The sequence below is a fragment of the Xiphophorus maculatus genome, chromosome 12 (assembly GCF_002775205.1).
Source record: "Xiphophorus maculatus strain JP 163 A chromosome 12, X_maculatus-5.0-male, whole genome shotgun sequence".
Lineage (NCBI taxonomy): Eukaryota > Metazoa > Chordata > Actinopteri > Cyprinodontiformes > Poeciliidae > Xiphophorus > Xiphophorus maculatus.
Genome location: NC_036454.1, coordinates 25,406,685 through 25,550,415, shown reverse-complemented (window position 1 = coordinate 25,550,415; position 143,731 = coordinate 25,406,685). Strand labels below are relative to the sequence as shown.

Here is a 143,731-nt window from a genome sequence, read left to right as displayed (position 1 = left end):
CATCTTCCCAAGGACTCATTTTACAAAGTCCTTATGGAAGATACTAAACCTCATATTACCAACTAATCTTTTTTTTGTTATCTGTGTGCTAACTGGGAAAAATGCTTAAGCTACTTCTTCCATGTCCCTGGTGAAGGTAAAGCATTTACACAGCATGATGCTGCTACCACCACGTTTCACCATGAGGATGGTGTGTTCATTGTGATGTACATAGTTTTCCTCCATGCTTAATGTTTTGCATGCAGGATTTCAGCTGACCAGAGAACCTTTCCCCGAGTATTTATCACCCTATTTACCTTTTGTTAGGTTTACAATCTTGTCAGACTCTACTTTTGGATAATGGAGGAAAAAAGTTCTGCCAGTACCCTGCATTAAACTTCCCTATGGCTTTATTTCTGACCTGTTTGTTGTCCTCAGTCTTACTGATGCAGCTGGTTTTCTATAATTCTCAAACAAATGTCTCAGAGCAGCTGGAATTCAAGTTACACAGATGGAATGTATCTATTAATTAATACAGATTTCTGAAGAGAGTTGGTGGACTTGATTTTATTTAGAGGTTTCCGATTAAGAGTGGGCCGGTGTAAATATATTTCACACCACACTATAACTATTTAGCCTTTTCCTTGTATTGGTTTCCTGTAAACCAACACAAAGAAGTTTTCTACTTCTTTGTGTTGGTTTCACATTGTCCTATTAAATGTGTAATATGACAAATTAATGGTAGGAATCCTTTCGCAAGGCACTGTATATGTTTTCAGCACAGTATGTGGAAATGCTAAACATTAAATTATACAAATTATGTGCTAGAGCAGTGATTGTTTTGAGTTGAATTTTATTCACCTGAATAAAATCTTATTTTATTCTAGAGCGCATTATTATGGGAAATATTTTTTGCTACGTTTTCATTTACTTCATTTCAAAATTCACCCTTGATGTCCCCAAAAAAACCAACTGTGTGCCGGTTATGTGAAAGGTGATTGTATGTTACCTTTTCTTGACTATTCTACAGTACTCCTTATTCTTCTCTGTTCTGTTTTGTTCTATATAAATTAAACTGAATCAAGGAAGAATTAGATAATCCCAAAAGGAAATTTAATACATACAGTACCTCATTAACCCAAAAGAGAGAAAAAAAAAGAACAAAAAAAAAAAAAGCGAAGCAGACCATGCATGTCAAAGGAGTTCCCTCCTCTGCACACAGACTATGAAAAGGTTATTACTGCTTGAAGGAATGACCTCCTGCACTTCTGTTTTTTGGCATGTGCGCTGCAGAAACTTCTTACCCAGGATCTGCTGCTTCATCGGTGCATTGTGTGCGCGCTGTGTTGTCCATTAAGCTGCACAGCTTGTGCAACATTTTTCTCTTTCTCTGTCAGCTCCGTGAGGTCCATAGCTGTTCTCATGCAGCACAAAGCCAGACTTTTCCTTTCATCAGTTTGTTCATTTTCTTTGAGTCACCGTCTCTGATGCTGCTTCCCCAACAGATGGCGGTGAAGAAAATTGCAGTCTCCAGCGCAGCCTTATAGACATTATGCAACGAATTGGTGCATATACAGAAGAAGCAACAAAGCCTCCTGCACAGAATGAAGTGGAGTTTGTTTTCTCACAGCTTTTAGACATAAATGTTTGTGGTCTGCGCTTTTATGCAGCCAAAGATTTTAGTACTACATTAAAATACAACCATTTGTGCTACTTCTTAAAAATAAATGTATTTTGGAATATCTGATTAGAACGGTTCAATATATTCTACAGCAGAGTGCATCACTCTGGTCCACTCTCTTCTTTTATCGTCCCCAATTTTCAGCATTTCTATTCAGTTTTCTGTCTTTTTTCCCCACATTGTTAAATATTTCAAGTTATTTCTATGCTGATGTTTGTGAAACATATAATGATGCAGCTGGTATTATTTTAACCCAAATTCTGACTTGATGCTGTTTGAGTCAAAGTTTTGTGTTTTAACTGGGTCAGAAATGGTGGCCCAGTTTTTTTGCTTCCATTTTGAACACTGAACCTTATCCACAGGATGAAATAAGAAATGCTACGATGGCAAATGCGGCTGTAAAATAATTTTCATTTTATTGGGCTACGTTAATGACTTCACTTCACGCCACACTATGGATTTGTTCGCTTTGGCTAATATTAGCCTTTTTTAAGCTGCAAAGCAGTTGACATTAGCTAGTGCTATCTATGTTCAACGTTTACATTCTAACCAAATAATTAACCTTAAAGAATCATAAAGTCAACACGGACAAGCGATACTTCATACAGTGGTATGTAATAATGCATGTAATTGCTGTCTAAGTTAAGTCATTTCAAAATATCATACAACAATTTGCTAACAGCAAATAAAAATTGCTGTTAGCGATTAAATCACTGTTAATGATTTAACAGTTTTATCGGGAACACAAAGCCGTGTGGTTTTGAGGATTTTGTGGCTCTTTTGCTGCTGTACATCTTGCCTAATGGAAGCATGGAGGGAGTGTGAGGATTTTCTGAACATGCTTAGAGTCATGCTCCTGCAAATTGCTTTGAAACAGATTCTTTACGGAGGACAGGCCCAGAACAATGACCTGTTCAGCTCCCCTCACTGTCGTTTGCAGGACCCTCTAATCTGCCTTATCTTCTCAATACAAGTCATTTATTTAATGTGATTTTTAAAAAATATAGAATTAAAACCACACATAAATATAATTTAAACCCAGATGTTATTTGTTTACTAACTGGCCTAGCTGACATTTACTCCTGGCTGTGGATTACACTGTGGCTCCTTTGATGTAATGCAAGACAGGTGTGAGCATAAAGTGAAGTTTATATTGCATATTTTGAACTGATATGTTTCAAATATGTTGGAAATTTTAAACAGTTACATGAGCCTTCACCCATTTACTACCCACTCAGCCTGAGCCAAGTCCACACAGGACCCACAAACACACTTGGCCGGGCATTGTTCTTTGCAATCAATCGATATTCTCTGGAATCAATCAATTGGTCAATAAATAGAACTGCTTTGTTAATGGTGGTGATGAGAAAACGCCATTTGTGGAGATGAGAATTTGAAAAAGCATATGTTCTCACATCCCATTGAGATTGTTAAGAATAAGATAAAAATGAATACAAATTAAATATGAATTAAAAATAAATAATAGTTTAAACAACTGGGAAGAGAAGTTAATTTATCACATCAATAAAACCAAAATGAAGAGGCAAATGAAAGCAAATTAAATAATAATAAAAGAAAAACAAAAAGTTTGTTAAAAACAATAATCAACCTGTGATGAAATTTTTAAAAAATAATAATAAATGATCTCACAAAATAAAAGCAGTTTAAAGCCAAACAAAAATTTGCACCTTCAGTTTGCTTTTGAATCCCCCGATGATCTGTTACTAGCCAACTCTTTTTAACGGAATAAATGATGAAAATTATTCACTTTAACACGTTTTTGGTTGAGAAACTAACCTATGTTTTAGATGAAACCTTGGACCTGACCTATCCAAGACTGAGCTGGAAAATATTTGGTTGTTTTCTAGTCATAATCTTCTGGACTATAATGTTCATTTGTGTAAAGAAAGAAATGTCATAAATAGAAGTTCTTTTATTTATTTAACGCTTTCCCCCCGTTTTCTGCATAAGCATAAACACATTCTGCTCTTAATTCTTCTCCATTGGTTTACAATATTCTTGTGAGTTCTATTCTATTTTGTTCTACTCATAAAAAGTGACACCCCCCTCTCCTCCCCCCTGGTATTAATATTTACAGAGATCGGTGCACATTTAGTGAAATGCAGCATGCCTGCTCCTCCGTGCATTTTCAATGAGGCCAGTAGTGATATTTGGTTATAGCAGAAGCACCGCCTCACTCCCATTGGACAATGTGTACGTGAGGGCGTGGCAAAGGAAAAATGAGAGTTGAAAATCCATGCCCTTACTGGGAAGACATGGAGCGCTATGGACACAGTCTACGCGAGCCTAGTAGGTATCTCAACCAACGAGATAAATATTTCTCCTGTTAGAGAACGAGCGCTTTGAGACACTGAGAGGAACAGGAGGAAAAAAACAAAAACAAAGGGTCGCCCAGTTGAGGATGGAGTGTGCATTTGACGCACAGAACCTGATCTCCATTTCTTTAAGGAAAATCCAAAGCTCCAGGACGCAGAGAGGCGGCATCAAGCTCCACAAGAACTTGCTGGTAACGTACGTCCTCAGAAACGCCAGGCAGTTTTACATGAGCAAAAACTCACTGCAGACGCAGAGGACACCTCCGTACGAGGATGCGGCGGCGGTCCACAGGAGGCAAGAGTACATCGAGCTGACCGGCAGCTTCACGGAGTTGGCTGATGACTTCTACTGCAACTTTACAGGCACGGAGTCGGACACTTGGCACTGCGGAGCGCACCAGTCCAGCGCACAGCCCTCGGAGCTGGCGCACCAAGACGCCTCTGCGTGCGCAATGGCTTCTCCAAGTGACTCTGAGCTCATGGTCTCAGAAGCCTGCTGGAGCTGCACGGACAAATCTTCCTGGGAGTTACCCATCCTGAACGCACAAGCCAACCAAAAGACCGTCCTGGACTTGGACACGCATGTGGTGACAACTGTGACGAACGGATACTTCCACTCAGACTGTTGCGCGCAGCCAAAACAGCCGCAGGCGGGCGCGCAGTGCTACACCAGAAAGCGAAAGATGGACACAAGTTATTATATTGTTGACCCGGAGTTTTATTTGCCGGACTTTGTGCCGTGTAAGAGGATGAGGAGTGAGGATGATGATGATGATAATGATGATGACGGTGATGATTTACAATCGGACTCGGGACAGCTGGACAGCGCGAACATCTCCAACCTGATCTCGGTTCTGGGATCAGGTGGGCTGTCTGAGTTTGTGAGTTGGCAGCAGATGGACCTTGAGCAGATATTCGGCACTCAGACAATTTGTTTAAAACACACACTGTTGGCAGGCAGTGGTTGGACCAGAGCAATCGAAGCGTTTTGATTTATGTGATTGTTTATTATTATTTTTATTATTATGATTATTTTATTTTCAATGTATGATTTTACTTTGTTGTTTTCAAATAAATCTTGACACGACTGCAATCCTCACTCTCTCCCACACACACACACACTCCCTCTGCGCTGTAATTGAAGAATATTGCCGAAGTGTGACTTCATATAGAGCAATCACATCCATCTCCAACGGCTTTTTGCACATAGACTTTCTTCATGCCAACTTCTGTCATTACTGCACTTACAGATGAAGTGTATTTTCTTGTGATCCCGCTTAGAATAGATGATCATGGAGTCCGTCTTTGGATTGTATTTCCTGAGGAAACTGGTCGGTACTGTTTCTGTGAAAAGATGTTGGAAGAGCACCATCATGTGGCCACTGATGATTTGTACAGAATCATGCACCAGCTTAACGCAGGATATCATTCTGTAAATATATTATTTATAACAAGACCTTTTTTTTTTGATAAATAAATAAAGTTAACATTATTTAACAAAAGCCTGCTCATGTAATTCCTTTAATTTGACCTTTCTGCACGTTTTTTTTTTTATTCTTTAAAGGTGGGTCATAAAGAGGTGGAAGCCACTGTCTCTTACTTTGACAAGCCTGTAAAACATGACATTTGATTTAGTAATGATATCAAAGAGTAAAATCATATGCATATACTACAAAACACATGTTTCTGACAAGCAAAGTGACTGAGATGTTTTTATTTAGAACATAGAGGTAAAGATAAAGGTCATTTTATTTAAACAGCACATTTTCAGTAACAAGACAATACAAAGTGCTTTACAGGATTTAAAAGGAAATACAAACAAAAGAACACACCAAAGGAAAGAGCAAAACAAGAAAAAGCTAATAATGTTGATCCATAGTAAATAAACTAGATACTCCTATTCAGGGTTGGAAGATAAGTATAAGTAAGGATCCTCTGGTCGAATTCCTTTTCTTGTTTGGAAGAATAGGAGTCTAATAAGTTCTGGGTAGTTAGCAACTACCTTAGCAACTAAGGGAAGCAACAATAATGCATTGTTTTGCTGAGATAACATTGATTATTTCAGTTGAAGTGATATTTTCTAGATTTGTTATTTTGACTTTGTTGTACAGATTTAAACAAAAATACAGAACAAACTTCTGTATTTAATTTATTTTTACATATATCATCATAGGTTCCAAATAATATGAAAATAATATGACAAGCTTTTATTAGCTGATTAATCATCTGCTGAGGTAGCCAGCCTGAAGGCAGCTGCTCAACATGGTGCTTATTGTCTGTTAACTGAAACGTAAATATAGTTAACTTGATGGGTGAACTAACCTAGCTTCACCATCGTGATTTTGTCTACCAGTACGCGAGTTAAAAGTGAGTTAATCTAGTCATAAGCAATACATCATGCTCCAATCTCCAGAAACAGAAGAAACAAAGTTATTGAAATCTATTATTATAAAGCCTTAAAAGGATTTTAGAGTCAAGAGGGTCATAGTGAGAGGGTCCCATTGATCAAAAAGACCATGTTTTCCCGAAACGTTTGGTAAAATATACCTTGGACAAATTAGACAAAATGTAGGTCCTGTGGGCTGCACAGAGGCACAGTTGGTAGCACTGTTGCCTTGCAGCAAGAAGGTCCAGGGGTCTTTCTGCATGGAGTTTGCATGTTCTCCCTGTGCATGCGTGGGTTCTCTCCGGGTACTCCGGTTTCCTCCCACAGTCCAAAAACATGACTGTCAGATTAATTGGTTTCTCTAAATTGTCCTTAGGTGTGAGTGTGAGTGTGCATGGTTGTCTGTCCTGTCTGTCTCTGTGTTGCCCTGTGACAGAGTGGTGACCTGTCCAGGGTGACCCCCGCCTCTCGCCCAGATCGTTAACTGGAGATAGGCACCAGCACCCCTCCCAACCCCACTAGAAAATGGATGGATGTAGGTCCTGTTATGTCTGGCATAAATCTTACAAAGCATTTCAGAAAACACTGATAGTGAAACATTGTGGGGGTGGTGTAATTGGTCTGGGACTGCTTTACAGCTTCCTCTGGTTGATGGAACAGTGAATTCTTCTCTCTATCAGAATATCTTGAAGGAGAACGTCCAGCCATCAGGTCCTGACCTTCAGTTCAGTCACACTTTGATCAGCGCTTGAGCCTCAAAGCCTTAGAAATTATTCAGTTGCATTTTCCAGGCTGATAGACGTCAGTGAGTTTGTTTCTGATTTGTTTTTGGAGTTTGTCAAAATTCCTCCAGAACGACATAAAATATTTTATGTCATCATTGCAAACGCATAAAGGCAATTATCGCGTTATTAGATTCGGTGGCAATTAGTTTCTTCACACATGGCCAGGTTAGTTTGGACAGCTTTTCCCTTAGTTTGAAAAATGCATTTTAAACAACACAGGTTATCATTGTCATATATACAGATTAGTTTAATCTATAGCATTTAAGATAAAAATGAAAAATGTTGAAGAAAACCTTTGTGGAGGCACTGCTCCACACAAACAAAATACTTGCCTTGGAGCAAGCCAGTATCTCTGGCTTGTTGGAGGTACAAATAAAGGAGCCCAGTGGTTGATCAGTCCCATTCTATGTCCTTGCTTAATGTAGCTAAAAATAAATCACCCTAATGTTAGCAGGCTGCATATCCAGTCTTCCATCTGCTAACTGCTTTAATCGTTATGTTTCACACAAATTATGTCGCGTTATAGCTATTTTCAGTATTGTTTGCAGCTTTGCAACTTAATATGTCTATACATTAAAACAATGTAGCACATTCACTAAACACAGTTTTATAACACGCTGTGAAAAATCTATTGTTAATAAAACCTTCGAACGTGCAAATAAAGTTTTTTCAGTAAGTTTAATATTCAAGAAGGACATATTGGATTGTGAGGTTGAGTTCAGTGAAAAGCATCTGGCTTTACATTGAAACCTTGAATTTCCAGATTATTACTTAAAAACAAAAAGCTAAAACCTAAGTGTTTCCACATAAGGCAGCTACAGGACTCTTCTTTCTCAACAAACCACCACCTTTTATGGTGTGGTCAGCTAGAGCAGCATTTTATCAACAGATGAGAGGAAATGGTGGGATAAGCTGATCAGGAAGGCACACTGTGTCCTGGGTTGTCCCATTGCTCCACAGCCTGATACAATTAAAGATGTGGAGAGCAAATTCAGTGACAGGCTGATGTATACTAAATGAAAAGTAGAACAGTATTCCAAATCTTTTCTCTTCTCGCTGCAAAATCCGCACTGCTCCAAACAAACCAGATAATGTATAAATTATGGCTCTTTGTACAGCTCTTGTCAATACTGCAGTACCTTGGAAACATAGCATTTTTGCTGTAATGGTACATATTACAAAAATTTCATGTGAAAATATAGATATATTCCTAAAATTTCTTGTAGTTTTGCTGTCTTGTTCCTCTTAAATGTTTATGAGAACTCCCTTTTTTTTTTACAACACAGTAAGCTTATAGCTCATAATTGTATAACAAAAATAGATTACAGTCTCTTCTTCTCGTTTTATGTTTTCATATTTTTACCTTTGTGTGATTTTTTTTCATTCACACAAAGACGAATAATGGTTTTTACAGGGCAATGTGATGTATTAAAAAAAAAAAATTCAGTGTAGCTTAATGTGAAAAATAAGTCATATGGAAAGTTGTGGGTTTGATGCCAGCATTTTCCCTGACAAATCCGCTTAATGTATGAATATGTTTGTGGGTGTGAGCGGGATGAATGTGGCTCTATTGTAATTCCCTTTGAATGGTCAGTATGAGAAGAAAAGAGGAATACCATTCCAGTCCATTTAAATCATTCCTATTTCTAATCAATTTTATTTATCTTGTTTTTTCACCCATTTTCCCGTCAATGTGATTCGTTAGGCCTAACAATTAACTGTTACTTCAGTAAAAGGAAATTGGCAAAACGTACACTGGTTTACAGGACTCCTGTTTATGTAGTGACACCTAAGGTGATGCTCAGCTATTGTTACCCCCACATGTATGAAACTCCTCCCTAAAGACAAGAGTTTTGACTTGCCTTTGCTCAGCGGGGCCGACGGGGGGCGGGCAGCTGAGAATAGACAGCGTGCCTGTCCTTGAGATATGACAGCCCGGGGCTTACCCATCTGTACTCCCGGGACGGTCAAAGGCTTCAGCGCGTCTTTCTGACACCATGTTGGGGGTTATCGTCAGAGCTGCGGTGAGTGTCTTGTATGTATTTCGCTGAACCAGACGCAGGAGGTTTTGTTGTTGTTTACGGGCTGCAGGAGGCAGTGGAGGAGGAGAGGAGGGGTGGGGCTCCACAGGACAACAACACCGGGACAGTGACAGGTCCGGAGGCAACGAGAGGAATGTTCATTAATCTCCCCTTCACCGTCTTCAAATGCACGAAAGTTATCTTTGTACATTTTAATATAGGTGCAGTTTTAACGACGTCTGTGTTGCGTAATGTTAGCTTAATATTTCCGATAGCACCGCTTGACGAGATGCGTGTGCTGATGAAATGTCGACTTCGGCAACATGACAGCCTCTGGTTGTGCCAGTGAACGGCGCTTCTTTAACATATTCAGTGCTTCATATCATCCCATGTAACAGGTGGTGTATAAAACTGATAACATTGCCGCACTTAGCTGTCACAAAAAACTTATTTTGAAAGGGTTAACCGGAAGTTCTATCTTCTATCTTATTCCCACGACCTTGACAGAGGTGACACATCTGTGCATAAACGTGAAGCGATAGATAACCCCCCCCACTTCGTCGTCATTTCCGTTTACATCCATACATTAAAGCTAGTTGCCAGACTTAAAAAAAGAAATCAATTAAACTCACTTCAGTTATAGTTTGTCAGCTGTGGGACAGCTGTTATTGAGTGCTTTTCATATTTGTTGAGCTATTTTGTTCTAAATTGCCATTAAAGCTCCCTTAAACAAGTGCCCTCGATGACATCACACAAGGCAACTAATCAAATTTCATTTGAAGGTGTGCATTCTTATTTTTTTTCTTTCTTGTTTTCCATCCCTTTGACCGTTGCATGTTTTTAATTAAATGCTTCCTTCAGAAATGTGCACTGCTATTCTCTACGGATGAACAGAATCCTCCGGGCCTTCAGTGGGAACGCTGCACGGACTTCAGGGAAAACTTATTGAAAACATATTGAAGTAATTTGTGAAGAGGACCAGTGCAGACCGAAAAAGCCAGATGATCAAAGATCATCTGTAATTATTGTCAGAAATTTTTTTTTTTAATTTTTTTTTTTTTTACTAAAAACCACATTGGTAGTTGATCTGTTCTATTAAAAATAATTAAGTCCCAGTATTTGCTGTAAAGCTGCAGTTGCCAAGATTACTCGCCAGAAAGAGTCACTAATAATAACCCCGATCCTTGCCTGCACTTGCAAATCACATAACTACACAGGGAACTACTGCACATGCACACACACAAAAAAATCTTACTTTATACATGGGGAATATGCATTGAAGCAAAAATATATAAGAACTTAAAAAGGATTGTAAACAGATTTGTACCAGATTTGACTCACCACCATTTGCTTCTGCTGCCACAACTGTAGGCATCACGGCCTGGGGGGTCATCAGAGTCAAACTCTGGCTCAAACGAAAACGGCTGAACCTTTTCCAACTCAAACGATTCAGGATCAAGGTTTAACTCCGTCAAAAGTTGCATGCGTTTTGTGTTTACAAATGAATGCTGATCAGCCCAACCCTTGTGCCTCTTGTGATGTCATCAAATACGCACAAAGTAGAAGTTGCTTCCTTTGTTTTTTTTTTTAAGTGTGATTTTTAAAAACATTCTCAAAATCAAATAATTCTGAGGAAAAAATAATACTTCGTCACCAACTGTTTATATCGTCATTGAACATTTGAATACTTATCTTTGAATTTCAATCTAAGATTTATTTTGTAACTGGTGACGAGCACGGACCTTATGAACATGGAACAAACGTGTTAACATGTGTGGCACAGATGGATTTCATGCTTTCATGCATGTTTGTTTTAGCAACCATCCCACAGTTCAGCAGTGTCAACCTTCTATTTATAGGATGGCAGAGCACAACCCCGCTGCTCCCAACAAATAGTGGAACCGCTCCATTAAGTTGTCTTGGTGTCCCTTTTCACATGCTCAGTCATCTAACACTGAACTATTTGCCTTTATGAATATTCAAATTGTTACTCAGTCAAGTTTCTGTTTCAGCGCACATACAGAGAGGTGTTCTCACACAAACATGTTAATGCCTTGGATCTTTAGAGCCTGTCACACTTTACTTGACCGGATTACCGCGTTTCTTTCGTACAAACGGAGTAGGATATTTATTATGATTTCTCACTGAATATATAAACAAAGTCTCTTCCTGTCTTACAGCTGCGTCCAGGCATTGCAAATCCATGCCGTTTACTCAGAGCGGTAACGCAGATATCAGAGAGGTCCTTTGTTTATCAGGAAGGTTTGCCCAAGCTACCTGTTCCACCTCTGAAGCAGACATGTGAGCGTTACCTGGCCGCCTTGGAGCCTATCGTCAGCGAGGAAGAACTGGAACACACTCGTGTTCTAATACAGGAGTTCCTGAAGGGTGGAGTAGGAGAACGGCTCCAGAAGGGGCTCGAGAGACGCGCTAGAAAGACGGATAACTGGGTAGATATTTGGCTCTGTTTGCTTTCGGTTTATGTTATTGGGCTCCATTATGGTAGGTATGTGTGAGAACTGTACTGTGCCTTTGTATTTAACCCCCTGCCTGAGTCCACTCTTCTAAAAGATGTCTCCACTAGTTTTGCACATCTAGTGACTTAAACTTCAGACCAGTCCTTTGGAAGATAGTTTCAGCTCACTCAGGTTGGATGGAGAGCTTCTGTGGCCATCGACTGTCAAGTCTTGCCACAGATTCTCAACTGGATTTAGGCCTGGACTTTGAGTAGACCACTGTCAAACTTGAATTTGTTTCAGTCTACACCAAGAAAATAAGTCCAAAGTGTGGCCTCAGGGTTATTTGCTATTTGAATTTTTTTGCAGCATTGTCATTTAAGAATGATACAAATTTGACCTGCCACCACAGGTATTTATTGAGTCTTTTAATTTTTAATTAGGGCTAAACGATTACAGACAGATTCACATCGTCTTACGAGGGAAAAGATTAGCTACAGCAACACAAAGTACTTATCATTTAACAAAACTTGGATAAGTGCTGTAAGCATTTTTAAAGAAAAAGTCTCACATGTGATATTTTAGGAATAGACAAAGTGAAAATCAATGGAGTCCAAAATAATTTGGAAACTAGAGGTCTTTTTTTTATTAAGGCAAATATGCGTTTAAAATTTTTGATCTGCATATAATTACCAGACGTTTACTCTGTTCCCTGTCAAGGCTTGTGGCAAACTGCAGACAAGAATGTATATTGAGTTTTTTTTAAACATTGGCGTTCATATTTTTTGAATCAGTTTATTCAAATGTGTGACATGCTCTCTAACTGTGTATGTGCGTTTTAGCTGTCAGAATGGTGGATGCAATCAGCATATCTGGACTGTCGCATGCCTGTGGCCGTCTACACGAGCACTGGAGTCGCTCTGCCTCGAATGCACTTTGAAGATCGCCAAGGGCAGATGAGGTGAATGAAGAACGACTCTCTTATTGAACCAGTGGCGAAAACTAAAACACCATCGCCAAACAATCACACAGCTCTCTGTGTTTCAAACTTCAGCACACCTTCAGTGTGATATTCTGAGTTACAACAATCGTTTAAGTGTCGGGTTGTGAGAGAAACCTGTATAACTACAGTATGCTTACAGTGTAAACAAGGTGGTATTAAGCTGGGAGTTTAAAGCTGACACAGAGTCTTTCCCCTGTCGTGCTGGCTATTTAAAGCCTGGTAGCTGCTCGGCTGTTTTTAACCGCTGTGACATATGGGTTGTGCTGTGAATGTGGAGGCCAGAGTTTGCTCTATGACTGCAACTGACAATTACTTCATAGAGTACGTTATTCTGTCAATTATTCTAACGATGAATCGATTAATCAGATAAAATAATTGGCATATTCTGCAGATTTCTCATTTAACCACTTAAGCCCTTTTAATACAGTATCAGAAGTATGCTAAAACGTGCAATAAACAAATAATTCAAATCCATTTTTAAATAAGAAAATAAATATGTTGCATTCCTTTAGCGAATGCTTGATTATTTGCAGCAAAGGATGCATCTGCAGCTAAAACAAAGCCTTCTAACATCAACATATGAAAAGCTCGGCCCTTTCTGCTTGACTTAGCAAGAACACAGGGCTGATCTGTTGACGGATCAACCGATTAATAACTTTATAGGAGTGAAAAGGAGATGTTGTTTTGTTTTTTGTTTTTTTTTTTACAAATTTGAACCAAGTGAAGCTAAAACTAGGTCACTTGAGAAGTTCTAGGTAAACATATTGACAAAGGTTGTTTTTTTAATCTTAAATGCAAAATACATATAGTTTTTGTACAGTTTTGACCTAGTTACTGCTCTGAGTTATTTGTTTTTTTAGCAAATGGCAGTTTTTTTAGACTCTGCATACGCAGTATACTCAGTTACTGAGTATGCATCAGTTCGATTACTAAATTAGTTATTGCAACAATTAATACATCACGATTCATCCGATTAATCGTCTCTCAGCCCTAGTTTGCTTATCATCTTTCATATGACAATATTAATCACTAAAATGTATAAGATCGATTTAACAATTATGTTAGTGTTCAGCAGTGATTACTATGAACATGTTTTGTGTCCACTCCTGTGAAGAGTAGCTTTGATTTTCTTCTCTGCAGGTTTGCTGCCAAACTCATTGCAGGGGTTTTGGACTTTAAAAGAATGGTCGATGCGTGAGTTTGCCTGAAATTACTTCAAACATTGTTGCTATGTGACAGGAAGATCTCGGCTCGGTCTTAGCAACGGTTAATTTAATACGGTGTTGTGCTGCAGAGAAACTCTGCCTATCCAGTATCTGAATGGAAAGCCTCTGTGCATGGACCAGTATTACCAGATCCTGTCCACATGCCGTATTCCCGGACCAAAGAGAGATGCGGTGGTGCATTACTCTGCAGGGACGACACCTCCTACTCACGTTACCGTGGTCCACAACTTTCAGGTACCGTGCAGCCAAATGTTTGTATAGTCTTTAACTTTGCAACTTTATAATAATTTCGAAGTTGGAAGAGAGCATTTTGACACGTGTTAAAGCTAACTAAATTTTTCTCCTCTAGTTTTTTGTTTTAGATGTTTACAACAGTGATGGCACACCACTGACAGTAGATCAGCTCACCATGCAGCTGGAGAAGATCTGGAATTCTTCTTTGCAAACTAATAAGGAACCAATTGGCATCCTGACATCACAGCACCGCAACACCTGGGGAAAAGCTTACAACAACCTAATAAAGGGTGAGGAGAAAATGGAGAAAATAGCACGAGTAACATTCCAGTTTATTTTTGTTTTTAAACGTTGTTCTGAGAAAATATTTTATGAACTCCTGCTTTTATTTACCCTCAGACAGGACAAATAAGGAATCGGTCCGTGCCATCCAGAAGAGCATATTTACAGTTTGTTTGGATGCTCCGATGCTCCGAGTGTCGGATGAAATGTATCTGAGCCGCGTGGCAGCCCAGATGCTCCATGGAGGTGGGACACGGTGGAACAGTGGCAACCGCTGGTTTGATAAAACGCTGCAGGTGAGTTTGACAAGGAACTAAAGGCTAAAACAATGAACAGCACTCTGGCACTGGTTGAGAATTTCCACGCGTCTATTCCGCAGTTTATTGTCGGCGAGGACGGCACGTGTGGGCTGGTCTACGAGCATGCACCTGCTGAGGGTCCGCCTATTGTGTTTCTCATCGACTACGTTGTTAAATACATGTACGTCTCTTTCAGCGTTTGGACGACCGCTTTCCCCTGTTTCCGATTGAGCTCGGATTGATCTGTTTTTACATTTGTCGACAGGCAGAGACCTGAAATGGTTCGCTCTCCTATGGTTCCTCTGCCCATGCCTCAGAAGCTACGTTTCAACATCACGCCAGAGATCAAGAGAGACATAGAAAAAGCCAAACAGAACATGAACATGTGCGTACACTGTTAACAACTAGGCTTGTGTTCAGTGTTTGATTGCATTTTCTTTACTTTTTACTGTGGGTTTTTTTTTCAGAATGGTGGAGGACTTGGATGTGAAGGTGCTCACATTTTCTCATTTTGGAAGAAATTTGCCAAAGCAGCATGAGCTGAGTCCAGATGCGTTTGTGCAAATGGCTCTACAGCTGGCTTACTTTAGGTAAGAAATCTCTCTTTAGTAAACAACAACAACAAAAAAATGCTCCGGAAAATAAGTGTAACACATAAAAATAAAATGTGCATCTGTGTGTGTCAATTTTATATTTTAGGATGTATGATCTTTGCTGTCCTACTTATGAGAGCGCAACACTTAGAATGTTCAAATACGGACGCACAGAAGCAATCCGTTCCACCACTGTGGATTCACTTAAGTTTGTTCAGGCAATGCAAGACCCATCTAAGCAGGTAAGGATAGGGCAGGTTTTTTACCCTGCGCCTTGCAGAAGCATTTTGTTTCATCACAACCATAAGCTTCAATGTTTTTTATTGGAATGTTATGCGGTAGAGCAACACAAAGTACAGAGGTGAGGATGAGACAAAAAATATCTAGGGTTTTTTTTTTATTATTAAAACAATACAAATCTGAAAAGTGTGGCATGCATATGCTTTTTTTCACCACCTTTTGCAGAGCAGCATTTTGAACAAATAGAGTCTGAAACAGAATAGTGCTTAGTTGTGAAGTGGATGGAAATATAGTTCTGAAAAAAACAATTTGAATAGTATGTCAGCAATACTTTGTTTTTAAAATAGTTAAGTCAATGCAGATTAGATGGAGGGCTTCTTTAAACATTCATTTTCAATCTTTGTCACAGACTGGACACTAACTGGGCCATTCCATCACAGGAATGTGCTTTGATGCCCTTCCATTGTGTTTCTGTCAGCCTCTATCAGGGCTTCTTCTGGGATTGGCCTACATTTTGGTCCATTCATCTTCACTTGAACTCCAGTTTATTTCTTTTTACCTGTTGCGGAAAGGCATTCCCAATCTTTAAAGGTTTATATGGTGGTCAAGACTCATGTGCAGGGTTGGTTTTTCAAAACACATCGTGTTTTGTAGACACAAAAACCCCATTAAATTTTGGTCTGCTTACCATAGGACTCTCTTCCACTTGTTTGCTGTGGGCCCTTCAGGATTTGTGACTGGACTTTCTATAGCTGTCTTTCTCTTACTGTCTTCCCAATCTTCCATAAGGCCCAGATTTGTGGAGCCTGTAACTACATATTATAGAAATCTAGAAGTCACAGATTTCTTTTCATAGTTTGGCCGCTCCTGCGAGTGTCATTGTTTTGACAGTTTTCTGCAGCTCCACCAGCTACCTGTCAGCTTCTTCTCCCAATTAATATTGTCCTTACCTGGTCAGTGTAGGTGAACATCCATCTAAGTTTGCAGCTGTGCCGTCAAAATAAATTGCACACAGAAAGACTCTGTTTACTTGTATATGTGATTTCTGATTTTAGCGTGCTACTGGAACGCCATTTGGAATATAAGACTTTGTTGTGCTATCACATAAAAAAAAAACAATAATAAACAACATTGTGGGGGGTTGTGGTTGTGCTGTGACAAAATGTGAAAAGTTCGGGGGATATGAAGAATATTAAGGGACAGTAAATATTCTATGTTCGAGAGGTGAGATGCTTTACTGATCAGAAAATGTTCCCAACAGAACAAGGAGAGGTTTGCTCTGTTGCAGAAGGCAGTTCAAGCTCACAAGAAAAACACGCATAATGTGAGATCCACTGTTTTACTTTATACTCTATTTTTTCAGCTTCCTATTAGTTTCATCACCACACATTACCCGTTTTATTTTTTTAGGCAATCCATGGACAGGCTATCGACAGACATCTGCTCGGGCTGAAAATGCAGAGTATTGAAGATTTGACCTCTATGCCTGAGATATTCATGGACACCTCTTATGCAGTAGCTCATCATTTTAACCTCTATACTAGCCAGGTATGAAAAAAAAAACAACAACAACAAACAAAGAACCCAACAGCCTATTATTAACGAAAAGAATGATTGTTTACACTCCGATTTATTTATTTGCGCGTTTGCTCTCTCGCGTCTCTGCGTCCAGGTTGGCTCCAAGACAGACTGCGTGATGTGTTTCGGTCCAATGGTGCCAGATGGCTACGGGGTGTGTTACAATCCCATGGATGAGCATATCAACATCGCGATCACGGCCTTCAACAGCTGTGAGGACACGAACGCTGCCAACTTCGCCCAGGCTGTAAAGAAAGCGTTGTTGGACATGAGAGCTCTCCTCACGGAAACAGCCGCGGCCAGACAGTGATCCCACACATGAGCCCGGCGCGCCGCTTGTGTACGAAGCTGAAACTGAATCGAGTCTTTGCCAGTGTTGTTGGCGGAACGCCAGCGCCGCGCAATGGAGAACTGAGAGGAAACGTGTTACCAAAGGGTTCATGGAAAACAAATAATGTGAGACTGAAAATGCACCGCCTTCAAATGGAGAAACAGTCAATGGTAGATTTTAAGATAATGTTCAAGCGATTGTAGCTGAGCAAAGATTTTTTTTCTCTTACCAGTTCCTGGTGAATCTTAACAGATCCTGGGCGCCTTGGTTTGTATGTTTATTTCAGGTGAAAAATCAAAAAGCATATATTTTAGGTATGTAAATTAAATGAAAAAAGATTTTTCTATGAAATAGAATAAACAATAATGGCATTGTAAACAAAAACGAAAGATGTTACACATATAATCTATTCTTAATAGTTTATGTCGTGGATCAAAGTCGCACAAAGGAGTATTCAGCTCTGAAGGTTCCTTGGGAATACAGGTAGTCGCCATGAAATTCAACCTCAGCCATATTTCCAGAGGAGTGCCACAGGAACAGCTGCTGGCCGTTAAACACGTTGGTCTTTAAGACATCCATGTCTCGGATCTGAGCAAGAAACACAATAAAAACATAGCTTTTATTCTCCATCCACATTCCACATGTTCTTTAAAACAAAGCTTGTTTGTACCATGATATATGTGGACTGGGCACTGGTGGTGTTGAATGGTAATGCTATGTGGAGCGCCTGGACCCTGATCTTCACCGAGGGAGGGGCGTTGATGAGCACTCGGCAGGTGCGGCTGGTGTTGGACGTAACTGGATTCTCAAAAATGCCGCTGGGGGAAAAGAGCTGAATGTCGCAATCTGCGAGGTAAGAAGGAGGAAGAGTTTACTTATTGTTTGTTGAGCAAAAGATCACATGCATTCAAATGCAGTTCCATCTGTGAGAAGTTAAAGATGATATTTTGTCGGGACATTTGCAGCAGCATATTCCTCTCTATTTTATTGTTGAGGCTGAAATAGCACTTTATTGTGGATATCCCCAGGATTAACCCTCTCCACAGCAACTAGTAAAGCCAAGAATATAAACCAGTCATATAGAGGTCACTTTACAATTCTAATCATTTTTATTTAAACAATTAGGATGTATTCCCCTCTCAGGATGTTTTACAATTCTTTCAAACATTCTTAAATAAATTAAATACTTCTTTATTTCAAATATTACATTTCACTGAAATGAATTTATCTTAAATTCCATTATTCAGTACCAATAAAAGATGCCAAATTATGACATTTTTAAAGAAACAACACAACATATCTTTTAAATACAGTTATATAAAACTGTATGAAAATAATTTTAAGGTAGTTTTTAAAAAAAAGCAGGGAACAGTCAAAAATAATCATTAAAAGTCCATGAAAGCAGAACACAGGCTGGGATTCGAACCTACAAAGGCAACAGAGCCAACTGTTTCACACTGTGCAACCAAGATATGTCCCGATACAGTGGGGGAAAAAAAAGGTAGTTCATGCATTTCTTGTTTATAGTCAGGCATTAAAGTGAACAGTTGCAACACTATTTAGCTCTGCAGAGATGCATAGCTGTGTATCATCACCTTAGCTATAAAAACAAATATTGACCTTTCTAATGATTTTACCCAGGCATAATGTGTGATATTAAACTGGTTATTAAATAAGTTGCCTTACCCTGATGGTGACTCCTTTTCGTGTTCTTCTTCGATCTGTAGGTAAACACAACCCCATTTCCAGGAGTGACCAGACTTTGCCGGACAAGCAGGACATTGGTTCTGGTGGTCAGTTCACTGCCTGCTGCCTGTACACACTTCCTCACGATAGCCAGACGATCGAAAAACGCCACGTATTCCCCTGTACAACACACACAAACACACACACAGGGTTGCATACATCCTTGTGTCTGCAACAGACTTCGAAATTATTCATCGGAGCATACTTTTTCTGCAATCCAAAGAGCTGGATATGAGTGTGATGCTGATGACCTCGTCGAGGGGTCGACCTACTGACACTGTGCACCTGCTCGGCGCATTGTGTAAATCCACGGTGCCTGATTCCTCCAGCAGTAGAAGTCCACATGCATCTCAAAAAGCACATGCACCGTGATGATAATCATGCTCTATCTTTATCTGTTAACACGATGCGATAAACGACGCACACTCACTAGGCTTAGGCGTTGGAGTGGCTGTGGTGGTCTCTTTGATGGCCATGGTCTCTGTTGGCCTCGGAGGAAGGCTGCCCATGCGGCGCCGTGACGCATCTTTATGAACCGGAGGAGGAGATGGAAGAGCCTTTTCTGTGGAGTTTGCTTTCAGGGTTTGAGTGGTCTTGTTCAAGGCCACGTCTCTGCAGCTGCCCGTGTCGCAGCCTCTGATTGTGATCGGTTTGGGCATGTGCATGCAAAACAGAGGGCTGAGGGGCTCAGGCTTAGGGGGGCCCATACAGGACACAGCTCGGGACTGGATACCGTATCCACAGGATGATGAACACTGAAGAGCACATGGCACAGTGTAAGCAGGCTTATGCACAACAGATTGTTTAGAGCAGAGGTCCGCAACCTTTGCAATCCAAAGAGCCATTTCTGTCTTCAGTCCGGCTAAATAAAACTGAAAATATTACATGACTTGAGAAAAAAAACAACTTAGAATTTTTATAACTAAATACTGCAGAAAATCTGTTTTTGTCATTTCTTTAGAACACCTATTTTATTTCTATGTTTAAGTTTTAGAATGAAGAAAAACAAAGCTTTTTCTAAAAGTTAATAGTAATTTTTGTTTTTATATGGTATGTTACTATTGGCACATACTTTCCATTCTAATAACAGAAACTAAACTCCTAATAACCAATAAAAATGACTGGGACTTTTAGTGTCATTCTGTTGTAGGAATACAATAGTTATTTCATGTAAAAACTGAAAAATAGCTAAATCCAGCATTTTAAAAAAAATATATATTTCTAAAACTTCAGGTGTTTCCTCATCATTTTTAGTTAATGTTTTTAAGAGCTAATGTGGAAAGTCCACAGAGCTACTGTGTGGTTCCAGAGCCTCAAGTTGCAGTCCTCTGGTTTAGCAGTGTTCAAATGAAGAGTTGGTGTAAGATTTAAATAATATACTCTGGGAAGGAGTGCTCTCAGAAAAGACATACATGCTTCCGCTAAATCTGAACTGAATCCTGTATTCACATCAATCTGAACTAATCTTCACATCCCATCCCGTCACATGTACCTGGCTCCATGGTTTCACCTCCCACTTGTAGGTGCACACTTGCACCAGGCAAGGCACAGTGGTGGCAGGTTTGACAGCTGCACGGCAGCCGTCCTCTGGCACCACGCTCTCCTTCCCGTGAACAAACTGGACACAGGACACATTCCTCTGAGCTACACCCAGGTCGCAGGACACAGAGCAGGGCGATGTCCTAAATACCTTCCACCTGGATGAGTGACGCTGATGGTGAGATGACTTTCAACCCCCCTTTTTTTTTTTTTTTTTTTTTTTTTGCAAAAACCAACAGACTGCTTGTGTGAAATTCACCTTGCAGGGCAGCTGTGAGTATTACATGAAACCACTGCTGTTGGTTTGGGAAAGCCTCTGCAGTTGTAATCCTCCAACACCTCCTCCTCCTCTCCATCTGTCTCTCTAGCACAGTACAGCACTCTCTTGGCTACCCCTCCTCCACACGTTACGCTGCAGACTCCTTGCTTAGAGCGCCACCTGGTTGTTTGAGGAAAAGTAGCATTTGTAAAATCTTCTTTTTTTCAGGAGTGCCCACACTCCTTAAACCTGTTCAGATTATGTCATGTTACAACATGGAAGGATGATGACACATGTTCTTTAATTATTTATCATTAAATTCTTTTTTTGAAAAGTGTGGCATTTGGATTCATTTAGTAGAGTAAGCATTTGGTGATATCGCAACTGCAAAGCATATAGGACACATTTCCACCACCTTTGCACATCGACAGACCAAACGTTTTGTACATTCTTCTTTATAAAATAGCTGAAGCTCAGTTGGATTGGATAGAGTGTACTTATGAGGATCCATTTTAAAATCTTACAATGGATTCTTGGTTTACTATAGCGCTGAAGTTCTTTTTTAAAATCACGTAATTTAATATGCACCAGTCCATTATTTTTGCTGCCTCCAACAGATTTTCCTTCCACCAACTGAGCTCTACTTTGCTCCATCCATTTTCCCATCACCTCTGACCTGTTTCTCTGTTCATTACTTTTCTTTCCTGTTATGATCAGAGCATCTTTCTCCACATTTCTTGTGTAGTCAACACGACTTGTGGTAAATTGTAAATGAGACTTTTCCTGTATGTTATCTTATACTGGCATTACGTTACTCAAATATGAGTTGACTTTTGAAAGCATTTTGTTTTTAGTTAGGATATTATAAAGAAAAAGGAACTGGACACCTTTTAAATGTTTACTTAGAACAAATTTTGATAGCTATGTTTTATTTTCCTTCCTTTTTACGTTTATGAAATATTTTGTGTTGCTCCAGCACAAAAAAAGTCTAAATAATACAATTGATATAATAATATAATTAATGTTCATGTTGTAACATGACAAAAATGGTTAAAGAAAAAAAACAAACAAATCAAAAGCATATGATTGTAAATCAAATCAGCACTGTTAATGCTACAAATAAAATGCAAATAATTGTTAACTTAAAAGTTTCTCACTTTGGAGGGCAGGGAGAAAAACCACACATCTCAGTGTGCGGATCTGGTTTGCTGGAGGAGTCACAGTGGAAGTCAGGGACCCCCAGTCTGGTCTGGTGATCCACACAAGAAAACCAAACCTGTAGGTTTCCTTTCATGCATGAGCATTGGGCCTTGAGTTACTACACCAAAGGAAAAGGTGCTGGTTCTGAAGTGACTACGGCTTAACAGCTTTCAGCTTACCATTCCCACAGCTCCTAGAACACTGGCTGACTACGGGGCTCCAGACATACACAGGAGCCTGTCTGGAGCGTGGAAGCAAGCCAGACTTTAAACTGGGCCGCTCCTGGTCAAGAGGAAGAATGTTTAGGCGTTAAATTAGGTAATTAAACTAAATAATTCAATGCCTTTTTGACGTTACCTCCACCTTAGAGTCCCACCCGATAGGGCAGACATCCACCACACATGGCACCGAATATGGAGGTTTGATCTGATTTAAACAAAAGCTATGGTCCACCTCGACATCTAAGCCATCTTCTTGCCGGATGCAAGACACGTTGCGTTCTGCTTCCCCCGGTCCACACACAGCAGAGCAGTTCCCCGGCTCTGAGACAGACCATCTGAAGATAAAGTGTTTCAGATTACGCTAAAGGAGCAGGAAAAATATATATATATATATATATATATATTTACATAATTTTTTTCTATATAAGTCTTCTATATTCTGTGATCACTGGAGCAAATGATTGTATCTGCAAAACAAATACATTAAAGGTCACGTAATCATTGATAAATCACGGGTAATACCTGGCAGGGCAGTGGTGCAGGTTACATTTTTCCAAAGGGTGGGGAGCGGTATCTGCGGAGCACTCTGAATCGGGAACCTTTACCACGTCGGATTCATGCTTTTGAACACATCGCACGTGACGCACCCGAAATCCGCCGCCACAGGAGGCACTGCAGACCCCAAAATTTCCTGCATCCCACCTGTAAAACAGTAAATTATTCATGTATAGTCATTTGGGCCGTGCGTACCTGCAAAGGGAAGACGAGAAGAAAAAGAAAAACGGAGCTGAGATGAAGCTAACCTGGGGGGACAGGATGGAAGCTGACAGGTTGTGTGTAGTGCTGTGGGTGGAGGAGGGGCTTTACAGTAGTGTGGCTTCAAAAGCTTGTTGGTGTCTTCATCTATGCAGACATGCTCATTCTTCTGTATACCTATGGAACAATAAAAACGCTTGGTATAAAAATGGTACAAAAAATATACCATTTATTACACACATTTATCATTAGATACTTATACTTATTTATTTACCCAATCCACAAGTGACAGAGCAGGGTGTTGCTAACGGAGCCCATTTGCCTCTAGGTGAGCTGTCTGTCAAAGACTTGTTTCTTGGCACATAAAACTGAAAGCTAATGTTTGGATTTGTTTTTTCCCCATATTCCTTTCCATATTTGCGATAGACCTGAAAAAAAAAGGAATTACACACTTTAGATGCCTAATCTCAAAAATGGACATTGAACTATAGACAAGCACTCCTTTCTTTGTAGGCACAAAGGCCTCCTCCGCACTGATTTTGGACAGTTTTTAATATAAAAATCCCCCACTCATGGATGGACTCTGCACAGTCCTGCAGACGTCCTCTGGGATGCATTAACAACACACTGTGCTTCCTGTTACGCATGACGGAGCGTGAAATTTAACCCAACTGGTATGAGTGTGCAAAAAATGATAATGGTTACAGGTAGTACAGTTAATTATTGTGGTGATAGCAGATCTGCATGGCGGAGTCTGGCGCAGCAGAAGTAGCTCAACCATAACATGTGGCTCACACGTACCTGTGTGGGTTTGATCATCAGCAAATTCAAAGGAGGAGGAGCCATATTGGCCTTATGCCAATGAAACCTCATTTCACCTACACTGGGCTGGCAACTCTCCACCTAATTTAATATAAAGCTACCAGAGGCACTTTCCCCCTGTTTCTCAGGCTATAAACAAAATGACCTCAGTCAGCAGCTGAAGCAAACAAATCATGAACAAATACACTGCCATAATAAAAGATTGGTATACCTGAATCTACAGTAAATGTGTGTTTTAAACATGTTTTACACTCTCAGTTGGGCTGCAGTTGCCACTAAATACATATAATGTACTGTGTACTTTCCAATGATGTTGTAACTGTTATAGTTAAAGTAAAGCCTGGTGGCCCGCCAGGCTTATAATACACTGGGGAAAACCCTGCATTTCTAAATTGTGCATCCAAGGAAGTCGGGAGTCTGCAATTGACTGAAAGTGTATGCAATTGTAAAAAAATAAATAAAAAATTATTTTGTGAGCAAAGGCTGTTTTGCAAGTACTAATAGCACAGTAGCACCATGATTACGGTCAAGGTGTTACTGTTCCTCATCTGCTAAAGCCATCTTGGATCTAGTGTGAAATAACATTTGCTGAGTAATTTGAGAAATTCCACCCTTTTCCTGACCTGTATGGTCATCTCCTGTTTCAGAGGTCCAGGTACTACCACCTCTTCCATCTCAGGTAAAAGGTCAGGAGTCAGGTGAAGGCGGTACTGTACATAGTCATCATCTAGCGGTGAGGGATGGGTGGTATTCAGAGCCATGGTACCCGATCCGGACACAATGTACTGATCCCCAACCATCATAGCTGCAGACATAGAACAACCTCACATGCTCTGCATTTACCAAATACTCTGTTGTTGAAACTTAACTTAAATAAAGTGACTCCACCCACCTAAATGAGTGAAGACAGGTGCCCTGTTAACAATATGGACCTGAGTGGCATTCACCGGCAGAGTGAGAAAAGTGTTGTAGTCTTTATGTGAAAAGAGGAAAGAGATATTAGCTCAGTTACCTGGGTTACAAGGCCAAGAAAGGCAAGTAGTTATCTAGTTATTTGTTACCTTTGGCACCACCACCACTGTACGAGTCGGATGTCAAAATGCAGGTGGATCCATCTCCACCACACACCCCGCACACATCCCACGCCTTCCCAGAGTGCAGCACGCCATCGCAGCCGAATACCTGATCGCAGAATCAAAACCAAGTGTAAAAATGTACGAAAAGAAAACTGACTTGACTCTCCTGACATGTTTATTCTTTTCACCTGGCATCTCCCTTGAAGACAAGCAGCTGTTGCGCCGTAAGGAGTTGAGATGTCTGACTTGCAGCGAGTCCCATCCGCAAAATAAGACCCACGGCTCACTATGAAGCGCTCTCCATCTGACTGACACATGTATCTGCACTGCTCATCTCCTGATTGTCACCAAATTGAAAGAAAAATATGAGATACTGATTTTCTCAGTTTTTTTTTAAAGGAAAAAGAAAGTAGAAAACATGTTAGAAATATTTAGATTACCATCACCTTTGACAAAGTCGATAGCGGGGATCCATTTGTAGAACGAGGCAGTGTTGGGAAGCAAGTATAAGGGCTGGGGGTCTGTTTGGGAACACTGCTCTGCCACGAAGTCCAACTGGGTCTGCTCACAAGGCTAAAGCAACATGAGTGGAAGGAAATTTGTTACATCTTGCCCTGCACTATAGAGCAGCTGTCAACTAAAAATTTGCCCATCGCCAGCGTTCTGATGCTAAAAGTTAGCATCAATGCTAAAGTAAGCTGTAATCTACTCAACAGCATGTGGAGCGTCACAAGCATGTTGAGGAACATGAACTTACTCCATTCAGTATTTTAAAATTAGTGTAAAAGATAAGATTGGCCAGAATGCTAATATTGGCATGTGCTGTCAGTGGCATGTGGGGTATATCTAGCATGTTGTCTTACATTGACTTCCTCCTGTCAGGGCAGGGCACGACGCACTGAACTATTTTGTACTCTTGGCCCTTGGCCTGTAGCAGTCGGACAGTTCCTCCTCCCGCTAAAGCTAGTTCCGCTTTTTTTTTAAGTTTGCGTTGAGCGCGAGCAGAGCAGTCACATTGCTCTTCTGTGACTTTTGCTGTTTTCTTGCTTTTTAAATTGTTCTCTTACGTCTTTCCAGTCACGGAAACCCGTTTCAAAGCATCACTGACTTTTACCATCATTGAAAATACGCAGGGGCGTCCCAGGAATCTTGGGCCCATGACAAAAAATTTAAGCAGCTGCTGTTACAATTTTTTGAGTCTATTTGTCCCATCAAAAGCATCCCAATTTTAAAGGCTTGCAACTGCCTTGCTTTCTTTGGTCCAATACTGATACTAGCACAATATTTACTGCTCATGAATTTTACATGCAACAGTACGCATACTGTAGGTTGCTTAATTTTTTTAGTTTTAGCTTACTGAAATGCCTCTCCCCACGAGCAACAGTAATAGGCAACGTGCAAAATATACATAAAGCAATACAGACTTCTCAAAAAATGCTGTGTAGTTGCATTTTATTCAAGCTGCAGTACATAAAAATATGTTTTCTCCATATTTGTTAAAGCTGTCACCATGTCATGACAGTTTGTTTTGAGACAGATAATCTGTGAAAACAATCAATCTCCACCTCCTTCCTGAGCTACTATGGCTGGCTAAAGTAATGCAACGTTCTGACCAAAACAACCAATTGGAACCAGTAGGACGCTCTTAGCGCTGTCAATCATCCTCATTCACTCACTGCTAAATGTGCTACTGGTGGATAAACAACATATCATTGCAGGAAACTCGTTTACCTGCCGTCACTGATAGCTATGCTAACTAGACTGAGCATTCACAACAGGCTGCGCTAGCTACAGCATAGGGATGAGCAGCCACATGAGATTGTGGCTGACGGCACTAAAACTCTACCTGCCACCGCCACTGATTGGTTGTTTTTAGATAGTACTGGGAGAAAACAGAGGAAATTGATTTTTCCCAGATTATCTCTCATGCCATACTGTCACAACATAATGACAGTTTTAACAAATACGTAAAAAATAAATAAATAAAAATTTCTAAAAGTTACATGCTGCAGCTTTAATTTCACTTAGGAGAGGGCGGGTCAGGAGGGACGTGGGTTAGAGCTGCTGCTGACTGACCCATCTGTTGTTAAGTGGTAAAAGGTACAGGGACTGTACCCTGTTGGTCAGGGGCCCTTGGAATTGTCATAACATAGCTAAGACCTTATTTATTCACAAAAGTACAACGCATCATTCGGGGCCCCCAAAGCTCCTGAGCCCTGGGCTGCAGCTTACTTCCTTCTGCTCTTCTGTGTTCCTCCATGCATTGCTATGGTAGGCCCCAAGGAGAAAAATCTAGCTAACTTAAGTCTGTCTCTGCTTTTAATTGCAATGTATATCTTGGACATTTAACATAACTAAAACTAAGAAACAAACATTAAAAGAAAGCTGATACTGATCAACAGTGCTTTGCGAAAGTTTTAGCAGACCGTTCAGATTTCATAGTTATTTTTTTGTACTCATAAACGTAATGTTTGTGTTATATACCAATTTAACCCTATTCGTCATTCACTCAGAAAATCTCATCTTTATGCAAAAATTTTAGCTTTCATTTGCAGTTTGCAAAATTTTGGAGAAAACAACACATCACTGAAAATACTGTGAAACATAGTAGTAGCAACATGACGCTGTGAGGTTGCTTTACATCAGCTGGGACAAGAAAGTGGATCAGAATTTATGGTAAATACAGGGCATTCCTCAAAGAAATGTCTGTCAGAGGCTACAAAAATCTTACACAGGGTCAAAGGTTGCAGCCTTCTTGTAGGCAGCCATGACGGAATGGTCTTGTTTAAATGATATATTCACACTCAAATGTTTAGAGCTTCATGGAGAATGAGTCTCTAAACTTTTGCAAGGCCCAATGTAAACAAAACTAGAGAGAACTTACCAGTTGGTTACAAAGTTCAGCCTCAATATCTGGGCCGTCACAGTCATTCCCTCCAAAAGCAGGTCTGAAAACACATCACACGCACTTCTTTAAGATGAAGCTCTGCCGAGCAGATACTAATGCTTGCGTGACAGTTGCCACCTTGGGTTGTTGCATTCCCTCGTACGTAGCATGACCCCTCCGCCACACGTCCTGGAGCAGGAGGAAAACCCAGACCAGCTGGACCAGGAGCCGTTGACTACGACAGAGACGCCGAAGTCATCTGGGGACACACAGCGTCCCTTCAGACACCACTAGAAGACAGAATGAACAATGTGCTTGTGTTTACTCCTCGACTGGGATGACTGCAGCAGCATTTCTAGAGTGTTACCTGATTGGGTGCGCACTCTGTTCCATCCAGCAGTGGAACCAGGAGGCGTTTACAGGAGCTGATGTCTTGGGGTTCAACATGACAAGACAGAGTACGGCAAGCCGGCTGTTGGAAAATTAGACTATAATTGTAAACATGAATCAACAGTGCAGTGGAACTGGACGCATATTTCCATGAAGTTGGAGGGTGCCACCTAGTGTTCCAGAGCTAATATTACAGGCAGCATACCAGGTCAGGATTGGAGAAAGAGCAGGCTCTGGCAGTGCTGCCAAAGGCTATGCGACACTGGTCGTCAACTCCGTAATACAGCCCGGGCTTCCAGTCCTGCAGGGAGCCTCCCAGTGCGGGGAAATCCTTCACACATTCAGCTCTGCCTTCACTGCAAATATTGAATAAATTGATGTCTAATTTTCCAAATACTTAGAGTGAAAATATTTATGTATATGGTCTGGTTTTTATGTTTTTTTAAGAGACCAAAGGTCTCCTCCTTGCACATATCCCACGAAAGTCAAACATGTGAGGCGTCTTACTGATTATAGAGACATACATGGTCATATGAACAGCAGCAAGAGCCAGCTTTAGTTGCTGTGTTGACATTTTAGTGTTTTTGGAGATTCCTTTTACCATCTTGGACGTTGCTTACAGTGTAAGCTAGCTCGGATGGCGAGTCCTGGGAATGTTGTAAGTTTTTTTTGTTTGCCCTCCATTTGAGAATTATTTTTAATGTAGAGAAAAATTTGATTTGAAGGCTGCTTGCTAAAGTCTTAATTCATACAATCTTTTGCTTAAGGCCTCAGACAGCTCTCCAATAGCCGAGAACTGACCAAACTCAAACTTTGAGGTTAAAAGAGAAAGGAACTCTGTCAAAATGCTAAGTATTGTGATGTTTTGATGACATATACTGGATATGGTGTAGCTATCTGTAATAGTAGCTATTTTCAAATGGGAATAACTGTAGGGATATCCTAATTTGTTACTCACTATAAATGTGTATTTTTATGGCAAATTTGTGAAAAAAGAATTCAAGGAGTTTTCTTCATCTTTGAGCGTTTCTTTAAACTACTTGAACATTTCAGTGTTTTTAAAATGTATATTAAATATTCATATGTGCAGATAAAAAAAACAACACATATCTCCATTAGTTATTTAGGAGAGGGAGTACATCCTTTTCAAAAGGACAAAAAAAAAGTTTAACTTGTAGAAGAAATTCCCTTTTGGCAGCACAGAGATTTGTGTGATAGTTGGCCCACCTGAAGAAGGTGAGAAGCTGATGTCTACTGCAGGGGGACCAGGTCAGATCCACGCTGTTGTAGCCTCCATCCGAGGCCATCATGAAGCCGCTCCGACTGCAGCCGTTCGCCGATCCATCATGGTCGATTCCGAAGCTAAACGCCAGGCAATGGTGTTGAAAATTGCAGAAGTAACCTTAGTGCAGAACGAATCCAGCATGACTGGTGGCATTTAAAGGCAATGTATAATTGCCGTCAATTAATCATTTCTTAGATCAGTACTACACCTGCTCTCCGAGTGATAAAAAAGGATTATGAGGGATTAAGAGCCCTTAAAGACCCTGCCTTAAAGCTGTTCACTTTGAACAGCTCTCATTTTAATTCAATTTTATGGCATCATTAAAAATCTAGCGGCCCTTTTGTCATTTTATTTGAATAATGATCTGAAAATATTTCAATCATTTGGGCACTTGACTTTATGTCCTACTTATGCTTTTAGCAACATAAGAGTTATAGTTTTACATGAATTATTAAGGAGCAAGTGGGACAGCTGGACACTTTCGCTGTGACTCATGCCAAATTCTGCTGGCTCAGATATCAAAAAGGAATAATACTTCCAAACAACTATAATTTAGAGAATCATCTAAATGGAGGCGGCTGTAAAGCCCCAGATTATTAGGCTGACTGTAGACTGATGGATGGCTCGGTGTTGTACCTGTGGCCGACTTCATGAGCGATGGTGATGCCCAGGTCGAAGCCCGTGTCCTCTGTGATCACACAGCTCCAGTTGCTGGAGCAGACCCCTCCCAGCTGTGTCACCCCCCTGACCTGCTTGTTCCCATTGGGCAGCTCCAAGTCATACCTGACGGTTACGACATATTTAGATCATTACCGTATTTGGACAGGAGTAAGACACAGTGCCCTACAAAAGTAATCCCACCCCCTCTCCTTTTCCACATTTTGCCGTGTTTCAACCACACACTAGAATGTACAGTATCTATTCAGATGTGATCTTAGAGACCGAAACAAAGTAGCACATAAACATGAAGTCGGAGGAAAGCACGTTTTTTAAAAGAAAATGAAAAGTGCATCCATAATATTCATCCTCATTTACTCTAATACCACTAAATGAAATTCCCATCTGCTCTCCTTGTGTGGAGGAAAGCTTCTGATTCATCACATAATTTGCATGTGACTGGTGACTTCTGATTCTGCTTCAGAAGTCACCAGCTTATTAAGTCCAACCACATGCACATTTTTAGGTATAACTGTTACTGTTGAGAGAACATTACTGAACTTACATCATCATAAAGTCCAAGGAACACATCAGACAGGAAGTATGATGCTGTATGCTTGCATTTTTCAGCTTTGGAAGCTAAGTAAAAATCAATCCTTGGAAAAAACTTTATAGAATTGTTGCTGTGGTAAAGATCAACCTTTTGCCTCTGCAACAACCCCTAAACATGCAACCAGAGCTACACAGAGCTGGAATGAATATTAATGTGTTGTTTGCATTGGTCGATTTCATAAAATCCCAGTAAAATACGTTCAAATTTGCGGTTTCAAAGTTACAAAATGTGACGATTTTCAAGGGACTTGGATGGATTTTTACAATATGTCTACTTTAAATGCCAGGGAATACATCCATGCCTCGTTATATATAGCAGGAGGTCAGCGTGTAGCGGGTCTGAGTCATTTGAGGGGTTGATCCTTCTGCCCCAGTCACACACACTTCTCAGAGACGAGGTGATGTTGGTGGACATTTGGATCTCTGGCTGGAAGATTATCCACAGCAAAAATATGAGTTAAAGCATCACTGTAAAAATTGAATTTTATCCACACATTCAGAGTCATTTTAAGTCATAGTGGTGTTTCTGTGAATACTTTATTACCTTTACGCTATAAAACTGAGTTAAACTTCGCACAGACCGTAATTTCCCTTTTGAGGATTACATGATGTCTCTCCAACCTCTTACCTCTGGCTCCGATAGGATGATCATGCGAACCAGGTGAACCCTCATGTTGGCACCCAGGGTCATGTCTCTCAACAGCTCAGAGGCCTAATCAGAATTTACATTATTGATCAGATCGTTATACTTTCCGCTGCTCAGAGTGTGATTAAACTGTTGCGGTGCCCTGCAAAGCCTATCACTGGAACATTTCAGGATAAACTGTACAACTTCAAAACACATTTCCCCCAGCCCCTTTAATATACTTCTTCATTATTTATTGATCACTCCTTATTGCAGCCTAACCATATGTTTGACCTACATTTCCATCCACAGTCTCTAAAATTGCTCAGAGAGGAATGCTTCTACTGTAGGTCTATATGCGTAGACTCACAATATTGAGGTTGGTAAGGATGTATCGTTCCGTGTCCTGCTTGTGGACCTGCTGGACGTCTGGCCCCACTACCACCAGCAGCTCCAGATGCGTGATGTCAGGAATCAGAGTGGAGCGACGCAAACGGTCGCTTACTATGAACAAAAAGGAAAACGCTTTATGGAGATAGACAACAAGAAAAACAGTTACTGCGACTACATGCAATTATTTTTTATTAACAATGAAGCAGATAAATGACATTTTTAACCGTGTTCTTATGTTGCAACATGTACCTGTAGTGTCTGCAGAGGAATCTAGAGCGGAGACTTTTTCCTGTGGCTTTTGTGAGGGAGAAACAGCTTCAGTTTAGTTAAACCCAAAAGAACGTTTTCAGTATTTTATACCATTTCAACAGCCTTAAAATCCCAAGCCTCTATGCAAGTCATCATAGAACATGAAAGAGCAACTCAAAGTGTATCATTTTGATGTAAAACAAAAGTCTCTGCCTATTCTTCTTTTGTAAAATTATTCAAACTCATTAAGATCTGGAGAGCATCTGCAAATATAAATGTTTTAATACCCTCACCACAGCCTGATTTAGGGGTGTCAGAGTAAATACGACTACCCAAATTTTAGTGTAATACCTGAGTTTTCAAATTGTGTTCTGGGGAAAACGTTGAAAAACCACGTATCATATCTTCATTTCACTTGATCCCAGTTCAGTATTTGTATTTTAAAATGCTCCATTTAGACAAAGTAAGACTCAATTTCTCTGAAAAAAGTTCAGTTTTTCCCAGTTTAAAGTTGAAGAGTTCAATGCACTTTGTCAGAGCTCAGTGAGAAGCAGAATCGTCTGCCGCAGAGCTCCTGCTCGCCTGCAGCTTTCCGCCTACCTCATCCTGAGGAGATCCCATTAGAGCGCTGAAGCCAGGCAGTAGGAGCAGAAGACAGACCGCAGTCAGAATAAACATTTTTTCCCCTCCTTTTTTCTGCGTGTCTACCTGCTCTGCTGTGACGCTAAGACTATATATATATATATGTTCCCTCCTGCTCATGTGGGACTGAGCCTAGCCATTAGTGTATGAGTAACATGTGTTTATGTAAACAGTAGGGACAAAGTTGATAAATGTCATACGTCATTTCCTGAATTTTTTCACCCCCCAGATTTGGGATCAAAAGGGCATCTTTTATTGGATTTGTGAAATGACTAATAAGTGTAAAATCTAGCGTTGCTTCAGAGTAATGAAACTGCATAAATGTTAAAATTAAAGGAAAGGCATCATGTATTAGGAATATTTTTGATGGAAATCAAATAGAACCATTGAGAAGTGGGGTTCTTATATGCATTATTAAGAAACCAAAAGTCCCTTTCAGATTCTCCCATATTTATGTTTGGGCTGCATTAACTACCAGATTAACCCCTCCTGCTGTCACAAATATCCCAGAGTGTCACTGACTTTCACAGCCTCTAGAGGGCAGACTCGATCCTTTAGCGGAACATGAATGAAGAGGAATGCAGTTCTCTCCACAAGAATGTAAAAAGAGTGGCACCCCTGAAACTCATCGAAGTCATAAAGCCAAAGCTAAGCTGCATATTAAGAGGGAAGTGAATCCCGAGTGGAAAACAGTAAAACCAAAAATTAGGATATCACTGACAAAAGTTTTTTTTCTCTTTGGAGTAAAAAAAAAAGAACAACCCTCAGTCCTCTTGCTAAACTTGATACATCTGGACATTAGTTTTAATAGCTCCATCCATAAATTTTCACCCCAGTTATGTGACAGTGAGACTATAAAGTGTTTTCACTCTCCTCTCCATGTATTTCTTCAGATCTGCTCAGCACCCCTCTTTCCTGAAGGGCTGTAGTTTATCTCAGCAACTCTGGGACCCAAAGCCCATCTGCTGTTGTTCTGCCTGTTGTCAGTCTGGATTAACAGCTGGCTGGCACGGCAGCAACGCCGGCATTGGCGCTCAGTTTAAACCTCGGTGCCGGATCTGTCAAGCACAACACTGTGATAAATGCCGCTCTATCTTTCACGCCCATCTCTGTTCCCTCAGAGGGGAGCAAGGGATTTTATATTTATGAAGTCCTAAATTATACATAACTAGCCATATGGGATACTCAAGTGGGCACAAGCAGATGATGCCTCAGGAAAATGTTGTTTGGTTGCAGTTTTTGGAAAAAGGGGAGGAAGCTGTTAATTTGTCAAGGAGTTTAACGTAGGAAGTTAATCATCCGTATCAGTTTTCCTAGAATTGCATTGCAGAGTTCCCTTTCTTAATGTAAAAACAAAACTTATAAGAGTTCATCTAATTATGAAGCTTGACCCCTTGTGTCAGATTTGAAGATGCACTTATTTGGAGTGAATGTAATTTGGTGCTTTAAATGACTGCTGTTTATCTCCTGCTCTTTGTCATCATCTCTATCTGTTGCTTCAACTGTGTTCTACGTATACTGTACTATTGTTATTTTGCCACATATATTTGGAAAGTTGAGCTGAATTTCACTAGTCACACCCAAGCCTGTTTACTTAAACTGATAACATTGAGAAATTACTTCAATAGAATCTTTCTGAAAACAGGAGACGGGCTAGGTGATGCCAAAAGCAACACGTCATGCCTATATCTAAAGAAATTCAAACACAGTTAGTTCATATATATTATCTAGAAAGAGCTTAAGGATTTTAGGATCAAGTTGGTATAAGTAGAATTTTAACCCTTAATAAATAATTATCAAGTGTTGATTTTTAACATTTGTTTGATGAAATGAAGCATAAAGTATGTCACAAAAACAAACAAAAAATTTATTTGGCAAATACGTTTTCACAGCACTGAAAATTTAATTTATTCATACTTTAAGACCATACCAGGCTAGCTTTAAATAGGCACATAGCACTATTGAGTGCTGCTACCCACGATTTACGTGAAATGGCTGCCGACTTAGATAAGAAACAGAAAAGTATGGACCTTACCAGGCTCCGCCCACAACCGACCCACGTGACCGCAAGTCTCACAAATAAAGCCTCGCGCATTGTTTCTATGTAAACATGACTGGAGTAGTGCATCATTTCTACCGGATTTTCACAATATATCAGCCACTACAATGGACAGAGGAACTAACAAGTTCATGTCATCTTCTGGGAGGAGGTTACTGGTTTCTCAGTCACAAACTGGTTGCAAACCTGAGGCCAGCAGGTGTCAGTCAGTTATGGTAGATCTGAAATTTGGTTTGATGACGTCAATATGAGAAGCTACAGACTGACAGGAGGAACCAAAGAGCTATGTAAAGGTAAAGGCAAATCTTCTGAAGCTGGGATATAATTAATTTAATTTCACATAATTATCGCAGTAGAAGCCATTTGTTTGTTAAAATTTTATGAAATGTATTTGTTCTATTTGATGTTTGTTGTGAATGACGTAAACTCACAAACGAACGAGGTAATTAGTCCAACGTTTAGAAACTACGGCGGCTGTAATGCGCCACAGCAAAGGGAAACACAGGTAAAATAACCTGAACAGGTGATCAACTCAAAACCACTCCTATCTTTTTACTCTCTCTCTCTCTCTGTAGTTTAAGCACACCTGTTACCGTGGCAACCGCCTGTAAGACGAGCAAAGATTACGTTAAAAACATAACATTCAGTCCGTTACGGTATCAAGTTTCCAGGCTTGATATTTATTTCTCGATTATTAATCAGCGCTTCCCTGAACACAGCGATGGTTGATTGACTAGCTGTACTTGGTGCTAGCGTGGCTAACACGAGTAACAGTTTAGTCCAAAGCCTTTTCTGCTAAAATAAAATCTTTAGTGTATGTCAGATACAGACACATTGCATATTGAACTGTTTAGCTAACGTAAGACTGTGTAGCAGACAGGCTTCAAGGTGTAGAAGTTGTATCAGTTCTGCCTTTATGCTGTACTTAGCTAACGGGAAGCTAAGTGTGTTTGTGAGACGGCCACGCACGTGACCACGTAGAATGGGCATCAGCCAATGAAAAGCGGCCCCTGTGGTAAGGTCCATTAGCTCTTATAGAAAAAAAAAAATAGGACTTTTTACACAGATGTTCACTCATATTTCTTACTAGAGTTCTCACCTTTAGGATTAGATAAAAATATTTCATTTTGTATGACAAATACAGCATATAGCGCTGATAGATTCTGATCAGACTCTATCAGAGTCATAGTCTCCGTTTCACCCAGTTTCTCTGGGTGTTTCCAGGGTTCTGCCCTTAAACCATTAATGTTTATCATTTATATCAATCATATTACATCTTCAGTATCCAGTTTTTGCTTCCAGTTTTATGTTGATGAAAAAAACCCAAACTCCTTATTGATGTTTAGATTTCTCTCACTACACCGTTCTAGATCTGTGGTTATTATTTAATCCCAATCTAAAAGAGCTACTTAATTCTTAACTAGGTTTAAACTCTTCTAACCTTTCCATGTGTTAAATTTATGTTCTTTGCAGACTCTTAAAACATTAATTATGAAAGCCAAGAAACCTTTTCAGTTCACAACGCTGAAATTGAGAAACTAAAGAAAAATCTAAAAACATTTGGTTTGATGAAAAGCTGAAGCTTAAAACCCAATGACTAGATTATTCTCATGGACTTCAGCTGTTATTCTTGTTCTGTTTTTTTATTTCGTTTTAATTGCATTTCCTGTGGGGGGAGGAGAGGTTTCACAGTGCCAAATAGTTTTATTGTAATGAATGAACCTCAGCACCAATATAAATAAGGGCTTCCCCTCAATGGGTTTCCCAAGGATTAAATAATAATAAATGACAGACTGTGGCTGTATTTATTTATAAAAAGTAAAAAATAAATAAATAAAAGAAAAATTAGTTAATTATAGAAGCTGGAAATCTAGCTGGTGATTTAAAAGCCGGATGTGTGCAAAGAACGAATTGCCTTGGCTTGATTGTGCTTTTTAAAAAAAAATTATTTTGCAAAGCTATAAATTGCTACCACAACCAGAAGGCCTTGGCTAAATCTAACACTCCATTCATGTCTGACTCATTGCATTTTCTTTTCCAAGTTAGGTGCATGACTGCCAAAGTGATGGCTCAGCAGTGTTGTAGTAATCGAGACCGAGCTTCACACAGCTGTCTAGAGACCATTTTTTGATGGTCTCGGTCTCGTCTCGGCCTCGACTGCATTTGGTCTCGGTCTCGGGCGCTGAGGACCCGGGATTTTATTTCAAGACCATTCAAGACCGCAACTGTCGAAATATCACTAAATTTACAGCATACTGTCCAGTTTATTTGTTAACATGTTTGTTTTCACTGGATGCAACATGCACCGATTAAAATCCAAGCAATAACGTGACTTACCAATTCCGTTTTTCTGTTACTCCCCCACCCTTTCACTTGCATGCAGCCCTCCAAGACATGCGCAGTGGTTTTGTTTGAGCGGCAGAAGATGTCTGTCTAATCGTCAGTAATAGAATTGCGCTGCATAAATCATAAGAAATCATGCACGAAAGCTCACCGTTTTGATCATTTTTAATCGGCCATGCCTTATGAACAAACTGACCAAGTTTGAAGCCGATCAATCGAAATTCCTAGGAGGAGCTCGATCAAATGCGAAGGCTGTAAACGGCCAAAATGAGGTCAAAATCGGAACTTAAATCCAAAATGTCCGACTTCCTGTTTGAGTTGCGCTATGACAGTAATAGAGTTTTCTGTGCATCTTGGGAAGCTGTACAAGTGTACCAAATTTTGTGTCTCTATGATGAAGTAAGGTCAATGCAGAGGGTATTTTGAAAGTTGCCAAGTGGCGCTTATTTTGCGACCTTATTGCAAAAATAAAGCTGTATTTTGTGTCGACCTTAAAATGCGTCATTTTCACGCAAACTAGACACGTCTGCCAGCTTTGGTGAATTTTTTAATATGATGAAGACCCCAAAAAGCTAATTCATTTGACGGAAACATAATAGAAGGAGAAACAGTACGATTACAATTGGCCTTTGCAGCGCTTAGCTGCTCGGACCTAAAAAAAAAAGTGGCAACAGTTAACGGTATTTGTTGCTTTGATAGGCTCGCATTAGATCTTGCTTCTGTTTAAATGTAAATGAATAATCAAAGAGTGGGAGTGACATCTAATGCTGACATATTTCGGTCCACAAGTGTAGGTCTCTAGAAGCAACGATTCGGAAATGAGCGTGGGATGACCTAAATGTGCTGCATGTTCTCTTGAGCTCTCTATCAGTGACACAGCCACAAAACAAAAAGGAATGTAAATTGGGCCCTGAAGTAATGCCAGTTTAAAAACAGTAGGAGAGCAATATGTGTGCTTCCAATACAAAACACCTCCATCCTTAGCTTAGAAGGAAAGCAATTGCAGTTTTATCCCTGTACTGGATGTGGCTGCTCATGAAAATTGTATTCCTTCAATGTGGGTTTGTCAATACAAGTGCAGCTATTTCAATTATGTCTAACCTCACAAAATTTGAAAAAAAAAAAAAAATCCTGTAAGTTTTAACTGCATCTGAAGTTCACTTTTTCCATTACTCCACATTGCAAATGGCCTCTTTTCTACAATCTCAGGTCCTCTCTACCTGTGAGATAATTGAAGATTCAGTTGACTGCATTAAGTGAGTACAGGGCAGGCAGGGCAAAGCAAAGCAAGAAAAGCTGCCAATGTCAAGCAGCCTATCTGATCCAACCCTCCAACAAAGGCCAAAGAGCAACGCTGGCCCAAAAGTGTTAATTTGCAAATCTGTTAAAACAAACATCTGTTTATATGCTGCGGATGCATGGAGAATAATAAAACGGCTGTGCTTGGAAATGCCTTAGATGAGCTTTTAAGTCAAGTGTTGACTTTCAGAGCAACAAAAAATTATTATTAATACTTGTGGGAAAAGGACTTGGCATTGCATCAGTGGTGCAGAAGGAAATCAGACCAAGATATGAAAACAACAGATCATTGATATTTCACTTCCAAGTTTTATTTTTTTTTTCTGTGTGGATGCATGCCAGTATCAAAAATGAGCAAAATCTGCACAAATATCTAATACGATGGGATAACTGGGACAATCCCAGTTATCTCGATCTGTTTCAAGTTTGGTCTTCTTCACATTTTAGATGATAGTTTATGTAAACCGGAGTTTTAGAGTTTGACTTTGACAGAAAATAACCAAACAACTGGACAAAAGGAGTCAATGTTCCCACTTTTGTGAAATAAGGGCAACAAAACAAAGGTCCACTGTTTCATTCCCACTGCTACAATTAGCTTCACCTTCTCACAAATGCATATTCTTTTTTTATATGCATTCAAGAGAAGAAATGAAATGACAAGTTTAACCCCAGCCTCAATGATTCCAGGATAATTTATTTAGATAAAGAATTAGCGTAGTTACAGTACTTATGATCATGGACACTAAATTTTGCTGGGTCCAATAAACATGTTAATTTAGCTGTTTTGAAAACATGGATGTAAAGACTATGAAGTTAACAAAAATTAAATGTAAGGATCTTTTTTTTTTAATCAGACCTAATTTTCAAATTCTGCCATAGGACACTATGGACATCAATGCATTTAACCCTTTTACATTGCAATATGGTCCATGCATGTTTGGGCAAGATGAATTTCTCATAAGAAACCATAAATGAAAAATATTTAAAATAATAAAAACAAATTTGGATAAATATTTATAATTTAATATTTTGAGCCAATGTCAATGTTAGCCCTTACCATTTTGGCAGTGATGTTACAAAGTGAAGCTTTGCAACATAGGGCAAAGAAAGGTGTATAGAGAGTCAGAATGTGACAAAATGGGCATTTTGCAGGTGGTTTCATTTTTATAATTTTAAACACAAAGAAAATCTAACTAAATTCAAATTTCCCCTCATCCACTTCTGATTATGAGGAAGAAATATAGCTTGTATTAATTAACCACTTGTTTTTGAGTTTGTTGGAACATTTCTGGTCTCTAATGAGAACACCCAATCTTTAAAGAATTAAACGAATTAATTAAATTCTACATTTAATGCTTTAATTACTGTGTTTTAGATCTTCCTCACAGTCACAAAAGTTAAGCAAAACAGACAAAGAATGTAAGTGTGACAGAAATAGTGGAAAAGGGACAAAATGCAACTATAGGAGGTAAAAGAAAAGGCAAACAGAAATTCTGTCTAAATAGTTTACATCAATTTTAGTTGTGGACGCATCTTTTATAGGAGTTGGGGTGGAGGAATGGGGGCTTTTCACATAGTTGTGCCCAGACACAGGCCCTAGTTAAAATCCGTCCATGCCAACACTTAGTGGTCAACTAATTCCAGGAGAAGGACTTTTCATCTGAGCTAAATCATCTTTGGCAACTTCATGATACAGCCGAAGAGTGTAGTATAACTTTAAAAGGTAATCCATGCAGTCCTGACACGTGTGAAGACTGGGCACACAAAGAGTCCCTGTATGCCAGTCGGTACCGCGACGTCAGTGTCTCCGTCTCTGAGCCGAGCTGGTCGGGGCCAGCAGCAACGTCACTGCCTGTCAGCGGCTTCAGAGCAGCGCGGACGGCTTCCAGAGCAGTAGCAGCGCAGCAGCGCCGAGCTTAGCGGAAGAGGACAGCGGCGGGACACGTTGTCTGCGCGGCGGCTCGCCTCAGGTACAGCCTCTCTCTCTGCTGCACTTGGAAAATGCTTTTTATTCATTTCAGGGCGCGTTTGCCGCTTTTCTTCTCGTCGGCTGGCAACATGGAGTGGCGTGGGTACCAAACGTGGCGAGTACACAATGACTAGCAAAGCTTTCCCCGCATTGTCGCTGTTGTGCTATAGCCATAAACTACGTTGCTATGGTACCTAAAGGCAACATCCCACCTGCTGCTGCCGCGACCGTAGAGTTTCTCCCCTCTGCTAGAGGTGTTAATCTGAAACAAAGCGCGTTTCACCTAATTAAGCTGCTGTGAAGGAAACGCGAGTGCGCAAGTCTTGAAGTTTCTGTTACTTAAACACTTTCAGCTTTTGGTCTGTATACATTTTTTCTTTGAAAAAGTTATTTGGGTGGGTTTACAGCGCTTGGTAGAAGAATCTGTACTCTGTTTACTTCTCACCTTGAGGCACGTTAGAACGAAACACTTTTTATGTATTTTGTTGGTCTTTTATATGATAAACTAGCAAAAAGTGCGAAGTGGCGACAAGGATTTTCAACATATTTTGCAAATTAAAACCTGAGAAGTGTGGCATGCTATTATTTTTATTCAGCCCCCTTTACTCTGATATCCCAAATGAAAGAAAATGCAGATTTTCTTGTATTTAGCTAAACTAATAAAAACAAATAATCCCCACAGCATGATGCTGCCACCACTGTCTCACAATAAGGATTTTGTATAAAAAATGATATGCAATGATGACTATCATGCATAAGGTTTTGCATGTTGACCAAAAATCTATCAAAGCGTCTCTCATCTGACTGGACTGCCTTAAGTGTGATTATCCACTATTTTGTGTTGACCGATTGCATAAAATCTTAATTTATACTTTGAAGTTGGTCATTTTTACATGAAAAAATATAACATAGTGTTGAAAGAGTATGGTTTGTTATATAGTAATGTCTACAAGCTTACAGTTAGTAGATATACATATGGACAAAAGCAGCTGTTTTCCCTGTCAACATGTAGCGATCATGCTTGCCATACAGACTCTAACTGCTCTCTTTTTATCTTCTTAGAGCCTAAGTAAAAACCCCACATCTCAAGATTCAAGCACGCCAAAGATGGTGATTACCAGCGTAGCATCCCTCAGAAGTACTTCACCGGCTGTGGACACAGAGAGCAGATGTTTGCATTGAAGGTGCCGAGTGCGTACCCTCTTCTTTTTGTTGTTGTTGTTAGGCTGTGTGCTCTTTGCCTCAGATTGATGCTGTCGTAAGACATCAGTGCATGACAACGCCAGGGCCTGCGATACAAAGAAATTCCATTATCCCTATCTCTCGGCTGCTGTGACGGAGAAGGAAATCACCAGGCTATTCTGTCGTGAGGCCAGGAAGGAGGAAGAATTATGAGTCAGAATGGAGGAGAGGGAAAAAAAACTGTCACTCTTCAAATCCGCCTGTAAACTTCGTAGACGGGCGGACTCTTGTGCTTATTTTGAGAGCAGCACCAGATGCCATATTGGCTTCCAAAAGTATTGGACTAAAAGCAGACCTTTTAGTCCAATTTGTGCTCTGCCAATTATTACTAAAATACTCCAAACCTTTTAATTAAACAGCATTATGTCTGTATGAATTTCAAGGATTAGAGTTAAAGTGCTGTGAGAGTGTCAGAAGTGCAAAAGAGGGTTGCATCCAAGCAAAGGCTCTGCTCATTGTGCTTTAGTTTACACACCTCCTTATCTCGGCTGTCAGGAGGGAGGATTCTGTTCGACAGTAACTTACCCCGAGCAATAGAGATAGTGGTGGGAAAAAGGAGGGGTGGGTGGAGTGAGAAGAACAGTGAACGACTGTGAGGGAGCGAGCGTTCTTAACCCAGCCTTTGAGTGACTCTTGTATCCAAGGACGGAGGTAGCAACGCATCCGAACGCCACTCTTCGCCCACGGACTGCTGTGAAGAAATGAGGCGGACAAGCGGGGACTCGGTGGAGCTCTTGTAGACTCAACAACCTGCCTGGCCCTGCTTCACAGAGTCCCCCTTCTCTCCTCCTCCTCTTCCCTGGGGTCTGATGCATCTGTCTGATGTGCCGGGGATGATGACTGAGCAAATCATGACAGCAGCTAGAGTGAAGGATTCACTCTTGTGAATGGAAATTTATCCTATTCTTTTGATATTTTTATGTTGTCTTTTTTTTTTCTACCCAAAGAAGAAGAGTGTTTCTCGTTTATTTTAATTTTTTTTCCCGTGTCGGTGTCATTGCACCGACAATTTGTTGTATATTATTGGCAGACGAGCGCGCTTGGAGAGGAGGTAGTAACAGGTGCAGCGTGCCAAGGTGAATTTGGAGGTGTGGAAGAGAGCTGAAGATCATGGGGAAATCAAACAGCAAGCTCAAGCCAGAAGTGGTGGAGGAGTTGACAAGAAAAACCTACTGTGAGTACCCTCAGCTTCTTCTTCGTTAACTTCAAACAGCCTGAAGGAAGTTCTCTGAACTTTAGAAAGATTAAAAGGAATGACTAAACATGCACAATAAAAAAGAAAAACTATTGATTTTAGTGCTGCGGTCTTCTAACGATGTTTTCCACCCACTGTGTGCCACCCAGGCTGCACAATGACCAGCCCTGCCCTGACTTAGCACTTCTAACAGTGATTATTGATGAACCAAAGCTGCGTCTAAATGTCAGCTCTCCATTTGATTTACATTTAATTGTAATTTGTTAAAGGCTGAGTCGAGTAATATTCTGCAGCTTTGAATCACATTGGGGACAAAACATGGAGGATCTGAATTATTATCTTAATTTGGAGGCCAAATTCTGATTACTCATTTTGTGAAATTCTGACCTGCCTATGCTGATTTTTTTTATTTATTCCAATTTCTTTTAGTAACTTTTAAGTAATGACAAAATGCTTTAGTGTACTTTCTGAGTAAACTGGTCCAAAACCTAACAAAGTCATAGAGCAATCACTCTCTGTGTGACTGAAGGATCTAAAAATACATTGAGAATAATGGTGGGAAATAAACCTGTTAAATGTCAACAACAATGATAAAAGTTTAAAATTTAGTTGGAGAATACATTTTTAGCCTTTTTGCAAGATGGAGAAGAAACTGCAAACAGTAATTTGGATTTGATTTGAATTATTTTCTAATTTTACTCAAACTTATCTACACTTTTAAACAGTCCTGTAAATGTGATTTATAAGACAATTTATTTCTAGTTAAGAAAGTGCCGTTAATATTATAAGCAAAATTTAATTATAATTGTTTAGAATTAATCTTGTAAAGAAATATTACTATTTTTCTACTTGTTATGAATACATTTTTCAACGTTGTACTGAAACAGATACTATCTTAAAGATAGACTTTTAATTTGAAATGGTATGATGATAATTATCAAAACTGGTGATAATGCCCATATTGCTCTAAAGTTTATGTAACAGGGTTCACCTAAAAAGAAACCCAGCAAAAAAAATATAAATATAAAGATTTTAGGCTTTGTTTATTGCATTTTATTAGCAATAATGTACTAACTTAAACCCAACTTTGAGTTTTCGATGAGACCTCTTTCTAATCCAACAGAAAATCATGTATTTACAATATTTATTTTTACTTCTTTTCAGATTAAACTGTCCCCATTAATTCTGTCAGCGTTAGCATCTCGGCTACTGAAATTAACCTCTGGTGCATCAAGGGCAGTTAAGAGTCCCTCCATCTGGCCAAATGTGTTATTGGCATACAGAGTTTGAATGCATTATAGTTGAGATATATTGGCATCCAAAAAGTTTTGTGATTGGTATCAAAGAAAAATGTATAATTTAGTAAAAAAAAATTTTCCTGGCCGAACTTCATTCTTACGTTCTAGAGCATCACTTCAACAGGGAGCTCACATACGGGAAATGTCTAAAAATAGACACTGCCCACTTGTTGATATTTATTTTCTTATTTTTTTGTGTCCTCTCATAGTCTTTAAATCAAAACCTTTTAAATGAGATTCATAATGACCAGCAGGAGCGTTTTTCTCCGGAGACTATATTTGAATTGTTTACGTGTTATTTTCAGAGCACAAGATTATTATTGTTTGAGCGGTACAAGCATGCAGGTGTGGGTGGGAGTTGACTTCCATTGGCTGCTTAATGATACTGTTATTTGTGTGGATGGTGTCTCTGCAGCAGAAGCAAGGAGGACTGTTGTCACAGGAAATTGCTGTGCAGAAAGATTAGGCATCATGCTGGACTGGACTGCTCGCTGCCGTCCTGCGCTCCTTGTCTTTCCCTTTCTCTCTTACCCTTTCACCCTGCCTCTCTCTTTCGCTTTACCCCCTAATTGCCCTCTTTGAGTGGGGAATGGAATAGTGTAATTAGGATCTTATCTGGTTAGCATCGCTGAAAGGGGTACCAAGCTCTCTCTCCCACTGTGATCACTCCACCCCCAACACCCCCGTTCTGTTGCTTGAATTCAGACTCTATCATTTCTGTTTTCTTTCATCCTATTGCATCTTTCTCTTGCCCTCCCACAAGGAGCCTCGTCTGCCATTTTATTCAGTGCTTTCTTTTAGTTCTTGACAGATTGGGGACTTAAATTTCTCTGTGCTAAGGTCTCTTTTTAGTTGACTGGTATAAAAAGCTGTACATTTTCCAAGCAAGTAATGTCCCATGTTTTAACAGGCAACAAAAAAAAGCAAAGCACGTTGATTTCTAAAAAATGTATGCACAGTACATGTCTTTTCTCTGTGTTGTTGTGAGAGTATCTATTATTTTTAAAGCTTCATTAGCAGTATTGCAATTATTTTTACTTTGTAGTCAAAGGCACCATTAAGCTGTACAGATTGTGGCTAAAAGTCTGTGATGTTCCTGTTTTTTGCAACAACAACAACAAAAAAAGTCTGGGTCTCACCTGCTGTTTTCAAAGAGCTTAATTCCACACAGAGTTTTTTTTATTTTTTAAATTTGTGCCTTAATAACCGCACTGACATCACGTGGACAGAGCAGCAGTCCTGTTCAAATCTCTGCGGGATGTAAGGCAGAGCCATGTGATGGCACGACAGTTGAGTAAGTCCTCAAAGAGTTGATGGCTCTCATGAGTTGACAGAGTAACAAGCAGGATGTGTTCTAGCAGACTCTGGCTGAACAGAGCCTGAGCTTGGTGACTGTGGGGGAGGGGGACATGATTTCTTGATATTCACACAAATTTCTAAAACAAAAGTATATAACAAAATCTTCTTGCTTTTACTTAGGCACCACAGATACGCGGGTATAGATTATGAATGGGCTGATTTTTAATTGCTTTTTAACACAACTCGCAAATGAGGTAACCACATGGATTCTTGATGAGGTGAAGTCAACTTACTTGAATACAAACAGAGCATCAGAGTGAGGAAGAGAGGTCCAGTAACTTTACTTGTGGTGTTATTGTTGGTCTTTGCGTTTTAGAAACTCCTGACCTGTGTAGATGAAAATACCTTGTTGATGTCAAAGGTCAGAAAGGAGAAGCTGGTTTGGAATGATAGAAATGCCTTAGTATCTTAAATAACCACTTGCTGCAAGCAATAGTATTTCTGAATTCACATGTTGAGCCTTTCATGGATAGGCTGAAATGCTGTTAGCTAAGAACAGGAAACTGAGGGTAAAGTTCACAATAGTTCACCAGACCTGAACAACAACACATTGGAAACACATCACCTGGTTTGACGAGTCTGGATTTTTAGCAGCAACTGGACCTGAATCTGGCAGAGAAGACATGGAGGGATAGATGCTTGGCTGGTGATTGTGGTTTTGGACAAATTTTCTTTGCATGTTTTTTCCCCCTTTTTTTACATGGTTTGAAAATCACCACCTATCTGAGCATCGTTGCTGTCAGTGTCAATCCCTTTATGTGTGCCAGTCTTCTGATGTCTACTTATGATAAGTCACCATGCTCAAACTGTTCTCCATTGCACTCTGCAGTCACCTGTTCTCAGTACAGCACATTGAAAGGGAGATTTGTATCAAGGAGGCTAAATCTGCAGCATCTGCATGATTCTGTTACATCAAAATCCCTTGGGGATGTCCAACACCTCGTAAGATCTGTGTCACAAGGAAATAGAGCAGTTCTGAATGCAGAGGAAGGTCCAACGTTATACTTGCAAGATGTACCTAATAAAGTGACCCGAAAGTGTAGATTCAAGAGAAAACAGAGTAAACTTGTTTAATTTAGCAGTTAACTGCTTATTGTGTAAAGTATTGTTTGTTTTTTAAGGAACAGAAGTATAATAAACTCTTACTTAATTAGTTAGCGGGGCTATCTTCTCAGGTAGCCAGTCTGCAGTTGCAAATGTAGAATTGAGCTAGAAATAGTTGGTAATGACTTAACATTTTTTCACAATGTTTTGTGATATTTATAGGGATAATAAAAAGTGACCATGAATACTTTTTAGCAATTTGTCACAATTCCACGAACACAGAAGTACTCAAAACTTACCCATTACCATACAGGCTACATGCTTCAATAAATGAAGCAAATATATTGATAAACATAACAGAATAACTTTATTTAATTATATTTATAAATGCATTAAAGTTTATGAAGTAATTTCTTTTGGGAAAAAAACAGTTCAAACAGCAAAATTATCCATGAGAAAACATCATCAATGTGATGATAAATGAAAATGACTTCCCAGACAATGTTGTACAAGTACGATAATAATTATCTCTCCTAAATGATGGCCATTTTTCCGTCTTTCCACAGCAACAGGACTGGGAAGGGCAAGATGGAAATTTTTCCATCTTTATTCTAACCAAGCCATCCTTTGAGACTTGAACAACATCAGGGTTTCCTATATCCCATCACATCTGCAATTCTAAAATAAATGTTCTATGTGATAATTCTAGCCTTTATAAATTACCTCAGTTTCTTTCTTTCTTTTTCTTTTTTTTTTTTTGCCTGAACTGATTTTAAAGGTCAGTTTAATACGAGCTTCACTTACCTGTCAGTTGTGGGCTCGACCTGATATTTCTTTTCCTGGAAGAGTTCACATGAGGGGTTTCTTTGCTAAAAGCTGGGTAGAATAAGTGAAGATGGACATAAATGCAAGCAAAAGCTGCCTTTTCATCAATAGATTTAATGTGATTCTGTTGTACTCTGGAAAGTAATGTGAACATTTCACAGAAAAGGTTTTTGCTTTTCCTGGCTATTGTGTAATCTAATGCCAGTTCTGGCTTTTTAGATGGCATTAGTTTAAATGTGTGGCAGGTGTACATCTGCTTTGCTGCTTTCATTTCTATGTTTTATACAGACGTAGAAACCATGACAGTGAGTTCTTCTGGGTTAAGCATTACATTAGATGATATTAATGTTTAACTAACACGCCAGGCAGTTGTGGTTAGAAACTCCTTGTTCGGCCCCCCCACACACCTGGCTCACTAGAAGTGGTGCAGTGGCACTTTAGCAGGAAGTCTCAAAGGATGGCTTGGTTAGAATAAAGTTATTGATTTTCAGCCCTCATTTTCATTACAAAACTCCAGGGGACAGAGAGCTGAAAATTACTTCGGTTAGTTCGGGGAAAGTAACAAGTCGAGGGGAAAACTCGTGGGATCTATTGGTCCTAGTACATCATGCTCCTTGTGTGGGCATAGAAACATATCCTGCTGCTAAAATGTATTTTACTCCTAAATCTATGGCTCACGCTCACATTCTTACTGACTTTTTTTTTTTTTTGGTGACTTTTTTTTTCCCCCAGCTTTTCAACTTCTATATGACGATTAGTCTCTGGATGCGCTACAATCAATTACTTCCTCTTTGAGTGAAACAGTGCTACTTTCCAATATTTGCATGTGGGCTGATTATTGTTGTGCTCTGTGGATATGTGTTGGAAAGGTTTAGGCCAAGATGATTAACTACTAGGCTACTTTTTCTAGGACAAAACCTCTTTCTAATGTCACTTTTCTTTTTCTTTCTTTTACAGTCACAGAGAAAGAAGTACAGCAGTGGTAAGTGTGTACATTTATTTTTAATGAGACTTTTTCTGTTTTTACTTGACAATGATAATATCTAAAAAAATGTTGACAGCGGATCTCACTTTGGTGTGCTTTGTCCAGGAGTTGGTTTTTGTTATTCTATAAAAAGTGTTTTTACAGTAGATTTGAAGCTGTCTCCCTCGCGCTTCCCTGAAGACAGATGAGTTCTGAAAATAGAACAACTCTGAAGCGTCACTGTGGCTAAATGACTTTGAAGGCTGATAAAACAGATACAAACATTTCCATGATGCATTCCTCCTTAACCTTTTCATTCTACTTTCAAACGGGATGTATGATAAGAGAGGAATGGTGCGGGGGTAAAGCGGTTGTAAGGTTGCTGCGTTTTGAAGGTTTTCTTGAATACAGCAAAAGTAATTATACCCTGTGATTTTTTTCATATTTTGTCACATTGCAACCAGAGATTGTAGCATATTCTATTGGAATTTTATAAAGTATAATAGATAAACACAAAGTAGAGCAATTTATTAAATGATTGATTTTTTTCAGCACCTTTAAGTACCTTAAAGAACTACATTTTTTTGCATTTATAGCTGGGGTTTTGTCTGGAACTTGTTCATCCTTAATTTTTAGTATCTTGTCATTCTAGAAGGTAATCTTCCATCTCAATTTCATGTGTTTTGCTGGTTTTCTTCCACTATTACCTTGTATTTAGTTGTAGCCATTCAGAAAGTTCACTTTGTCCACTTTCAGGATGATGTTGCTGTCGTTTCACAATTTTGGATGAAGTGTTATATTTAGGGGTGTACCAATAAATTGCTCCAATTTTGTTGTATTTTGGGCTTTTTTTGACTTCCTGATACATATGTGATCTTATGCACTGATATTATCTACCTTTGCAAAGATCTGAAGACCAGCCGCTGTCCCCTTTTCCTCTGCTGTGAGAGAGAGCTGACTGACAGAAACGCCCTCCAGGTCATGTGTGCATGTGCCCAGTTTGACTATGGTCACCCAACTTTTCCCAAGTTAATGACTTTGTCACTATATTTTGTAACTTTTCACACAAAATAATTAGTACCGGCCAAATTGGAATTGGCAGGTCAGTCGTTTTAAAGATCTGCCATAAAACTGCAATCAGTGTATCTCTAGTTATTTTTCCACCAAGCAGCATTTTGGATGTTGGCCAAAGAGCTGACTGTTGACCGTAAAGCTTGTGGCAAACTGCAATGCATAAATGTTTTTTTTTTGGGGGGTCTTTTTCAACAGTTGCTATCCTCAGATTTATCAAATGCATATATAAAGGTTGTCATGTAGATAGATTTTGCCACCTTAGTTATGGATTCTTCAGCTCCTCTGGAATCTTTGTTTCTTCTCTCATTAATTCTCTTCTTGTACCCTCAGTCAGTAAAATGAACTGAACAGTGTTCTATGGGAGGAGTGTCAAATTAAAGGAGGCAGATTAGAGACGCTTGCCACATTTTTCAAATTTTAATTAAACAAATAATGAAAAAACACATTTATTCTACACTCTTCTCACTTATGCATTGTTTTTTTTTCCAGTAAAATATGTTGGTGTTACTACATAATAAAAATGTATAAAAGTGTAAAATGTAAGAATATTGTTACAAAGTGTTGTACATTGACATCAAGCCTTCACAAACCTTCAGATTAGTAAGCCTTCCTGTTAGTTTTTGCAGCTATTAGTCAGTGTGACTTCTACCAGCATCGTCCTGGTACGGTTTCTTTGCCACACTTCTTATTGGTTTACTTTGGACCAGAATAAGAGAGACTATTGAGAAGATGATAGTACTGGAATTTAAGTTGTTGTGGGTCACTGACACTGCTAACATGCATAAGAAAGTGCAGCTTCATCACAGAGATGACTCAAGCATGAGTAGTCATCACTTTTTTTGTTGTTTGCCTCCAGTTAAAACAAAGGACAGGGATTATCACAGGAGAGACCACTGTACGGAAGTGATCACTCCTCCATCTTCACACTTCACTTCTCCTGGCTCGGTTTCGCATTTCACCATCAACTTGCGCATGCATGAAAGGAGCTGTGACTCGAGAGCTAGTTGTTCCTCATGCCCTCCCCCCGATTAGAAGCTGCACGTAGGGAAGGAGCCAGGCCAGGCAGCAGCGACTGCACTGTAGATATCGCTGCTGAAAGTTCCAGAGTCTTCGGGCTGCCCGAGTGCACTTGGGTGGAAACCCCCCCACCCCCGCAGCCCTCAAACCTCCACCCTGCCGGCTGCGCAGCCTGCTAGCTCACCATCACCCTCCGTCATTTACAGAGATTTTTTGCATGAATCCTCACTCTTAGATCAGCAGCAATCAACACGGCCAAGTGTGAGGGATGAGAGGGAATTTTACCAGGGGAAATGCCAGATGGCGTGTAATTAGAGCACAGGCACAGACAGAAGAATTAGCAGGGTTAGATAAATGCCTGTGTTGTGCATTAAGTTTGCTCCCGTTTTAATTCTCCTCCAAGGGGAACATCATTAGTATGCCTGAGGCCTACCTGAAATCAATAACAAAATCCCATGGCTCAGTGAGGTGCTTGCCAGCAAGGCAGGAGCAAAGGAAACATCCTGCTCTTTAGCAAGCCACCATGCTAGATGCCAACGAGAGGTTGCTGGTGCCAATAATAAATGCTTTATCACTGCCGGCGGGGTCTGATACTGTACGTCAAATCTGCTATGTTTCTAGACGTTGCAGCATCACACTGCATCAAGTACAGTCTGACTTTGTGGGGGGCTTAGCACTAGTGTCACCACAAAGATCTGTGGACATGATGCGTTCCTGGCAAATAGTTGACAGTGAAAACATGTCTACTCCCTGGTGCACTTCTTACTGTACCCACTGTAGCAACACTGGAGTGTATGTTCGCTTTATAGAACTGGAATTACAAATGTGGTTAAATCCCTGATGTCAGCAGTAAAACGAATACATGTGATCACTGTGTGACAAGCCAAATCAACTCAAATAAAAGGTTTTATGTCATTGAAAATGCAAACAAATGTACGGCGCTTAAGTATTCATGCCCCTTAAGCATTTTCACACTTTTCCAACAGTACAACTGCAAACTTTAAAGGTAAAAGTGACATTTTTATTTCTTAAATAAAAAAAGAATAATATTCATCCCCCTTGAGTTTGTAGTTTGCACCAGGTCTGCACATATAGAAACTGACATTTAGACTCATTTCTCTTCACAAAATAACTCAGTCAGATTGGGTTGAGAGTGCCTGTGAACTGCAAATTTTAAGTTTTGCTGCATATTTTTAAATGGACTTTAAATGGATCATTCTAATAGACGAGCACGCTTTGATCTAAACCAGGGATTCTCAAAGTGTGGTAGAGTTAGCCCCCTGTCATAGTGCAAAGCAACAACTGTGCCCTTCCCCAACTACATTATAGCTATTATATCATCTTTCAGCATTTTGCTGTTGCATAACTTGATGTTCCATTCATGCTTGTTTCTCTGAGTTTGTGAGGATTTAGCTGCTTTAACTGCTAAGCGCAGCGCCACATGCGTTGCTTCCTTTGCCTTGTCATTTACACTGATAAAAGTATGAACTACTTTCCGCTGTGACCACAGTTCATTTGGTTTGGTAGACAACAGTGTGACAGTGCAGCATCTTTAGATGATAAATCCAACTTTAGGTAATCATTCTCATGGTTTCTGCTGTTCTTTAATTATTTTTTCTTAGACTAGACTCTGTCTCTTACCATAGGTTTACGTAATAAAAATCTGCCCATTTTGTTTCTGGCATATGCTTGGTAAAGTTGGCTTTTTTATTTTTTTACATCTCATTTCTCTCCCCCACCATTAAAAAGCTCTTATCTAAACCATTTTGTTGTATGGATGTTGCGATTGTTGAACTGCCACTCCAGTGTCAGGTCTTTTTCCAGGATCGCCCTATATTTACCTCCATCTTCCCATCAAACCTGGCCAGGTCCTGCAGAGCTAGCGTAAACCTCTCTTCTGCTCCTCTGCTCAAAATTCTTCTGACAGTTTTTCTGCTGTGTATTGGTAGGCTTTGTGGTTATGCCATACTTTCTATTTTTAGATGATAGACTGAACATTCATGAAATGTTCAAAGCTTGGGATATTGTTTTATAATCTAATCGAAAAACAAAAATCCCAGTAAAGTGGAGGGAATTTTGAGGTTGTAATGTGAGAACATATAGAAAAAAGTTGAATAATTTTGCCAGGTTCTCTGTGTTTTAATCTATTTCGTCTAATTGTATTAAATTTATTTAGCATAGATTTTGTGGTTCTGATAATGTTGCTTCAGGCATCTACAGTTGCACTCAAAGTTATTCATACTTTAGTTTGAATTTAGTTTTAAAGTAATCTTTTAATTTTGCCATCATGTTTCATGTAAAATAATTTTAATTCGAGCCAGCCAGAGTCTTGAGCTGAAACTGTTAGAGAATCTATGGAGGGAGCTAAAGATTAGGATGATGGCAAGGAGGATTCATGCTAAAAACTGGAACTCAATTGTAAAAAGGATAATGCCAAGAATTGTATGAAGGTTTTAAATAATGTTCAACATCCAATTTTATTTAAAAAATATAAAATTCTATTTTAATTTCTTAATTTTTGTTATCTCGTGAAAGGTGCCTGTCTCGTTTTTATCAGAAAGAAAATTACTTCTTTTTTTTTAATGACTACAAATTTAAATTTGCCTGAGTGTATGAATAATTTGAGGCTTGTTTGTGAGCCACTGGAGAGAAATGTATCTTTTTATTTTTGTTCTTGAAATTGTCTGGTACTGCAGCACTAGTTTGATCATTTTATTTTGCAGATCTGTCACTGCTGTAAAAGTGCGGTAAGATTATTTTTTCAGTGACTACATATTCAGACTAGTCATTAAGGTGCTCTAAAGATGTTGAAAGTAAGCCATGCTTCTGGCACTCTAAAGGCAAATAACAAAGGAGCACTTAAGAGATTCAGTGCCCCTTTTAGATATAACTTATTAGAAATAAAAAAACTTTGTGTATAAAAGTAAAGCATAGCAGATTGTAAAATTTCTTAAATTTAACTCTTTTTGTGAAGAGTTTTCCAGAAGAATATTTTTTATTAGTATGCTCTTACTTCCTGCAATTTACTAAGTGGAATTCCTCTGTCTGGTCAAAAATGATGAAAAGTTGTTTTTTTTAATTATAAAAGGAAGAAAAAGTTTGAATCTACTGTGTACCTGCTTTTGTCTATTAGTCCACAAGAGGGCACAAAACACATTAACAGATGGGAATACTTGTGCATAATTATTTCATTTCTTTTTTTAGAATTTATAATAATATAAACAACAATACAGTTTTTTGCAGACCTTGGGAATCGATTGTATGATTTGTTTTCATAGACTAATAACTATCACTTCTGATAAATTAAATTCATAGAGAAAATGAGCAGAATTCACTTGCTAAAAGCCATGATTTTATTGTAGAACAATTTAAATCTAAATACCACATTTGGATCTGTTTTTATTTGCTCTGTGATGAGAGTATTTATCAATTTATATAGTATTTTGTAATCCCAATGAAACACACAGGAAGCATTTTTTCAATCATTACTATGTCTGTATTTGTTGCATATTTTGTTGCTACTAAACAGAAAGCTGTTGGTCTCTCTAGTAAGCAATAGCCAGATAAATAGTTTTTGTGTTGGCTCTTCAATAATAAATAGATTAATCACAAAAGAAGCTATACCTGGTTATCTGTTTTTTTATTTATTTAAAGTACTTTTTTTATTTTTTTATTTTGTAACAGCAGTTGTGATTTAATGGCTTGCAAAAGTATTCCTGTCCTTTGCTATTTTCCATATTATTTCATGTTACAACCACAAAACATCCATGTGCTTTATTTAGACATGATAGACCAGAACAGCATATGTAGTGCTTAGATATGACTGAATTGAGTTGTATCCATTTGTATTCAACCCCGTATAATGTGATACCCCTAACAGGTGCAGTTCAACTAACTGCCTTCAAAATAATTAATAGTCTGCTTGAGTATATTTCATGTCAGAATAAATCCAGCTGCTCTGTGAAGGCTTCAGAGGTTTGTTAGAGAACATTAGAGAACAGCGGCATCATCAGGACAAAGGAACATGGTAGAAATAAATTTGAGGAGAAGTTTAGATCAGGGTCGGGTTATAAATAGGAGTGCACCAATAAGTTGGCAGACTGATAATTCCACCACGATTTCCTTAGTTTTGGGAGATTAGCTACCGCCTGACACGTAAATATTAAACTGATTTTTAAAAATCCATATTTCCCAAAATCAGAATCGGCAGGTCAAGCATTTTAAAAACCGTAGATCTGCCAGAATACTGCAATCGGTGCTCTCTTCCTAGTCATAAGACAAAGGTTTTGGATTTTACAGAGCACAAACCAATTCATCACCTGAATATGGAAAAGTATTGCACAACTGAAAACATACAAAGTTACAGTTCCACCTAAACCAGGGGTCTCAAACTCAATTTACCCGGGGGCCGCTGGAGGTAGAGTCTGGGTGAGGCTGGGCCGCATTCACACACACGGTCTCCTCAGGTTGTAGTCAGGCGCTGTAACAGCCGTAATTATGTAGTGTCTCTTTAAGATACTCTAGTATTGCTAATGATGTCAGAAGTATGCGCCACGGCTTCTCTGTAGAGAGCGTGGGAGAAACGTGCTAGATGGACATGTTAGCTCCCTAACTTGTTAGTAATGTTACGGGTTGTTTGGACGCTGCTCAATTTTCATGTCTGATAATATAGCAGCCGTTCAACCGGGCTTTGTAAGGTTGGTGAAGAGCGTATTTATTAAAGGACAACACTGTGGAATTCCCAGTACCAGTGTGGTTTTGAGTTTTTGACCGTCCTGACGAATCTGCCGCCTCCTCTCCTCCCTTAAACACAACCCAAGCGTTACATCCCCTAACCTTAATTACGTTACACTGATCAACAACTTCCGGGTCTAGACTGGATGCTGAAGCACGTGAAGCGGGAGCGGCCGCGGAAATTGCGCATGTACCGCATGCAAATAATGACAAATAGAAAATGCAAATAGGCCCGGCCGATGTCCCGCCCCCGAGAACAATATACTCCACCGTGATTGGTAAGTTCGTTCAGCTCCACACACAACACTGAAAAGTGCCAATTATATCAAACTCGCGGGCTGCACTAACATTAAACTTTCATATTAAGGCGGGGGCCACAAACTATCGTCCCGAGGGCCACAGTTGGCCCGTGGGCCGCGAGTTTGAGACCCCTGACCTAAACCATTGTCAGGACATCTCTTAATACCACGCGTCTAGATTTCATGGAAGACTGAGGAGAAGAAAGTCGTTATCGAAAGGAAGCTATTAGAAATCTTGGTGGTGGCAGCATCAGGCTGTCGGTATAAGGGATAGAAAAGCTTGTCAGAGTTTATTAGATGATTCATTAAGGTAAATATAGGACAACCCTGGAAGAAGATCTGGTAAGAGGTTGCAGGAGACTTGAGACTGACGTAGTGGTTCACCTTCCAACAGCACACGAATCCAAACAATTACCCAGAGCCAATATGGCATGTGTCTACATCTGCTATCGCAGTCAAAGTTCAGACGTACTCCATCATATCTGGCCATACCTGAGCTGAACGAAGACGGAAAATCTTTTACAAAGGTTCTACAATCTATTGATTCAGAGGAGCTGAGTATAAATACTTTAGAGATGTAAAAACATTGGAAAGGTGCCATTTTTCTTCTACTTAACAAGTATACAAAGTTTGTGTTAGTCCATTATGTAAAATACACTAAAGCTTGTGGTTGTAACAGTGCAAAAAGAGAAAAAATGTTTAATGCCTCAACAATATGTACGTCATTATCGGCAATATAAGATAGAAGTTATAGAAAGGCTAGAAAAAAGGTGTAGAAGATAGAAAAATGATGGATTCCCATGAAAAGGGTTGGCTTTTTATTAGGACATGCTTTGTGTCTCCTGCACTTTGAATACCAATGAGGTTATACTTCATTATAGTGAGCTTGCCGCTCATTTCACTGCATATCATCTCCAGATAATTCATATTACATCGTTCTGCTGTCATCTCGCTCCTCTTCTTGCTAAACTTTTTTTTCCAGCTGCTTCTCAAAGCAGCTTCCCATCTTTTGGACTTACACGAAGCTGGCTTTGTTATCTCCCAGGCAGATTAAAAGTAAAGCGTGTAAGAAGAGGAAGGACTCAGTGTGTGCACGGAGAAGCTCTGTGCTGGCCTTCGGTCTTCTTCAAAGCTCTTCTGTGCTTTAATTATAGACCGGCCTTATTTTGAGAAGCACATGCAGTGCTCTCCTGTGTGTACTTGATCAGTTTTGCAATGTCTTATATAACTACAGGGGTAATCCTCCTCTACTTCCTCCTCCTGCTACTCATCTAACATTTATTTTTATAGAAACAAACACTCTCTATTTTGTTCCTTGAGCTGTTGGTTTGATTACGCGATGGCTGTTTTCTCCGTTACAAAAGCAGTCCCGCAGACAGCCTACCTCTGAGTGACTGCGCCTCTAATTGCTTATGAGATGCTTCTATTTTTAGGCTAATAGAGATGTTAAGTCGCTCTCCAGATATGTCATTTCCAGGAGCAAGAGGAAGCTCTCCGACTTATCTATCAGCTCCACATATTATCAAAGAGAAGCAGAAAGGAATTTGATTAGCGTTAACCACCTTGGGCTCGCTATTGGATTAGAGTGATCATCTTATCTATGAGTGAGACAAATAGCTTTGCACTTTACCTTTTTGGTCTGGCACATTCTTTCAAGCTGAATCAGTCACGCTTGCGTGCCGTCGAGGTGACGAGGTGACTTCAGTCCGCTGTCCAGTTGGAGCCTGATTATCTGATTGCAGGGTGGATGTTTTGATACTTTTTTTTTAATATATATATTTTGATTTTGTTTTTCAGGTACAAAGGCTTCATCAAGGATTGTCCCAGCGGCCAGCTGGATGCTTTGGGCTTTCAGAAGATATACAAGCAGTTTTTTCCTTTCGGAGACCCCACCAAGTTTGCTTCATTCGTCTTTAATGTATTTGATGAAAACAAGGTTTGTACTTCATATTGTGTAGAATTTAAGACAGTAATAAGAAATTGAAATTAAATTAAAAGCACCGGTTTCTTGTTTTCTGGGCTCCTTTTCTCTGCTGTTAAACTTAATAAATGGCATTTATAAAATCTGATTGTTTTTTCAAGCATGCTGTTGTTCCTGGAACATGTTTTGTCCTTTTTCTTAGAAGCACAGGGCATGTGTTTTTTCTTTTTCTTTTTTTTTTTTGCAGAATGCTCTTCATTCAGACTCCTTTCAACTGAGCTGTCGAATGCATTTAAAAGGAGTGGAGTCCTTTAACAAAATTTGATCAAAGTGTACTGTGCAAGGCTGTTATAGATTTTAACTCATAAGTATTGGCGTTTAAAGCACCCACATTATTATTGCAGTTGCCTTACATAACTTAGAGAAAATGGCTACCAAGCGTTGATTATTTGTTTCCGACAAAATCCTGAAAACATTCTCATAAAAGCAGACTTTTTACAGTTGTTCTGGACTTTCTCTTAGTAAAACATTACATCTACCTGCACCATATTTTAAGAAGTTTTTCTATATTTTAATAATGGTTTAATTGTAATGCCAATAAAGTATTTAAAATTTTTTAAATGTCTATAAAAAAAAAACCATTTTATAATAAAATGTTACTGAAACTTTTCATCTTTATTTTCAAAATTGATTCTTCTTTTACTGTGTTTTACCTGTTGAGAGATGCCTGTCTCATTTCCTATTGGAAACAAACCTTCTTGCAGATTCGCTCCCTCCACAAACCTCCCTACATCAACAGCATACCACACAGCAAGTCGTCAGGATACTAAATCAGCCATTATAATCTCTATTTCCCTGTAAATGTCATTACAGCAGTTTAAAAAGACATAGGTTGTTAGGGGCAATTTAGATTTGCTACTTCAACAAAATACCCTTGTGGCCTACAATGCACTTTTACAAGCTATGCATACAAAAAACAGGGTGTGTTTTTTAGATCCTGGCTGAGCAAAATGAGATATTGTTGATTTGGGGCTCGGCTGGATTACACACAGCAGAGCACCAACAGGTGATGATGAGTCAGGAACAAAGACACTGATCGTTTAGAAATGAATGGACGATGTCCTCCAATCAGGACCTTAGGAAAAGGATTGGGACATCTCTATAGATCACCCTATATGACAAGATACTATGACTTGTGTTTAAGACCAGTTAATGAACTCTCTGTCACATATTGTTTTTAAAAAAAATTTTCTTGGTATTTTACAATTTTCTCATTATTTCTGTTAGAATCAAACAGTTGCTTGTTTATTCATGCAAGTTTGAGCAAGGCCAAAATGTTGTTTGTATATTTGAACCCCCAACCCAATGTGACAGCTGCAAATAATTATTCAAATTACATTTAAGCAGAGGAACAATTAGCGAGCAGCTCCTGGGGTGCTAGTGTGCCCCCTGGAGGTTTATTGACTTGCAGATAAATGTCTTTGTTTTGGAGGGATCAGACAAACTCCGGCATGTCTGACGATTATCTTTGACTCTCATTAGTGTTAGGCAGCCCATAGTCAGAGAATGCATTGATCTCTGGTTTTATGGCTTATGTCACTGGCAGCGCATGACTTCAGCATTTTTCTTAGTTAGGCAGATGTCTAGTAGAGATAAAATTAGCTGACCTCAGAGACCATCAAGAGCGCCTGACTGTTTTCTGATGTGGGGGTGGAGGGATACAGGTTGACGTCTGTTGTGAAGGAATGTGGGAAAGCTTTTGTCATGCAGCGGTGGCCTTTAGTATTTCTAGCCACATTATGAAGCTAAATCCTGAAATTTCCACTATATAAAGAGTTCCTATGTAGCTTTGGGCGTGTGGAATTTTTCTTTTATAAATTTTTTTTAAAAGGAGACAATTTTATGTTTCAAGACTTTGTAGCATTTGAGCTACTTTCATCTCTTGTGTCAACTTTGACTGACTTCCATTCTATTTTCTGCTTCAAGTGCAGCCACACAGGGAAAAAAAACAAAAAAACAATATTAACACCCTAATTCCAAAATTAAATGCAGTCATTTAAGACTACGAAAGCTGAAACATCCAAATTGGGAGTGGAGTTTCTCCCTTGTTCAACAAAATTATCCTCCACGATCAATCAAGATGAGGAATGTTTGGGAAAAATCTGTAACATCTTGGCCACCAAAACCCGGTGATTGTGTTCGTTAGGCGGGAGTCTTAAGAAGATGAACCAGTAGCATCCGTCTCACTAATGACCAGAGGTGACATGTCTCAGCCTCAGGAGAGAGCCAGGTGCAGGGCGAAAAATAGCAGCTCAGTTGGAGCAAACGTCTGGCCCAGTTTTCAGCACAATGCAGGAAGGACATCGTGAAAGAACCGGGAGGCGGAGAATGGGGGAGAAGTTCATTAAAGTTAGAGTTACACAAAATGTGATGTGGGATGGTCTTCTTGTCTAGAGCTGATTACATTCTGCGTCTGTTTCTGTCGCTCGCTAGGACGGACGAATTGAGTTCTCCGAGTTCATCCAGGCCCTGTCGGTGACCTCCAGGGGGACTCTGGATGAGAAGCTCAGATGTAAGAAGGAACTGTTCTCTGTTTTCTGCCTTGAAATGAAAGGATTTAGCTTTAATTGGGCTGCTTACATATCACAAAGGAGAGATGGGTTCAAAGGAGCACCAACTGTAAAAGATTACCGTTTACTTCAGTAAACTAGAGCATCTTGAAAATAAAAAAAACATATTGGTCAAATTCTAACCATGTCTGTTTCATTAAAACTAATGTGATCTAAACATTTTATAGCAGCTTGCAAAAGTATTCACTCCCTTCTTTCATGTTATAACCTCTAAGAGCAGTGTGTTTTATTAGGACTTCACATTAAAAACCAACACAAAGGAGTGTATAATTAGGAAGTGAATGAAAAATTCTATATGGTTTTGGAAAATTTTTACCAGTAAAAGTCAGTAAATTGTGTGGCATGCATTAGTATTCAGCTGCCCCGAGTCCATAGTTTGTAGAACCACCTCCTGAAGTTTGCAAAATAACAATTGATTAGAGAAATTCAGACTTATTTAATACTGATTGGACTCTCATTTAGGTCTGAACTTTGACTGGGCCATTCAAACACACTATGACTATGCTTGATCTAAACCATTCTATTTTTGCTCTGGCTGTATATTTTGCCATCCTGCTGGAAAGTCAATCCATGCCCAGTCTAAATTCTTCTGCAGCTTCCTGCAGGCTTCTTTCCCAGATTCCACTAAACTGCATTTAGCTCCTTGCCTTTCATCATCAAACCTGACCGGCTTTGCTATCGCTGCTGAAGGGAGCATCACTCCAGCATGACGCTGTGATTATTCAATTCTATACAAATTGAGGCTGAATTGCCTCCCTGGCATGCAGTCAGGCCCTGCAGAGCTCTGCTAATGCGCTAATATTGGAGCCAGGTGTGCTGAAATAGAGAGACGTCTAAAAGTCACAGAATACCGACCCTTGAGACCACTGCTTAACATCATTATGCTTGAAAATATGATTTGATCAGTTTATTGTACTTGTTTAAATTTAAGTTCTTTGTATCATTATTGCAATACAGTAAATGCTATAAAATACCGTAATAATTCTTTTTTGTCAATATCACAATCATCCCTATGATCAAGGCATTTTATATCGACGTGCAGTTAGTTTTTCAAAACGCACACAGCTAATAGTTGTCCTGTCTACAGATTGTCTCACTTGAGCTGTTGCTCATCTCTTAATAGTTTTACACTGTCCTATATTCTTTCCATTTTCAGATGAGGGATTGAACAATGCTCCATGAGATGTCATAAGCTTCAGATATTATTTTTTTTTTGTATCCCAACCCTGTTTTACTCTTCTTCACAGCTTTGTTCCTTGATGTTCATGACTCTCTTTGTTCTTTAATGTTTTCTAACAAAACAGCTTTACTTTTACTAAAATTAAGTCACACAAATGTGCATTCAAGTTTTAATTTATGACTTCTGGAAAATAATTGCTCTGGATTTCATTTTGGGGTACCTGAGTAAAACAGGACCTATCACACTTTTCATATATTTATTTGAAAATATTTTAGAAAAAAAAGAAAACATGCTTTTAATGCTGCCTCAACATTACACTTAACTTTCTGTCGTGCTCCCGTGCTTACTCAAGATTTTATTTAGGGGTGTCAGAGTAAAGAAGAGTTGAATACAAATGCACACAACAGTTCAGATTTTTCTTTGCAGACAAATAATTTTGCCTCCCAAATGCACCACTTTGTGCCGATCTATCGCATAAAATCTGAAAACATTCGAAACTTGTGATTAAATTATGACAAAATGTGAAAATCACCTTTTTAAACTTTTATTTTTACTTTTTTTTCCTCTGTGCAGGGGCCTTTAAACTGTATGATCTCGACAACGACGGCTACATAACTCGTGATGAAATGTTAAACATTGTAGATGCTATATATCAAATGGTGGTAAGTATGAGGCCCACATCTTTTTTCCTCTTCCTGATTTGCTAGAGTGATAATTATGCGACGTCTATCTCAGGGAAACACTGTGGAGCTACCGGAGGAAGAAAACACACCAGAAAAGAGAGTGGACCGTATTTTTGCAATGATGGACAAGGTCAGTGTAGCGTTATAACACTTTATGTTGTAGCCCTTTACTTGATCTCCTAGCATCAAACTTAAGTTGACACATATAAGTCCAGCAATAATTATTAATTTAGCATTACCTTGGCTAATTTTGCCTTTGTTGCTACCCTAAGAGCCACAGGGACTGAAGCTTGGAGCTGGTAGTTGTAGCCAGAGCAGTATCACTAACACTACAGTCTATAAACGTCATTTATAGTCACCTTCAGCACTGGCCCTCAGTGCCCACACTCTCAGGCCTAGGAATCCACTCAGCTGTAGTGAAAGGTGAGATGCAGCTCACCACTGCCAGCTGTAGCCAACAGGATTACCAGTCTACCAACAACTAGGTTCACTGAACTTAACATCAGTTAATCAACATAAAGCAGGAGCAATACAATTGCTGCTAAATAATAAACTAGCTCTGAACCTGTTCTCATTTTACCACTTTACAAGAGTTTATATAATAAACTATGACAATTTCAATGTATTAAATGTTTTTCATTGAGATTTCTTTGGGATAAAACAGCATAGGGATGCACCAGTATGAAAATTTGTGCCTATATCAATATCCAATTTTTAGTATTGGTTTTATGGCCTATAGGCAATATCTACTGATATTATATATATTATGTTCATATTATGTATATATAACACCTTGAAAAAAATTACCATTGCAACGCTGACTTTACCACTGCTTCTCTGGTTCATTTAAACTCCCCACAATCCCTTGCTGCATCGCTATTACTGTCACATTACCAAACAAATACCACATGACCAAAACAGACGGCAACAAGATGGACCGATATCGATCAAAAATGACTAATATCGGCTGATACCAATGCTAGCACCGCTGATATATCCTGCATCCCTAAGCCAGAATAAAGTAATGAGTGGCTATGAATTCGATAAAAGTAAAACAACTAAATTTTAAACAATAAAACAGAAAATTGGACCTTTTATCATATAGTCGCAAGAAGAAGTCAGTAGCAATAACGTCACAAAATGTGACTGATTGCATAACATGGTGAAACAGTACAGTAGCATTGCCTGATTTTTTTTGTTTGTTGATCATTTCAGAGCTTCAGTCTCATTGTGTTTCCTGTTGCAGAATGCAGATGGGAAGCTGACTCTGCAGGAGTTTCAGGAAGGGTCAAAGGCAGACCCTTCCATTGTTCAGGCACTGTCACTCTATGACGGACTTGTGTAGAAATGTAAGGTGAGTGGAGGGAAAACAAAACAAAACAACAAAAAAACGAGCTGGTCCAGTCCTCAGCTCCTCTCTGATCCCAGGTGTTACGTCAAAATCTCTGTTAAAACAGTAGAGTTCCTATTTCATCAGAGCCGACTGTGGAAGACAAAAAAACGGAGGAAAGCCACTGTCTGCTCTCAGTTTGTTCTCATGAATTATTCAAATGGCCCACTTGTTTACTGGCAGTGTAATATTGTCGCAGCACTGAATAAAGATGGAAACATCTCACTGCCTAATGTAATGCACTGGCTGCTGCCAATTGTGGCTGACATCCTGCTCAGTGTTTTGTCAACTATGAAGCGAGCTTATGAAGACATATGCATTCTGTGTAAATGCTCTGTTTGCTTGTTCTCTAGCTAGCTCCGATCGCATCCAGGTATTACGACGCCGCTCTCCATCTTCAGCGTAGTGATTATCCGTTTCGCAACTTTTTCAGAGGGGTCCGACAGCGTCCTTCTGCTTTTTGCACGCCAACGCCGTTCCGTCACCTCCTGATCAACCCAAAAGGGAGGATTACAAACTTTCATTGTCCAATTGTTTGCGTTCATTCGCAAAAAAAGGAGATCAAACGCAAAATTCTTCTGATGTAACGAGGAATGCCTGCCCTCACCCTCAGTCATTGCTCAGTGCTCCTGCGGCCGTGCAGCACAGCGGCGTTGTGGACTGTGTTCGAACGTTTCTGTGTTCTGGGAGCGAAGTGTCGGACAATCTGAGGAACAGGATCCCTCAACGATGCTTGCGTTCTTCTCGTCTAAACAGCGTAAATCACCAGAACAGCTCAGAGGGATTGTGCTGCTGCCGCGGCTGCTTCACCTCCACATTGAGATACTTTAAATCTCTGGAAATAATGTGTTACGAACACTAACTTAAAAGCTACAAAGCAGTTATAATGTATATATTATAATGTAAATTCAATGGTAATTTATTTTCTGCTTTGCTGCATTTATGAGACTTTTCTCATAAATATAGAATGATTTTTTTTTTTTTTTTAATCAAAGGTGTCGAAATGTATTGCACTGTATTTTTCCTTACCATTGTTGGAGCGTTCTTTTTTCTCCCATTCCCAGGTTAGTTCTCCTGAGAGAAGAGGAATGTTTAAGTAGCACAGAGTTTTCTATGGATAATTTTTATTACGTTTGCAGTCCGTGCACCCCGTTGTGTTTTAATTCCCCCCCATTAGCATGATTGTGTCCTATTGACCCTGTTGCACAACTGCATCCTGAATGACTCGGCTTGAACAACGGAGAGCATTCCCGCAGCTTTACATCAGAATTGAGGCCGAGCGTTTTTTTTTGTTTTTTTTTTTGAGAGCGCTGCACTCCACCCTTGGCAACACAAAGCCCGGGTCTCTGAGAGGCGCAAACAAGACGTCAGTTTTGAGATCGCCTTGGTTGCAAGTGTCTACATGATATTTGCAGCGTGTGAGGCCAGAGCATGCGATTCTTCCTTCTTTTTATATTTAGATTATTTATTTTAGAACATTTTTGGTGTTCTATCTGCTTCACTAATAGTTGTTTGCCTTATGCAGATTATAATTTACTAGATTATGATTGTCATTTATCTGTTAATCAGTGTAAGAGCACGGAATAAAATGCATTTAAGTGGCTAATATTTATATTTCTGTATTTTAGTTTGGAATAAGTAGAAAAGTGTTACAATTTTTTATAGAGAAGCATTTGGGGTGCATTTAAGGGACAGCTTTGTAGATTAAGTTTTGTTCAAATGTAGAATTTCAAATTACCTTGATTATATTCCTATTTGGAGAATATCACGCAAGTTTGCACAGATTGCGTTAAGGCAAAAAATACGGGACATGTTCTGGGTTCAGTATTCCACTGTGTAACATCACATAATAAGAAGTGTCATGTTAAGCTTTAGTGCCTGTTAATGCTTTGCAACACAGAATCTGATGTGCCAGCTTACTAAACCTGCACTGTACGACTAATGAACAATGAAGTATATAAAACTGGCATGTGGCAGTGATGGATGAATTAATGCCGCCTGGCGGCTTTTGAGCCTCTCGGCCTCGCTGGGATTGAGTCACTTTCTGTTATTTTTTCTCATCAAAGACCGGTGCGTGACATACCAAAAGGAACAAATGTCCAGATTTATGACTGTTCTGTCATTTAAAGTCCGAGCCTTTTGTATTTGTAGCATGTGATACTAAAAAGTGCAGTAAAACACGAGTGTGTTTGAAAGTGAAGCACCAGCCTCGTGTTTGGAAAATGAACTTGCTCTCCACCACATGCTTTGCAGGAAAACAATCACCTGTTTACATGCATGTAATGCTGGAGCTGTTCTCGATATGTGCATTGTGGCTCACTAACAAGGGCGCCACAGCTAATGGGGCAGCAAGAACATTTGCAAGTAAGTCTTCTTTTGCCTATTTGCATTATTCAGTCACTATCGAGCGTCTATTTATTTCTGTGCTAAACTAAAGTGTTACATTTTACATTATGGTATAGTAAAATAAGTCCATGCACAATGTGATCGGCAGCTAGCCTAGCCTGCCATTGATTTATTTTTTTGATTTTTAATTGGTGCAGCCATCCCATATACCAAATATACCACAGATATGCTCTGTTGTTGCAAAATTATTGCTGCTGCAACTCAAATGTCACAGCACTTACTTATACTACACTATCCTGATTGTTCTCTTAACTAAGGATATTTGAAACTTTAACTAAAATTTATTTTACTTCCTAAACTATTTTTCTAATAATTATCAGACCACTTGGGAGCATTGAAATTGCATGTTCGTAGAGCCATTTCAGCCTTCTAATGTGGAAATAAAAACGAGGCAGTGATGTCATGGCTAAAGTAACGGACTCGGTCCTGATGTAGTTGGAATCTGTGAATCCCAGACAGTTTATCTCGATACATGTGTACATTTGCTTTTAGTTTTTGTGCATTTCAGAGCAGGAGTGCATCAAAAGTGTCATACAAGCATCAAATGTGTGACAAGACTTGTATGTTCCAGCAAATCACCCTTATTTCCTTACACTTAGACCCACCTAAGGTGTTTATCTATTCACTGATGTGAGCATCAGTGAATGATGTGTGAGAAGCTTTGAACTGAGTTATTGTACACTAAAATAGCTTATTTTGATCCACTTCATTTTGCGAAAAGTAAAAAAAAAAAGATTCTTCCTTTTTTCCTGGAAATATATATATATATATATATAAAAAATCTTATTTTCAAGAGCTAAATATATAGTTGCACATTTACTGATGGATATACACAGTCATGTGAAAACAAATCAGCTAAATATTCAGCTCCTTATTTTTTTCCGGAAAACAAGTTGCTTTAAATAAATGTAAAGAACAAGATTATCTATGTCTAAAAATGTTTTCTAACAGTAAAAATGTTAGTTTAAGTCTAAGTCTAAAAGTCTAAGTCTAGTAAAAATGTTAGGACGCCCTAACATTAGTCTCGGCCAGTTTAAAGCGGTTCATTCCTGCTTCAGTTTTTGTTTTATTACAGATGGGCACATATGTCCTCTAGCATACATTTTGGTACATGTCAGAATGCAAGGTGGATTCTATGAGGGTGAGCTGGGCCAGTCCTGCTGCAGCAGATCATACCCAAGCCATAACACTTCCAGCCTCACAGTTGGCATTAGGTTATTTTTCTGCAATGTTGTATTTTTTTCTGGTGTCCAAATATACAGTTTTAGACTCCTCTAGGTCTGAAGAACATTTTTGTTTTAGCAGTCCTGGTCTTGTCCACATTCTCTAAAGGAAATGTTAGACTCCACCTACCTCTCTTTCTTATTGTGCAAAAGTGGCAGTTGTCGTTTTGGACACTTATGTTAACATCTCTCAGTCTGCTCATTGGAGGGAACTTACTGGGATGCTCTTGTGGAGTACTTCAACTTTTAAATCCCTTGTCATGCTTCAATTTTCTTTCTAAAGTCGTCAGACAGCTCTTTCAATCTCACTGGCTGCCAGTCTGAAGAACACCAACGTAAATGTCTGACTTTCAGACCCTCCTTCAAAATGTCTTTGTGGGATTCTTAGCCATTTTACGTGCAAATAAATGTGGAGGTGTCCAAAATTGGCATTTTATTGATGAAAATAAAAGGCATTTTCTTTAGTTTTTGCTGGAATTTCTTAATATTTGGCAATATATGTCCAGCCTGCAGAAAGTTCTTCTAATTATTTCCACTTCTTTATGTTTACATTTTAAATGTACTTATATAAATATCCATTCATTTATTATGTGAAGCACAAGACTATTGAACAGATTGTTTTGCTAATTTCTATTAGAACCACCACTGATTAGCTTGGTAAGTCCTGTCTATTTTTCTTACTAATTAAACTTTTATTTATGTATAAAAACACTGTCGTGATTAATAATCTAGTATTTCTACCTAGATGGAGATGGGAGGACCCTGATATTCCACTCGCCAAGAGGCTACTTCTCAGCGGGGACTACATATAAAATTAGACCGGTGTCAAGCTGAATATAAACCCCGGTTATTTTTAAAAAGGCGGCTGTTACTAAGACAATGTTGTCAACGAGTTCAATACACAGACTGCAGACCCACTCGCAATGCCCGGAAATCTGTTTAAAACCGTGTCACAAGGGGCCCCCACGCGATTCATGGAGCAAATCAAACTGAATGTTGGATTGTTTAAGCCAGTGGGGTCGTGTTACACACACGCGGAGAAAAAAAAAAAAAAAAAAAGCAGGTTGGGTCTTGCGAACTTTTTAATGCCATCTCCGCCCCCGGTTTGGAGCGTCAGAGCACCAGCTCTCCTAGGGTTCTCCAGCGCACAGCCAGTCCTCACGCTCCTCCAAACTTTACGCACGGATGTTCTGCTGTGGAAGTTGTTCAAACCCGATTTCGATGCGTTTCAGCGGAGCCGTGGTGTTCCAGAGAACTTTTCTATCTACCTGGAGCCGCCCCACGGCCATTTAAGTAGTTTTTCCCCCCTTCATGTGCTTTCTTCGCTTTATTTATTATTTTTATTCTGGTGGACAAATGCTGTAAATTTTGGAGGAATAATAATATATATTTTTAGAAATGTTCGGTTTCTTATTGAAGTGCCTTGTCTCGGCGCTCCTTGTCAGCGTGCACAGACTCTTGGCAGACTCCTTGGTACTCCCCCGGTTTGAGGAGGTAGATGAGCCCAGTGACAGCGCCTCGACGCTGGCCTTTGTGTTCGATGTTACCGGCTCGATGTACGACGATCTGAAGCAGGTGATTGAAGGGGCCTCACGGATCCTGGAAAAGACGCTCAGCCGCAGGACCAGACCAATCAAAAATTTTGTCCTGGTCCCCTTCCACGACCCAGGTACGGTCTAATCAGACACAAATCGGTTCCAGAAAGCTGCAAAGACTTCACATGTTTATTTCCTACAATGTCCCAACTAACAAGCCTTGCAAAAATATTAAAACCCATTCAACCTTTTAAGGTTCTGCTACAGCCAAGAACTTCAATGTATTTTGTTTAGATTTTATGTGACAGATAATTTGAATTTAAAGCGCAGTTATGTCTTCTTTCACCTGAACCTTTACATCATAACTTGTAATGTCGCCTATTCAAATTCAGCATCCTCAGAAAACATTTTGTTGAGCCACAATTTTGCAGATTTACTTGTTGTCTCTGCTTTGCACATCTAGAAAGTGAAACTTCTGCTTAACAACTTAAGCTCAGACAGATTAGATGGAAAGCATATGTGAACAGGAATTTCCAATCCCACAGATTCTTAACTAGACGTCTGGACCTTCACTGGGTAATTCCAACACATAAATATGGTTTGATCTAAGCCGTTTTATTGTAGCTCCGGCTGCGTGTTTAGAGTTGTCGTCTTAGAATGTGAACTCCTGCCCCTGTTGTAAATCTTTTGCAGCATCTGAGAGATTTTTCTACATCTTCTCATCAGCTCCAAAAAGTTTTGGCTTCCCCATAGGATGACGCTGCCACTGCTCTGCCCCATGAAGGCGAGTGCGTCCATGTAGCCACACTATGTGTGAACGGAGGCCAAAAAAGTTGAATTTTGTTCTCCTTTTCCTGCATTTTTGTTGTGTACCCTACATGGCTTGTGGCAAAGTTCATACATTTGTTTTATGCGTTTCTTCTTGGGGGACAACTAGCGGATGAACATCTAGCGGTTATTGTATCGACAGACTCTCACACCTGAGCCAAAGTTCTCTGCTGCTCCTCCAGACTCACCTTGCACCTCTCAGCTGTTTGTATTGGTTGATTCTTTTTATTTCCATAAAATTAATTAGGTGGATTGAACAGATCTTTTTATCGCTGACCTGTCTGATGGTTGCTCTATTTACTAAGCATCCTGAAGCCAGTTGGTTAGAGTCGATTGTATTAGTTAAAGGAGGCCAAATCTAAATACATGCAACACTTTTCAGATATTTATTTGCAAAGAACTTTACATGTTTGCACCACTTTGTGCTAGTATGTCAAAGTCATTTCCATTTTAAGCCACATCAAGTTCATGAAAGTCCTTAAAGGGCTGGTTGTGGTTGAATGTATTAATGAAACTATCTATTAAATGGTTAAAATATTAACTTTGTCATTGAGTATTTTTTAAATGTAAATAATATTGGACATCTTTAATGTTCAATTGTATAGTTCCGAATTGATGTAGTTTGGCACTTTACAAATAAGAAGACTCACTTGACAGATAAAGCAATATTGAGGCACAGAGCTGTTACCTTGAAGTTTTGTCAGTGTGGCTCTCTAGAGCCTTGAGGGCCAAGCGAATAGCTATGGTGGACCAGATTTGGCCCGCGGGCGTTGAGTTTGACACATGCGTTCTATCTCATAAAATCCCCATGAAATACATCGAAGTTTATGGCTACAATAGGTCAAAATGTAGAAAAGTTTAACAGTCACAAATACTTTGAAAGACACAATATAGTCAGTTTTGGCTCAAATTCTTCTACCACAATGTCAGCCAACTTAACATAGTAGAATACCTTAAATTTCCTGTTATCTAGTTGTTGCAGCATATTTAAAGCTTCAGACATGAAAAGTGTGAACTTTGTAGAGCAGCCTATATATTCAGAAGTAGGCAGCACATTAAAACCCCAACAAGCAAGGCGTGGAGCAGGAAAGCCGGAGTTCTGTAGAGTAACAGGTAAGCGTCTTCCCCTACCAGCATCTGTCCTCTTTTTGGAAAAGCTTCAGCTTGAAAATAAGAGTCCTCCAGTGGTGTTTGCGCTCTGATGAGAAGCATATGCCGACTGCTTGTGTGTAATTACCCCAGTCGCCCCCCGCACCCCCCTTCTTCTAAGCACACAAACATACATACACACACTTGCTAACCCCCAGTTACCCCCCTCCACACCAGTCTCCGGAAAACCCTCTCAGCTCCTGCCCCCCTCTCACTCCCCCTGCCCCCAGTTTAGCCAGCCTTGGGGAGAGCACATGGGGGTAGTGGGGGCTAACATCACACATGCTGTCTGTGTTTAATGTGCCCTGCCCTCGGGGACCTTGTAAACCTCCAAGATTGCAAAGAAGCGGCAGCGGCTGACAAACAAAGAGTCGTGACAGTGCTGTCAGTGTTTTACAGGCACCAACAAGGAAGGGGAGGAGGAGGAGGAAGAGTAAGGCAACATGAAAGGCAGCAATACTGAAAAAAAAGATTATTATCGAGTATGAAATATCATCAGCCTGACACATGTCTGCAAGCTCTGATTTTCATGTCAGAGTGGTTCTTTTTGATAGTTGGAATAACAATCGCAAGGCAGAACTCGCGAGGCTCCACCCTACCTGATGGGGGTCTTCTTTGTCAGAGAGGCAGCAGCGGTGTTCAATAGGGAGAACAATGTGTTCATTGTGTCACTGCTGATGTTTATTGCTTCACTGACTGACTGCAGAGATTGTCAAAGTGAGCATCAGGCTGTAACTGGCTTTTTGTCCATCATCTTGTGTCTGCCGCTCCTCCAGACCTTTGGGAAGTCGCTCGGATGAAAATGCTGACGGCGGCAGAAAGTGACTGCTCCGTCTTTGTCCATGAGGCTTTGGTCAGATTTCAGTGATTTGTTTAAGGGGAAAAAAATGAATAAACATATTAATTCTGTTAGTACATCAATCCTCTCCTGTGCCCAGTGTGCAAATTAGATCCATGCTCAGCACAACAGGCTTTAGGACATCATTTGGGTCCTTATTAATTAGGCTGCTGGTTATCTGATTTTGTCAATGATCTTAGCAGCTGAGCTAAATAAAGCGGAGTTAATCTTTATTATCACTGCAATATGAACATGCGAAGAGGCAAAACTGGAATCTGCTGAGAGGGGACAACTAAATATTTTCTTCTATTAATTGATATTGAGATGACTTTGTCTTTATCTCGAGTGTTCCATATTGTCAAAGATAAAGGTAAATCTCCTCTTGATGACCTTTTTCACCTTTGCAGATATCGGCCCTGTGTCCATCACCACCGACCCGAAGAAGTTCCAGCAGGATCTGCAAGAGTTGTTTGTCCAGGTGGGAAAGAAAACACACAAAGCAGTTGTATTCATTTAGCTCCTCTACACCAACCAAACAAAACAATCAGGTGGTTATGGCAAAGAGTAATATCAGGAAAAAGTGAAGATAAGATCAACAGTATTTATTTATTCCAAGAGGAAGTGCTGCTATGTTCATTGGTATAACGATTATAATGTGTACGTGTTACAAGATCTGACACGTTCATCCTGAAAGTCGGCAACAAAAGTCGGATTCTGACATTATTCTTCATGCAACATGAGTAAATGTGCTTCTGTCAAACAGGGTGGGGGCGACTGCCCTGAGATGAGCATAGGAGCTATAAAGAAGGCCTTGGAGGTTTCGCTGCCAGGATCCTTCATCTATGTTTTCACTGATGCCCGGGCCAAAGACTTCCGCCTGAAAAGAGACGTTCTGCGGCTGGTGCAGCTCCGTCAATCACAGGTACTAAGACTGAAAATTTGTTCTGCAATGTGCAGATTTAGAAGAGACATGTGTGTATCTTAAAAAAAAATAAAGATCTGGGTAATGAGAGATATGTGGTTTTCTTTTTCTTTCAAACGAAAACCTGAAAAGTGTGAGTCAAAACATGGCTGTTTCTGCCAGCTTTTCATATCTCTAGAGACAGAAACTTTAGCCCATTCTTCTTTGCAAAATAGCTCAACCTCATTGAGATCGGACAAAGAAATGTCTTGTGTTCAATAAGTTCTGCCACAGATTCTCTATTGGACTTCAGCCTGGACTTTGACTCAGTCATTCTAACCTCAAATTGATCTAAATCATTCACTGTTGGCTGAATTAATTCTTTTCATTAATTTCAACAAGCTTCATTTTCCCTGGAGAAGAAACTCATCAGAAATCAAATCACACCTAAGTAAAGGTTTCATCTACTTACATTTTAAAGGCTTATGTGTTTTTTTCCAGGGATTTCAGTTTATCTTTTATGATCTGCCACTTTAAAAAAAAAAAAACAACTCCTAACTTTCTGTGTCATCAGGTTGTATTTGTGTTGACCGGAGATTGTGGGGACCGCTCTCAGCCCGGTTACAGGGCGTACGAGGAGATCGCCGCCACCTCCTCAGGACAAATCTTTCACTTGGACAAGCAGCAGGTGAACGAGGTAAGACCGTGACAGAATGGACTCAAGCATCTAATTTTTTCTGTAAATGAATGAGTTGAAGCAACATTGAAGATCACGCATTCTGCAACATTTTGTTCGTCTTTATTCTATTCGTGGAAACATGTTGTCGCGTGCAATGATTTAGCATTACATTCCCTGCTCAGCTCATTAAAATAAGGACTTCATAAACAGAAATCGCTATCAGTTTCTCATTTATGTTTAACTGGTATCTCAATATTCAGCAGCAATAAACTCTCTTTGTCTCTGTCTGTAGAACTGTCTAGCTATAGATTTGTTCTCCACAAAGGAAATGAAGAGTAGAAGGTTACCAAGCACTTTCAGGTAGCTGTGCCCTTCATGCTTTATATAATCATAAAGTGACAGTTACCGTGAAAGGTAGGGTCAGGCTGAGGTCTTGCTGTCCATTTTAGATTAGAAAGACTTTTAAGAGTATTGGTGTGCTGATTTAATGGGGATATATTGCAGTAGAGAGCTGTCCAGTGGTTATGTGAAACACAGTGGAAGTGAATGGAAGTAGCTGAAAGAGAAAGTCAGTCTTCTTTTCTCCTCAGAGTTTGAGTATAGTGCAGTAATGTAGGTGTAAAATGTTAATCAGAGGACACTGTCTGTCACCCCATTCATTCTCTGTCACTTAGTTGTTTGGTTTTATAAAGTCTCTTCAAGCTGTGGGGTGTTTGTAGGGAAAGTCAGAATACTGATAATTTCTTTTTAATTAGCTCAGACACTGAGAAAAAAAGCTTTTGCTGCAGCTAATTATTGAGGGAAAACATGCTGGGGGAGGTTTGGAGAGATCATTCTGTTAATCATAGCTAAATTTTTGGAAAAGGTAACGCTGCTTCCGCCATCATTTCGGTGTTGTCCATATGAGATCACACATCCATTCAACACATTCCAATTAGAATGACTTGTTTTGACCAAGAAAACAGCCTGTCTCCTGTTTGCAGCAGACAGTGGTGCTCTGCAGTTCCAGGTGACATGTTGTCATTCACTTACGGTTGCCATATTCTGTTTTAGGGACGCGTGGCTCCAAATTCTCTTTTTTTGTGTCAGGCAAATGTGTACATATCCACTTTAATTATATTTTGGGAATAAAACTAACAGAGGAATGTTCAGAAGTGAAGCCAGTATAGCCTCAAGCTGCTTAGGAACATTTCCTGTAGCCCATTTTGGTTTTAATAAAACCAAAAAGAAGCAATAAAACTAGTTCGTTTTTGTTAGCTTTATTGTGAACCCATAAAAAATGGAAACCTAATATTTTTGCCTGCATTTTCTTTTTGTTGAACAAAATGTGTCAGCTTAAATGTAATGCAATCTTGCCATCTGGTAGTTACACGGCTATTCATAGCTGCATCAATTTTCACCAGGGTTGTCCAAGGTTTCCATGCTGTTTTATTTACTTCCCGGTCTGGAGAAGAGCAGCAGCAGCAGAACAGGCACAGAGCCTATCAGACTGCTACAACAGCAATTTCATTCAGTCTAATCAAACGATATTAAAACTTCCAGTTCATACAATATAAAAGGGATTCTTTTATATCGGAAGGAGCTTGTAACAGAAGCCACCCCCCGACCCCCTGACCCTCCCTGTTCTCTGGGGCCAAAAACAACTGGGGCTCACGTCCCAGTCAGACGTAAAAGAAGCCAGAGTTTCCTCTGGAAGAGACACTGGTATCCTGGATGTCAACACAGGAGATGGCTGGGCAGCGCTGTGCTGGAGCCAGAGGTTCTGGATACTGGTGGCCCACTGAACCTGTGAACTCTCCAGTGTTTGTGTGTGTGTGCGTGTGCATGTGTGGGTCTGCTTCCTGTCAGCTCCTGCTTGTATGTATAGCATACATTTGCCTGCGTGTGGGGCAGCTCGTTTCATTATCACACCATAATCCTGCCAGCTGTTTAAAGAGAGCCTGATTGTGAGTTTTTTGTGATGGGAGTATTAGGAGGGTGGGTCCAATCTCATTCTAACACCCCGCCTCCAGACGGCTAACTTTTGACTGTTGCAAGTATTGAAGCAGATCTTCGGTGTATGGTTACACGCTTGCGTGTACTTGTTTTATTTTCTTGAATCCGTTTTGATTACACTTCTTGTGTGGCACGCATTTTTAGAAAATGTTGCAAATCTTTTAATCCCTAAAAACCTCAAAAGTGCTACCATCCTGACCAAAACATTCTCCCTTAATAACATTTTAATAATGTGCACACAAATGACAGATATAGAGTCCTTTTTTTTTCTGTGTGCAGAGAGGAAGTTAATACAGAGCACTTATGTTACTCTCTAATCCCAGGATACGCTCTGTAATGGTTTTGCTCGTTCCAGCGCAGCTGCTTAGTGGCATTGACTCAGTGTCCTCACACTACAGCTCCCTCTACTCTCGATATAACACAGCCTTTATGTTTGATTGGTTGGGATCTGAGAGAGAATGTACATACGGGGAGAAAAAGCTCATATTGCTATGATGGAGTGTGAGATGTACATTTTATAATACTCTTGAAAATTCTGTTTATACACAAAGGCTTTGACTGTTAATTGATTATTTCCGGGCTTCCAGGTAACTAAAACTGAACATTTCAATACATTTTATTTAGATTTTATGTAATAGTCAACAGAAACTAGTGCATAATTATAAGGAAAAGAAAAGCATTACATAGTTTTCATGTGTCTTTACAAATAAATCTCTGCAAGGTGTGTTATCCATATATATTCAATCTCCTTCTCTCTGAAGCCACTAAACTGATCCTTAGCTAAGTAAAGAATCCAGATAATTTAATTAAGAAAACCAAAGAATACAGCAGACATGTCAGAGAATGTTCTGGAGAAGCTGAAAGCAGGGTTAGATGATTCTAAAAAATCCAAAACTTGTCATGGAGTAACTTATTAAGACATAGGGAACCACTCAAACTCCTAGACGCATGGTAAATCTGGAGGAGCTGCAGAGATCCACAGCTAGGATAGAATAATCTGTTAATAGTACCACCAAAAAAAAAAAAGATGTAGACTCTTCAAATCTTGACTGAATGGAAGGAAACTACAAATACATATTTAAACACAAGAAAATAATGATTGGCATTAAAATAGCCAATGATTTGCCATCAAATCAGCAATCAAGTGGTCGGATTTGATTTCATTAACAAGATTTGGTTGATGGATTTGTGTTTTTCCAAGGAGAAAGGTGCGCATATTTGCGTGTACTGTTGCCCTTCTGGTTTCCTCATCATGTGGATTCAGTAGTGAGTCAAGGGGGTGGTAATGGTTCTCATGCATAAAATGAAATGTAGGTAACATCCACTCTTAAGTCTGAGCTGTCTCTCTCTAGCAGTCTCTGCGTATCGAGGCCCCCACCGGGAAAGGAGCAGGGGCTCCATCTGGTGCGGCCCACTCTTATTTGTAGCGGGACATTTCACAGCAAATGTCTGCGGTTGCGGTGTTTAAACCTGGGTAAAGACTAAACTGACCCCTGCCCACCGGGACGTCTGGAGTCAGGCTTCCTAACCGCAGCGTGGATACATATTTTTTTCTCATATGTGGATGAGTCAGGGTGGTGGGGGCAATCCAGCAGAACTGCAGCATGTGCTTACCTCTCCTTCCCTGACTCATCTGTTGAGCTGCTTTGACTAACAGAGGGGAGTCCTTCCTGTAGGCCCGCTCATCTGAGACTCGCGGGATGAGGTTACGCAGGACATGTGATCTTTTGCCTTCCCGGCGTTTGAGACGGGGAGAGGCCGCGGAGCCCCACCGTGGCCTGGACAGCGAGTCGTCCCATCTCTGGGCTTCTCTTCCTTTTATCCAAGCCCTGAGCAGATTAAAACCGACTCCTCCCTACGGTCTTGACTTGAACCAGGAGCGGTCGCCGTCCGTCCTGAGGCAGATGTAGGACTCTCGGTTTGCAGTTTCCTGCTCTGCTGGCGATGACTGCACATGTGGCAGTCATTACAGCTGTTTCCCGTTTTCAAAGAGAGACCAGCTGCTGTCAGCAGTCAATTGAAACGACATAGAGGAGAAAAAAAAATAAAGTAGAGATTTGATGATTGCATTTAAAAATTTGTTCTAATCTTCTGTTGGTTTTAAACTTCCTAAAAGATATTTCTGGAAATAACGTGGCTTTCGACATAAAAACATGCCTGCGAGGTTAAAATAAACACCAGACATTAGTTGCTTGTTAAGCTTTCAGAAGATGGAAGAGTTTTGGTCTGTTGTGGCCAATGAAAGGAGACACTGGGAAATGTCTCTGGCTTCTGTTTTCATTTCTGGGGAAAACAAGAAGAAAACTGGGAAAATTTGGGAAGCAATACCATCACAATTACTACACATAGAGAGTAAAACAGCTGTCAAAATTGAAAGTCTATAATGTCAGATGTGTCTCCTGAGAGCTGCTGAGTGACTTGATATGCTGAGTAATTACTGCTTTTACCATTAGGTACAATCAACCTGTCCGTGGTCATTTCAGTTTTTGGATAATTTTCACTCTGCGCGTTGGGATGACTAAGTGAGCCGAGTGTGTCACCACCTGACTGAATCTTTCCCTTTAAATTTAATGGATTCCCTGGAAAAGTGGGGGGAAAAGTGGGTTACAGTCACCTCTGTTTCTGTTATCTTTAGTCAGGTTGTTCCAAGGAAAAACAATTAAAAAAATCATTTCAATATGCAAGTTTGGTTCTAAAACACAGCCAGCACTGCCACCCCCAGATCCAGCTATGCTTTTCTATTCCGAGCAGGAAGCTGTGATTCATTGAAGCCGGAGAAAGACTACTGTCTGAAAAACTTCCACTGTGAGAGACGCTCTTCTGGGAATATATGCTTGAGAGTGCAGAAAACTGTATGTTATCAGTTTGACAGCTGAGACGTTTCACTTGTCGTTTGTTTAGGCAAAAACCTCTCTTTGGAATACTTTAGCGATGAAAGCAAAGTCTAAAGACAAAGAGCAGGGAAGGGACGGCGTGCCAGGAAAAGTCCTTCCGGTTCCTGCGCTGTGTATTCTAAGTTAAGAAGGGAGACCTTTGGTTAGCTGGATGATGAGCATCTCTCTTTGCACTTAAGGGTTTTTTTTGTTGTTGTTTTTGGTCGTAATATTCTGTTTTTCCTCTCCTGTCAGGTTTTAAAGTGGGTGGAAGAGACGGTTCAGGCCATGAAAGTCCACCTGCTGTCCTCTAACCACGACAGTGCCCAGGAAAACAAGTGGGAAGTGCCCTTTGACCCCAGTCTCAGGGAGGTCACCGTCTCACTCAGCGGACCGGCGCCACAAATCGAGCTCAGCGACCCCTATGGTTGTTACACAGTTTGCTTCCTCCCATCTTTTCTTGTGCGTTCACAGAATCATGAGTGACTCTTAAAATTTCAATACACATTTTCCTGTGGCTTAATATTGACAATGGCGTAAAAATGCAAGTTTGCATTCTAAGACAAACTTGAAACATTCATTTTTTAAAGAACACTTAACTGGAAGAAAAATAATAAATAAAAAAGAAATAACAACCGCCCACAAGCGAAACCATGAATTACGTGGATTACGAAGTCTCTGTAAACAAAATCGCCTTTCAAAAAAAATTAATAATCAGAATGAAAATTACTGAGTTAATTTGATATGTTATCAATTGATTGTTTATTTTGAATGTCTTAATCTCAGCGCCTCACAAAGTACTGTTCAATCCATCTTCCAAAAATGAAACAATCCTATCAAGACATGTTCATTCCTTCACCTACATGCCAGGAAAGATGATCAATAATCAGAAACCAGCCAAAAAAACAATGGTCACTCTTTAGAGGAGCTGCAAAGATCCACAACTAAAACTGAGAGAGGAAAATATTAGATGTGCATTCCACAAAAATGGCTTTTATTAAAGAGTGGGAAGAGGACACCATTGTTGAAGTAAGCCAGAAGAAGCCTAGTTTGTAGTTTGCCTTAAGCCATGTAGGGGACACAGCATACTTTTGGAAGAAGATCCTCTTGTTAGATGAGCTTAAAACATAACTTTTTGGCCTGTATTCAGACGCTACGTTTGGCAGAATAATCTCTGTTTTTGCTTCTTTCCCCAAGGGCGAGTTGTTGGTGTTGAGCAGGGACTTAAGGAACTGTTGAATATTCCCAACTCGGCTCGTGTCATCAACCTGAAGTTTCCCAAACCCGGATTCTGGAAACTCAAGGTACTTTGTCTTGAGAAAAGTGGATACAACATTTATTCTTTGGTTTCTTCGAGAGTTAGCTAACTAAACTCTGCCATATTACTTTTTAAAGGTGAGCTGCAGTGGGCGCCATACTCTGAGGGTCACAGGGGTCAGCAGTCTAGATTTCCGGGCTGGCTTTTCGACTTTGCCTGTCTCAGAGTTCAACCACACCAGAGAGAGACCAATCAAAGGTGCTGACAGACTTCTATTAGCGTTTACATTTTTATCTAAAGGAGAAAGTGTGTTGAAGATAATTGCCACCTGATATTTCCTTCTCCCCCCCCAGGACTTCCAGCTCATGTCATGCTAAAATGTACCGGCCTGAAGCCGCCGGGTTACCTGAGCCAGGTGGAGCTCATGTCTGCCTCGGGACGCTCCTTACGCACCATCCCCGTATCTCTGCCCTCTGACCTCGGCCAACAAGGGTTATGGACTCTCCCGGATTTCCGCACCCCACCGCAGAGCTTCTTCATCAAGGCAACGGGCAATGACGAATCCGGCTTCCGCTTCCAGAGACTGTCAAGTGTTTCCTACACCAACATCATTCCAGGCAAGGCCACAATCAGCAATCTTTCACCAAAGTCAACACTTCATCCATCTGTCCTGTGACCTTTTAACCTTTTGTTTCCTCCTTCCTGTAGATCCCCCAGCTGTGAGAATGCCTGATGTGGTAAGGGGCGTTTACATGCAGCCTGCCACCATTGGCTGTTCAGTGCAGAGTGACATTCCCTTCAGGCTGAGATTCACCAGAAGTGGGATCACACTGGGAGAGGAGAAGCATTTTCAGTGAGTCCCCCTGACCCCTTCCACCTTGTTTTTCTGATGCTTTTTTGCAGAGTTTGGTCTAACTTTCAGTCAGGTTCCTTCAGACGCGGCGCCTTCAAGCACGCATGACCCCTTTCGTTGCTAATTAAGTTGCTCCCTACTATCCCCGGTGAGCACAGCTGCAAGGCATTTGAATTGCCTGACTCTTGCATTTTATTGGCTCATCTGTCAAGAATCAAGCCTACACAGCCCCTTTTTTGTGTTTTGGAGAACATTACATATTCGATTGTGTCATCATAAAAAAATAAAAGCTTCTATTTTTTTCTGTCTGTTGATTATCGGCTTTAAATTACATTTATAAAGTATTTGTACATTTATTACATTTGAGTATTTTGGTGAAAATATATCTGGATTATCCACAGATGAGAGCCTGCGGCTTAAAATCTAGTTTCACTTGACGTAGACTCACTCTCCACAGACTCAACTCAGACTTCACCTTCATGGTCAATTTTTATCTCATGCAATCAAACATAAGCCAGTAAGCGTAAATCATGTGAGTAAGGTTCATGCTTTCAGCTAAGTTATGGAGTTGTAGAAAAATCTAATGCCATAGTACATCTGTAGTTGTATGTGACATCTTTGTGAAATAATAAACCGCAGTTTCCAGGTTTTCTGGTTTTTTTTTTTTTTTTTTTTGGGTGGTTCGAAACCATTTTTTAAACGAAGCTAGTGGGAAGTAAACAAAAATCTAACCTGTGTGCCACATGTTGCCTGATCCGTGGCAGCTCGCATGCTTTTCTTCCTTACTGCCAAGGGCGCCGACAGAAACGGCAGGATGCTTCCAATTTATCAAAACAAAATTGCTCTCATGGTCAGTAAACACCATGGAAATCTTAAAACTTAATTCGTTTTTGGACGAATGGACGAACAAATAGGCCCATTAATGCCACTGGTAGAGTCTGTCCTCTAAGACATATTTATTCATATTTGCTACATAGTGAAGAAGTGAGGCAATTTATAGGCAGTAACGATGTCAATACAAAGGTACTTATACTTCTTTAAATAACGCACTTCCTCTATGATTTATTCAGAAACTCAACATCAACAGATCTCAACTTATTTTTAACCTATATTGTCCTGAAAAAGTATTTGCTCCTTACAACTTACCTCTGTTTTTGCTGGGGTTTTTTTTGTCAACCTTAAATAGTTTCAAATTAATTTCCTGAATAATTCACAGCAATATGTTTGTATGTTGAACTGAATGTTTTGGAAAAGTAAAAAACAAATATATTAATGTCTTAAAATGTGCATAATCTTAATGGCTGGAATTCTCTTCCGATGTGATAAATCTTAAGCTAAATCACTGGAAACTTGAGCCTTGACTTGGAAAAAAGTAATGACTTGTTAACCTAGCACCTGCGTTTTTATATTAGGAATTCTGCTGTAGCATCTTGGGAGATTGGACATGCATCCGGTGAGGATGAAGGCACGTACGAGTGTGTAGCACAGAGCAGCGCAGGACAAGGACGGGCTTTAACGCAGCTCACCATTCAAGGTATGTGACACACAAATGAGTTTAAGTTCTGGAGTTTAGCATGCATCACTGTCTTTCTTTACTAAGCTTTGAAAAAAGATCCAAGATTTATTTTTTATTTTTTTATGAAATCCTTGCTTTATGTCTAAAACAGCTCCCAGATGCTGAGCATGCCAGCACAAACATTTGCTCTAAAAGGTAAACTATTTCTGCTCCGTTTGTCCACCGCTGATAATTCTGCTTTTATGTTTTGGTTGCATTCCCACAAACACAGAGCCTCCTCCGTTCTTGAGGCCCGCAGTGAACGTGACTTCCTCTGTGGGAGGTGTGGCCGTGCTGTCTTGTCAGGTGGACGGCCGCATGCGTCACAACCTGACGTGGCATCGAGCTGGCCGCGCCATCCACGCCCGAGGGGGCCGGGTGAAGCTGCTGGCCGACTCGTCGCTGCAAATCAGTGGAGTTCGGCCGCAGGATGCTGGGGCGTACCGGTGCGAGGCCACCAACGCCCACGGATACAGCGAGATCAGAGTGTGGCTTCTTGTTCCAGGTACGGAAGGAAGATACCCTGTGGATCATCTGCTTAAGCACTTAACATGCCGGGGCCTCATGGCTCCTCTCAGGCTCCCGTCATCTGGTTTCCATTACTCCCCTAACCTCCTCGCAGTCAGAGTGAACTACTTCCTTAACACACACACAAAAAAATAGAGCTCATCAGCCAAACTTGATGTTAAGAGAAAAATGTGTTTTTCATTGCGGACATGCCCCTCAGTAAGCATCGAAAACAGACAAATAAATGTGAAACTTGTTCATGGTCATGATGTCAGACGTTTATTCACTTTGAGTTTACGGTTGTTAATCTTCTGATCGGAAGTAATAAATGACATCATGCTTCCTCGACAATGCACTGACTCATCGCTGTTTCTCTGTTTGCTTGTGTTTGACTTTGATTGCAGAGGCTCCTTCTGTGGAAGTTCGCCCCCAGACCCAAACGTTCTCCCGAGGGGATGAGATCCGCTTCGTCTGCTCGGCGTCCGGCTCCCCCCCTCCTCAGATCTCCTGGAGCCATGGAAACATGCCCCTAGCTGATCAGCCGAGGTAAGGGAACGCTAAGCCAACAGAACTGTGGAGTGTAAACATCATCGACTTTTACAATGCCTTCCCAAAAAATGTGGTCTAAATTTTTCCAACCTTTTTTGAGTTTTGTCACTTTACAAATACAAAGTTCATTGTACTTAATTTGGATTTCATTCATTTGGAACAAAAAATTTACGTTTGCTCTTCCCTTTTTTATATTTATAAATATCTCTCCTCTGAAAAGGGTGGCGTGAGCATGTTTCTGGCCCTCCTGTACTCTGATACCCCTAAATGAAATCGACTGCTATCAGTTGTCTTTTGAAATCACCTAACTACAGGAAGAAAGCCCCAGAGGTTTGCTAGGCAACATTAGGCAACAAACAGCATCACGAAGACAAAGGAACAGGAAGTTGTGGGGAAGTTTAAAGCAGGGTTAAATCTTAAAACAATATCCTAAGCACCGTTTAGTCCATTGTTCATTGAAAGAGTATGACGCAGCAGTAAACCTACATGGCTATCCACCTAAATCTGACAAGCTGGACATGGAGAGCATTAATTAGGAACTAAGCCAAGAGGCCCCTGGTAACTCAAAAGGCAAAGATCAACACCTCAAGTGGGACAGTGTTCAGACAGGACAACTCTAGAGTCAGCAGTTATGTCAGAGTGGGGACAAGAAAGTCATTATTGAAGGGAAGCAATAATAATTCTCATTAGCAGTTTACCACAAGCCACTTTGACGGCTCAGCAACATTTAAGGAGGCACTCTGGTCAGATGAGGCCAAAGATTTGACCAACATGCAAAACTCTACGTTTGGCCAAAACTAACACTGGGTATTACTTCCCACTGTTACACATGGTGGCGGCGGCATTATTATGCGTCGTTGCTTTTCCTTAGCAAGGACAAGTGAGCAGGTCAGAGTTGGTGGGAAGCGGGATGCAGCTGAACACAGGAAAATCCTGGTTTAAATAGTGCTAGCATAGCAGGGCAGCAACCCTAAACAAACAGCCAGAGCTATGTAAAATAGTTTGGCTCAAAGCAGAATTGTGCATTAGAACGGTCCAGTCAAAAAATCCTTAAAGAAGGCTAAGACATTCCCTAAAGATTTGCCACTGTATCAGCAAAAAGGGGTTGTGTATCATTTTCCTTCTAATTCAAAACTATGTGCTACTCAATGTTAGTCTGGCACATAGAAATCCAATGAAAAAATTGAGATTTGTGATCTTAGCATGACTAAGTGTGAAAAAGTTCAAGGGTTACAAATACCGATGAAAATCACTGTACAGTAGCACAGGGTTCAAACTATTAAACCAACTTGTGTGAAAGTTTTTTTTTTAAACTGTTGGTATATATCTGAACTTTCCATGTATATAAAAAAATCCCCTTTAGAAAGAGGACTACACTGGAATATGTCAAATAATATAATTTTGTGTCATTTGTGTAACACAGGTTCAGTCTAAAGAAAGATGGAGTTCTGACCATTCGGGGAACCCTTCCAGAGGACGCCGGGGACTACACATGTCAGGCGACCAACGAGGCTGGAAGCGCCTCTCAGTCTGCGTCACTAACGTATGCAGGTAATCTTCGCAGATGTCTGCTGCAGGTTACCGTTGTGCTGTAAAAACTGTTGCGAGTGTGGCCACATCCTGTCTCTGCCACACACAGTCAGATATTTCTCGCCTGGTTCTGTGAGTCCTGACAGTGGTGGAGCCGTAGTGTCAGTTGGAGCTGTCAGCCCGTCCTTGACGAAAACGCTAACAATGATCGAGAGTGGCAGCCTCCTCCCTAAGGCAACCCCGGTGTTATAAACCCGCCGAGTCTGAATGTCACGTTTAACAACACTGATCTGTCAAATCAGACGTTTGCATGTAAGATATGTACAGTGCCTTGCAAAAGTATTTATTCTTCTGGAGCCTCTTTTGTTTTCAAGTTTTCCCACATTTTCTGGTGGACTCAGGTCTTGACTTTGGATAGGATATTTCAACACATGAATGCACTTTGGTCATAAATCCTTCTAATATGTTACTGAAAGCCAAACCATGCAGATTTATGTTAGCAAAATAAAAATCGAAAGTTGTCCATTTCATTTCTTCTATTTCAAAGGAACTCCAATAAAACATAATAAAATAGATTTTTTTGTGAGGAGAGGAGAAAAAAGCTTAAGCAGTGTGAAATACTTTTGCAAGGTGTTGTATCTATCTTTGTATTTTTGCTGTAATATTAAAATTTTTTGATATATTTCCCCCCAGAGGTGCCAAGATTAACAGTTACTCAGCAAGTCGTGCTAGTATCTGTCGGCAGTGATGCAACTTTGGAGTGCCAAGCCACAGGCGTCCCTCCTCCCCTCGTCCGCTGGTTCAAAGGTAAGGTGAAGACAAACGGTTCGTTCTTTACCACGGGTGTAGGGATATTTTGGTTGAAAAAGCAGCTATTTTGTTTGTGTTTCCAGGTGAGCTCGAGGTGGGATCTGCTCCTTTCGTAGAGCAGGATGTGCACAGCGGGACCTTACAGATTCGAGGTGTGCAGGAAGTCGATGCTGGTCATTATAACTGTGTGGCCAGCAGCTCTGCTGGAACCTCCACTGGCACTGTTAGTCTAGAGGTTGGAGGTAAGACCGCAATTTACTGCTTTGCTTAAAGATTGTGTTGCTCTCGAGCCCAAACAAAGGGAAAGTCATCTTGTGCCACGTCCACCTCCACAGTGGGCCCATTGTTTTCCGAGGCACCGGCCGACATGAGCGCTAACGTGGGGGAGAACATCACCCTTCCCTGCATCGCCCGAGGTTTCCCACAGCCGACAGTGAGCTGGCGCAGGAAGGACGGCAAACAGATTCTCGCAAGAACGGGCAGCGGCAGCAGGACAATGCAGACTGAGAGTGGCCATCTTTCAATTCAAAGTGAGTGAGCTTCGGTTCCGCAGGGGCTAATACTAGTTTACTTGCACTGACCCAAATGAGTTACCATGGAGAAGGTGCCAGAACCACATAAAAATGGCTCCCAAGCATCCATCTGGATAAAAGCTCCATATTTTCAGTCACTCTTCTTGACTTAATTTTTTATGTTGTGTAACACCTTGTTAAGATTAAATAAACACACAGTTGAAAACAAATACTTACATCATACTTAAAAAAAAAGAAATATATATATATATACTGTATATACAGCATATACTGTATATATATATTTTTTCCTTACTGCTTGATATTAAATCAGATTAAACCACTGTTTTGGAGTCCCATGTACACCCAAGCTTTAACATCCTGAGTAATCTCTTTAGCTGTTGTGTTTCACGTCATACTTTCTCTTCACAATACTGTCTTTTTTTCTTTTTTCTTTGAGGAGAGAAGCGGTTCCTCCCGCAGCAAAACATCCACATAGTTTGATGTTCCCACCATCACAGCTGGCTCTTTTAATCTTCCCCCTTCCCTCTTTTCCTCAGAAAAAATTCTGAATTATTATCAAACGTTTGCTAAACCGCAGCTTATTTATCTGGGCTTTCACACATTTTATATCACATATTAATACAGTGTGTAAACTTGTAAATTTAAAGAAATCGTTATGGTAATTCTAACTGACTTAATACCAAAATTGTTTATTTGATTTAATGTCAGACAATAAAAGAAGGATGTATTTATATTGTGTATGCAGCTATTTTGTTTCCTGAATTTTTGGCCTTGTATTCACTGTTGATTACTATTGTCCTTAATATTGTAATATAATATAATATTGCTAAAGAGAAATGGTTACATTTGTATGGACTGCTCCTGTCACTGCAGAAGCTCCTGTCTGACCTATTCAGTCTGTTAAAATTTTTACCTGTTCGGTTTAAAACAGCAAATAATCCACCTTCTTCAATCCCCAACATCCACCTTTTGTTTTTACTTTCATGCTCTTTGTCCTGACTTTCAGTGTCACTAATGCTTGTCATTACCTGCTGTAGCCATCAGCTGGCTAGCTAACACAAGAGTTTAATTATAGGTCAATTTTACCACATGTAATGTCCAGGGAATTCACCAAGGAGGGGAAGTGTGTGTCAGCTGGCTGGCAGCTGAGCTAAAACCATTAATCCCCCCTTTTTTCTATTTTTAAACCAGTAATTACAGGGCAATAATAACACTGGTTATTGAGGAGAGGTCTTACGAGCTGTAGCTCCTAAGACTTGATGTTCTACATAAAGAGAATATTCAGAGTGAGTGTCAATATATTCCCGTGCCACATGTGATCTGTTTCTAAAGGCGTGTGTTTGACTGTAGGTGTGTGGCTGCATGACGAAGGCGTATACATATGTGAAGCCAAGAACCAGTTCGGGACCATTAAAGCTGAGGCCAGAGTTAGTGTCACTGGACTGGGTAGGCTTTCGGCAACAATAACACCAATCCAACAAGTCTCATTTTCACACTTTCTGGCTCTATTTATCGTTGTTGTTTTTAACTTTCTTTTCCTTCAGAGCCTCCTGTCTTAGCCCAAGCTCCACCAGTCATCACCATAGGCGCTGGCCAGTCCCTTAGTATCCCTTGCATGTTGCTGGATGGAATACCGCTTCCAGAAAGACATTGGTCCAGTAATGGAAAACCTGTATGCCTAACTGGAATTAAATATATTTGTTCCAATATTTCTCTTAATTTTTTTTAAGCGCGTGTTTGTTTTGCTTTCTTTTTGTTTTTGTTATTGCTTAAACAGGTCCAAGCGAATGGGAGAATGTTCGTAAGGAGTGATGGCAGTTTGTACATTGAAAGAACCCTCCCAGAAGACGGTGCGACTTACGTTTGCACTGCAGTGAATGTAGCGGGCTCCACGAACATTACAGTCAGCTTGGAGGTGCAAGGTAGGAATCTAATGAAAGAGGGAGCAGCTTAGAAAGCTTAGTCACTCTAGTAGAAGTAGGCAAAGGAAGAATTTCTACCATGTAGGCGTGTTTCAACTACGACACTCTGTACCCTTAAACCCCAGAACTTAATTTCCTGGAACTTTGTCAATTATCTGTGTGTGTGTCCACTTTATCCAAATCCATGTGTTTTTTTCTTTGACCTTCAAATCTTCCTTCTGCAGGAAGGATTTTTTTTTGTTAGTGGTCATGGTGTAACAGCTGAAGAAAGTTAGAATGTGTAGATGGATTGAACTCTACATCAAATGCTCCAGTCATAACTTAGGAGTTTGCATCAGAGAGGAAATGCATTCTAGTTGTAAAAACTGTGATTTTCAGTAGAAAAAGTATAACAAAGGATTCTGCCACTGACACTTTATGGATATTACAACTCATATAGAGTCACTCTTAACTTTATTAGAACAAACTTTAAATTACTTTCACAGTGTTTGTATGATCAGAGCAAAAAATAAAACAAAAAACAAAACGAGGAGAGCTCTAGTCAGGATTACAACCCAGTGGTCCACAGGTGTAACGTGATTATTTCACTGTGGTTATGCTCTAAAAGGGAGTTAAAATAATAAAGCAAAAACAGTCATTCTGCGACAACAAAATAAACACAGTAAAATATATAAATAATTCAGACTGTGAAGGGTAAAGGAGGAATGCTCCTATCAGAGAGCTGAAATCAGAAGTAATTGCTTTATGTATTATTTTCACCTGGACAAGTAGACTTTAATAATGGATATAAGAGTAAGCACTTTTTGTAATATATTGATATTTATTAGGTATTGATGCTGGTTGTAGTTAGTGGTTTTACTAATACCCACCAGCTCATGTAAAGTTGCTACATTACGTCTTGGTTACCAATAAACAACAGAAGCATCCACATCAGTGTCGCTCCTTCATGTAAAGTATTAGACAATAACCTGAATATATTACACTTTTTTACACTATAAAATTTAAAATGAGTGAATTGGTTTAAAGTCTTCGCGAACACAAATACCAAATAATCTTGTTTCAAAGCTTAAAAGTCCCAGAAACCTTTGACTGTCAACAAGCTTTAACTGGGAGAGATGAGAGAAATAACTCAGTTGCCACAGTTACCACAGGTAGTTAATTGAGTTAGCCAAAGTTTGAGGTCAACAACTGAAAGTTTTCAATCTGCCTCGCCCTCATGTTCACACTTCCTGCTTAGCTAACAGGGTAAAATCTTCTAGTTTCATGTTAATGTTTGATGGATCGCAGTAAGACTGGTTTAATTTACCATCTAATTATGCCCTGCAAAGCTTCTTTGCTTGGTTTTCCGTTTACAGTTTCTCTCTGCCGGACACTGCCGGGTTCGAAAATGTGCCGACTCAGCGCTGAGCACGAAATATGTTGATGATTCAACCACCTGCTCTAATCACAGAGAGGGGATTCATTTACTGCGTGCTTTGATGAGCAGACCATTTTGTTCGTAGGCCTGTATTGACAGACAGGGCAGATTATAATTTGTCATCAGTTTGTAATTAAGGCATACCTCAAATGCTACCCACACCGGCAGACTCGGTGCAGTGGTAGTGCTATGGACAGGTTCTTCATGGTCAGACAGCTTTGTTTTACCACCCTCTTCCTCCACAGTGCCCCCTGAGATCAGAGCCGGTCCATACCAGTACATAGCCAACGAGGGTGTAGCCATAACTCTGGCATGTGAGGCCAGCGGAGTTCCCAAACCAGTTGTTGTCTGGTCCAAGGTACGTTAACCCACACGCAGTCCAAATCCACTTCACCGACTGATTATATATTCATGCATTCCTGTTCTTCTCTTATTATTAAAGAACTAATGGAATATTTATTCTGTTTAACTCCAACATCCTTAATAATGCACAAATAAATAAATACGGAGGCTTCTGAAGTGCAAGTAGATTGTCGAGTGGCCATTATAATTTACACAACTACTGTAATTTATTGTGATTACATTAACATAAACCCTGCTTTTTACACTTTCCTTTTTTTGATCTAGTGCTTCCTTTTGTCTGTCAGAATATTCTTAACACCAACAACAATAGTTTGTGCTGCAATCAAGCCTTGATTATCCTTCTGAAAAAAGAGGCTGTAACCATGGCAACTATGCCCTGTTGTTACTGGGCTGTGGAAAATAACTCAGGATTTTATAGTACCTTAGAAATCTATTTAAAACCTCTCGTGTGTAGGTTCTTCACATCTTGAGAGGAAAACCCAAAACATTTTGTGCATCCAGGCAGAAGCAGATTGCTTTTTTTCACTGAGGATGCAAAACATGAACATTAAAGTAGCCAGTACTGCCCAACTTCTCTGCCTGCTTTACCAGTGATGTGTTTGATTAATCAGTGAATAATTTCTCTACAAGTGTAGGTTGACCCACATGGTGACACATTTTAATTTACACAATGACTTAGCAATTCAAGACAGAAAAAAACCGAGATTATTATTTCTAGAAGACTTGTCAGCTCATATTATATCTTCTTAACTACTGAGGTAAGGTCAGCAATCTTCTTTTTCTACATACTTAACTGAATCTCCTGTTTTGTTTTCAGACTTCAGCTCTTACATAAATAACTTTTCTTCAGATAAAAGCAAATCAGCAAAAGGTTGTTTTTTTTAATGTTCAAAGCAAGCACTTTCACAGTTGCCTACTTTCCTCTCTGTGCATTTTGCAAATAGAGAGCATTTCAACGGGTGGTCTGTAATTACGTTTGACATCAAAGGCTGTCGCGCAAGCCTTGAACCGAGCACAATGTCTCTGCGCTGGTGTGGCTCTAACTTTTACCGTGAACTGTGTCCTGGTGTTGCACCTGCCTTTCTTCTAGGGAAGGCGGCCTCTACCCAGAGACGGCCCCTCTCTACAGCCTGACTCTGACGGATACCTCCACATACCCCACCCAGCGTCCGATGATGCAGGCATCTACATCTGCACTGCCACCAGTCCAGTGGGCTATGCTAGCCGGGAGATCCAGCTCAGTATCAACAGTAAGAGAAAATAACATGACAGCAAAGTCCTAGGCAAACATTCACTTGCAAGCATTCACATACCTTGAAATGTTTCACAGGTTGTCGCAAACTTATTTTGTGCAAATTGTGAAAGACAGGGATAAAAACTGCCTGCAAAATTTGATCTCCTTTTAATTAAGACCAACTATTTACTGTAATAGCTGCCAGTCTTTTTGTGTCCACAGATTCTCAATTAAATATTGACCTGATATTGACCTACGCCATTTTAAAACATGAATATGTTAAATCGTTCCATTACATCTCTGGCTATATGTTTAGGATTGTTTCGCAATCTCAAAATTGGATTGTTATTGTATTTAGCTCTACCTACCTCTTCATCAGCTTAGGCTAGCTTCCATTTGAATATGGAAAAAATGTATTCCCACAGCATGATGGTGCCACCCTTAATGTTTTTTTGTTTTTTTTACATATAGACTAATGAGGTCGACTTTGAATTCATCTGACCCTCACATTTGGAAGCATCTTCTTCCAAATGTGTATCGTGTTGTTGCCTACCTGACCTGCGGCAAAGTCGAAACAAGATTTCTTATCTTCTTGTGACTTTCCGTAAATATGTTTCTTCCATTGCTCCTCCGCAGTTGGCCTCTTGGCATCTTTTTCTGTTGAATGCTCTCCTTGCCTGGCCAGGCAGTTTAGGAAGACAGTAATGTCTTGGTAGGATCACGGCTGTACTTTGTGTTCTGTGTCCTTTATGAGATGGGATACTGATTTATATCCTACCTCTGGTTTAAACTTTTCTTACACACATGTGAGGCCCTCACAGAACATCTGAATTTATGCTTAGATTAAAATACACACACATGGACTTTCTTTTGGAGGCACCTGGTTGCCTGGTTGTATTTAGATGGATCAGAGTAAAGGGGGCTGAATACAGATACACACACCACAGTTTATCACATAATTTCAATAAAAATACATTTAGTTTGTGGTTGTAGCCAAACATAGCGTGAAACAGTCAGCTGCTGGAGTATTTTAGGTGCATTCGGCCTAGAATGCACCTAAAAGAAAAGAAAAGACTAGAAAAGACAAAAGACCTAGAATGACTTTGCCATAACTCGTTCTTCCATTATATTTTTTAAGGTCTGCCAAAGATTATGGGCGTGAGTGGCCATGACAACATCGTTAGGATGGCGGCGGAGGTGGGGACTGAGGTGGTTCTCCCCTGTGAGGCCCAGGGAAGTCCTTCCCCATTAGTCAAATGGAGCCGCAACGGGCATCCCATCCCCCCCGTCACAGCTGGGTAAGAACATGGTTTCTGTGGTCATCAATATGCAGTTATATTACACTTAACGGGAAAGTGACACATACTTCCCACCTTTGTACTTCTATTAGCCTTACCAACATGTCAGACAGTTAGTAATACAAGGGCATTTTGCTGACGGGAAGCATTCATTTGAAAGTACTGCTGATTTATTTATTTTTGTTATTTTCTCTTGATGATGCCTTGAAAGTGGAATAAGGCAGAGATAGTGACAGCCCACTGAAAGCTGTGTGTGTGCGCAGGCCTCACCCATAGTCCGAGCTGAAGAGGAACATCTGGTGGAATCTGGCCTGGTACCTTATTTTTATGTGTGGTCACCCCTAGGTGCCGACAGGCTGACAGATCGGAGCAACATATTGGATACATCATAGACAAAATCTCATAATCAGACAGCCTGCGGCGCATGTCGTCTGGTTATGAGATATGGGTTGGGTAGGATAGATAGGAGAAGGACAGGGGCTCCGGGGCGGAGACTCGTGGTGACTCAATTACTATAAGACTTGTGCGAGCTGGATGTGAAGGAAATAGTGGGGGTGGAATGCCAGGAAGCTGGGGGGGGATATGAACTGACAGAAAAAGAGATTCAAGCATACCATCTGCCTGATCCTTGGATTCCCAGAAGTGTTTGAGCTGTAAAACAACATGCTGACTCTTTACAAGTTCTGTCTGATGAGAATAACACATCTGTGAGAACAACCCCCACACCCTACCGTTTGCATATGTGGGACCTGTGGAAACAAGCGAGCCGTGTAAAGATTTGTTCTTTGCAGCAACACTTTGAGACTCAGGGGAAATGACCAGAGGGTGCTGATCGTAGCGTAAATGAGTGGGGGTGAATTTTCTCCCATATATACTTATTAGCCTTTCATCTGATCAAATTGAGCTTGTGCTATTTTACAAAGGAAAAAAAAGTGGTCTCTAGGTGTGCAAAGCCGGTAGAGACATACACAAAAAGACCTGCAGCTGTACCTGAAGCGAGAGGTTGTTCTGCAAAGCATTGACTCAAAGGGGCAGGATAAAAATGCATTCCAAATGTTTCAGGTTTAAAAAAAAAAGGAAATATGTAAACTTTTCAGTTCACTTCACAATTATAAACAACTTTGTTTTGGTTTATTTCAATCTCATAAAATCTCCATAAGATACCGTAGCAAGAAGGTCCTGGGTTCAAATCCCATCCTGGTGGTGGGCTTTCTGCATGGCGTTTGCGTGTTCATGCTTGGGTTCTCTCTGGGTACTCCAACTTCCTGAGACAATCCAAAGTCATGACTGCTCGGTTATTTCTCTGAATTTGGTGTGATTGTGTGTGCATGATCCTGTGTGTCTCTATGTTACTCTGTGATGGAGTGGCGACTCTTCCAAAGTGAACCCTGCCTCTCGCGCAATGCCTGCTGGAGATAGCCCCCCCTCTGCAGGGATAAGTGAGTTTAGATAATGGATGTGAGTGGGTGCTGGAACTTGACACAATGTAGAAACATTAAAGGAGTACGAATACTTTTCTAATCCACTACTTGTTCATTTTCCACCCAGTGCTGATAAGACAGATTTGTCCCAGTTAGTTTCTAAACCAGACGCTGGTGATTTGACAGCAGTGTGGAGAGTGATGAATGAGTGAGAGAGATGGTTCAACTCCTCTGTGCGCTGCAGTCTGAGCAGGGACTGACTGGGCAGCCAGTTGGTTCTAATTGTAGATATTCTGGGTTTTTAAAAAAAAAATTTTTTACAGTGGTTGGGGAGGAGGGATGGGGTGGTGGTGGAGGTATTACAGCATATGGCTGCTAAAATAGAGAGCTCTTTGTTCTTACAGACGAGTCTCCCCTTTCATGAACATGTTATTGTTAGAATTCGGTTGCTTGGCAGACAGAGTTATCTCAGATAAATTGCAGAGGTGTGTTTACTTTTAGTTATACAGCTGCACAGCTTCTGATGTAATTTATATTATCACAAAATCATTAAACACGACTGACCTACATTTAGCTTCTATAACATACGCTGGACGTATGCTTTGTTTGGGTAACAAAGCATCTTCTTGACGTAAAGTTTAGTGTAAGTGATTGCCACAATCTTATGGATGCTCTATGGATGTTTATCTGTGACAAACATCCATGGAACAAATGAGTGTTTCAACATAAACTGTGCATTGCACATGGTTGCTCTCTGAGAAACAAAACTTTGATTACAGAGACGTGAATGACCTCGCATTCTAATTTCATCCTTTAGCAAGACTTCTGATTTTCACATGTTCTGTATGTCCTCAAATAACTTGCTGCATTGTTCCCAACAAGTGTTCGACCTTTCCCACAGTGATATCATCCAGGTCAAGCTTCCTTTACCATTTTATACGGTAATGGCTCTGCGCAATTGGACATGTGAATTTAATTGTTGTCTGGGAGCACAACTCGGGTCTAGCTGAGGTCCAGACTTCACTTAGTCATGCCTGTCAGTCGTCACAGGTCCATTTTTGTTCTGTGCACCAAAACAATGACATCAGAAAAGAGCCCAAGTAGCATAAAGCGCCATTGTGTTTTCCTTGCATTTATAGCAAACTCTTTAATAAAGCATTAAAAATTAAGAAAATATTACAAACTAAGCAGCAGTTGCACTCTTTTGCAAAAGTTTTACCAACCCTGGACTTCTACACATTTCATCACCTTACAAAAACATCAAAGTATTTTATTATGATTTCATATTATAAACCAACTTAAAGTAATTAATAATTGTGAGGTGGAAAGAAAAGGTCAAGGTGGTAAAGATGCAAGCCATTGTTGGAAGAAAGACTTTCACCTCAGAATTATGCCCTACTCTGCGATGGTCTGTCTTATAAAATGTCAGTAATATACACCGAGCCCACATATCTGCCTTCAGTACAGTTTAAATCTTCCATAATTATAAAAGTTTTTTTCTAACGACGGAAACAGTTTTTTGTCTTCTTTATTTTAAGGAGTTGCTGCAGATCCGCAATAACTCATGAGGTGTTTTCTCCATTGCTTTACCTTTGCACCCTATTCCTCCCCAGGTTCACTGTTTTGCCTTCAGGCTCTCTGAGGATCACTGATGTGCGTCTGATTGATAGTAAACTGTACACCTGCACTGCAGAAAATCCAGCAGGGAATGTGTCACTGAGCTACAATTTACACATTCAAGGTAAGAGATTCATTTGTAAATTGAACTTAATCTGATGCTCAGAGCTTATTATTCACACTTTACCGCTGATGCTACCAATTTCCATTTTCAGCCAAGCCCAGAATCCAGCCAGCACCATCCATTCTGAAAGCCATGCTTGGCCAAACAGTGGCTCTCCCTTGTGTGGTCCAAGGAGAACCACGGCCTGAGATCAGCTGGTTCCACAATGGACGTCCTGTTGGCAACAAGAACTCTGCACCCTTGAGGATCCATCCAGTCGCCCTTGCAGATCAGGGCACATACCAGTGTGTGGCCAAAAATGGTGCTGGACAGGAAACATTAGAGATCACGCTGGAAATTCTTGGTGAATATCTCTGCTTTACAACCTCAGACCCTGTGTGAACATTTTACAGTGCGTTCCAAAAGTAATACACCAATGAATTAAACAATTCTAGTAATTTACCTAAATTTCTTTAGACAACAAAAATTAAGGGTTGCAAAACATGAAGTTATCCGTTTTAAAATCAAATTACAAACTGATTTATACTTTTTCGCTATAAAAACATTCATGCTTCAGGTACCTGTTGGCATCAGCCTAGGTAGCTAAATAGTGAGATTAACCAGCCTGTGAGCTGTACAGATGTCACAATTGCCTAATGTTAGAACCTACAGGTTATAGAGTTTCTGTTTGTCCAAGATATACAACATCAAAGCATAGGCTGCCATTAATACCAAAGCAGTGATTTTTGTGTTTGGAGTGGCGCTATAACCAGGATGATTAGTGGAATCCTATCATTTTCAGTGATGAATTTCAGTTCGGTATCACAACAGAGAGCTGTGTGTGCATAATCCTGTGACAGGATTTGTGGAAAGACACACTTAAGTCTTGCCTCAGGAAGTTCAGAGCCATAATGATGTGACTTGAGGTCTACTCTGACCATGCCAGTACAATGTTATAGCCTTTTAACAAGACAATACACGTCCACACATGACTCACAGGGCTTTAAATTTGGACTTCACTCTAACCTCATGCTGATCTGCTACATCTTATGGCCAGTTGTAAAAGTTGTGGATTTACTCGTGGGTCTACCACAAAGTTTTATATATCACAGGTTGTGTGAAAGCCCAAGAGTGTACCACGCCAACAGCGTGTCCATACTACTAACACCATTATCTGTTTGATTTTGTATTGTTATCATTCCATTACAGTCCCCCATTTGTGCTTAACTTTCACTTCCAGTGACTTTTGTACAATGTTTGTTGATGACCTTAAAGTACTTGTGTGCTCTCTCAAATGTCACAACAGAAATTACTTGTATGCCCAAAGGCTTCCTGATTCCTTCTTATCTCCACACAAGGAATGTCTGATTAATTCTCCTCATGCACTTTTAACTTATCAATAGATTGCTAGTTCAAAGTGAAAAACCTATCACCACTCCATTTCCCCCTCAGAGCCCCCGTCCTTTGCAGAACCTGGAGATGCCATCTTGGAGAAAGTAGTGAACAGCAAAGTCGTCATCTCCTGTCGTGCTAAAGGTATGAAAGGATTCATAGACGAGTCTGCTCCACACATACTGAAAAGCTGCATTTTTGCTGGCATTGCATTGATGACATTGCTTTCCCACTGTTTATGTCTCTTTTATTGTGGTTGCTTCCACAACATGGTGAGAAGAAAAATGAAAATGCATATTTCAATGAATATAAACATATAATTCTCAAATTTAGTCAAAGTTTATCACTTCACAACTGCAGACCTCATTGTTTTAATGGGATTTTATGTGACAGACTGACATAAAATGTCATCTAATAATGAAGTTGAAGCACTTTAAATGGTCTATTATGGACTTGTATTCTGTCCCCTTTTGTCAGTGAGGGCTCAATTAAGCACAGTGCCTGAAAAACAAATGATGTGCGACAACAATGAGTGTCAGACCAAACACATACTTAAGTATCCAGCATTGATACTGGGTTCACTACAAACTAAGATCCCAGACAGTGAATAGTCTATGCAGATACTATAAAAGATTTAAGTACATTATTGTCACCTAATTATTTGAGATTTTTTGAAAGGCTTGCAGTTGCTTCTATTGGAAATTATACAGCTTGGTTGCTTGGCAATACACTTTCTAATGAGTAAAAAAATATTCTAATGCAAGAGACTTTACAAATATGTTCTATATCTCTAAACAATAAGCATCACTAATTATATTAATGGCATGCAGAATGTAAATGAATGGCACTAATATAATTAACTGCCTGTATATATATACTGTATATATATTTTGCAATCCTGATGTTTTACTTTGTAAAACCGTCCCTGTTGCGTTAATTATCTGTACGGAGACTAAAAACGTTTCCATTATTCTTTGTAACATACCTCAGGCTTGAGCATCAGTAAACGTTTTTCTCCAAGTCTTGCCACAGAATCTCATTTAGACTTAGCTCTGGACTTGTTTTCTAACAGGTTTTCTTCCAGTGTTACCCTAGATTTCACTCTGTGCATCATCACATCATGTCTCACCAGCTATCCACGGATTTCTTTTCAATATCTGCTTAAAGCTGCGTTCAGGGTGATGTGCAGTATGAGTTTTAACCTCACACATCACTTTGCATGCTGATCACAAAGTTTTGTTATTGTCTTTTCAGTCCAGTGTGTTATCTTCTACCTGTTTGCTGTGATCCCTAAATAGCTTGTAGCAAACTCTAAACAGGGATATTATGACTTTTCCTGTAGCCACTGTTCTATGAAGGTCATAACTAATAGCTGTTCTGTTGACAAATTTCTCCACCTGGGTTGTGGATTTTAGTAGCTTCTACAATTACCTTGAGTCTCTTGATTTATACCTTCCTTTCCTGTTGTATCAAATTATGTGGATGTTTTGGTATGTTTGCTGTTGGGCTATTCTCTTTCTATAGTTGACTTATGGAATTAACAGCTTTCCATGAATTGTTCACAGCTTGGAATATTGTTTTTACTGCTTAATTATGCTTTGAAGTTTTCTAAAACCTTCTCTTGACATCTACAGTGTTCCTTAGGCTTCATGATGTTGTTCGTTCGCTAAGGTTTTCATGACTCCTTGAAGGCCTTCAAAGAACAGCTGTACTTATGCTTATTCAGGTGGGCTGTGTGGCTACTATTTAAAAGACAATTAGTTGCACCATTTTTTAGAGATATCAGTGTGAAGGGGGATAATTACAAGCATCGCTCTTTTTAGATTTGTATTTGCAGAAATTATTGTTCTTCCACTATCCCAAGAAAATGCATTGAAGTTTCTGTTTTGTAACATGACAAAATGTGACCTTTGTCACAGGGTGGGAATATTTTCGCAATACTCTGAAAATATGAAATAGCTATGCCTCTTCAGAGTGATGTTCTGGGTGTCTCAGTGAATTTGCATGATGACAGCGTCCCCCTATGCCGTCGTCCCATTCAGAAACCTGTCCGCTCCACAAGCTAGCATTTCCAAGAGAACTTACAGTTTTATCAAAGCGTGCAGGTGTAGGCACCTGTCCCTGGAATCACTCAGTGATCCTCACCAGACAGCTCCTGCAGACTACCATTGTTTGTGTGGCGCTCTGCCATGGTAACCAGCTCAACGAGAGAAGGTGAGGACTGTGTCTATAATGTGGAGCAACAGCTGGAACATCGGTCTGCCGGCTGCCTCAGTGAGCCACATCTGCTTTCCTGTGCGTCGCGGCCTGCTGGGAGAGGAATCCTAATTACAGGCTGCTGCTGGCAGATAAAGGACAGAGATGTCTGAGGTGCACCGTGAAGCAGGGGAAGAGGCAGATAAAGCCAAAATAGCCCTCTTTACATCTTTGCTATACAGGAAGGCAGATACCACAATGTACTACTTTATGGGGCTGTTCAAGTAGTTGATGTTCAAGAGAGGAAGTCAGCAGCAGGAAACACACATCCCTGCATTGTTCTCTTGAGATCAATCTGTCTAAGCAGGCCTAATAATGCTAATGCAAATCTTTGCCAGGAGGACATTATTAATACAACAAGTGTATTGCGACCAAAGGGGGTAAATATTTAAGAAACACATGTAGGATATCCTCTTTCACTAATGACTCTAAGAGAAAAAAAAGGGCCTACTAATGAGATCTGTTAGCATCTAAAGCGGGACATCTGTATTCATTTCCTCCCAGCAATGACATAATGAATCTGCATTAAAGCTCTTTAAGCTGTACATGCGTTAAAAGAAGCAACACATGATAACATTGCCTGTGGTGAACAGCTTACAGATTGAGGAAAAGTGTTTTTTTTCTTACCTCATGGCTGGTGTTTGTATATAACACTTCTGGAAATAGACCAAGTGGTGTTTCCTCCAGGACTGCCGCTCTGTCGCTCTGTAGAAAATCCTTTTTTCCCCCTCACATTCTAGCTTTCTCCAGTGGACCATTTTCACCTCTCCTTCACTCGGTAATCCACAAAACACATCTGTTTCAGGCTCCTCAGTTGAATCGTCAATCCCTTTGTTTTATTTATTTTTTCTTACGGCTCAAAGCTGTCATTTCAGTGTTAGGTAATAAATCTGGAGACCATAGGCTTAAATATTACATCTCACATCCCTCTAGTATACTTTGTTTTCTGTTTTATGTGAGTCTGACCTTGGCTATAGCATGCCTCGGGGGGCTGCAAGGACTCTAACCGTTTTGGCAGCGTCTTGCCTGCTGTCCTGCAGATAAATGGAGAGCTGGCATTTTCCATTCTGGGCCGCGTGCCCGATAAGTTCTGTCGAGAATCGGAGAGATGGGAGTTACTTTTCTTTACTTTATCTTTTTTTCCTCCGGCACGGTCAATATAAAGCTCGTTTTGTGCTCACTTCGAATCCAAATGATTTCCCTCTCTTCCACCTGCAGGTTCACCGCATCCCAGGGTTCGCTGGTTTAAGAATGGCCTGGAGATCCATCCAGAACAATCAGAGTACTCTGTGGCGAGGGATGGCGCTCTTGTAATTAGCGCAGCATCTGCCAGCCACAGTGGAGACTTCAAGTGTGTGGCAACCAACGAGGCAGGCTCAGTAGAGAGGAAAACCAGGCTAAAAGTAAACGGTGAGGATTTATTTATAGCTGCATACCTGCTTTCTCTCCCACTAACAACAGACACACTAATCCCTTTATTGTGTATTTTTAGTTCCTCCGGAGATCCAAGACGATGGCCAACCATTGAACCTCACTGTCACCTTGAGGCAGCCACTCACTTTGGGCTGCGATGCGTTCGGCATTCCCTCCCCACTAATAACTTGGACTAAAGATGGTCATGCTGTGAGTGTGTCACTTGGATACTGTATCATTTCCATCTCTAGCTGTACAATGCCACCAAGTGGCTGGTGTGTCTATCAGTAAAGAGGCAGATGGTTTACAGAGCTGATTGCTGTGTCCAGGTGGACAACCCCGGTGTGTATCTGCAGAACGGGAACCGACTGCTCAGAATCTACAGAGTTCAACATGAACACGCAGGCCAATTTGCCTGCACAGCTCAAAACTCAGCTGGAGAGGCAAAGAGACAATACAACATAGTGGTACAAGGTGAGGTCAGGAACCCAGAGCTGTGATAATTGACTTTTTTGAGCTTTATATCATGTTATAATGTTTCCAAGCCCAGCTTCTGCATTCCAGAGCGTCTCTCTCGCTCAGCTCCTCCAGACTAGTCAGCACCAATTAGCAAACACTGAGCAAACACTGGTGGAACTGAGCTTATCATATGAACTATTTCTCAGTCCAGAGCTCCCAAGAACATTTATGAACGGCTTAACAGAGGAAGGTTGTTGTTGTGATGACGTACTGAAGAGCAGGTGCTTCTTAAAGAGACAGAGGCCCAATTTCAAGGCGTTAAATTTCAAAGTCACATTTTTTTTAAGTTATGTTTTATATATCTAACATTTTCCTAGCTATTCAAGGCAGCATAGTTCCTTTATTTTGCAGTAAAATACTGTTATATGACTAGAAAGCACATAATACTACTCCTTTAATTTATCTAATAACAGAGTTAGACACCACACAAGTTCTCATAATGTTTTAATTTATTCGGATGTTTTCTGTATATAATTTTATTCCAGCTCCTCCAGTGATCTCGGGAACATCCCGCCTGCAGGAGCTCACTGTGGTGCAGGGTCTGGAGGTGGAGTTCCAGTGTCGAGTCAGTGGGCGACCAGCACCCAGAGTGGAATGGAGCCATGATGGAGAGTACGTGATCACTAACAATTGAATGGTGGCATTCAGCCGCACGCTAAGGACGGACCAGTTACATTGATTTGATTATTGATTCCTTCGCCTGCGTTCAGGGTTCTGTCTCCCGACGGAGACCCTCACGTGGAGTTTCTGGAAGACGGCCAGGTCCTAAAGGTGAAGTCAGTCAGACTGAGGGACCAGGGCCTTTACCGTTGTCTGGCCAGGAACAGCGCAGGAACCCAGATGCGCCAGTTCAGACTTACAGTTCAAGGTGTGTTTTCCTTTTTGTTCTAAGACACACTGCAAACAGAATTAAAAGCGTTTTAAACAGTCAGGATTACACCACAGACATAAAGGTGAAAACTTTCCCCATCTTGAATCTTGAATCAACATCCCTTGCTTAAAATTTGCTCTCTGTTTGTTTTTCTCTAGCTCCACCCGTCATCAAGGGTACAAATGAGACTTCAGAGGTGTCAGTGGTGCTGGGTTTTCCCACAGTCCTCTCCTGTAATACTTTGGGCTCGCCTACACCCAGCATCACATGGCTGAAGGATAATCAGCCCATCGTGTCCACCCCTCAGCTGACGTACACCCTTGGTGGGCAGGCTCTGCGCCTGGGCTCAGCACAGGGAGACAGCAGCGGCTTTTACACATGCAGGGCCACAAATCCAGCAGGCACAGCCACCAAGCATTACTCTCTCAGTGTTTTGGGTAAGGAGTGAAAGGGAAACCAACTGGAGCAGTTACTTGTGGATGATTAACTATTTTCTCCATCTCATCAGTCCCACCGCAGATAGAAGGAGACTCTTCATCCTTGACGTTTTCTGGTCATGGAGAGAAAGTGAGGATTAACGGAAGTTTAACTCTGTCCTGCTTGGCCAAAGGTTTCCCCGAACCCAAAGTTCACTGGTTTAAAGATGGACAGGTTGGTGTGGTGCTCTAGACGTGTATCCAAAGCTATAAGCTCCGTGATTTTCATGCAGTACGGTCTGACTTCTATCGGCCTCTGCTGGTGATCAGTATGAATTGCAAGAGCCTCAACAGTATGAAGATCCCTTTACATAAACCACCCCCTCTCCAGGTTTTGTGTGATGAGCAAGCATGTTAATTATAGCAAAAGCATAAAGAATCCAGTAATTAAATGTCACGACGTTGACAGTAAAATACTGTTGCTGTTTTTATTTCTCTTCGAATCGGCAATTTTAAATTGCTTCTGTAAATGTGATACTCAACATTATACAGTTTGTAGAGATTCTTTAGCAGAAATGTAGTTCTTCTGAGTCCGATGGACATGTTTTTCTCACCTGAACAAGGTGGTTGCGGAACATGTTTTTCCAAGAATTATCTTCACAGACGTTTTATAACGCTGGCATAATGGAACTACGAGTTTTTCAGTTGTGTGTTTAATGTCATAAAAGAAAAGAAAAAGAAAAGAAACAAAAAGTGCAGATACTGGCATGCTTGTGCTAAGTTAGAAAAACTTTTCTTATTTGTCTAAATAAAGAGGATGCGAGCCAGCTGACCTCCGAACGCAATTTATTAAAACAATGGAGATTAATGAAGAAAGGTCGCTCAAAGGTTCTGTTCAGTAAAGAAAAGTGGGAACATGATGATGATTTTACAATACAATGACATCTCAACAGGAACACACTGGTTGATTAGTCCATTAGATGAGATCACTGGTTCCTGTCCTGAATAGATACCCTTTTGACCCATTACATTACCAGTTGTGGTTGTTCAGAGATTCTTCCGATCAATGTATTCTTCATACTCTTTTGTTCTTTAAGTGTAAGTGTGTTCAGATAATCCTGCCAGTGTCTGATCAGCTGAATGCTCTTCCTGCCAAGTTTGACCCAGCTGGCTGCAAATATGAAAGGCGCTGGGTCACAGCTGATTTCTTTCACACTCCTCTCACCTTGAACTGGCATGCAGCAAAGCATTCATACTTCACTTATAGCCATCTACCTCGACAATTGCTTGAAGGCTGCGGTTTAATAATGTGTTTCATTTTCAATTAAAAGTAGAAATTTTGAAGTTTAAGGAAATTAACAAAGAAGAATATTCCTAAGAGTGGAATCAAATCTCAAAATCCAACATGGCTGTCTTAATATAAAATGTAGTAACAGGTGCAGTAAAAAGTTCATTATTTGTACTAATTTTTGTGCTTCTTCCTATTTGTGCCTCTTTAACTCATACATACACACAGACATCCCTTAGTGGACATAGTCCTACAGTGTTTGAAATCACTAAATGCATTGTAATCGGGTATTACTTTTGCAGTTAGCCTGGCTGATAAGCAAACGAATTAGCAAATCCCGCTAGCTTTTGACATTTGAACCGGAATACAATTTAGGTTCACAATCATTGATGTCATTTTCTAATTAAGTTTAGACATTAAAAGCCTAAACCTAAAATTATTTATACTAATGCTGGATTTAAATGTAAAATTATTCAATAAAGCAAAAAACTCTGTTGCTGATAGGATTAATACGTTGAGTACTTCCTAACAAAATAAAACAATGTTAGAGCAATGTCAATAAATAAGAAATTATTTATCTGCTTCTGTTTACATTTTACCTAAAAATAAAATTTAATTATTTATGTCTTTCTCAGTTAAAAATATATGTTTCTAAGCATTACAGCTATCAAACCCTTCTTTCAATCGTGGACAATAAGCAGCCATATTATCCACTACATTATAGTGAATACATTAGTTTTTACTTTTCAAATAAGTAATATTAGCAAAAAAGTCAGTTCCATTATCAGTAAAATATGTTTAATAATTAATTGCTTTTAATCTCATCATTCTTCTTCATACCCATTGACTCACAGAATTATACATTAAGAATTTCAAATTTGATGTATGTATATATATTTGTGTCTAGTTGCTGACTGGGAGCCACCAGGCTGGCATTCAGGAGAGTGGTCACCTCCTCCACATAGAGAATGCCGTGTTTTCCCATGAAGGACAGTACACTTGTGTGGTGTCCAACTCTGCTGGAGAGGATAAGAGAGACTTTCACCTCACTGTTCAAGGTGTGCATACAGTTGCTTTAGCTTTGGGTTAAACGTTATGTCAAGACAACATCTCTCTGTTGAGATTGAAAATCTTTTTTAAGCATTAGTAGAAAGTGATCAGGATCAGTTTCTGTCTTCCTGCCAGTTCCACCGATCTTCCAGCGGGTGACCAACACGGAAGCAGCCTGGGGTTTGGGACATGAAGGGGACAATGAGGACAGGGTGCAAAAGCGGGACGTTGTCTTGGGTAACTCAGTCAGCCTGTCCTGTGAGAGCAATGCCATCCCTCCTCCAAAACTCAGCTGGTACAAGGATGGGAGAAAACTCACCTCTGCCGACGGAGTGATGCTGCATCCAGGTCAGTGGAAGCTCCTTTAAACTGTGACCTCTAACCTTTTCTCTATGACCGAGACATCGTATCTGTGAATTATTTCTTTTTCCGGCCAGGAGGACAGGTGCTACAGATCCATCGAGTGCAACAGGAGGATGGTGGAAAGTACACATGCCAAGCTGTAAATGAAGCAGGAGAGGATCACATGCATTTTGAACTGGAGGTCCTCAGTAAGCAAACAAATACACATTATTATTATTATTTTTTGCTTTGATATTTGCAATAAAATTCAGACATCAGGATTTATTTTTCTATTTATTCGTAGTTCCACCTGTTATTATGGGAGCATCAGAGGAGTTTATGGAGGAAATAGGAGCAGTGGTGAATAGCACTGTGGTTCTACACTGTGACGCAACGGGACATCCCACTCCGGTGGTCTCCTGGCTGAGAGACGGGCAGCCGGTGAGCACAGACTCGCAGCACCACATCAGCAAGGACGGAACACAGCTTCAGGTGAGACGTGTTTCACTTTTACCAGTCCGTAGACCGATCCTGCGGGGGATTTTGTTCGGAGACATAACACTGTTTTTTTTTTTTTTTTTTTAACCCTTTAGCTTCTCAGTGTGCAGGTTTCAGACATGGCTGACTATCTGTGTATGGCTGAGAATAAGGTCGGAACAGTTGAGAAGCATTTCAATCTGGCAGTCCAAGGTAGGACATTAAAAAGTATTCATACCCAATACACGTTTTTACATTTTCTCATGTTACAACCACATGAGAGGTTTTCAGTCAGTAGATATGAAAAGCAGAGACATACCCCCAAAAAAGTTGGACCTGCAATTTGTATGAAAGATGACTCCAAGAATGGAGTCAAACTACAAACAGGCAGTATTTTCCAGATTTTCATTTGGAGGAACTCACTAAAACATCTTTGTTTCATTCCGCATTCTTCATTTGAAATCATTAGAAAATACTAGAATGTTTGTGGTGATACTGTGACAAAATGTAAACAAGTTTCTCGGGTATAAATACTTCGACTTATTTCTGAATGCACATAACAAATGTCCTTCTCAGTGCCTCCTAGAATAACTGGTCCCAAAGAAGAGGAGGTGAGTGTGATCGAGGGGCTCATGGTGTCACTGCTGTGTGACGTCCAAGCGTACCCTCCCCCAGAGATCACCTGGACCAGGGATGGGCATGTTCTCCATTTTAGCACCACGGTTCACATTCTGCCAGGTCAGTCAGGGGTCAGCTGCTCAAATCGTTTCTACATCAGCTGCCCTTCTGATCCTCTCATCCAATTCTCACGCTGAGATAACGTTTTTATATATAAATCTGAACATGCATTAAAGGTGGCCAGATGTTACAGTTGCCTCGGGCAAGACTGGAAGACGGAGGTCAATATGTGTGCACCGCTAGCAACTCGGCAGGGCAGGACCAGAAGAGCTTTCTCCTCAGCGTTTATGGTGAGCAAACACACAATGATCCATCTGCACATTTCAGATTCATATACAGATGATCAAATCTTAACGCTTTGTCCATGCAATAAAACATGTTTATCTTTAACCAGCTGTGACTGACGACATGTCAGCCGTGAATCATGCAGAGCCTAAATAGATCAAACTTTCCACAATGTCTCCAAATAAACAGTCGCGCCCTCGCTGAAACCTCGGCTTGACGCTGAGACGGACAGCGTGACCCCCCAAGTGGGCTCTTCGGTCGTCCTGCGGTGTGACGCTCACGGTGTTCCCAAGCCAGAGATCACATGGTACAAGAATGGGCGGCAACTGGCCGAAGGGAATGGGCTGAAGATAAACGGCCACCAGCTGGAGGTCATAGGCATTCAGGTTGGGAGAAATGCGTTACGTCATAGGTGTGTCAGGCTGGAAGCAAAACAAAATCCTTATAAGGACATTAAGTGGCTGTCAGCATTACTTGTTCGCCGGATTGTTGATGTTTGTTATCTGATGAGCGCAGATATGAGCCAGCAAATGATTGGATCATCTGTTTGCCTACAGTCATCCCTAAAAAATACAAAACGTCATGACAATATACACATTGATACAGCTATAACAGGTTTCAGTCTACAAAAATGCAGATAAATAAAACATGTATATAGATGGATGTTTGGACGGATGGATAGATGGAATTAGAAATTGATGGATAAACAGATCATGGAAGAACAGATGAATCATGGATGGTTGAATGAGAGATGGATGGATGGATGGAGGGAAGGATAGAGGGATCATGGGAAAACAGATGAATCATAGATTGTGCGATGGATGGATGGAACCCTGTTAAAAACACATGCATTTCTGCCACAGACTACAGATGGTGGAATATATACATGCAAAGTGTCCAATGTTGCTGGACAGGTGGACAGGACATTTCGTCTGACAGTCCATGGTAAGTATGTCCCTGAGCTGCACATTAACACTTTAAACATCTACCTATTAAAGTTTGCGGGTGATGTATGATTAAATGCTACACTTGTTTATTCCCTTAGTTCCACCGGTGCTTGATGGGCCTCAGCGGGAGTCTGTCAATTATACCCTGGACTCCCATGTGGCCCTGCTGTGTGAGGCCACAGGAGTGCCTGTCCCCAGCATCACTTGGCTGAAAGATGGAACTCCTATAGGTCAGAGCAAGGCAGTGACGGGAGAAATGGGAAAAGTACAAACTTCTCATATGTGACGGCTAAATTAAGTGGGTGCTTTTGCTATCCAGAGAGCAGTCTGCAGTGGCAGTGGTCCGTTCGAGGTAACAGGCTAGAGCTGGGCCCTCTCACTCTGTCTCATGCTGGGACCTACACGTGTCTGGTAAAGAACAGCGAAGGACAAACAAAGAAAGACTACACACTCACAGTGCTTGGTAAGCAAGTTTCTCCTTACATCCTTTTACTCTATTTTGACTTTGTGCGAAAGCGAGGATTTATGAGCAGCCCTTACATGTAATCTGTGTGGCTCCCAGTCTCACCCACCATCCTGAACTCCGACCAAGCATCCGATGTGAGTGCACCCACGGGAGAGGAGCTGACCCTGGACTGCAGAGCAAATGGGATCCCCACGCCCCGCCTCAGCTGGCTGAAAGACGGAGAGCCTTTGGAGGGATCAGACACGCATCACATCGCGTAAGACTCTCACTGCTCTAACTGTGTGTGATTAAGAGATTAGCACTTAAAATGTCAGGAGTCATTAAAACTGCTCCGTGAAGATTTCCGAGTATTGCCGTATGAATCATAATACACTATAACAGGCATGACCAAGGGAAGCACTGACAAATGGTTTTAATTCCACCATGACGCGTACTACGAGCAGCTGTGTCACAGCTGTTCTCCTCTTGATCATCGCTACTGCATCAGCCAGAGCGATCAAATCTGTGTTCTTGTGAAAGCCATGGGAAGATGCTGTTAATGATGATGAGAAAATAACACTGAGAGTCGGAGGTGGAGTAGTTTGTACAGGGAAATGCATGTGAAAACGTGTGTGTGTGTGTAAAACCCTGCAGTTTGACCCCTGATGGCAGTACATTAACTGTAAGGAGGCTGAGCCCTGAGGATTCTGGGACGTACACGTGCGTGGCTGTCAGCGCTGCCGGCCAGGAAAGTAAAATCTACACGCTCATTGTTTTAGGTTGGTTTTGATTAATTATTTGTCTTTGTTAAAGATTAAAAGTGCTGATATGGGCATTTTTTTTAAGCTGTTAATTTCAAGTTGAAAAGTTTAAAAAGTCCAACCGATAATTTATGTGCATTTATTCACTGGGTTAAAAAAATCACAGTGAAGATATTCATAAATAAATCTGTGATATAATTTTTCAATATTGAGGCATTTAGCAAATGGAAATAATTTTGTAAAATTGCTAAAATGAGAGCAATTTAGTCTGATTCAGCTACAGACAAGGTGAAAAGAAATGTGTGTGTCATTTTATTCGCTGTATGTAAACCTCTGGTTTCAACTGTGTTTGTCCACATCTAGTTGCAATACTAATTCAAACTTGCTTTGGTTTATCATAGTCCCACCATCTATTTCTGGTGAGACGACAGTCCCCAGAGAGGTGCAGGTGACTCAGGACAGCGTTGTGACTCTGGAGTGTCACGCAGCCGGAAACCCTCCGCCTCAGATCAGTTGGCTGAAGAACGGCCGTCCGCTGCTCCTCTCTCCCCGCACGCGCCTCCTCTTTGGTGACTCCTTACTGAGGTCTGTTTAGATCATAGTTGATATCTTGTAAATAATTAGATTATTAGCGGTGAGGTCACTCCTAATGTTCACCCGTTTTTGAAATGAAGGATTGCTCCTGTGCAACAATCGGACTCCGGGGTTTACACATGTGTGGCGCGGAGTCAAGCCGGCCTCGCTGAGCTGAGCTACGATGTGCAAGTCCAAGGTAAAAATCCAAACATTTCATCTGCAGCTTTTCTCTAGAGACAATACAAAGCAAAAGCGGATCTGAAAGGGTTTATTTGGTACGTGTTCCTGGTATGCAGTGCCCCCTGGTGTTGATCGCGTGGAACCAGTGGAGCCAGTAACAGTAGTCCAGGGATCCTTGGTGACCTTAACCTGCGAGGCACGCGGGTTTCCGCTTCCCACACTGACCTGGATGAAGGATGGACAGCCGCTATCTTTACACAGGAACCTGCTGCTGGACGGACAGGAGACGCGGCTCCAGCTGCCTGATGTGGCTCGTTCAGATGAAGGCCTGTACAGCTGTGTGGCCAGTAACCAGGCGGGAAGCAGCACCAAAAGCTTTAACCTCACCGTGCTCGGTAGAACAATCACTGCACTTATCTTCACATGTTGTAAAGTCCAATAAACAATGAGGCAAACTATTCTCCTTTTCTCGTCCAGAGCCTCCAAAGATTTCCCGCTCCAGCTCTCCAGAAGAGCTGACCATACCAGTAAACAGTCCACTTGAGCTGGAGTGCTCCGCTTCGGGCGTCCCACCTCCCACCATCAGCTGGCTGAAGGACGGCCGCCCCCTGGAGGGAGCCGGCATCGTTCAGCAGGACGGACACGCTGTCCGGATCAGCAAAGTTCAGGTGTGCGGTAGCTTGAGAAGTTTCTGGTACCTGTTGAATGTTTTTACATTTTCTCATTTTGTCACACCCACAAATTTTATTGTGATTTTAAAATATATGGGTAAAGTAGTGTATGATAGTGAAATGGAAGGTAAAAGATACATGTTTTTTTCAAATGTTTTACAACCGAGGTCTAAAATATGCTGACAGCCCCTAATGCATTTAAAACTATGAATCTTTTAGAGTGCATTTACAGACAGTTTTTTTTGTTTGTTTATTTCCTTTGCCAAATTAGTGAATAATGTTCATATTGAACAGTTTGTTCCTTCGAATAGCAATACTTTAAATCTATTGACAGGTGACCAACTTAAAAATGTAGCATATTTGTTACAAGTAATGAAATTAAGTTTATCCAAGGCCATATATTAAGTTTATTAAGGTGTCGTTTTAAACAAATATAAATAAAGTAAGTTTGACAAACTTAACTTGATTACATGTAACAAATAAACAATTTCTTTTTAAGTAGGAGCTCTGTTTTCTTTTTTCAGTATAGTAGCTTTAGCTATATGTTTTGGGTTGTTGTATTTTGCTGGGAAGTTGAGCCTCCGCCCAGTCTCAAACGTTCCTACTGTCCCATGAACTGTTAACAGCTTCCCTGTCCCTACTGAAGGAACACATCCCAACACCACAGTTGGGTGCTGGGATGTGGGATGGTGTGTCGTGTTTGTTCTGGCAGGCCAGAACGTTTCATTTTGGTCGCGTCTGACCACATGTTTATGGTGTGCCCTTTGTGGCTCGCTGAAAACTTCAAGCTGGACTTCTTGCGACTCTTTTCCAACAATAGTTTTCTTCTTCCCACTCTCACATAGACCAGATTTCTGAATGTCATAAGTAGTAGTTGTTATGTCCAGTCAGCAGATTCTTCCACCTGAGCTGTTCACATTTCCCTGACCTCTTTGCTGTTTTCTCAATTTTCTCTAACAAACCTCTGTGGACCTCCCAGAATATGACTTCTTAGATTACATTTGGTTACACTGGATTCTTTATTGGATTTATTTGAGGGTATCAGGGTAAAGGCAGCTGAATATAAACACATGTCACACTTTTTAGATTTTTATTTGTAAACATTTTTGAAACCTGTGTGTCCTTGTCATTACAAATTTTAAACATGTTGTCAAACAACAAACTCAATAGAATTTTGCGGTGTTGCTGTGACAGAAGAAATGAGCGAGTTTAGAAGGAATTTTAGTAAATCTTATTTATTATAGATTTCTGATAGAAAGCATGCAATTGTTCTATATAAAAAAAAAATATTTTTCCCATTGTCACACCTAGAACAATTTTAAAATAAAAAGAGCCAGTGTGCTCCCCTAAATACAGACAATAGTATTGACAAATGGAGGTCATAATTTAGGCAGCATCAGTGTAGGTGAAAACCAGACTGCTGTGCCAGAGGCACTCAGGTTGACGAATGCGCTCTGTTTTAAAGGTCGAGGATGCAGGTCTCTACGCCTGCTTGGCCAGCAGCCTAGCCGGAGAGGATGGAAAAAGCCACTGGGTCCGAGTGCAAGGTGACACAAGCTGCTCTCTCAAAGTTATTGACATTAGAGAAATACACTGCATCCCCGCTTCCTTTCCTAACTACGCTCAGGAAGTGATGAATAAAACTCAGAAGAAAATAACCTGCTAAAACAGACTTGCTGAACTCCTGCTACACTATGCACAAAACGTGGGGGATTTGACCTTTTTTTTGGATTGATGACCCAGCATTGTTTTGTAAAACTCTAAGCATACTTCATTTATGCTGTAACAAATTTGGGTTCGGTGAATAGAAATGTAACAGTGCTGTTGGGGCCTGCAAAATGAAGATTAATCTGTAAGTAAAACTTCCAAAGGCGTAATCGTCAACCTTCATCTGTGACTGAACTGCATGCATGGTGACGTTTTTTTTTATCATTCATCATTTTTTTGTATTGAATGAACATTCAGGCACATATTGTTATAGTCTGAACACTTGAGTTGTAAATATGTCCTGACATGTTTGTTCTTTCCACTCTTGGATCAAAACCTCTGGGGCTTAAAAATGAGCTCATCAATCACCAAGGGATTTATGCTTTCAGTGATTTATTTCAGTAAAACCCATTTGTTTTTCAGTCCCGCCTACGCTCCTCGGCTCTAGTGATGTAAAGTCGGTGACCGTGCCATTTAACGGACACCTGACCTTAGAGTGCCTGGCGGACAGCGACCCCCCTCCAGATATAGAGTGGTACAAGGATGATGCCAAGCTGCAGGTACAGAGTTGAAAAATTAAATAGATAACACTGAACTCCTCTGACTCATTTCACATTTTCCTTGTCTCTTCCTGTTCCGTCAGCTTGGTGGTCGCATCCAGCGGCTGGCGGGAGGTCAGTACCTGGAGATTCAGCAGGTCAAGCCTGAGGACGGTGGCCAGTACAGTTGTGTTGTCACAAACATGGCTGGAAGCACCAGTCTCTTCTTCACTGTGGAGATTATGTGTAAGTATAACTAGAAAAATGTTAAAATGTTAATGTTTTTGACAATTGATTTTTGCAAAATAACATAGTTCAGTTGGATTATAAGTCTTGCTACATTCAATTTGACTTAAGCCTAGACTTTAAGGGGGCTACTTTTTCACATCAATACTTCAGTATAGATCTGGCTGTATGTGTAGGGTTGTTATTCTTCTCTCCATTCTTGGAGCTTGGCCAGCTTAAACCATTTCTTAGCATCTTCATAATATGATAATGCCACAATTATGTTTTGTATGACATTTTGTTCTTTAGTCGCTTTCTTCTTATCACTTTTCCATGAAGGCCAGATTTGTGTAGTTGTCATTCAGCTTTTATAATTCTTCTGTTATCATGATCCCCTTGGTTGCTTCTCTGATTAATGCTCTCCGAGCCTCGTCTGTCAGTCTGTGGGCGGCCATGCCTTAGTGTGGTTGTCTTAATGAGTTATCTCTTGTCAGATTCTGCTTCAGACTTCTATACTACTTTATCCCTGCCTGTCTGCTGTGCTCCTTTGGTCTTGTGCTTCACTGGTCTTATGCACCATAAGGCTCCCCAAACAAGATCCATTTAAAATCCTTAAGTGTGTTGTTGTAAAGAGACAAAATGTGTGAATATTTTTTGTAAAGGCTTATATGCAATCCAAAACCCAATATTATATTTTGTTTTGATTATTCATAAAAATGTGACTATTATCCTGTTAATGGTCTTGACTTTTTTGTGTTTTCCGTCTAGCTGGACTAATGTTTATTAAATCAGGGCAGCTCTTAGGGAAATTGTGACAAATTATGTTTCAAGCTTTCAAACTCGTTTAAAATGAATAGCTCTGTATTTGTTATTCTAAACTACTTTGTTTTGTAAAGTGATTTATGAGAGTCTTTTCAATCTGCCAAAATCTGAATTTTCATTTCGTCCACATTACGAAACTCTGTATACAAACGATCACCCTCTAATGAATTTTTAAAAAAATAATGCTTTGTGCAATAATGGTAATCTAAATATATTCAGCTGCACTTGCTCATCTATTTGCAGTACCACCAGTGATAAAGGAAAGCAGCTCCTTGGTAACGGTTCATCTCGGCCAGGATGTGGTTTTACCCTGTGAAGTTGAAGGTGACTCCTTACCTGCGGTCATCTGGAGGAAAGATGGCTTCCCTGTGCCTCAGGATAATAATAAGTATGTCCTAAGATTACTGGGCAAGGCATCTGTCTCTTCACACTTGCTGTCAAATAGACAATCTAAATGAGTACAGCATAGTGACTGTTCACTTGTGTGTTTGTTTCAGGTTCACACTGTTATCTGAAGGCTCCTTGCGTATACGTGGGGCTCAGCTGAATGACGCTGGTCGCTACTACTGCACAGTGTCCAACCCGGCTGGCTCAGATCACCGCGCAATGGATCTACGTGTGTTTGGTAAATAATACCTCATGTTGTTTCTTTATAAATCTGTCAGTGTTCCTTCTGTAATTTATAGTCCATCAATTAAAAGAAAGGACAAACTTTTCTGTTTGTCCTTAGTGGGTCCTTCTATCAGTCCAGGTCCATTCAACGTAACAGTGACCACTGGAACTAGAGGTGTGCTTAATTGTGAGACCACAGGTATACCACCACCTAAAATATCCTGGAAGAGGAATGGTACACCACTTGATATTAACCAGCAGCCTGGTGCATACAGGTGAGCACAAAGTTGTGGATGTACTCACCAAAGTTTTAATTGCTTTTCAGTTATTGATTAATTTTTATTGACTTCAGATTTTCACTTCGATTTTAGTTTTTATTAGTTTTACCCAATTGTTTTCGACTTTAGTCTAGTTTCTATTTTTTAAAATGCTTATTTTAAGTTTAGGTTTTGTTAGTTTCAGTCAAAGTGTTAAGTCTTTTTTGTAATACGAGTTGCTTACTAGGAGACAGACAGAAAATAATTTTTAGAAATAGTTTTTGTGAAACAAAATCCCAAAAATGTGGTAAATTACTAAAAATGAATGATCATACATACCAGCCAAGTACAGTACAAAAGATATATGACAGAATAATAGCAAGCGCAACAACAGCGCCTGCAAACCAGATCTTGTCCAAGCTTTTCAAGTAAATGTTAAGGTTAGTGGGATTTTTCCTCTTTAATAACCACATGTTTTTTTATCTTGTTCCCCTCCAAGACACTTGTTGTTTTTCTAAAATGCAGTTATATTCAATGTAAACCCGAACTGCAGTCTGGCGCTTTATTTCAACTTCTGCTAAAATGACGCTAGGTTAGGACGGACCAAGATCAACAAACATGACGTAGTACAGCAAGGGAAAAAAACAACAAACGTAAACTAGATTTCATACTAATGAGACTCAAATGGAAGCTAATTACATTTTCTTTTTAAATTAAGTTAATTTTAGTTAGTTCTGTGAGCGGCCATTACAGTTTGAATTAGTTTTTCTTGTTTTGTATTATGTAAGTATTTATTTTTATTCCAATTAACAAAAATGTGTCTTTTTTACTTCTAGTTACTGTTAGTCATTAGTCTTCGCTAATGATAACCTCGGCACCCACTTTTTAAAATGCTATAATAACACAACCTAACTCACAGAACTGAAAATACAGAAGGTTGCTCTGCCTCCGCACCCTCTCCATCCAGGTTACTGTCTTCTGGGTCTCTCGTTCTTTTGTCTCCATCTGATGAGGATGAAGGTTACTTCGAGTGCACGGCGGTCAACGAGGTTGGAGAGGAGCGCAGGGTCATTGAGGTCATCCTCCAAGGCAGGGATTTGGAGTGTTTTGCCACATTCTGAAAGTTATTACGAATTTTCACTGAATGCTTGACATGTTTATTCTTCTGTAGTCCCACCTTCTATTGAGGATGACGTCACAGCAGTGAAGGCTGTGAAAATGTCTCCTGTGGCGTTGCCTTGTCATGTTCAAGGACAGCCTCCGCCCACTGTGACCTGGACGAAGGGAGGAGCCAAACTGGGGACTAGGGGAGGAAGTTACCGCGTTCTTCCCACTGGTAAGACAACTGGTTTAAGTAGTTCTTTTCAAACCAAGAACTACTCTTGGTTAATCTAAGAAAACTGGATAAAATGATATAATTGCTTTTATTTAGCGCAAGGAAACAAAGTATTCACTCTGCTGATACATCAGTCTTAATATTTCCTAATATGGTTATAATAATGTTGATATAATTGTAATGCTATCTATGACTAAATGTTATGGATGATATTATTATTGATATTATTATTGAAAACACAAAGGCTTACCAAGTATTTTTGGTCTCGTTTTTAGTGGAAATGTCTTAATATGCTTGAAATAAGTGCTAGTTCCACTGACAGAATATTCCATTCATAGCTAGACATTTTTTCCGTGCTATAAGTGAAATAATCTTCCAGTGGAAATGAAACTTTTTCCTCAATCTTAAGGAATTATTGCCTTAAACAATCTCCTATATCTTGCTGAAAAGTTACTTGTGAGCTCATTTTTTTGCAGTGTATAATAATGTGACCTGTAACTAATTTATTATTTAGATTCTAATATAAACATTAGCAAGAATATATGATAAATGGTTTTAAATGTCATGTTCATGCAGGGGTGTTGGAGATACTTGCAACTTTGCCGAGTCATGCTGGCAGATACACATGCTCAGCACGAAACCCGGCCGGAGTGGCTCACAAGCACATCTCCCTGACCGTACAAGGTAGGTCCTAAAGGACCTTAGGCCAGTCACTGGGGAAAAAAATGTGAATGATGTTATATGTCAACTGTGAAATGGCTAACTCTGTCCTGTTCCACGTTCCTAGAGCCACCAGAGATCAGGCCGATGGCAGAGGAGGTGCAAGTATTGTTAAATCATGGAACTGTTCTTCCCTGTGAAGTTCAAGGATTCCCCAGACCAACAATCATCTGGCAGAGAGAGGGAGTTTCTATAGCAGCTGGTAACAAGAACATGTGATCTTGTTTTTAAAAGAAAGTCAGCTGTCATGCACTCTGTGTTGTCTTTCAGAGTCTTTACAAATTAATTTGCCATATTTACCGCTGGGACAATAGCATTTCCACAAACAATGCTCACAGGATTATAATCTCATCAGATTTGAATAATTGTGCCAATATGACTGCCACAGGTCACAGGCTGGCTGTACTCTCAAATGGAGCACTGAAGTTCTCTCGTGTGACTCTTGGAGATGCTGGGACCTATCAGTGCCTAGCAAAGAATGAGGCTGGTGTAGCTGTAGCAAGAACCAAATTGGTCCTTCAAGGTAAAATAGACTTCAGTTTTTGCTTTTTAAATACATTGTTATCACAATGTATATAAAAAGGACTTCTACTTACTTCTTTGCATGGCAAATGTTACTTCTTATTCTTAAAAGGCTATATTAAGCATTTATTTATGAGACATTTATGAATGCATTTACTTTCCTTTGTTTTTTTCCAGTTCCGCCGGTGCTGAGTGTGCCCCGAATTGACTACACTGCTGTCTTAGGGCAGCCAGTCAGTCTGGAGTGTGCGGCTGATGGTCAGCCACAACCTGAAGTTACTTGGCATAAAGAGAGGAGGCCTGTGGTTGACGGTGCTCATATGCGTATCTTTGCCAATGGAACTCTGGCAATTGCTTCCACGCAGCGGAGCGATGCAGGGATCTACACATGTACAGCTAAAAACCTGGCCGGCAGAGCTAGCCATGATATGAGGCTAGTTGTTCAGGGTGAGAAAGAGACTTTGTTTAACTCCTCCTCACGTTGTGTAAGAAGAATAACACATTGATGCAACTCAAACTGTTGCATTTCAGTTCCACCCATGATTCCACCAGCACAGACAGAGCTGTCGGTGATTCAGGGTTTCCAGGCTTTGCTGCCGTGTGCGGCTCAGGGTTTACCAGAGCCCAGAGTGTTGTGGGAGAAGGATGGCGTTGTTGTCCCAAACCTTCTTGGCAAATTCACCATCCTGCGATCTGGAGAGCTGATTATCGAGAGAGTGGAGGTCAGACTTTATATGTAGTTTATATGTAAGTGCACGAGACATGCACCGAAACATCAGCTGATGAGTGGGATTTACCCATTTTCAGCTCAAACCTGATCAATCGGATCTTTCCTATCAAAACTGTGCTTGAGCGCTACCAGATCAAACTGAAGACACATCAGTGTGGATGCTGTAACTGAGTGAAGTTCAAAAGTTAGCTTTTTCGGTAACAGAAAGGTGTCTAAGAAACAGAAACTGCTGTATATTATGTCAACTACCCTAGAGCACCTTCACACAACAATACCCTTCTGTACTCATAACATGCATATACCTCTATACAGATGGTCAGGCAACTCAGGGTGAGGTTTCTAGTGCAAGGCAGCATCAACTTGTGATGGAGTCTATAAAGTTCTAAATGTTTCAGAATTGGCTAAAGCCGGCATCTCAGGGTGAAAGCTTTCCCAAGTGCTTTAAATGGGTATCGGTGCATCTCTACTGTTAACTGCTTAATAACATCTGCCTCCAGCTGTTCTCAGAGGAATTCATTTTGACAGCTTTTTTTCCCCACACAGCCAGGAGACGCTGGGATATTCACGTGTGTGGCCACCAACCCCGCGGGCTCAGCGAGACGAGACGTCCTCTTGTCAATCAACACCAGGCCGGTTTTCAAAGAGCTGCCAGGTGATGTAACCCTGAACAAGGGGCAGAGTCTGGCCTTGTCCTGTCATGCTCAGGGGACACCTCCTCCCTCCATCTCCTGGACTATCAACAACAAGCCCTACAGAGGTACTCCGTTCAGGTGCAGCCATGTGGTAGTTGTCTTGGTTCAGGAGAGTATTTTGGGTTCTAACCACGACCAACCTGTTTTAGGAGCCACTACAGACGAGGCAGGCAGGAGCTCAGTCCTCTCTGAGAATGTGACTCTGAATGATGCTGGGACCTACGTGTGCTTGGCAGAGAACAGTGTGGGCTCCATCCGAGCGCTATCATTCGTCCGTATCAGAGGTGAGATTGTATTGAAGGATTATCTCTACTTTAAGCTTTACATGTGAGTAAGTCATAATTTATTCGTCTCCTGTGTTAAATATTTATTCTGTGCACCTTCAGAGCCTCCGGTGTTAAAGGGTGAAGCCCACACGTCTCAGACGGTTGTCCAGGGTGGCACCGCAATGCTTGACTGTCCAGTTCACGGAGACCCCAGCCCCGTCCTCCGCTGGCTACGAAATGGGAAGCCCTTACACCGCCTCCTCCGAATGCAAACACTCCACAATGGATCTCTGGTCATTTACAGCATAACTGTAATTGTGTTTTATTTTTTTTATTCTGCCTTTTACATCTCACTAAATCCATTTTCTTAACCATTGCAGCTTAAGTTTGAGTAATTAGACCTTCCTAAAGAATCTCAAAAAAAAAAAGTTGTACATCATTTATCCAAATTAAGCTTTGATTTGCAGTCTCCTTAAGTGTAGCGTGTAGCGTGTGCGACTGTCCTACATTGTCCCCGCTTCCATCCAAATCAGATTCAGTTCAGCCACAGCGGCTAACAGCATTAGCCACGGGGCAAAGTGACGGAGAGGGCGCTGCATGTTCCAAGACTCGCCCCTCCTTCGTTCGTCTGTAACCTTGTTATGGTTCGTAACTGCAGCCGTAATCGAACAGCCTGCAGCTGAGACTCTAACAGACGGATGAGTGTCCTTCCCACCGAGGACTCTAATGTTAAATTTCTCCCTCTCTGAACAAATCCTGTCTGTCATGACAACTTAATAGTTGTCGTGACAACTATTTGTCGTTGTTGTGACACCTGATAGAATATAATCAGGTGTTCCACTGAACATGTCAACTTTATTTTTTTTTATCTTGGTTTTCTGTCCTTGTAAAAGTAAGTGATTTTATTTTGAAGGATTGTGATGTCACAATCAGATGGTAGGACACTAACCAACTTAGAGTTGCTTTATCTACCTATTGGATCCACAGGCTGCAGATGAAGGAGAGTATCAGTGTGTGGCTGAGAGTGAGGCCGGATCAGCCGAGAGGACCATAACCCTCAAGGTTCAGAGTGAGTTTGGCTAACATAATTTCACAGATTATGAATTGAATAACAAAACCAGTAACTAGAGATGCACTGATCCAAATTTCCAATCTTCAGATTCTGCCAATATGGATTTTAACAAAATGCAGATCTGACTTTAAGTATTTTTCTTTCTGAAATACTACCATGTGCAGTCATTAATTGTTTGTATTAGAAGCAGAGGGGATGTCATACTCAGATGTTAGCACTGTTAATCATCCTCACACAGACTCACCCTTGCTCACCAATGTCAGTGGATAAACAGTTTTCCTTTTCCCCCCGTTATTAGTACATTGAGCAACGTGTTCACAAGAATGATTGACATAGTTAAGACCTTCCTCCTGACTCTTATTGGTTGTTTTTGACCAATAGTGGTGCATTTTTACAGATTGCCATAGTAGCACTGGGAGGGGTTGGAGGACCTTGACTTTTTTCACAGATTATCTCTCAAATTTAATACATATGTAAAAAACATAGATTTTTTTAATTAAACTTGCATACTGCAGCTTTAATAACTTGCTTTGCTTTTGTGTGATGTAAGAGCTGATTTCCACATGCTTGGCAGTAAAAACCAACTCATCCATGCTGACTTTCTCTCTGACGGCTCTAACATAGTTCATGGAGGTTACTCCAGCTGGGGAGAATGGGGTCCGTGCAGCAGTACATGTGGCCAAGGTTTTCAGGAACGAAACAGATTGTGCAACAATCCAGCCCCAGCAAACAGCGGTCGCACGTGCAGCGGCCTGAGCACTGACTCAAGGAAATGTCAGACTGGTTTGTGTCCAGGTAGCGTTGCCAGACTTTTTCATTTATCCAAGTTTTTACTTTCGACAACAAGCTAGCATACACAGACCACCTGCAAAACTCCTATATATCAGTCTGTCTGGGTTTCTGCTGACAGGTGAGGTTCCACGTAAGACTAGAGGCAGTCTCATAGGGATGGTGAATGACAGAGAGTTTGGTGTGTCCTTCCTGGAGGCCAACATCACAGACGACAAGGAACAAGGCAGCAGCACTCTGGAGGCACGTCTGGACAACATCCCTCCTGCAGTCGGTGAGTTACTGTACATACTCTACTGCAGCATCAAAGCAGTTGTTTCAGCAAGTTCACTCACCTTTTTATGTGTCTGCAAAGAGGCTTAAAACCCTTTGTAATAAAAAAAATGCTCTGGATATAAAGTGGGTTAAATAAATGAGGTGTTTTGTTTTATAAGTTTGTTTTTATTCATTAACTTTTCATTAGACACTTGCATGAATAAGTGATAATTCAGAAATGGAAAATTTTTAAAATATCTTGAAATACCTGTAGCAGGTAAAGAACTAATGCTTTGTCGCAGGTCCCTTGCTGCAGGTTCTGGTGTCTGTTTTCACCCCCATCTATTGGACCACTGTGCTTCAAAACGGAGCCACCAGAAACGGGTTCTCCTTCACACAGGGCCAGTTCAGACAGGAGTCTCAGCTGGAGTTTGAGACCGGTGAGCTCATCAAATTTTCACATGCTTAACTTTTTTTTCCTTTATTGCTTTATTCATCCGGTAGAATGAAATCAGAACATAATACCAGGTTAGTTTAACATATTTCACATGTGATGGATACAGGGCCTTACTGGTCCTTGGCTTTGCTAATCTGTAATGTAGTGCAGCAAGTATGTTAAAACGTAAAAAATGACAACGGGTAAAAATTACATCTAAATTGAAAAATAAACAAAAATTACAGAAAAAAATGAGAGGACATTATTTCTTATTATGTCAGAACTGAGCACTCATTTGTAAAAGCTGCCAGCAGATGGCAGCACGCGCTACCTTGAACATGCTCGAGTTTGTCCAAGAAACAATGTTTTATTGAATTCTCACAGGAGAAATCCTCCGTCTGACCCACGTGGCCAGGGGATTGGACTCGGAGGGAGTTCTGCTGATTGACATCGTAATCAACGGCTTCGTTCCGCCGTCATTATCATCATCTCATCTGGGCCTTCAGGTGTGTTTGTGGAAGTGATTATGTGTGTCCAAGGGGCCTCAATTATATCTTGAGTTTCTTTTACGTCAATCTGCAGAAATGGATCCCTTCGATTTGTGTGACCTGATTTGACCTTCCTCCCACAGGACTTTGATGAGTCATACGTGCAGACGGGCCAAGGACAGCTGTACTCATGGTCATCGCAGACCCACCAGAGAGCAGGCAGTCCCATGGTGCTGCGATGTAATCACACCATCGTTTACGAGGGGCAGGACGAACGCCAAGGCCCTGTACTTCAGCTGCTCAAGGTTTCTGGAATAAACAGCGTCTACAACATGTTCACCCTAACTTTGGACTTCCACATCACTACCAGCCTCCTCGTACCAGGTCTGGGGATACATAGAATAACTTATCCTTTGACATTCCTCCTACACGTGAATTGTTGAACCTGAAATAATGCTTTTTTTTTTTGCAGATGGTTTTGAAGACGCATGCCCAAAAGGCTTCAGTCTCGACACGGCCTCTTACTGTGCTGGTGTGACGTTTTTTCTTATTTGTCTCATCTGGTTGCTGGCAACATTTATTGGCATTTTTCTCTTAGTTCTTCGGTTTTGTGAATGTAACAAAATGTCTTGTTGCTAGATGAAGACGAGTGTGCCCTGCAGTCTCCCTGCTCCCATTCATGCAACAACATCCTGGGAGGGTTCACCTGTGCCTGTCCTTCTGGCTTCACTATCTCTACAGAGACCAACACATGCCACGGTGAGACACTAGATATAACCTGCTGAATGCCAATATGTAAATAATAATAATAAATGGTATTTGCTAAAGGCGTTTACTTAGATATTGTTATGTCAGCACTGTGTTTAATTGTATGCATCCCACTCAGACATTGACGAGTGCTCCCAAGGTTCCCACATGTGCCACTACAACCAGCAGTGTGTCAACACAGTGGGTACATACCGCTGCCAGGCCAAGTGTGGACCAGGATTCAAACCCAGCGTCACAGGAACCAGCTGTGAAGGTCAGTCTGACATATGCTGTCCTGCGGCCATTTATCGCCAGTTGAAGCACTCTGTACAACATTTGGTATTGCTTTAAAACCGATGTTTCTCATTTTTTCCAATTTTGCAACTACAAATGTCATGTCTTACATTAGGATTGTATGTGTATAATTTGTCAGTAAAAATATAGCCGTACTTTAAAGGCCTCAGAGGTTTGTTGACCAACATAATAAGGTCGGGTGACTGGACGAATTTATTTACCATTGATGATAGGCTAAGCCATTCACCGTTTTATTGATTATTTTTAAAGAGCATTTGTTTTATTTATTTATTTAATTTGGTTTATGAGTTTCTCTCTTAATTATGGCAACAACAATGCTTGATAGAAGCCAAAAGACAGAGCCTACGGAAAAAATGTCACTTTTCATGACGCACACAAACTCCTTCCAGCTGTTAGCAAAGCTTTTGTTTTCTCCAGAGTGCATCTAAGTGCAGCGACGATTTATTTACTCAAACTTACAGCAGTAAGGCAGTATCCTATGTCCAGAAAATATATTTATTTAAATATTATTAATGGGCTGGGCAAACAAAGAGAGATTGGCTTTCCTCCCAGCTTAACAGTTCTTACGGGCCTTTACACTATGTGTTTTACGAATTTGAGTATTAAACAACAAATAAAAAGTTTAACAAACACTAAAATATAAACAGTCTCCAGCAAATGTGTGTGCTTCCACAAAAAAATATTTAAAAATCTCAATTGCAGTTTTAAGTGTGTTTGAGCGATTTGGCGCACGCCAACCTTTCCAAATTATTATTGTAGAAAACATTGGAAACCATTTATCGTCTACCTTCCACTTCACAGTTTTGCACTGCATTGTTTTGGTCTGTCACATAAAATCTAAGTAAAAATACATCAATGTTTTTAGTTTTACCAAGAAAAAATGTGAAATCTGCTGTATGTAAGTTTTATTAAAAATATGTTTACACGTTTGTCGAAACTGCCACCAAGTCTTGTCAGTATAATATGAAGTAATCTCATATAGGCATGATTGACAGCGCTAAGGCCCTCCTCCTGGCTCTGATTGGTTATTTTTAGTTAGCACTGGGAGAAGGCAGAAGAGTACAAACAATTTTCACAGATTATCCCTCTGATAACCATACTTTCACAAAATAGTGACAGCTTCAACAAATATGTAGAAAAATATTTGTTATAAAAGTTACGTACTGCAGCTTTAAGCTCTCTAAACACTTTTTGAAGGCACTCTATAAGTACTGATGAACTCTTTCATGGCTAATTTGTGTTTCAGATGTGGATGAGTGCCAGGAGTCTGCTGTCTCCCCGTGCCACCATAAGTGTCTCAACACTCTGGGTTCCTACCGTTGTATCTGTCATCCTGGATACCAGTCGTCAGGACATCGCTGCATTGGTCAGTCAGTTGCTTCTTGTGATTAAAACAACTCATAGTGTTTTGGGGACAGACATTTTGTAAAGTGGTTAAGACCCAGATGAGCACATTTTCTTTCCCCATCTTCGTATATTCTTCAGATCAGATGGGGATCTGGACAGCTTAAGCTGGGGTCATTTATTTATTTGGCCAGGGTTTTGGTTACCTTGTTTCCCCTATGAGTCTGCTGAAGTCAGTCTGTTAGTGTGAAATCCAACCCTCATCAAATCTGTGGTGTGTCTATGTTGGGTATACTGTAATGACATTATTTCCACAGTTGAGTGGTGAATGTTTGGACTTTTCCAGACATCAACGAGTGCATGAGGAAGGTGTGCCCGGCACACCAGCAGTGCCGCAACACCGATGGAGGATATCAGTGTTTTGACAGTTGTCCGGCTGGAATGACCACAGCAGGAAACGGAGCCTGTGTAGGTGAGTGACTGTCACACATTAGTTGTTTCAAGGGATGATCGTGTGCCCATCAGGATTTTCTCCTTGATATCGATTTGAAGAAAGTCAATGGCACATGCACTCTTTGAAACACGATACCTTTAAAGTGCAGTAAAATTACACTACTTGTATCACACGTACGAACTTAACAATGACACTACAGTATCTGTTTGTGTTGACACTTGTACATTTTTTTCACGCAGGAAGTTCTACAAAATAAATAGTACATTTTGACAACAAGGCAACAAAAATCAGCATAGTTTTAACATTTATTTTAAAGATATATTTCAGTCAAGATATACTTTTACACCCTCGATGAACTCAAGTCTTGCTCCTGTTGAATATATTTTTTTCATCCAGAATCATCAGCCGAAGTTCTTACTGTGTTTACTCTGTTTGATGATTCGCTGAGAGTGCGTGAACAAAATTTACAGAAAAAGTAATTCGAGAGATTTCTTGATTTTGCTTTGACATTCACTGAGTGTTTCAGATCCTCTCTGTATTTCTCTGTCTTCTGCACTGAGACTTTTCTGGGAATATTTGAACAGAGAGCAGTGATAAGACGCTGGCAGACAGGGAGTTGCAGCAGATAATTCAGTCTCTCTTCCACTGTGATATCAGAGTAAAATGCAAAAAAAAAGTAGATCGTAGATTTGTTAGAACAAAATAATGTCATAAATTTAGAATTCTGCAAGCCTTGCTCACAAGAATAGGTCATGATTATTAATAATTTGCTTTGCAACACCTGGCTGTACCGCTTACAAAATAACTATCAGAAGCTAAGTTTTGTTCTCACAGAACAATGTTTAAAAATGAACCTTTTCTAGAATCCAGCCCCTGGGATTGGTTGGGAAATCTTTATATTTCTTTACTTTAATTAATTTAACTGTGCCAACTTTAGCATTAGAGCATCTATGTGCTGCATATAGATAAACAGCTGTGGCTGTGTAGGGATATTACATTTTATTTTACACACAGCTGAAATTACTTGGAATTAAGAGCATTTCAAGACACTTGACAATAAGCAGAATTTTATGGGAATGTCTGAGGGTAATTTTGTGGACTCAGTCTGTTCCTCAGGATGAGAGCTGGAATGATTTGTGCAGAGTTGTTCCTCAAATATACCAAAATATCTACTATAGGGAATTCACAGTTTCAACAGCAGAAATGTGGAAAAGTAATTAGGGTGAAAAAAGTGCATTTATTTTGTCTGTTTGATTTCAGTTTTACAGTTATTACTTTTTTTTAGTTGGTTTTAAGAATAACATGTTTGAACCAAGCTGCCTCTCGGTTTCTTTCCTAGATATTGACGAGTGCCAGGATGGAAGTCACATGTGCCGCTACAGTCAGATCTGCCAGAACACCGTCGGAGGGTACGGATGTGCTTGTCCCAGAGGTTACAGATCTCAGGGAGTCGGCCTTCCATGTCTGGGTAGGACTTTTCTATTGCCCGATTGATGAAACCCCTCTTTAAAAGGGTCCCACATTGACTCCAACATGAATTTTATTACTCCTTCCAGACATCGATGAATGCTCGCAAACGCCAAATCCTTGTGCGCACCAGTGCCGTAACGTACCCGGCAGCTTCAGGTGCCTGTGCCCTCCTGGGACTCTGCTGCTGGGGGACGGGCGCTCCTGTGCGGGGCTGGAGCGAGGCCAGATCTTCACCAACGGCACCAGAGTGAGGGCAAGACTCCGCCCACAGCTGGTGTCGACCCTCGGCCGGCCAATCATCTCCCGCTCTAACGGAGCATCTCGCATTACGAGGCAAAGCTGTCCTGTGGGCTACACCAGCAGAGATGGTGCATGTGTGGGTAGGTTTGAATTAATACTTGTTTGCAGGAAGGATTACATAAGGTCAAAACAGCTTCTTTTTAATGTGGCCTTAGTGTTTTTAACAGTTTATTATTTATTTTATTGTTTTTCCACAGACGTGGATGAGTGTTTGTTGAAGAAGCCATGCCAACATGAATGCAGAAACACAGTCGGCAGCTTTCATTGTCTGTGCCCTCCAGGATACAAACTTCTGCCCAATGGCAGAAGCTGTAAAGGTATGAACTTCCTGAATCACTCTACACTGAACACAACCTTCAAACCGCTCCTGCAAATAACAGAAACGTCCGGATCCCCTCCTTTTAACAGATATTGACGAGTGCGTGGAACAAGGAATTCAGTGTGGACTCAGTCAGATGTGCTTTAATACCAGAGGGGGATACCAGTGTCTGGATACACCATGCCCTACTTCCTACCAAAGTGGAGGACGTCCTGGGTAAATAGGATGTCAACGTTTTGTCCTTTTGCAAAGCAAATCAGTTCCCAGATGGATAGTAGCTCAAAGGTTTGAAGACGGACAGAGATCTTGATTTGTTTTTGTTTTAAAAACGTTTTGTGGTGGAAATAAGTCTGACATAGAAAGCAACAGCAGGAATGGGAAGAATATTGCATTATCAAACTATCAACAATTTCAGTTCAGCAAAAGTCCTTTAAGATTTAGCCAATTCCTGAAAAATAATCCAACTGAGAAATTAGGGTTCCACTGATGCAGAGTTTGCTCTTTAATAGCAGAAAGCAATGTTTCTACACACATGAGGTGGAGCATTTTGAATGAACTCTACCATGACGTCCGTATCCTGGCAACAGTGAAACCATTCTTATGGGGTTGCCTTCAGTCCGAAGGAATGGGATTATTCACAATTTTGTCTAAAAACATTGTTATGAAAGAATGGGATGTAGACATCCTCAATGAGCAGCTTTGTTCCACAACACTGCAGTTATTTGTTGATGAACATTGTCTTTTTCTCAGTAGAGAGCTCTGTGTCACAAAGCAAAAGTGATGATTTAAGTGGCTTAGTGGTGAAAACTTTCAAATTTGGAACCGTAGCCGGGGAACTCCTTGGATGTTAATCCCATTGGGAAGAAATTGACAGTTTACATAAATTTGATCCATTCCTCTATTAAAGCCTTTCTGACGTGTTTAAAAAAATATCCTGGAAACATCTGATAAAGGCATCTAACACTGAAGCAGTAAAATTTGTGTAAATCATTTTCTTCGGCTGTAATCCGTTTTGGCCACGTCTCTACACAAACGTTTAGTTTTTCTTGTAATAAATACATCTCTGCTCTTTCCCACTGGCTTCTCCAGGACCTGCTTCAGGCCCTGCTCTCTGGACTGCGCCGCAGGCGGCTCGCCGCTGCTCCTGCAGTACAAGCTGCTCACGCTTCCCTCCGGCATACCGCCCAATCACAACGTGGTGCGACTGTCGGCGTTCTCGGAGTCTGGCGTCCTGCAGGAGCGCACCTCCTTCACGATACTCGAGCAGGAATCGGTCACCGGTGTGACGGGCCGAGTGTTTGACATCAGAGACGAGGCCGGCAGGGGCATCATCTTCACTCGGCGAGTTCTGGATAGACCTGGACTCATGAGGCTCAAGGTGCAGGCCACCACCATCTCAGAACACGGTCGCATAACGTACCAGAGCATCTTCATCATCTACATCTCCATCTCAGCGTACCCCTACTGAGCCCACATGTTGCTCTGCTAATGACTCAAAATCAGACCGTGTGAAGATGAAGAAACTCTGATATTTCAGATTTTGTAAAAGCCCTGTAAGGAGAAAAAAAAGCGTATCATCCTGAAGTGTAGATGTCTGCTACATGCCCTTAACGGGGAAAGATGTGAGACTTTCATACACACAAGCGAATCCGATGGAAAATGCTAAAGAGGAGAATGGGAACGTAACATAATTTAGTCTCAATCTAAATGTTTTTTTCTTTCTCCAAAATGTTCAGCAGTCCATTATTTTAGTGTTTGATTCTCATGTTGAATATTCCAGTTTGGTACAGAGATATTTTTATAGCTTGCACTTGGAAGTAAATGGCAAATCTTTTCACAGCTATGAATTTGTTCAGTGTCCCCAGGAAGCCCTATATTATTTATTGAAGTCATTTTAAACAAAAACTGCTTTAAGCACACCTTACCAATATCAGGTTTGCGTTGTAATTTAGCTACTGGTGTACTGGCACATCGTTAAAGGTCCTGTGATTATTATTATTTTTTTTGTACCTCTTTTGTTAGATTTGTCATGTCAGAAGGTGCTATTTTGAATGTGGTATTTGTGTGATTGGTGCCAGTGCTAATAATAAAAAGGCCAGTGATATTTCACAACAACAAAAAATATTAAAAAGGATAATAAGCAATTTGCAAACTATTATATTTGCATTAGAATACAGCAAACTATTACTTTCCTAATCCACACTAGTTGATGTGGAAGAAAACCAGGACCATAAACAAACAAAAAGAGAAGTCACCCAAAAGCAATGAACTATCAACAATATTTGTAGATGGTTTAATATTTGAATTGAAACAAAAAACTCTCTTTGCTGTAATTGTGTCAAATATTTGTATGAATAAAATGCTTTTGCTTCTCCTGTGTTGTACCGTGTTTATCCCTGTTGATCTTGATTTCTATTGTTCATTTCTGCTGCAGATATTGTCACCCACTGCCCTTTTTACTAGGTTCATGTTGGTTGTATGGAGTTGAAACATCTTTTTCCTTCAGGACTGCATTATTCCTTTGCGGCACACATTCACCAAAGTGTCAGAAACAGTCCTGCAGAATGCAGGGTTCAAATTGAAATGATCGCATCACCGCTGCCGATTCCCTGAGTAATTACCAGAAACAGAAACTTAACTGCGCAAACCAGGGGCTTTCTCTACACTGCAAGTTCTGCCAATTAGTGGCATCAACTAAAACCAAGGTAAATAATACTTGATTAAAAGCACATCAACAGTTTCAGAAATTTTATTTTGTCTACTGTTTTGCTTTACAGGAAAGAAACACATTGAGATTCCAGTATCGTCTTGAACCAGCCGATCCGTTGTCTTCTGACATCAATGAGGTATTTTCAGTCACACAAACGGCTTCTCACTGGAGATTTTCTCATTTTCAGAACATGCTCCGTACACCAGATAACCAGATGTGCACAAAAATCTCAGTAGCTGTTTCTGAAAAACTCACACCAGGCTGACTATTGACGACACACTTTTCAAAGTTGCTTAAGCCTCCTTTCCTCTCCATTCTAAAGCTTGCTTTCTGCATGTCTGGATGCCTAAATGCGCTGAACTTCACCTTGTGATTTACTAACTCACTGTCTGCACTAAGCCGCAATTTAATGGGCGTACCTAATAAAGTGGCCAGTGACTAACCCAAAGCTTCACAATCTGCTCTCTTCGCTTGAGGCTAAAACCTGCGGTTCGCAGAATTTCTGCCACATCGTGCTGTGAAACAGTCCCTATGTGGGACAGAGCATCTCTCCTAAAAGAAGCCTTCATCTTGTCGTCCATCCCATTAATACTTTCCTTTCAAAAAGTACAAAAACATAGTCTTAAGGTGTGTTTAGTACGAGGCAGAGCCAGTGTGCACTCGCAGAACAGCTTTAGTGCTCCATTGATACATTGATGCTGCAAATCACAGAGGTTTACTGTAGGGATGGGGGATCGATCGCCGTCTTGACTCTTACCTACAAGCATATTGGGAAAGTCTGCAACATTAACAACTACAGTGTGTTTTCAATTTTGTTCCAAAAAAAATTAATGTTTTTCACCTTCAGTGCAGTCATGGGACCAAGTCAGTTTACTCTCCTCCAGTCGAAGGTGTAAGAGCAATTATCTAGTCTTCACCAGGTTTAACGCTCAAATAAATCTAACCTTAAGTGTACAAAAACACATACTTTTACATTATTTTCTAGTTAGCAAGAAATGAAGCAGCAGTGGAAAATCTGATGGGAGAAACTGAATCCGTACTTGCCTCCCTAAAACTGAAGTTGAAAAGTAGCAGCTAGGCAGATGCTGCAGCAAATTCAAACAAAACTGCATGTTATCCGCTACAGAGGTCAGTTGGCATGTTTCATATTGCAGTTCTTGACGAGGAGGAAAAATCAATGATGCAATATGTTGTTCGAAAGGGTTCCCAGGAGAGCATCTCTTCTGTGTAGAAAGAATATTGGGCTCCTAAAGTTGCATCTGGGTGAACCACAAGATTTCTGGAACAATAGATTTTGATCACATTTAGTCAACATGTATTGCGTCATGTTTGGGAAAGACCAAAAACAGCATTTCGGCAGAATAACAACGGCTAACCAACAGGCAAGCACAGTAATGATGATGCGGTGACGTCAACCACAGAAACCGTGCGTCTTCCAGTCACTGAGTCGACCATGAACGCCTTCGCATAACAGAGGTATTCTACATCCAATATGAGACTTGTCTAAACGCAGCAGGAAATCTACAGCAGAATGCCTGAAGCAAACAGAAATAAATAAAAACCAATGGCCCAGTCAAAGCCCAAACTGAATCATTCACGAACGTCCGCAAGCGTCATTGAACGTTCTCATTGAAATTGTACAACCTCGTGAGGACCACAACATTTTTCTTGTGCAAAGATGCATCACACCTCGGACATGAATCCGCCATGGTTGGCGTTGTGGTTGGACCAAAATGCAGGCGCGCCAGACGCAACGACAGAATGAAAAGTGTTTGCGAACGAATAGCTGAACGATGGAAAGTAAGAAGCTTAACAGCTTAATAAGGGGTGGAGGATGGCAATGAAACCAGGTGCGAAAATCAGAACAGCTGAAGGAGAGTGGTCCAGCCAGAGAGACCGAGGAAAGAAAAATAAACACATAACAAGACGGATCTAAAAACACAAAAATACACACATCAATAGAGGAAAACACTGAGACTAATGTAAGAGGATAAACCAAAAGGCACAGAGGAAGAAAACTATGAAACTAAACACAATGGGAAGAAATGAAAATGGCAAGACCAAAACTACAATAATGAACAACACAAGAGGAGTGAACTGAATGGGAAGACAAAAAAACAAAAACACAAGATAAGAGCTGAAACACATGGAGACAACATAGTGCAGTAATGGAGTAGGAAAATTGTAACAGAAACAGACTTCATGGCCTCCCGTAGGGGAAATTCAGGTTCACACACAAAAAAGTTCTTGAAGTGCTAAAAACAATATATAGAAAAACAATTAACAACAGTAATAATAACAGTGATTGTAATATACCTTACAAGACATTAAGAAAAACTGTGAAGTTAGAAGAAAATGTCAGACTCACAATCCAAAAGATGAGCAACTGAGTCGGATCACTTTTTCAAAAATGCACAAAATGTGCATTGAAAATTAAGGCTATTTACAGCACAATACAATATATCAGTCCAGAAAAACAGATGTGTAACGGAAAAAATATCTATATTTAAAATTGAGTGCAGACAGTGTAGGTGATTGTGCCTCTATATTTTACACTGTTAACCATTTTTGCCTCAGCATTGAAAACAGTGGACTGTGTAAAACAGAAGTAGAGAAGGCAGAGCAGCTGCTGAAACAATAAGATAAGCTAAAAACAAATGGTTGTCCTATTTTTTTTTTTACCACCGTTTTATTATAACAGATGTGGATTTTTGTCAATCCTAGAGAAACATGAGTGAAGCTCTGCATTAAATCCGATACAAAACAGAATCACAACATTGCAGCCATAGATCTTTGGGGCTTTGGAGATTTTTCAGCCCCAGCAAAACAGCAAAGTGCTACACTTATGTCGTAATGTTACGTTCAATTGCTGTAAAGTACCAAAACTGAAGAGCTCATTATATAGTTCTAGTGCTTTCTTAACACTTCTGGGTTACATGGTGAAGACATGTGCCATATTCCACATGACCTAATGGCTGGAAACTCATGGAAAGTGTCCAGTCCAGCTATTCAGCAGATTTAACGAGGTGCTGTCAACTTTGCAGTCCAATTCCAAGGCTGGAAAAATGACCGAATCTGTGCAGGCTTTGGTGGCTAACGATTCAGTGACTTGCTTAGTCAGACAGAATCCCAGGTCTTGCTTACTGTAGAAGTCCTTCCACGATTTGGTTTGGTTTCCGTAAACATGTAGAGATACTTGCACACAAATACACTAAAGGTTGTCTGATCAACGGCTTGTAGAAAGAGTTGAGCAGCAACTAAATGGAAACAGAGAACTTCTTTGGTGACTGACATTTCTGTGGGCCCTTTCACAGAACTGAGGTGCAACAGAACCAATAATAAGTTGCAACTTTTTCACATCCAAAACAGTTGCCAGACTTTAATTTAAAAAAGGTTATAATGAAGAGAAACGTGTATTTCATTTAAAGGCGGAAGACCAAGACTTTTTTTTAATCTGATGGACTTAAATAAATTACGACAATATGAAAACGTTGGAAATTCTTTAAATAAACAGAAGTCATATTTAAAGTTTTTGTGCATTTATTTCTTCATGTCATTGACTTTTTCTGGGGGATTTTTTTTTTTTTTTCGTAACACAGATGTTTACAAGAGGGATCTATTTAGAAAATGCTGGGGAGAATTATACAAATCAGACATTACTCATTGTCTCATATCCCAGAAACAATCTAATATTCCTTCTGAATAAGTAATAATACACATCCTAACAACGACCAGTCCCTCTAACAGATACAAGTTACTTAATCGTCGTTACGTAGAATTACAAACAAAGAATCTTTTTGATTGAAATTCAAGCCCCAGGAATTAGATCATTCTTTGCCTTTTGGGAACTCTGCGGACAGGAAGTCTCCAGTGAGATCATTGGCTTGGGTAATACCTCAGCTGCTCAGTAGGTGGAGCAGGACTCAGTTTTTGTTTTGTTTTGTTTTATCCTCAAGATGCTGAAGCATTTGCCTTACATGACAGGGTGTTGCTGGTAACTCAGCTGCCGCTAATTTCATATCCATTGCCAGTCCTAAAACTTCTGGCTGTAATAACTGACTGCAGAAGAACAACAAAAAGAAAGCGAGCCACATCAAAAGAAAACCATGCCTGTGTCTTTGTATTTTTAGAAGTACTTGTTGAAGAGGGAGAGCTTCTGCAACTTGGCATATTTTATACAGAGGAATGGTTTTACCTCATCTCATGCTCATTTCCCAAATGAGAATGGGAGGAGGTCAAAGAAAGGTCTGTACTGGGAGAGTGCTGACATATCGGCGCGTGTGTGTGTGTGTGTGTGTGTGTGTGTGTGGGTGTGTGTGTGTGTGTGTGTGTGTGTGTGTGTGTCTGTCTAAATTAAGATAAGGCCTGATGTATTTAAGCCTTATCGTAACTTAAGAGCTGCAAAATCGGCTTCATGTCACAACTGCTCTTAATTTAATTCAACACAAATCTGACTAAAGCTGAAAACAGCTTTGATGAAAAGTTTACATTTACTCATAATGAGCAGGAATATCATTCATTATCCAAGATATGACAACCAAGATATTTACCAAGATATGACAACCTGTTTATCAGGGTGGAATGATGATGCAATCAACATTTATGAGTTTTACATTTTTGGGGGCGGGTGGATTTCCTCCAAGTCACATAGATACACATTTATTGCATGCTCAGATATATACAAAATCCTTGACCACTTTAAATAAATGTTCCTAAACAAAATGTAAAGAAACCACATCAATCAACACATTTCCAGCAGAAATTTGGCTGGGTATTGACCAGTTTTTGTAGAGTTTAATTAAACTAGTTGGTTTCTTTGGCATTCAGATGGGATTGAGGGATAATGCACCGACTCTCATTGGGTTGAGTTCAGGGCTATACTTCATGTTAGCCTGCTTTATGTCTTTCAAAACCAGTTTTGATATGTGAATGGGATCATTACTGCTATTGGTTCAAGTATCAACCTTTACTTTTTATGAGGGTATTGTCTGAGAAAGAAGTACCTCCTCCAGAACCAGCAACTAAAATCTGCCCTTGTTCAATGACAAGACATTTATCGGGTGGCCATGAAGTAAATGGAATTTGCAAAGAATGCTCAGTAGGAGACCTTCAAGCATACAGAAATGATCCAACTCTCAAGCATGGTGTCGGCAGCATCATGCTAAAAGACGTTTTTCGCTGTTGGTGGTAGTTTTAGATAGCAAAAAAAGAACTGATGAAGAAGGAACAGCCGCTTCTCATTCTTCAACTCAACTTGAGGGCAACGGCTAGACAGCTAAATTTAGGACAAGTTGGGTGTTCCGGTAGGATAATGAACTTGTCTGTAATGGGGCCCGACCTCAACCATGCTTTAAATTTGCTGGCCATAATTAAAGCCAGGAAACCAACCAGTTTAAATAAACTTTGACAATTCAGTGGAAAAAAAGGTCAGATTTCCAGAGAGAGCTCTGGCAGAAGCTTACTCACATACACACCCCCGGACTGGCAGCCACTTCATCACAGTGGCTACCATCACATACAGGGAGCACACCTGCTCGCAGATACCTAGAGAGGCATATTTGACGAGGAAAATGCACGTTTAGGTTGAACATGTGAGCGCCACACAGAACGCCGTCGCTGCGGACCAACGCAGCTAACCGCCGTAGCGCAGAGTAGACCTGGACTCAAAAGATTGATGGAAATGGAAAACGCGGCAGCTGCCGATATGTTGAGCAACACAGTTTGTGTAAGAGGGAAAAAGAAATAAGCTTAGAAAAACAGCAGGGCTACACTGAGACCTGGAGGCGATTCATTCATTACATTTTCACGAAGCTTTACAAATTCCCTTGAACATCTGTAAACTACTGTAAGGCAGACGGGGGGCTCTTTCCCCTCTACTATAAAACCAACTATTAGTGAAAATGAACGCCTAAAGTCGAGGAATGGCCACACGTGCCATCTCCCCTGCTGCTTTACACACTCATCTCCAGTACTAGCTCAGCAATGAGCACAACGCTGTTGCCTGTTGGAAGATATAAGCAACGGAGCTCAAGAGCATCATTAACAAACTAGATCTGCTTGCAAATTTTGTACATCAAAGTCACGTACACATTCGGTTTTGTCCAATATTCTGGCTCACGTGGACAGACATCAAGACCTGATTTCACATCGCAAAGCCTAAACAATCTCCACCTCCATACATCATTATTTTCATACAAATAATTATGCCAAACAACTGGAAACGTTTAGGTTACGGTAATGGCTATAGATTGATGATTTGTCTTTGTGTTTCACTCTGCTGTTTCGCTAGGTTTTCACATCGTTCGATATCGCTTCCAGATACAGGCAGCTGTTTTCAGACGGGGAGGGAGGGAAAAGAATCAATCGATCTCAACAATCTGACAGGTTTTAAATAATCCAAGCAGCTAAAAATACAGATATGTGCCTCTGGAGAATGTGAGAGGTACATCAGTTTGAGAAAGAGAGACAGAGAGAGGGAGGGAATATGTTTAGCAGGCGGCCATAAACAAAACAGAATTTGCAAAGAGTAAAACTTCAGTCTTTTAAACTGATGTGTGATTGGTGTGTTTGGAATACAGCTCTGCATTCTGCAAGCTAGTACAAAACGATTCAAAGCAAAATTTACATTTTAGAACATTACACTCCAGTAAAAATAAATAATAAATTTAAAAAAAGTAAAATTGAGTCTTGACCCCCCCCCCAAAAAAGTGTGACTAAACTAAGACAAGAAGTGCTTTTCTAAAACTGGAATCCAAACCAGTAAGGAGCATGAGTAATGCCTCGGTTTCAGACAGTCTAAGCTTGTGTGTCTCCAACCATGAAGGGGGAAGCTGAGTAAAACTGTGATGTGGCGACTCAGAGCTAACGGTAAACGTGTGGTGAAGGACGTTGAGCAGAGGCAGCAACGTAAGGCATCTGATTACAGATGAACCCTTTCTGCATTTTGTGACATTACAACCACTGACATAAACGTGTTTTAATTTGGTTTTACGTGACGGAACAACATAAATTTATAAAGAAATGAATATATGGCTTTCAATTTTTTTATGTTAATTTTTATTTTTTTTTACCCCTCTAGGGGGTCTTTTGTGGGCTCTAGTGTCCCTTATATGAAAGTGGGCTGACAGGAAAGGGGGAAGGAGAGAAGACATGCGGCAAACATCACTGGGTCCAGGAGTCGAACCCGCGACGGCCAAGGCCTCCAAACATGGGTCGCGCTAACCCCTGCGCCACCACGGCACGCCCATATTAAACATTTGAAAAGTGTGGCATACATTTGTACTCACTCGCCTTTACCGTAGCCTGTTGTGTTAACCACTTGTTCTACGCTTTGCTTGGTACAGAAGGTCTGGATGTTTGGTAATTGAGAAACGATTGATTCCTGGAGACGTGACTCTGTTGAAGTCTAAATTTTACCCAGTCGCTAACACTTGTCCGTGACGTAAGTAACAGTATGAAGCTTACTGGGAATTTCCTGAGAAGAGAAGAAGAGAGAGAAGTGCTGTGCCAAACGCGGCGGCTGTTAATGTTAATTCAATATTTGGATGCGTGGCCAACATGGACTGAATGGCTTTGTTCATTTTCTCCATTGGCATTGCTAAAAAATACAGAGTACAATTCCAGAACAATGCTGAAAATTGTTACTGTTGACAACTTCTCTCTCTGTACACTGATTGGCCAGATTGAAAATCTACAGAAGGAATCCACGTCAGTGGGAGGAAGCCTCGATGGAGCAGTGAAAGGAGATGAGAATCAAGCAGAATTGCGTGGGCGAGGCTCCCTTTACTCTAATATTCCTAAAAATGAATTTTCTAAAACTTACTATTTTGGGTGTAATGTCAGAATGAATACAGCTGTTGTGTGAAGACCAGGAGTTTCCCCAGATCCACAGCAATCATTCTACAACTAGCAATATTATAACAATATTATACAACTATTATGTCCACTCCCTAAATCTGAGATGGAATAAGTGAGTGAAGTAAGCCATTGGTAAAAAAAAAAAAAAAAAAAATCTTGGAGAGAAACACAATGAAAGAAGCTGCTTTGCCCAGATGAGCTCAATAATATACAGATGTTATGTATGGAGAAAAAACTAACACAGCAGATCGGTCTGAACATCACCACCATGGTGAAACATGGTTGTGGCAACATCTTGTGGGACGCTTTCTTTCAGTAAGGGCTGTGAAAACTGCTGAGTTCTTGGGAAGATGAATGGCGTTAAAAACAGGATTCACTGCCCAACAGGAACAACAACCAGAACTTCCAGTGGAAAGGCTTCAGAGCCCATTAGTTAAGAATCTGTAGAAAGGTTTTAGTATGAAAGTACATCTACATTTGCAAGGCACTGTAGCTTCTGACAGGGAAAAAAAAAAATCAAGATCAGAAATGAAGCTGGATCATTTCAGAGTCTACATCTATGTCACAATAATCTGAATCGTTTAAGTTTCCAGCAGATTTTTGGCCAGAATCAGTAAAACTGTGAACTGTAAAAGATGATCTCTGAGCACGATCCTCTCAGTAATCCCATGGACTGCATATGAGGGAAACACTACGCCTCCTTCGTGGCGACTCAATATGAAGATGTTGGCGACACGTTTGAAAACCTTTAATAGATTTTACTGCCATGCACTTTTTCAAGTCTGAAGACAACTTTACAACCCCAGACGTATTTTCCGGATGATATATCGAATTTCTGGCCTCAGATGTTTCTTGATCACATAATGATGCTAAGAATCAATCCGCATGGCCAGTATATTCTTACCCCAAAGCGTGTTGAATTTCTGCCAAATAGCTGTGGACAAATGAAAAAGATGTCAATATTTACTTGTTACCATAGAAGCAGGGACGTAAAAACTGCGCACACAAAAAAGAGAGAGAGAGTATGCAGAAAAGTTCATTTGCAAGTAATTTAAATGGTAAACGACATAATGTATGTGTGACATTGAGCTTAATCTTAGAAAAATTAAAGAGCTGAACATGAACGTAGATTCATGTTTGGAACAGAAATGTGCATGAGCTCACAAAGGGCCCTCGCCGACATGAAAGTCTCCCTGCACAGAGTGGCAATAAAACCCACCCCAACATGCTGTGTGGCAGATTTCCTTTACATCACTTGTTTCTAGCCAACTCCACAATATTGCCTGCACACGCAAGGGGCCCGGCGCGCCAAGAACATCAGTAGGTTTTTGAACGAGCGTTTACCTTTTTACAGGGCCCATGTGAGACTCCTCATGGCTGTCTGGAGAGTTTACAGTCAGTGATATCGTCACTGGGATAATATTCTGTCAGAGCCACACACACTTTTCCAAACAGCGGCAAAACGACGACAGGAAAAGCATCTGATTGTCTGCGTCAAAATAACTCCGCAAAATAAACGGGGCTGCTCGGACTGAAGCTTTTGTGCCTGCTCGGGTTTTTACGTGAGACAGAAACTGACTTCATCCCCACAACGCTCACCACAGTAGTTCCATCCATCCTGCTTCCCAGTCAGTCTGCCAGCCAAGTCCCGTTTCCTACCATTACTCCCAGAGACAAGCATATGGAAAAGGGGGGTAGGGGGATTGTATCAAATCAAACATTTGGTTGTTGCAAATGGAAAGAGGTAGAATGGCAACCACATGCACGGCCCTCGGAGCTGAAGTCTCAAAGCTACTGTTCTGGGTTTGGTTTTACATTTCATTTCTTCCACATCGGCCCAGAAAACAGCAGAACCACAGATGTCAGATTTCTTTGGGTTGTTCCAGAGCTCTACGCTCATATTGTGTTTCACTGAAAACGACTTTCCAGACTCAACTAGTGACGAGTACGTACAAGAGGTTGTGGCAACATGATTTACTAAATTTACCTTTCGTATTTTAATTTTCACAGCTTGTATGGCGCAGCTCACCCCTAGATGAAGCTCTCCAGCGTTTTTAAGCACCGATAGGATTTTTACTTCCACTGTTAGAATGCTAAGAGGCTCAGCAAACCAAAGGAGGATTTCTCAGCTAGAGAGAGGCAAAAGTTTAACTTTTTTTTTTCCACATTTTGAAAAACATTACAACCTCCAGCATTAATGTGTTCAAATGAGATTTTATATGATAGATCAGCGTTAAGAAGGAATATTTCCGAAGTGGAAGAAAAAGCGTGGACCGTTTTCAAAACTGTTTTTTCTTAAAAGCGTGGCAATGCATTTATAGTCTGGGCATTTCATGCTCCTAAAACTCCACCAAAACAAAATCCAGTTCATTCAATAACTTTCAGAAGTTGTCCTTTCGGTAAAGAGTCTAAATGCGTTTCATTTAATCTCAGCATAAATCCAGCAGCTCTGCTAAAGCCACTGAGGTTTGCTGGGTAAACGTAGCGAACAAACAGGAACCCAGTATGATAACCAGTACTGGTAACCATGGATCTTTGGTTTTAATGAGAGCAAGGTGAAAGTGTTTCAGCTAAATTCTGTCCTCAGCAGACTAAACTCTGCAGGTCAGGCTTGTTTGTTTGATTGAGTGTATTTTTTTTTAAAGTAATAACCATTAGGCAGGTGTTGAGCATATCTTTCATCAAGCTCACATTACTTATTAAAATATTTTTTTATTGTTCTTATGTAATATTTTAATCTAAACTGTCCTGTTTATTTAGCTGTAGGTAGGAAATGGCCAGTTAATATGTAATTAATCTACATACAGTGTTTCATTTTGTTAACTGAAATTAATGCAATTTTCAATAATCTAATTTATTGGATATGAACTTATCAGACTGGAATGGCATCGACTTGACTTAAATCGAGAAACATTAACATTAATGTTCACAGACCTAAATGGGGTTGTGTGAAAGTTCAGAGCATAAATGCACGCCACACTTTTCTCATTTTTAGTTGTTAAAGAATAAAAAAAGTGAAGAATCCCCTCTTCACTTCACAAGTAGATCCAAATATAACACAAAGACGTTTTTGTAACGTGACACACAGTCTGGAAGGGTTTCGTTTCAGGGCCGTGGTTACCGTTGGCAGAAAGCAAAAGCAGAACAAAACACAGCAGCAAATAAAAGGTAACGGCGCTCTGTAGATGTCCCAGTGAATCAACGAGCTGCTGATAATAAGACTTTTGTCTGAGCACCTGTGCTACATCTTCCCCCTCCCCTCCACTGCTGAGCTAAACATTTGGCAGACAGTTCAGGTTTGCCGCTCCCTCGGATTCCCGGGGTATTCGGCGTCTGCTCTGTCAGTGAGGCCCAAGCCGTCGTTTGCCAGATGCACAGTTGCTTCGCTAATAACCCGGCGGAGATTTACGGCCCAGACAGAACAGGTAATTGTCTGTCTTGCTTCAGTTATAACTGTGAATACAAAGCCCAAATATATTCTGGCGTGGAAACTGCAAAAAATAGTTTCCACACCACTGCTAGAGGCTCAGAGGTAGCACCTTAAAAAAAACAACAATATTGTAATTGCACATTAGACGCTTCATCACAAGGAAAAATCAAAGTATTTGCTAAAGTTAGCAACCTTTCTTTGTCTCCAGGTTAACAAGACAAACAAACACAGAGTTTGCATTTGCATTACATTATTTTTGCTCTTTCAAATTTAACCTCCTGAGACCCGGGCTTTTGTGTGATGTGCATTTTTTATGTCTCCTTACTATTTGGGATTAGTATGACCTAACTTTAGTTGAAATTAAATTTTAGCTTTCTATGTGCTCTTGAACTATGTCAAAACCAATGCCCTCATATGAGGACAATGGGTCTGTTTTTGCATATACATTTTCTCCTTGTCAGGACCCAATTAGCCTAAAAATTAAATTTTAGCTTTCTACAATAAGTGGTTATCTCAAAACCCAATGTCCTCAGATGAGGACATTGGGTCTATCTGTGTGACGATAAGACCATTCAATCAATGTTATTATTTACATCTGTGTTTACAAAACTGTAATGTCCTCATATGAGGATGCAGGGTCTCAGGAGGTTAAAATATGCTATCAGTTTAAAGTCATTGTACAGGAGTTCTTTATGGACAGCGTGGAAATGATGCTGCTAGTGACCGAGGTTGAATCAGAGGCTTTGAACTGCACTCCCGTGTTTCCACCCAGATGTCCACCAGTCCACGTCTGTAATCACACAGTTGTAAAATGACTTTTTAAAGCTCAAGTTGTTCATTAGAAGATACATTTCCACAGTTGCTCTCCAATCTCCAGACATCAAACCTTCTCAGCTTTGATATAAGCTTCTACATGCTAATATCTCCGACGTGATCAACAGCATCAAGTTGCCACTTGCAGACTGCGGCTCTCGTCCCTCCTGACTCGGAGGCGTGGGATTTGATGGAGCTATAATAGCTTCAAAGCACAGATGCAAGGATGAAAACAGCCCACATAATGACTTTGGCATAAATATGATATTGTCTCTGAGCATATACGCCAAGACCCTAAAAGTCTCATTTTGACAATTGGAGGAGTAATCACGCTCAAAGCTGACGCTTCTGACAAAGAAGTCCTGGATGTTTGACTTAGGCACTAACATTCACTGCCAAACACTTATTTCCTGTCAGACACTCCATAGATCATCACGAAATCTGCAAACAGAGCCTGAAATTGGGGGGCAAAGGGGGTGATGTCAGCGGATCCACTCCCTCTGTAGCTGCAAACACTGAATTACCTCAGGAGAAAAGAATGGACTCGAACATGGGTTGAGTGAAGCCGCATCCTACCACTTCTAACGCTCAGTCAACACTGTGTATTTTTTCAAAAAGACTGAAGCAACCAAAAGACGGCATCCCACGCGGCAAACTCTGTTTGCCTTGGCGGCCTCTGCGTTTAGCTATCTCCTGTGCTGTAATCACATTTGGTGCTTTGGCTCCGTTTTGCAGTCCAGGATGGACTAAGCTGAGATTTTCCTCCTGGAGCCGGGCTAGGACTTAGTGAGTCACTTCCACAAAGGTTTGACCTCTTGCAGAGCGACCCCAGGAAGTGGGAGGGGTGGGGGGTACTACGGGCCTTGACAGTCATTCATCAAACCTGGAGCCCAGAGAACATGCTGGGGGGAACAGATGCAACTTGCCTTCAGGCTTTTCCTCTCAACACTGAGCCATTTCATGCTTCCTGAAATCCAATACCTGCTTATATTTAGCTTGTCCACTCTGTATTATACAGCTCCGACTGGGCCAACAAACACGCAAGACTTACGAGACATGACATTTAGCTGCTGTTGTATGAAGCCATTACTCATGGCAACAAAATGAATCTACCTTGCCGTGTCTTTGTTGCAAAAAAAAAAAAAAGCAAGCACTGCAGCCTCAAGTGATTAGGATGATGAGTACCTGAAGTAGAGGTCAGCTCCGAATAATCATGCTGCACAGTCAAGTAATGATGCTGGAATGTTTTATTGTGAACAACACGTTACCTAAAACCTTTCATCAAATTTAAAGTCAACTCCCCGGCACGGCAATCAAGAGCCAGCTGGAATAAAGGCCTTCTGTTAAGCAGTGTGCTTCGGCAAGTTTTATGGCGTCCATGAGGTATTTTGTTGAGTTAGAACTACCACAATCCATCACGTTACTGGCAGCTACTGTAAAGCACAAATCTCTACGAGCAAAGAGCAATATTAGCGAAGAACATGTAGTCATCGAAACTGTGGAAGATTATCTGAAATAAACCAGTTCATGAAGATGTACAGCAACTTCTCCCCAATCTCCAAACTGTTGACATTTCTGCTAGGAATGTGTAAAAGCCCTTAAAATATTTGATTAGGTTGGCAATCGCAGGTTAAAAAACTCTTTATCAACATTTCTCCCCATCATTACCATCCTGCTAGAAGAATATTTAGGCAAGACAAACGTATTCTTGTTTGGTCCAATTTGTCACAGCTCCAGTTTTCTATTTATTAATTGTTGCTCTACATGCGAGTGTAAACTGGATTTATAATTGTGACAATTTCCTGACCTGTGAATATTAACCCACGATTGTCTGTACTGAGTGACGTGAACGCTTGCCTGCCCTCTGATGAAGAGCGGCTAAAACAAACGGGACTCTTTATCTCATCATACTTGTACACAAAGGAAACAGGAAGTCCATAGTTTCTAATCTGGAAGAAAACAAAAAACAGTCAAATATGAATTGAAAAAATGCTGACATATTATTTATCGTTTTTTAAATCAGAAATTTAGGTCTTCACTTTTCTTTTGAGTTGTAATGTACTACTTCAGTCTGTCTGGCAAAGGCACTTCAGAAGTAAACTTTACTTACTTAGAAAATAGATTTAAATGTTATCACCTTTTTTTTTTATCACTGCTGACAATTATTGAGACAGGAGCTAAAGATGAGGTTCTTTCATTATGATGAGGTGACACAGAAAACACTTTGCTGATCAGAAGTGGTGCTAAATTCAGTTGTTATTGATAAATGATTGTGTTTCTCCTCTCTATTTTAGCTGCTTGCACATGCACACACACACACCCCACCCCCACACACCCCCACATGCATGGTTAAAGAAAAAACTTCACAGGAGAGCGCCCTCTATTGGGCATGGCTTATGTAGGAACCAAAAGGAAACACTGTGTTGTCCCTTAAGGACGCATGGAAGTGGACCAGCGCTGTAACGGTGAACTATTTCTCTGTTGTTCCTAAACGATGTTATTGTCACTTATTAGGCTTATTTAACTGTTTTCATGGTTATTCGAGATGATCCCCCCAAAAAGTAGCATTGATTGTTGAAAACTAAGCAGCTGTTATTATGCTGGCTCAAAGTCCACAACAAATTGGGAGACACACCATTTCTGCATAATTGAAATAAAAGTTGAGGTTCAAAGTCAGTGAAATCTGCATGGTGTGCCCGAGCGAAGGATGTATGTAAAAGTGTTATAATGTGCACAAGGGCTTAAATCCCAATTCTAGAGTTTTCCAAGATTGAGGGGGTCCAGACCCCCTGGGATTTACGCCTATGAACGTGCAATCAAGATATCTAAAGCAAAAGTGGCAGCTTTCCTTTGGAGGAAAACAGAGAACCTTACCAGATCCCCAGTTGTCCCAAATCAGTAATCAGTGTTGCTAATAAAAAGTAAATACCCAAACTAACCACAGGTGTCCTGCAGGGGTCGCAGCACATATGGACTACAGACTGTGCATTCCTAAGTATCTATATCCCTGGAACTTTTTTAAAACCTTTAATAACAACCACAAACCTTTGATTTATGTAGTGGGGTTTGTGATAGACCAACACAAAGTCGTGCATAATGCTGAAGTGGAAGGAAAATAATACTTTGCATCTCAGCATTTATTTTTACTATTAAAATCTGACGTGCGTTTTGTATTTGCATCCAGCCCCTCTGTGGCAACACTTTGCAGAACCAAATACAGCTG

General features: G+C 40.4%; 5 protein-coding genes across 10 annotated transcripts; 4 read left to right on the top strand and 1 right to left on the bottom strand.

The window, feature by feature from the left end:
• Positions 1-3,525: 3,525 nt before the first annotated feature.
• On the top strand, positions 3,526-5,482 carry ier5l (immediate early response 5 like). The gene has a single exon (XM_005806926.2). It carries the CDS (start codon positions 4,083-4,085, stop codon positions 4,986-4,988), a length of 906 nt encoding a protein of 301 aa, XP_005806983.1. The 5' UTR covers positions 3,526-4,082; the 3' UTR covers positions 4,989-5,482.
• A 3,535-nt stretch (positions 5,483-9,017) lies between these two features.
• LOC102234974 (carnitine O-acetyltransferase-like) lies at positions 9,018-17,750 on the top strand. Its single transcript, XM_005806917.3, has 14 exons — positions 9,018-9,191; positions 11,369-11,638; positions 12,487-12,605; positions 13,788-13,841; positions 13,942-14,107; positions 14,223-14,397; positions 14,507-14,685; positions 14,769-14,869; positions 14,954-15,073; positions 15,156-15,278; positions 15,388-15,523; positions 16,783-16,845; positions 16,932-17,069; positions 17,194-17,750. Exons 1-14 carry the CDS (start codon positions 9,165-9,167, stop codon positions 17,407-17,409), a joined length of 1,887 nt encoding a protein of 628 aa, XP_005806974.1. The 5' UTR covers positions 9,018-9,164; the 3' UTR covers positions 17,410-17,750.
• A 55-nt stretch (positions 17,751-17,805) lies between these two features.
• adamts13 (ADAM metallopeptidase with thrombospondin type 1 motif 13) lies at positions 17,806-32,916 on the bottom strand. 3 transcript variants are annotated; one of them, XM_014471723.2, is made up of 29 exons: positions 32,748-32,916; positions 32,148-32,193; positions 31,876-32,009; positions 31,509-31,592; positions 31,183-31,307; positions 30,248-30,394; positions 29,554-29,688; positions 28,532-28,682; positions 28,304-28,408; positions 28,075-28,226; positions 27,934-27,997; positions 25,496-25,622; positions 25,238-25,386; positions 25,035-25,155; positions 24,866-24,946; positions 24,597-24,778; positions 23,426-23,579; positions 23,199-23,328; positions 22,918-23,097; positions 22,532-22,730; positions 22,354-22,456; positions 22,132-22,261; positions 20,975-21,154; positions 20,669-20,873; positions 19,607-19,931; positions 19,382-19,525; positions 19,117-19,296; positions 18,101-18,276; positions 17,806-18,018 (listed from the first exon to the last, which is right to left on the bottom strand). In XM_014471723.2, exons 1-29 carry the CDS (start codon positions 32,907-32,909, stop codon positions 17,863-17,865), a joined length of 4,227 nt encoding a protein of 1,408 aa, XP_014327209.2. In that variant the 5' UTR covers positions 32,910-32,916; the 3' UTR covers positions 17,806-17,862. The 3 variants fall into 3 exon arrangements, with proteins under 3 accessions (XP_014327209.2, XP_023199385.1, XP_023199386.1); XM_023343617.1 differs by having other exon boundaries at positions 22,538-22,730; XM_023343618.1 differs by lacking the exon at positions 32,748-32,916 and adding an exon at positions 32,499-32,670.
• Positions 32,917-40,271: 7,355 nt separating this feature from the next.
• Positions 40,272-65,514, top strand: ncs1 (neuronal calcium sensor 1). Of its 4 annotated transcripts, none has more exons than XM_023344352.1 (10): positions 40,272-40,460; positions 41,522-41,650; positions 42,732-42,875; positions 48,380-48,404; positions 57,308-57,446; positions 59,925-60,003; positions 61,815-61,903; positions 61,977-62,054; positions 63,171-63,278; positions 63,748-65,514. In XM_023344352.1, exons 3-9 carry the CDS (start codon positions 42,812-42,814, stop codon positions 63,267-63,269), a joined length of 573 nt encoding a protein of 190 aa, XP_023200120.1. In that variant the 5' UTR covers positions 40,272-40,460; positions 41,522-41,650; positions 42,732-42,811; the 3' UTR covers positions 63,270-63,278; positions 63,748-65,514. The 4 variants fall into 4 exon arrangements, with proteins under 4 accessions (XP_023200120.1, XP_023200119.1, XP_023200118.1 ...); XM_023344351.1 differs by having other exon boundaries at positions 63,672-65,514; XM_023344350.1 differs by having other exon boundaries at positions 40,273-40,460; positions 41,522-41,643; positions 63,668-65,514.
• A 1,143-nt stretch (positions 65,515-66,657) lies between these two features.
• LOC102237800 (hemicentin-1) lies at positions 66,658-128,072 on the top strand. The gene is made up of 81 exons (XM_014471725.2): positions 66,658-68,612; positions 71,701-71,771; positions 72,057-72,215; positions 72,769-72,891; positions 77,997-78,168; positions 78,939-79,045; positions 79,137-79,257; positions 79,353-79,616; positions 79,708-79,852; positions 81,265-81,386; positions 81,640-81,912; positions 82,319-82,460; positions 83,887-84,014; positions 84,687-84,800; positions 84,887-85,045; positions 85,139-85,333; positions 86,690-86,785; positions 86,884-87,011; positions 87,117-87,261; positions 88,924-89,036; positions 90,132-90,291; positions 91,414-91,573; positions 94,608-94,735; positions 94,827-95,078; positions 96,167-96,250; positions 99,581-99,772; positions 99,855-99,985; positions 100,105-100,249; positions 100,780-100,906; positions 101,005-101,162; positions 101,324-101,602; positions 101,674-101,816; positions 103,777-103,927; positions 104,055-104,267; positions 104,357-104,470; positions 104,566-104,753; positions 104,855-104,951; positions 105,315-105,476; positions 105,593-105,706; positions 105,891-106,087; positions 106,565-106,646; positions 106,747-106,878; positions 106,968-107,111; positions 107,211-107,370; positions 107,748-107,872; positions 108,256-108,439; positions 108,529-108,626; positions 108,727-109,005; positions 109,088-109,278; positions 110,747-110,828; positions 111,412-111,548; positions 111,632-111,773; positions 112,818-112,962; positions 113,072-113,199; positions 113,305-113,461; positions 114,411-114,532; positions 114,615-114,779; positions 115,356-115,463; positions 115,567-115,701; positions 115,888-116,022; positions 116,199-116,468; positions 116,553-116,743; positions 117,295-117,508; positions 117,593-117,727; positions 117,830-118,020; positions 118,697-118,778; positions 119,406-119,576; positions 119,692-119,844; positions 120,128-120,265; positions 120,646-120,767; positions 120,893-121,133; positions 121,222-121,281; positions 121,389-121,508; positions 121,636-121,770; positions 123,058-123,177; positions 123,502-123,627; positions 124,949-125,077; positions 125,166-125,459; positions 125,577-125,696; positions 125,788-125,914; positions 126,788-128,072. The coding sequence occupies exons 1-81, from the start codon at positions 68,342-68,344 to the stop codon at positions 127,164-127,166; spliced, it is 12,612 nt and encodes a 4,203-aa protein (XP_014327211.1). The 5' UTR covers positions 66,658-68,341; the 3' UTR covers positions 127,167-128,072.
• Positions 128,073-143,731: the final 15,659 nt, after the last annotated feature.

Excerpts from the sequence above, each read along its gene's own strand:
- ier5l (XM_005806926.2), top strand. The coding sequence starts at position 4,083 with ATGGAGTGTGCATTTGACGCACAGAACCTGATCTCCATTTCTTTAAGG.
- LOC102234974 (XM_005806917.3), top strand. The coding sequence starts at position 9,165 with ATGTTGGGGGTTATCGTCAGAGCTGCG. Across the intron at positions 14,398-14,506 it reads TTACAACAACCTAATAAAGG|ACAGGACAAATAAGGAATCG; the intron begins GTGAGGAGAAAA and ends ATTTACCCTCAG. Across the intron at positions 14,686-14,768 it reads GGTTTGATAAAACGCTGCAG|TTTATTGTCGGCGAGGACGG; the intron begins GTGAGTTTGACA and ends TCTATTCCGCAG.
- adamts13 (XM_014471723.2), bottom strand. The coding sequence starts at position 32,909 with ATGAGCAGGAGGGAACATATATATATATATAGTCTTAGCGTCACAGCA. Across the intron at positions 31,308-31,508 it reads TCATCCTATCGGAGCCAGAG|CCAGAGATCCAAATGTCCAC; the intron begins GTAAGAGGTTGG and ends ATAATCTTCCAG. Across the intron at positions 23,580-24,596 it reads AACAGGAGATGACCATACAG|GTCTATCGCAAATATGGAAA; the intron begins GTCAGGAAAAGG and ends TTTTTTTTTCAG.
- ncs1 (XM_023344352.1), top strand. The coding sequence starts at position 42,812 with ATGGGGAAATCAAACAGCAAGCTCAAGCCAGAAGTGGTGGAGGAGTTG. Across the intron at positions 61,904-61,976 it reads ATGCTATATATCAAATGGTG|GGAAACACTGTGGAGCTACC; the intron begins GTAAGTATGAGG and ends CGTCTATCTCAG. Across the intron at positions 62,055-63,170 it reads TTTTTGCAATGATGGACAAG|AATGCAGATGGGAAGCTGAC; the intron begins GTCAGTGTAGCG and ends TTCCTGTTGCAG.
- LOC102237800 (XM_014471725.2), top strand. The coding sequence starts at position 68,342 with ATGTTCGGTTTCTTATTGAAGTGCCTTGTCTCGGCGCTCCTTGTCAGC. Across the intron at positions 101,603-101,673 it reads TTACTCTCTCAGTGTTTTGG|TCCCACCGCAGATAGAAGGA; the intron begins GTAAGGAGTGAA and ends CCATCTCATCAG. Across the intron at positions 108,440-108,528 it reads TTTGGTGACTCCTTACTGAG|GATTGCTCCTGTGCAACAAT; the intron begins GTCTGTTTAGAT and ends TTTGAAATGAAG.